This window comes from Delphinus delphis, chromosome 7, assembly GCF_949987515.2.
Source record: "Delphinus delphis chromosome 7, mDelDel1.2, whole genome shotgun sequence".
Taxonomy (NCBI): Eukaryota; Metazoa; Chordata; class Mammalia; order Artiodactyla; family Delphinidae; genus Delphinus; species Delphinus delphis.
In genome coordinates this window covers 73733437-73875318 of record NC_082689.1, presented here as the reverse complement: position 1 = coordinate 73875318, position 141882 = coordinate 73733437, and the positions used below count along the sequence as shown (strand labels likewise).

At 38.0% G+C, this 141882-nt stretch overlaps 2 protein-coding genes and 2 pseudogenes across 5 annotated transcripts; 1 reads left to right on the top strand and 3 right to left on the bottom strand.

Moving 5' to 3' along the window:
* Positions 1-5172: 5172 nt before the first annotated feature.
* On the bottom strand, positions 5173-12213 carry ERMN (ermin). The gene is made up of 3 exons (XM_060015699.2): positions 11837-12213; positions 11092-11184; positions 5173-8235 (listed from the first exon to the last, which is right to left on the bottom strand). Exons 1-3 carry the CDS (start codon positions 12075-12077, stop codon positions 7712-7714), a joined length of 858 nt encoding a protein of 285 aa, XP_059871682.1. The 5' UTR covers positions 12078-12213; the 3' UTR covers positions 5173-7711.
* A 44502-nt stretch (positions 12214-56715) lies between these two features.
* On the top strand, positions 56716-56922 carry LOC132428799 (U2 spliceosomal RNA; annotated as a pseudogene).
* A 5758-nt stretch (positions 56923-62680) lies between these two features.
* Positions 62681-64501, bottom strand: LOC132428161 (tigger transposable element-derived protein 1-like; annotated as a pseudogene).
* A 5409-nt stretch (positions 64502-69910) lies between these two features.
* CYTIP (cytohesin 1 interacting protein) lies at positions 69911-141376 on the bottom strand. 4 transcript variants are annotated; one of them, XM_060016772.1, is made up of 11 exons: positions 141282-141376; positions 140603-140651; positions 132209-132311; positions 97265-97424; positions 90310-90362; positions 90042-90096; positions 84883-84985; positions 84576-84669; positions 81735-81804; positions 73687-73753; positions 69911-71257 (listed from the first exon to the last, which is right to left on the bottom strand). In XM_060016772.1, exons 4-11 carry the CDS (start codon positions 97418-97420, stop codon positions 70797-70799), a joined length of 1059 nt encoding a protein of 352 aa, XP_059872755.1. In that variant the 5' UTR covers positions 97421-97424; positions 132209-132311; positions 140603-140651; positions 141282-141376; the 3' UTR covers positions 69911-70796. The 4 variants fall into 4 exon arrangements, with proteins under 4 accessions (XP_059872755.1, XP_059872758.1, XP_059872757.1 ...); XM_060016775.1 differs by lacking the exon at positions 97265-97424 and having other exon boundaries at positions 141282-141375; XM_060016774.1 differs by lacking the exon at positions 140603-140651 and having other exon boundaries at positions 141282-141374.
* Between the last annotated feature and the right edge of the window lie 506 nt (positions 141377-141882).

Below are 141882 nucleotides of genomic sequence, written 5' to 3'. Positions count from 1 at the left end.
GAGCACGGAAAAATATTAAAGTTCTTTTATGTGAAAATACTACTATTCAGCAGCATTCACGGGGATGAAGAATGCTAAAAATGGGCTCTAAAAGATTTCAAGGTAGAAATAAAGTGAGGGAAACATAAAGAAAGGGGAAGAGAATGAGTTTAAAACAGTTAGGAAGAGAGTTAAGAAAAAATTGTCCGAGACTTGTCCAAAAACGGGAGGGGATCCGGCACCTCTATGGGGCGGGGGGTGGGGGGAGAAAAGAATAAAGTCCTAGATGTGGACCTCAAGATAACACTGGTAAATTTGGGGAAAATTCCAATATTTCTTTGATCCAAATTGAGCACATAATCTTAGGTATGACAATACTTAGGCACACCGGAAGATATCTTAGAAATCCTAATATCCTTTGCATTCATTTTGGTAAGGAAGATGGCCTGTCCAGAAATCCCAGGCCAGTTAGTGAGAGAATCAGGATTAGAATTTGGATCTCCAGAGGCGGGGCCACTAGCCTAACCAAATCTCCTCCACAACATTCTTAAGAAAGATATACATAAATTTTTTTGTTAGGGTTGGGTCTCTGGAGGTCAATCATGCTATATTCCTGTTAATATTAAAATAAACAAACAAACAAACAAACCTGTGCTGTTGAGCTGATGGTAAAACTGGGCATCTTTAGTTCTGATTTCCTGTTTAAATTTTAACTCCCAATTAATTACACAAAAGCAAAACAATAACTAAGAGTTGGAAGGGGAAATAGTTTTACATATTTGCAACATATTTAAGATGTTTTATGTAAATAATTGACGTTGCAGATGAGATAAGAAAATGAGTAGAAAATGAGATAATTATTTTCAAAACAGAGCCATGTGAGGGATAAAACACAAGTCAGTTGCCAAAGGACTAATTGAGTTGCTGACCAAACTAAATATGCTAGATGCCTCATGCAATGCTTTGTGTAAATGAAAAATGTTGAAAGGTTTTCTGCCAGTCTAAAGAATCTCTTTTTATTCAAAAAGAGTTTCCACCAAAAATGTCAACTCTGTTCACAAACAGATGAATTATGTTTTCGATACACTTACCTTTGGGTATACCAGCTGAAGAAATTTGAATGTTTTTGATCAAAAGAACCTTCTGTGGTCTGTTCAGTGTATGCTCTTCCTGGCTTTACCTTGACATACTTAATATGTGAAGCTATATTTGGATCCATATTGTCAATATAACAAAGAACTGTTTTCATACATCGCATATTTGTTTGTGGGTAGAATTTTTTTTTTTTTTTTTTTTGCGGTACGCAGGCCTCTCACTGCTGTGGCCTCTCCCGTTGTGGAGCACAGGGTCCGGACGCGCAGGCCCAGCGGCCATGGCTCACGGGCCCAGCCGCTCCGCGGCATGTGGGATCTTCCCGGACCAGGGCACGAACCCGCATCCCCTGCATCGGCAGGCGGACTCTCAACCACTGCGCCACCAGGGAAGCCCTGGGTAGAATTTTTAAAACGGCTTTTACCATGTTTTTGCTCAATTACTCTTAGAAGCAAGGAACTAAGCAGTAGTTAGGAATCTTATGGACGTAACTGTAAGAGTATTGACTAGTTGTGAAATCTACTACCAACATTCTTTTAAACATTGCCCTCTAATTTTTGTTTTCAGAAGACCTTCATAAAAGTATAAATGCCTCTAGGTTTTCTGGTACTTCTAAAGATAAACCCTTGGCTGGGACACATTAGGGTCTTAATTAGCCCAAGTTCCTCAATAGGGGGCTCTGTTCTTGGGGACTTCAGAGTTTTCCCTGGATTAGCTTAAGTTATTGCCTTTTCTTTAAAAAATGTCTCTGTATCTTGTTACCTTGAACACAAACATAGTTGATAATATTTTACAGGACTTATTTGATCAAAAACTAATTTACCAAACCGTCTGAGTTCTTCTGAGCCTTCCAGCTTGCACAGTTCTTTTCTTGTTTTCAACAGTTACCTAGAGATTCTACCCTACTCTCTTGAAGGATTACACAGCTGTTGTTGATACAACTGTTTTTTATCACCAGCCTCAAATTTGCTCAATTCTTCTTGCCAACATTTAATCAACTGTCATTCACAAGGGCAAAAACCACCATGTGCTCTGATCACAATGTATCATTAGCTTTGAACTCTAATTTTGGAAATACTTTCTTATATATTAACACCTTGCCTCTAGAATTGCCTTAGGAACTGTAGAGGAGCAAAGATACTAGTTACAGTATATAGGAATTCAATTTTTCCAGTCAACCTTCATTTCATGAATGGCTTAGAATAATTTTCAAGCATCTCTCATGCAAGAGAATGGAGTTGAGGTGCACCAGATAGTACCATCTTGATTTGTTGTAACATCTTTAACTTTCACATTCAAACGCAGAAAAGAAATTCTGTCTCAAGAGAAAGGCCCAAAAACTTGGATAAAAACAAGAAAATTACAAGGAGTAAAGAGAAAAGAAGTGGGACTAAGTACCTTTGAGTACCTACTGTGTGCTAGGCACTGTTTTTGCCCCATCTCACTATTGTGCGCAACTCAGTGAGGGGAGTTTCATTCTCCTCATTATGCAGATGAGGATAGGTGAGAGGGATTGTCTAACGTCGTCCCACTAGTAAGAGTTAAAACCCAGATTCCATTTTATTGGGCTCAAAAAAAAAAAAAAAAGGTGAGCCTCTTTCAGTAAACCATGCTGTTGTGATTCTCTGATTCTTCTCCTCTTCCTTCTCTTCTTCTTCTCCTCCCCCTCCTTCTTCTCCTCTTTCTATTTCTTCTGTAAGTAGGACAGACAACTCAGGTGGGCTCAGTTAAAATCCCTTGGTATAGAGTCACACCTCTTTGGTCTCTCTCTTGCATGTTGTACAGACAGGAAATAGAGGCTGCGCCCCTCTCTGTTAAACAACTGAAGTGTAGGCTTAAGGATAGTTATCCTCATACACTTCGCAGTGGTCTATCTCCTTGACTTCATGCAGGACATATTCCTTTCCATTTCCTAGAACAAGTATGAGAGGGAGAAGTGGACATAGAGAGATTGCTTCTCTGTGAATGATATTACCAACTCTTTGTTCCCCCAACCATTAATCAAAGCTGAAAAATTGCTCAATTTGAACAGAGGTGGAAAGTGAAAAACTGGAGTCCTTTAATTTAAAACAAAAACCAAGTTGTGTAGCTTTCATTCCAATGTGTAGATTGTCACCATAATGCTTTTACAACAACCTTTGCATAAGTTTACTCAACAATTGCTACGAGCCAAGATGCCTTGAAATGAGAAAAGGAACACTAACCACAGTTAATGTACAAAAATATTCATTTTTGGCAAATAGCCATTCCATGGTCAGGTTTGAATAAGCCATGTAAAGTATTATCTACTCCTGATGAGGTTTAATGGGTGGAATTTCAGGTGTTGGTGGTGTCCGTGCCTAAAAGAAAGGAAAAAAATACCATCGCACTAAGATTTAATGCCTCTGTTTTCAACCTAATGGGTCAACTAATAGTTATCACTACAGTTAGGGTCTCTTTTCAAGTTTATGTGAATCTTTGCTTTGCAAAAACACAAAAATCTCATTTTCCAGCAAATAGAGCAACTTCTAATATGCTGAGTTTCTAATGACGACAGTAGCCATCAAATAAGTAACAAGTAATTTCTTTGAAAACTGAGATTTTCTATTTTGTTATTGACTGATAGGTTTTCCCAGTTCAAGGATATTGGTTATAAATATCTATACAAAGTCTTTATATTAGCTGTTGAAACTAAAACATATATATATGGCTATGGGCATGTTTCTATATTTTATGCTTTGAACTGAGAGAAAGTAAAACCAAGAGTTTTAACTAACAAAGAAAAATTAAGAACTGTTTGGGGATATTTTTAAAGTCTCTCTTAAGTGCATAGCTTCATCTGCATCTGGCCTTCTGGACAAAAGTATCTCACACAGACTTTCACTCTGGGTATTTTTTTTTCCAGACCTGAAAGGAGTCACCAAACTCTAAATTATCAGGATGCTTGTTATTCAGTTTAGGTTTATGCACGTGCGGTAATTCTTCTCCTTCAAACAACTGCCCAAATGTTGCTAGTTTTATACGTATTAGCTATAAAAGCTGGGCCTAAAAACAAGGGAAGGCAAAGGTTAAATTTGTGAACTTGTTATTGATTACCTAAAAATATTTGTTAGTGGAAAAACTAGATTGAAACTATGGAGTAGAAAGGAATTTGGAATAAATTTGAACATTTTTAGGTACCCAGTTTTTCTGCCTCTGACCAACCAAGTTTACGATAAAGAATAAATCAAATATGTAATTTTAAGTTTCTAAGTAAAAATTCAATTACCTTCCAAATTCATAACCAAAACTCATCCAAGCTGGTGGTTAATTACAAAACGCTTTGATTTTGTAGTTTGCCACGTATCCGGGTGATTTCCACTGCTCATTACTACCCGTGTCATTGTGTTTATGTCAATTGTATGTTCTACTTACCTTGTGATCTTCATGAGCTGTGTACACGTTTTGGTATTCATATTTATTATGTTACTGTCTGATATTTTAATATGGACAAATGTTTGCTGTAACTTTTGATATTACTTTTTATAGCCCTCTTGCTTTTATAGAGAAATGAAAGTTTAGGCTTTAAAAGAAACAATGCCTTTCTCATATGGCCAGACATATTTCTCCATGATACGCTGGTGTTTCATCTTTTTCCATAATTCTCTATTATTACTTATTTTAAATGTTTTTCCTATCATTTTGAAAAACTCAAATGTCTGTTCTCCATTTGAAAGTGTGCCAAAAGTACTCCACCATGTATATATGTAGAAACAATTACTATAAAAGCGTCAGCATAGTTCACAGCAATGTATTACCTTAATGACTACAAAGATATATATATTTTTCAAGTTGTTGGAATTAAGATGTATCTAAAACAATAGTTCAGTTCCTGTAAAAATAATAGAAATGTCTCATGAACATTACATATCTATCCATCAGAAATTCTTTTTACAATTTCATATACAAGCATTTTAAGACCTTTTTGAAATAAATAATGCAAATGAATTAAAATGAGGTGTTCTCTTGATTTCTGAAATGGTATTTATTGATGGTCTCAATAGCTGCTAATATGCAAGGGTTCTTTTAAATTGTAAAAGGCAGATTAAAAAAAATAAAATCTAGGCACCAAAAACAAGGACACAAACTTTTATTGAGAGCAAGTCAAACACAGTTCTTTATTTAAACTGTTAATAGGTAGATAGATAGAGTCTGATATATTCTGTCTTCAAAGGTAGCATTATATGAAGGTTAAGTTTTATATTGACAGAGAAATAGAGCTGTTATTACTTCCTGTTCACCCAGCATGTAAGGAAAATAAAAAGTCATGTAAGAAATACCAGCATTCTCACAATAAGTCAATTCTCCCTCCTACCAGGTACCAGAGTCCTTCTTCCATTCCTGAACCTTGAAGCACAAAAGCAGTAAACCTTCATGTGTGGCTACCAATCTGTGTTCTTAATGTGTCCCATATGCTTTTCAAATATGTTAAGTATCCCCCCATGAGATTTGAACCAGACCCTTGTCTTTCTTAGGCTACAAGAATCAAACAGCCACCCATCACCATTATGTACTTACAGTCACTAAGCTCTGTGGCCTTAGTGTAAGATGGCGGAATAGGGCAATGGGCACGAATGCCAAATAATAGTTTCAGTGCTCTTCTGCAACTACATTGCCTCATTCATGAGCATTAAGCATTTACTCATTGAACATACCCTGAAATAGTCTTGTTGATAAAATCTTTCATAGTTGGTTAATCATCTGGTAAGAGCACAAAACTAAAAGGACCAGGGTTACTATATTTTGGAGTCCAATTAGAGCTAGTTGCTTGGCCACATCAAATGACCACAGACCTCCCACCTCACTCAAGTTCCGCAGGAATTGGCTGCCTCTGCTGGAATAATTCAAAATACAGGCTCTGTTGATGGTAGGTTAAGAATATGGTCCTGTTCCATGATGGATAACACAATACTGTGCTTTGAAATTAAGTAGAAAATAGTAGGGTTCACCAGTAATCCAAAAAGAAAATAGCTTGTCCAAGTGAAAAGATTTAGAGGCTCTAAGTAAACAGGTAATTGTCCTAGTGCATCAATCTTCTACTGAAATTTGTCAATAAAAAACTGATTTCCCTGTCTTTATTCTGAAAACTTGCATTGTCGAGAGTGAAATGTATAGATTCTATAGATTAAGCATGACAGACTTTTATATGGTCAGGTTGTGAAGTATCTGTTTGAAAGAATAAAAGGAAAAAATTCAAAATTGAGTCTCATAAACACTAATAGTATATGATACCATGGAAACAATGATAATAAAGAATTAAAGAAAGTGCCTTTAGAATGTGTGGGATTTGTTACACAGAAATAAGCAAAAATCTGAGAAGGGCTAACCCAGGGTTTTTCACAAAATGAAAAATAAATAAACAAAGGGTTGAATAGTACAATGAAGACTGTATTACATTCAGACAATAAGGAATTGTCTTTTTATTTCTAGGGCCAAAAGAAATGTCTTTATCTGTGGTGACAGAAAGCTCAGGATAATATATATAGAAGCATGAAATGAAAAATTATGGAACTATCTAAGAATATAAATATAGACTCTCCCTTTTCATAAATATTCAATACATTATTTGACACATTGGTTTGAGTGAAGCTTCACAAGCACAATTTTAAGCATCCTGATTTGGGCTGAGGTCCAGTAAATTATATATTCCCAACAACCATCAGAGCTTTCTCACTAAAAATACATGCTCACACTCTACTTTGAAAAGATTCTAAGATAATTATTTCCATTTTCATAGTAACTAGTACAGTTATGACTAGAGTTGTCTCAGGTTTCTAAGGAAAGAAAATTATTCTGAGATACTCTTAATAGGAGAAAGTGTAGTAATAGAGAGGGGTATTTTCTTAAAATTGTGCTAAAGCTGTCATTTTCATGTTTAATGACATTAACTGTGCTAGACGAGATTTTATTTTCAGTCTCAGAAATAATCTATCTGATATAACTCTAGTCAATTGCCCACCAATCTTCCAGCCCCTCCCTGTGGCAATCTCACAATGGCTTTAATTCATCTTGAGAACATAAAGCCAACATTTAGTAAACAGAATTTTCCTGACTGACAATTGCTCAGCCCCTCTAGTGAGAAAATTCAGTGAATGGTAACACCTAGGAAGGCAGCCTATACAGAATTTCACTCCGTACATGCCAAGAAAAACAACTTAAAATCTGAAGATAATAGGAAAGGCAAAGTATTTTGGGAAGTTTATTGCCAGAGTCTATAAAACCACGTTTTAAAGAAAGAGAGATTTGATACCAGACTTTCTATCACCCTCAGGAAGAAAGACACCAAAAGAAATACATTTCATTTCAAATAGTCCTCTTTCATTTGATGACTACATTTCCCAGCATTGCTACTTTTAAAGTCAAACTGTTTAGTGCTTAGCACACAGGCTATATTAGTGAGGATTTAAAAAGCAAATATCCAAGAATGAATCTAAAGCTTTTTGATTTGAGGTTACCAGACTGAGTTTTGCCTAGGGTTATTTCCACATTATTCTGCAGTGAAACAGAGATTAAGCTTCCACTTCTTTATAGGGGATGACTCAAGGCATACAAAGATGCATCTCAGGAGAAGAGAATTAGCTTTTGCTTTAGTGGGCATGAGAACTTCTCAGTTCCAGTTAGTTTATAAATGCATCATAGACTCGAATTCATCAATTCTTTGCTTGGTGTTCCCCTTTCTGATTTTCCGATAGGATATTGTATTGTATCTTGAATAAGCATTTCTGGAAATATCACCCTTCTTTCCGAAGGCTGGCTGCTCATCAGGTGTGACAGGTTGGGAACTGGGGCTGCTCAGTGGGGAGTCCTCACTTGCATCGCCTTCCTCTTTTAACTGAGAACCTTCTTCATTTTTTTTCTTAAGTTCTATCACTCGAACTTCATCTTCATCATCTTTGCAATCATCATCATCACCATTATTAATTTCTTCATCCCAAACCTCTTGCTCCTCATCATGCTTAGAATGTAACACATCAGCTTGGCTTGGTTTCCGAAATCCTAGCCATTCAATTTCCATTGCCTGATGTTGAGTTTTGTTCTTCAGATCCTCATCTTCTCTCTCTCCTAAAGGTTGTTCAGCAATCCTTTCCTTTCGTCTACTTGGTTCTTGGTAACTGCTGCTCAAAGGAGTCTTCTCCCACTGACGTCCTGTAGCAAAATCAATTGGCAATTGATATGTGTAGAGATTTCAAAATACCACAGATTCTCCAGATTATATTTCTGGACAATCGTTTTCCACCAAACATTTTATGGGATATTGTTTTATGGGTTATTAATATGTTTTATACAATAAAACAGGCTACACCATCAAATTAGCTTGGAAGACACTGCATTAAGCACAATGAAGTAAGCCTCTTCAGAATTTATCCAAGCCTTTAAAATACTAATGGATATTAGCATCCAGCAACCCAACCTCATTTGACTATGGAACATTTTTGGTGTGGACTACTGTATCTAGTGATACTGGTATTCCCTGAGACACACTTTTAAAAATCCTGTCTAGCCTATCACGAGTGGATATGTGAATATATTAAAAAATATTTGGACCTAGCTCCTACACACACACACACACACACACACACACACACACACACACACACTCCTCAAGGAAAGTCAGAAAAAAGGCTTTCTTCCAACAGTAAAAATAATGAAATAATGACTGCCAGTGACTGGTCACACTCAGAGTAGCAAATTCAGTGTTTACCACCATGCTTCTCAGAGTTCTCAAGTCCTAAAGTTCCAGCTATGGAGGAGGAGTACAGATGGCCAAGAGTCATGTGCTGGGCTAATGGACGCATCAAGTCCACGAAAGGACACACGCTAGAGCCTAAGATCTGCTACTGATTTCTAGTGAGTCAAGATTTAAAAATCATGTTGAGGTCGTATCTACAGAGTGTTAGGTTAGCCTATTATTTTCGACATGTCCTTAACCGACAACTAATTAACTTAAGTTGTTTGGTACCATGCAGTGACTTTTAAGAGGCTCATTTAATTCATTGCAAATTTCACTTTTCAAACACATCCTATCAGCATATCCTCAATAATATTTATTGAGCATGAAAAAAATGAATTAATAATAGGAGAGTAGAGGTTGTTCTCAGAGCTTTCAGCCCTGAAGGACTTCTGTGGGAAGCTTCAACCTGCAGTGCACATGACTCAGGGTTGCGTTCACTATTCCCTTTCAACACCATAACAGTCTTTATATAAAGCGAGAGGCACTGTTCCTCTTTGCCCTTCTCCTCCACAATTTCCTATTTTCACTGAAAGATGTTGACAAGTCCATTTCCATCAGAGATTTTTCATTCTCTTTTCGTTTTGTTTTCCCAACTATAGGAATCAGATTGTAAACTTACACAAAGAGATAGAAGTGGAGGTGGTTCATCTCTCCTCATTAGCTGTGCACAACTCCTATCAGGCCACTGGCATCCAGTCAGTGTTTTTTACATCATAAATAAATATGTATTCGAATGTTTGCTATAATTTTAAGCTTTGTTTTGTTTTCTTCTTTTCCATAAGAACCAAAGAAACTGATCTTTTTACTCATATTCGTGACTTGGGCATGGAGTTGTCATGCATGAAATTACTTCTTGACTTTAAATTATAATTCTAAGTATTTTTAACATCTTCCTATTTCTCAACTCAGGAGTATTCTCTTTGGGGACTTTATAGCTGTTTGCCATTGTGAAAATAAAAAACACCATAATGTGTCCTTCTAACCCTACAGGAGGAACATGTTCCACCAAACACAAAAGGATTCATGCAGGGAAAAACTCACCCTGAGATCATCCACTTTAAAAATCCAGACTGCTTTTATTCTTTATTTGAAGGAAATGAAAGATCATAGAAAACTATTGTCTCCAGTGACTTTCTGATCACAAATTTGAAAGGGGCTCTAGTTGAAAGGTTGAGATCCCTGCCTCTCAGAATTCGCTTGCTCATTGGCAGTAGAAGGGTTAGGGTGAGAGGTTATTTAGTCCATTTCATGCGGTTTAGGTCTTATAAATTATCTGTGATAATGTAAGAGCTTGACAGTGACTGTTGCTTACTACATTCTTCTTTGAGTGACTACACAGTGGACCACCGTATGTAGTCAGCAGTCTGAGAGGTGTCCAGGCAAAGGGGACAAACCCAGGAAACTGCCAACAACCTTATCCTCCTAGGCATCTACTATTTTGTGTGATGTTCTAATATTTCAACCAATAATCTCTTCAATGTTTTACTTGTTAAGGTCGTAACTAAGCTAAATCACTTAGGTCTACCAAGCTGACTTCAATTTTGAGATAAGATGTGTATGGCTGCAAGAGAGGATATGAATGATTAACTGGTAGATTTTTATCTTCCACTTTATTTTGAAATTGTTTGAATGTAGGTGTCTCCTTAGAAGTCTAAAAGATTTTGTGTCTCTTAGACTCTTGAGTTTATTTGAAAAATAATACAGTCATTTAAAAATCAATGTTCTTTTTCTTCTCCCATTTTTCTGAAAGAACACAAGTAAAATTAACTTCATCACCTGGAAGATTTCTTTGACAAGAATTAGGTAACCATTTTGTGCTTACAGCAGAGGCCTAGAATTTTCCTATAGATAAATAAATTCATAAGATTATTTTAAACAGTATGCCAATGGTAAACTTTTAAGATAAACCCGTTTTCGAAATGTTTACATCTTGCAAGGCGCCTGACATAGATTTGAAGACACTTAATCAAAAGGAAAGGTTTATTTAGTAGACTGACTTATTAAGACGCAGATATCATATCATCAGGTCAAAGTGTGCCAATCAGTTTTACCGATCCATGCAGTCTCAGTCTTGAAGAGTGTGTAATGCTTTCCCAGGTGGAACCCACAGATAAATCCAGACTCCCTTATCTGCCTATAGCAGCTTTGAGTTTTTGAAAGCATTACCTGGATTGCTTTTTCAATACCACACTCACGTAACATCCCATGCAAAAACTGTCTTCCACCTTCCATCAAACAATTTCTGTGTACAAAATGGAAGTTCCTCTTACCTTCTCTGAATGTCATTTCGTCAACACTCGTTTCTTGGAGAGAAAGATCTGTGATAGCCTTATGAGCAATATAGAGATTCTCTTCTGGTTTTTCTGGGAAGAAAACCCCCCACAAGATTAATATTTTAACATTTAAGTAGTCTAAGATAAATAAATTACCAATGAAGACTCTAACAAGGTCGAGGTCTTTGATTTTTGTGGTCACCAAAAATAACTATTTCATTCTTCCAACTCATTTCTTCACTGATTCCTTTTATGTATAAGCATAACGGTAACCTCTCCTTTAATGTCTATGTAAGTTTATAGTACCACGAATTCAGACACTTCCAGGTAGATTTAGAAAGAAAAGTTGAATTTATGAATTTCTTCTGACTGAATAATAATGGTGCTGTCCATATAATAATAAATAACAGTAGTTAACATTTAACCAACAGGAATTTTCACAACAACTGTACAAATATCAGAACTATTATTCTGCCTTCTTCTAATGAGAAAACCAAGGCTTCGGGAAGCCAAGAAAGTTGTCTAGGGTCACAGAGCTATCAAATAAATGAGCCTGGATTTGACCCAGGGCAGAGGTTTAGTCCTTATACTCTGCAGCCCCTGTAGGATAAGGGACTGCATTTGGGCAGGGGCAAGAGTGGGAGGATGTGCAGCTTATTCCTGTCATAACAGTTCACCCAAAGATTCCTGAGTGAGTTTACAAATCAAATCAAGCAAATTATAGAAGAGGAAAATGCTTTACCTTTTAGAATCTTCTCATCCATGGACGAGTGGAGCAGTATGTTCTCTTGTAATTTTTCACTTTTCTCCTGACTTCCTTTCATGGGTTCATCTTCAAGACTAGATTCTACCCTGCAGTATGGTGGGGTGCCATCCATATCACTGGCTTTTTCCGTGATTTTAGTGATTTTTTGTTGACCGTTTTCAGGGGGTGTATCCCCATTACACTCAACCTGACTGAATGTCACTGGAACGTCTGTCATGATGTACAGTTGAGTCCGACTTGGAGAGAGCTTTGGGGAAGATCCTTGAGAAGTTCTCTTGCCTTCAAATCCAGCTCTTACTCTAAGGACACAAATGATTCCCTTTAGTGCATAATAACAAGCTTCTTTTCCTGAAGGTGTGCAGATAGAGCATAGCACAAAAGTAATAGAATTTGTCAGATTTGCCACCAACCCATGAGCGAGAATCTGGCCAATCACCACCTTCTTTGTTGCTCAGCAGTCCCACTTGCAGAATTAATGGCAGCCTTTTGATTTACATAAACAAACAATCCGAGGCAATCAGCCTTTTGTGTTGGCATGTACAGGGGGACTTTCAGCTTGTCAGTCCCCCTCTGGGAACAGAGATTTTTGTCCCTTTTCATAATGGCCCTTTGTCATTTTCCTTGTAACAGGAGCCACAATTGTTCCACAGCTTTAATCCAGAGAGAATGACCACCTTGAGGCATATTAGTTCTGTGTAACCAGCTTAACATTTCCAAACAGATTTTGTTCAAGTACAACCTCAGCTATTTTGTAAAGGACAATGGCCTCTTTTCTTATTTATTAAAGAATAAAAACAGCTTATCAAAAACCTGTAAACAGGACAACTTTATTGTAAGTGGTCTGGCAGCGGATTCCACGGTATGCTTTCGGGAGCCCAGAGAAGTAGATCTAAGAAAATACAAGCATAAATTCTGCCGTCTTGCTAATACCAAACGTTTTACATTTCAGTGATGTATTTGGTCTATAGCTTCTTATCCTCTAGTTTATTCATGTCTATTGTAGCTCAACCCATCCTGTAAAACCCTAGTATAATTGCCTCCATGAAATCTTCCCTTCCCTCAATCAGAATTATTTTCAATATTCCCTACTGCTGTTTCATGGTGCTGGTAAAATTATAAGGCACCCACACTGTCTGCCTTTGGGGGAAACAGGTGATTATATAAAACATCTGCCACCTACCGTTCCTTCCTTCTTAAAGTAAGACATTAATTCTTTTCTTTGTTGAATCTCATCTAGTGCAAAATGATTCCAGAGCCTTTGCCCATGTTGCTCCCTCAGCTTGGAACGCCCTTCTCTTCCTCAAGGCCAAACCCCTGGCCTAACCAGCTCCTCTGAAATACCATTTCTTTAAAGACACTTTCCCTGACCCACAGGATTAGGATGGGACTCCTGTTACACATTATCTTTCTCCTTCAGAGTGCTCTTCACAGTTGTGATTAAATAAGTAATTGCACAGTTATCTGCATAATGTCTCTCACCAACTAGAATCTAAGCCTTATCTGGGCAGAGACCATGGTTAACTTACTTATGTGTGTCCCCAGCATGTAGCATCTGCCTTGAAATAAGTAGGTACTGAATAGAGAAAAAAAAATTACTGTTGAATAAATGAATGAATGTTACTCCCTAGAGAATACATTTAAGATCTTTTCTAAAGGGAAGAAGAATAAGGTTTGAGAGTAATTGCACATTTATCATCTTTAAACCTGTGTCTAGGGCTGAATGCATTAGGGTCTATATCAGGGACGACAAATACAAGGCACTCTGGTCTCATCCCCTTTCCCCACATACTTGGAGGATATCTCTATGATCCTAGAATTCTCTCCCTTGTCATCACTAACTCTTCTCTACCCAACACACTGATTATTTGTTTGTTTGTTTCTGCACAGGAGGAAAATTAACTTTCCCTCTACCTTCTTCTGAGTTCTTGTCTGAGATCCCTGTAATAAAAGATAGATTAACAAGAGAAAAGGGAACAGACGTTTATTAATATGTTGTTAAAAGGTAAATTGAGGTATATTAAAAATTTTAAGAGTTTTTTTTGAGCAAAAATCAATTCTAACTGGGTAATGTTAAAACAGAAGTGGCTAGGAGCACTGTATGGGACAGGAAATGGGGAGACTTTTATAGAGAAAAGGCAGAAGCAAAGTAAGGAAATTATTGATTGACTACAGCTTAAAACCTAGCTGGCTGTTTATGACTGGTTGTCCTTAGCATTTTGATCTAGGAAGCGTGAGGAATATATAGGCTTTTATTTTGGTTTGCTTATGTAGGCCACCAGGCACTAGAGCCACATTAGTCCAATGGCCTCCTTGTCTAATTAATTTAACAAATATGCCTCATGTATACATGGGAGAGACCCAGGGAAACCTAGTAATTCCCTAGGATGGCCTATGCCACTCCCATAAATATCATCTCCAGCTAAAGACAAAAGAGAAAGGTGTGTGCTGGGGGTGGAACAGAGGAGGCCAGTTAGAGGTTTCCAGGAAAACCACAGTCAACAAGGGTATGGTATGTTATGCAGATTTACGTGGCTGCCTTCTCCATTGACAAGATTCTGTTATGTTTTAGAGTTATCCTTCTTTTCCTGGTACCGAGAGGGAGACACCCTTACAAAGGGAGATCTCCTTTATAAGTGCCAATTTCCCTTACAAAAGATAACTTTCTATTTTCTGAGCTTCTCCAGTGTCTGCAGTTTCTCAAAAAAAATTAGCTCAAAATAATCCTTATGCCAAAGAGACATATTTTGGAGTGGCATATCCTAATGCTCTTCTTTTGTTTGTTTTTATTTTTTTTAACAAACTTTCATATAGGATTTATTATATGTTAGGCACTGTTCAAATGCTTCACAAATAGTAACACATTTGATCTTCAAAACAGCAGTGTAAGGAAGGTGCTATTATTAGCCTCATTTTGCAGAATAGAAAAATTAAACACAGAGAGATTAAGAAACTTGCTGAAGGTCACACAGCTGGTAAACCTACTGTTGAGAGTTTGCAGCTTAGATGAAGCCAAGAGCCATCTGGTCGGGGTGCTAGTGTTTCCTTGGGCCAGAGAACCCACTGGGCTCCAGCCTGATGAATTAACCGCCTCGGCAGCAGAAGTAGCTCTAGCCAGGAAAGGGCAACAGAAGGCCTGAGGTGTCATCAAGGCCTTCCCAAGACAGACACCCCAGCTGCTGAGGACAGGGTTGGGAGGGTCAGGGAGTTTCCTTCCCATCAGAAATAACAGAGCTATTCTCTTAATTCAAAAATCAGAACCTGGAGCTTCAGGGCCAGGTCGATCCACCCCCACTAGCTTAGAGGTAGAACAGCCCAGGATCTAGGGCAAGAAGAAAATATAGGGGGAATCAGATGGGAGGATGCAGAGACTAACACCAAAGCTAGGAAAGTATGGGGACATACTAGATTGTGAGATGCAGAAGGGCAGGAAATAGTACTAATTCAACCGAATGCCCAGCAATAAACATAAAAATGTAGAAGCGCTCACATTAGCTTTGAAATCCTGTCTCCAACATCTGTCAGTTCCCTCGAGACTGCCAAGTACTTCAGGGACACAGCAAAGTTTTGTTTCTCTCTCATACTCTTAGATTGCTATGACCATATAGCAACTTGCAACTTGTACCTATAGCTTAGTTTTTATGGGGATTAAAATTTGGGGGTGGGAGGAGGATCATCTTTTTTCTAATGCCTTGCTTTGACATTTTTGGGGGGCATTAGAATTATTTCAGATTTAGAAACATAGAAAAGTGATCCAGGCTTCTATCAGCCTCGGCTAACCAGTGTGTTCACTTCTATAAAAAGCCAGGTAAAATGTTTTGTAACGTGTATAAGTTTTCCTATAAGTAGATGGCAACACAAAAACCATTTAGCTCCAAAATGAGTCTAACAACCAAATAAAACACAGGGTATTTTATCTATTAAAAGGTATGTTGTCACCCATTGACTGTAACAACCTACGATTTGTAAAGTGTGTTTGAATTTGCATTAAGGATCCTCATTTCAAAATACCATTGCATATGGGCTTCCCTGGTGGCTCAGTGGTTGAGAGTCCGCCTGCCAATGCAGGGGACACGGGTTTGTGCCCCGGTCCAGGAAGATCCCACATGCCGCAGAGCGGCTGGGTCCATGAGCCATGGCCGCTGAGCCTGCGGGTCCAGAGCCTGCACTCCGCAACGGGAGAGGCCACAACAGAGAGAGGCCCACGTACCGCAGAAAAAAAAAAAAAAAAACCATTGCATAATTTTCACTGCATGAAATATGACTTTTTTAAAAGAGAATTTACTGGAGTATTTATGTTTTTTCCCTAGTTATTATTCTAAATGGTAAAGGATATTATATAAATATAACCATTCTGAAATCTATAACAAAATATGATAATGAAAGAATTTTCACATGGGAACTTAAAAAGTATCAAAATTACATTATGCAGATACCCACATTTCACTTGTCAAATGCCAAATGATGAATCTTAAGGCTATATTAGGTCCAGCTAAGGAGCCAGGATAACCTGATTTGGTTCACTTAAGGGACTAACATTCCAAATTGACGGGACAGCCCAGCTAAAGTGAACTGTTACAGAAATACAAAATATTATAACATCATAAAATCAATCAGTAATCATATATCTCACTTCGAAAAACAATAATTGCCTACCACCTTGCATAAATTAGATTAAGTTGATTATCTTATGCCATCTTCGTACCTTGTGTTTATATTTAAGCCTAGCTTGAAGCAATAGCTATCATTTGGGCAATATAAGGTCTTGAAGCAAAGGATGGTGTCTTCCAGGCAGCCAGTAGTGAAGTCTGTGGGTAACAGTTGAGGTTTAAGAATTTAATGTAACAAAATTTAAAAATTCAACTGTTTTTTACTAAAAGCATGCTTTCCAGTCTTGGAGATGGGATCGGTTGGAAGGGGATAGTTAGTTATCTCTCTAAAGACAAAGTCTTTCTTATACCCCAGGAAAGATACATGTCTTTGCAGCCCTAGAATCTGGGGCCTAGCTTCTCAGTGAGTTACTGTTTACCATATTTTTAAAAGTACTGGAAGAAACAGGCTAGGAATTTGGTAAGGATTAGAAGAGAGTGTAGCCCTGAACAAGAAGCCACAACGTAAATCCCTGTGGCCAAGGCAGGCAGGTGGGAGTGAGAGCACGAACCAAGAATTAAGAGGCCCCCCCCTCAAATAAAGGGCTAATGAGCATTATCATCAGCGACCCCTATAATGATCAAGAGGTTGGACTCGGTCATCAGATGACCTGGCATGAAATCTTGCTCTGCTGTTCGTTTTTTTGTTGTTTTTTTTTTGCGGTACGCGGGCCTCTCACTGTTGTGGCCTCTCCCGTTGTGGAGCACAGGCTCCGGACACACAGGCCCAGCGGCCATGGCTCACGGGCCCAGCCGCTCCACGGCATGTGGGATCTTCCTGGACCGGGGCACGAACCCATGTCCCCTGCATCGGCAGGCGGACTCTCAACCACTGCACTACCAGGGAAGCCCTTGCTCTGCTGTTTTGTGACCCTGAGCCAGTGTACAAATCAGGCATGTTTGGGTCGCAGATTACAGAAACTCAATTCAAAAAATCTTAAACTCTGGATTTAATAGATCATTTCACTAGAAAGTCCAGAATTGGCTTTGCACTTGTTTGGATCCTAGGATTTAAACAGTGTCACAGGTAACCTTTCTCTCTTTCTTCCAAGGAAGGTGACGATTAGGAGGTATTTGGGTGAAACTTTTTTCTAGGTCCCATAAGATTTCCAGCTGAGTGTGATAGGCCGGAAGATGACCACCCCGCAAAGGTGTCCAAGCCCCTAATTCCCATACCCTGTGAATCATTACCTTACAGGGTAAATGGGACTTTGCAGACATGATTAAATTAAGGATTTTGAGATAAGGAGATTATCCTGGATTATCAGATTGAATCCAATGTAATAATCACAAGGGCCCTGAAAAAAAAGAGGTAAGAAGGTGAAATGTGATGTCACAGGAGATGTCACAGGAAAGCAAGAGGTTGGAGTCATACAAGGAAGGGATCGTGAGGTAAGAAACATGAATCATTTCTAAAAGCTGAAAAGGGCAAGGAAATGGAATACAAAGACTCTGAACGGAGTACAACCCTGCCAGCACCTTGATTTTAGACTTCCAACATCCAGAACTGAAAGAGAATAAATTAGTGCTGCTTTAAGCTATTAAATGTGTGACTATTTGTTGCAGCAGTAATAAGAAACTAATACACTGAGTTTCTTGTTTCTCTGCTTTCATTTTCATTGACTGCCTTGGGGCAGAAAATTCAGCTTTTCCAACTATTTGTGGGATATATATTTTTGAATCTTAATCATCTTGGATTGCTTCCTACTGGCCAAGAAGACCTCTCATACTCTCATAATAAGGTTGTATTTTCTTCTCACTCATCTGTCCATCAGTACAGGTTTGACTTTATCTGTAGCAGTTTGCTAAAAACTATAAGAAAATTATAAACTCTCAAGCATCCTGATATTTTTCTATCAAGTCTTCTAAAATTCAATCTTTAGTAGGAAATGGTCCTAATCAAGATTTGAGGGGACAGTTTAGAGCAATGATGGTCAGTTTCACAATCAGGAATGAGAGAATTCTCATTTCTTCTCATCACTCCTAGTTATCCAATCCCACATTTTAAGGTCTATAATCTACCTTTCACTCTTGGTGTCCATTTCTTTGATATATAATGTTTCACTGGTTGAAAATGAAAGAGAGTCAATTCAAAACAAATTCCACAGAAAGGAGAATTATTCTGGCTTCCGGAAAGTTTCATTTCTCTCCCTCTCTCTCTTTCACACTCTCTCTCTCTCTCTCTCTCTCTCTCTCTCTTATTGTTCTACTTTGCTCTATACTGGCTTGTTTCTCAGGTAAATTCTCCCAAGGTCATAGCAAATACTTCTCTGGCAACCCTAAGTTTACATTATCAAGATAATTATTAATATGAAACAGGAGCATTTCTTTCCCATTAATTCCAGCCCAAGTCCCTGGGATGGTCTTCATTGGGCCACTTTGGGGCATGGGTTAACTCCCGAGCCAGTTGTTGTGACTTGGGGGATAGAATCCTCCAGTTGCCAGGCCTGGGACAGGTGTCCACTCCTGAGCAGAAAAATGGGCAAAGACAATGAGAGGGACTATAGGACAAACAAACAAACAAAAACCAGACATTAGCAGATGCCTACCTTTTGAAGAGATTCAGGTCTCCCATCAGTAAAAGATAGATTCTAATATAATATTCCTCCTAGAATTGTAAAAGTTGAATGTGTTAATCCAGGGAAACTGATTAGCACCGTGTGGCATAATAGATATTCATTCATACTTGTTTCTTTTTTGTTTATTGTTTTATCGTTACTTAGTTATGTTACTATTATTATGACTGCTAGCCATGTAGCTTTGGAAAAGTCACTTAACCTACCTGAGCCCATTCCTTCATATTAATAAGAATGGTAACACATCCCTTGTTGCGTAACAGTAAAAAGCACGTTAATATGTACAAGGTGCCAGGCACAAGGTTGGCACATAGGAGAGAACCATGAAGAGGAGATATTATTTTTATTGTTATCTGAGAGAGAAGGAACAGGACCACCCCTATCTTATCTACATATGCATAGATTTTTTTTTACAAACCAAACGCTGAAATTTGACTTCTGAGATAGGTATCATTAGATCACTGAAAGGCTCTTTTTCACTCAGTAGGAGGCAATGCGTGGGCTGCTCCCGAGACTGACACACATACATGGAATTTAGATCTAATGTAGCTTCAGTCCTATCCCTTCCTGTAGTCCCTGGGAAAACTTCAGTCATTGACACACTTTAGAATGATTTGTTGTAGAGGGTCATTGCAAACAATGGTGGCATCTGTTCCATCTAATAACACACACCTGGGTGAGTACCGTGGCTTCATCCTTCCTATCTTGAATTGGGATTAGTGTGTAAGCACCAGCCTGTGGCCACTACAAATACCCCAGTGCATTGGCTTGGTGGAAACTGATCCTAAAAATGTACAGAAACTGATCCTAAAAATGTATGAAATAACAGGTGACTATGAAAACCTTGAACCCTAGATCTCTCTTACACATCAATCCTTGCAGTAGAGAATGAATTATGTTTGAGACCCTTGCAGAGCAATCGCACAGGTAAGGAAGGGGAAGCCCCATGGAATGAAATCATTTCACTCTGTTGGCCATAATTTTAAGAGTATACTCTCCTAGATGCACGAAGGAGTGTCCCCGATGAGCTGGGCTTTTAGCCAGGCAATTATAATAATCCTGTCTTACTTACAGTGGGATTTTTCTTGATGCGCTTTAATGGAAAGAATGGTTTCTTTATTCACGGACACACCATATATGTTAGTTAATAAAAGGAATTTGTGCAGGTGTTTATAAAACCACAGAAAGAAAGTTTTTAACTGCATACACACTCTTTGGTAGTTTGAAAGCATTTTATCATCCTCCAGGGGAAGCAGAGCTATGAAAGTCATATCACTGCCAGCAGCAGCCCTCCTGAACTATTTTGAATGTCACTAGGAGTTTAAGGCAACATATTGTTTTTCAGAGGAGAAAGGCAACAAAATAATTAAACACCTTTTTCCTTCAGGAAAAAAAAAAGAAAAAACAAGTCATCTCTGCTTTTGTACAAAGGTGATATGATGTGACCATGAACAAATATAATCTCCTCAAAGATGCCTCTGGTAACTTAGCTCAGAAGACTGTTTCAGGGTAAGCAGGAAAAATTCACACACTCTCAATGAGTGAAATACATCTGCAGAGAGATTAGAATTTCTTGTAAATCCTTTGTGTTGAATCCAAATGAGGAACACTGGACAGCTGTGCAGATTCTTCTGACGTTTAGATGAGGAGAGCAATGATTTGAAAGCTCTATTTATTGATTAGCTTATTCACCCCCCTGCACCCCGAAACTTGAAGCCAAACAGGAAATGTACTTCAGAAACCATCTGGGGGCTTCCCTGGTGGCACAGTGGTTAAGAATCCGCCTGCCAATGCAGGCGACACGGGTTCGAGCCCTGTTCCAGGAAGATTGCACATGTCATGGAGCAACTAAGCCCATGCGCCATAACTACTGCAGCCTGAGCTCCTAGAGCCCACGAGCCACAACTACTGAGCCTGTGCTCTAGAGCCCGTGAGCCACAACTAATGAGCCCGTGTGCCACAACTACTGAAGCCCGTGTGCCTAGAGGCCGTGCTCCGCAACAAGAGAAGCCACCGCAATGAGAAGGCCACGCACCACAACGAAGAGTAGCCCCCGCTGGCCACAACTAGAGAAAGTCCACGGGCAGCAACAAAGACCAGACAACGAAGACCCAACACAGCCAAAAATAAATAAATGAATTAATTAATTAAAATAAAATAAAATAAAAAGAAGCCATCTGACTCAGAGAAATGTAGAAGAACAGCACACTCGCTCTGTGGGGTCTGCACAGCAAGGTAAATGTAGGTTCTGGGAATTGTTGATGTGGACCGTAGTAATAGTCTTCTACCTGGTTGCCCACCTCCAGTCTTCAATTCTCTGTCTCCCAACTCCAAATGGTAATATTGCAAATTCCAAGTACATTATGTGCTTCACAGCAAATGTTCATTCACACACAGAGAAACTCAGTTTTTGCCCATTGCTCCACTGTTTGCCATATTCAGTACCAGTTCCTTGTAACACAATACAGCTACTTTCCAGGTTGATCACCCCAAATTGCCCCGTTCTTGTTTCTACCCTTGCCACAGAGAAGTATTCTGTGTTACCACATGTGACTCCCGTTTGCATGTCTTGGAGTATTCTTTTCTCCATGTCTGGAACTTTCAGAACTTCAGAACATCTGGAGAATGCCTACCTCATGGAGTTTTTGAGATTAAATTACGTGACAAAATATATGTGGATCACCCGGTACAGTGCTTGATATGTAGTGAGAGCCGAATAATAGCAACAACGCTATTTATTAATATATTGTTGGCTACTTGCAGGCTTTGCGTGATTTGTTTTTGTACTTCTACAGGGGCAAGCACACCACCTAGTTCACAGTCTATGTTATATACACAAGATTTGAGTTGGCAGTAGAGGTTTCTGGCATTAGAATGTGACAATAAAATTCATTTGAATATATCTCGGATCCCTTTCTTGTCCTTCTTTTACAAATCTGCTTTTATCTATTTAAATTAAGTATTAGGGATTCAGGATCTAAGAGTTGGGTTTTCCACGGTGTAGGATTGTGGTATGGCTTTCGAAGACGCCACCTACTGGCAAACAGGCAGAGTTTGTTAGAAAGTGAAATAAAAGCAGCTCTGTGGGGCTTCCCTGGTGGCGCAGTGGTTGGGAGTCCGCCTGTCGGTGCAGGGGACGCGGGTTCGTGCCCCGGTCCGGGAGGGTCCCGCGTGCCGCGGAGCGGCTGGGCCCGTGGGCCGTGGCCGCTCGGCCTGCGCGTCTGGAGCCTGTGCCCCGCAAGGGGAGAGGCCACAGCAGTGAGAGGCCCGCGTACCGCAAAAAACAAAACAAAGCAAAACCAAAAAAAGCAGCTCTGTGGTGCCACAGAAGACTGTGCTCAGTGTTCTCATCGTCACCCTCCTGGTTGCTCACTGGACAGAACCTCTCAGTAGAATACACATTGGCTAATACAGTCTTCATGTAGAGCGTTTTAGAAGTCAGCTGACACTGATTTGGAGGTGAATATTCTGGCTCGGATTTCCCAGAGCAGAAAGCCTCCACAGAGGAGGAGCACGTGATCAGACAGGATGTGATGCGCTTGGCCTGTTTAGGAGCCCTAGATTCTGGCCGGGTAGACCCCACCCTATCCCTCAATGTGCCCCCTCACCAGTAGCTCTTGGGCAAATCCTTTCATCAGAGGCCTCTTATGAGGGCTTAATGAGATCCTATCCAGAGATCTCAGTGGCTGGTGTCTAATATATGCTCTAGAAACGGACCTGTTGCTGTGATTAAGCAAAAGAGGCCATGCCTGCGTTACTCAGTCATCTTCAACATTCAGTTTGCCTCAGAATATTCTGGGCACCTCCTTTAAAATCTAGGTTTCTAGACTGTACTCCCAGATATTCTAACTTGGTTGAAGTCCAGAAGATGCACTATAAACAGACACCTGGGTGATTCTGGTACACGTTCTGATAAGTAATACTACACTTTCTAACCTCCAACACACACCTAAACAAGGAAAAATAAAAGGCAGTAACTCTTGGAGGACAATGTTTTTTTCATTATTCATATTACTTAAGAACTTAAAGACTGTGAATAAATAAATTTCTGGAATAACAGTAATAATTTCAAAATAAAAGTAGTAATAATAATAACCAACACGCGCTAGCACTTACTATGTACCAAGATTGGTCAATGAGCTCTGAAAGCAATAGCCCTTTAGTCTTCACAACAATCTTTGAGATAGGTATTCTGGTTGTCACCATTTTACAGAAGAGGAAACCTAGGCACCATCTAGTCATCTATCTAGTAAGGGACAGAGCCAGGAGCCAGCATCTAAACCAAGAAAGTCTGGGTCAGAGCCTATGTTCTTAAACACGATCCACCCTTTATAAAAATATAGCACTATTCACGACCGAACCAAATCACAGGGACTAAACAGCTATTAGTCAAATAAGGGACCAAATTTCCCGTAGAGCTTTTCTATTTAATAGACATCCCAGGGGAACAGGTAACTAATAGTATAGTCACAGGCCACCTTTTAATGCATTCCACCTTCCCATGTTTGATTTAAAAAATTTTTTTTCTAATAGGTTGGTCTTCACTTCTTATACTTTACAATATCCCAATGTTGAATTCCCATGGTTAATAACATTCTTTAGTCTGGTGTTCATGGATAGACTTGCAACGTTATACTTGTTTGCAGTTTTAATTTTAAAAAATGAGCTGCCTAATAAAACCAATACATCCTCAATAAAAGTCAAGGTTCAGAAAGACTAAAGGGATAGAGAAGTCCTAGCAACCTCTGTGAAAGGCTGGTTTTGAGGGAAAGAGCTAATGTGTACCTAAAAGCCTAAAGGTTATACTTAGTTTTTACTATCTACAGTAAGAAACATAATTTAAAGGGTAACGTCTCCCAGGCTATGTTCTCAAGAGATTCTATGGCTGACAATAAAATTCATGCCTGAGGCTCACTTTTGCAACAAATTTTAAGCAACCACTTGCCACTTCTTCCATCCAAAATTCTGAGGGAGAAGAAAAAAGTGCGTAAGAGAATGACAGGGCTCAGAACTCATAGTCATCCTTAAGGGGAAATTCGTGGAAATTAAAGTGATTTGTTTCCTTTCTCATTTTGAATCCCTCGCACTCTGTGCATAGGCTTTTGGATAATAAGAATATGTGTATAGATGGAGCATTCCTGTGTTCACAGTCTTTCACAGTCATTCATTTGATATGAGCGAAGCAAATCATTTCAGGCTGAGTCCAGTGAGGAGTTTTTTAAAGACAATGTTGGCAGCCCAGGATCATAGCCGTCTTGTCACTGACTTGACGTGAACTCAGAGCACCTAAGGGCAAGCCAGGACGTGTGTCTCTGCATCACAGAGAACTAGTGCAATGCCTGCCACCAAGGATGCACTTCATAAATGCTTAATTAAACGAATAAACAAAGTATCTTACCCAACCCACTCCATTTACAGATGAAAAACTCAAACCTCATAGGAGTGGAAGGTTTCATGAAGCAGAAGTTAAGACATAAAGAGAGGCAAAAGAGCCAGGCATATAAAAGAGAACATCCTTCTGCCAATTACCTTCCTTTTTCCCAGCTCTACCTCTTCTCTCTGGTTCCTTGTTCACTAAATTAATTGACATTAATATGTAACTAAAATATATGGTTAATGTATTGAATTAAGAAAACTTGAAATATTTAAACAGGCTTCTTAAAAATGAGCTGACCTCAGATAGGTTTGTGTTGCTGTGTACATCTCTAGGATATGTACACTCTGCATTTATTTGTCTCTCTTTGGGTTAGTAGCCCTCAGGCGTAAAGAGGTTTATCGTACCAGCAGCTTATGTTTCTAGTTAACTCATGTAGTTTCATGCTCTCATTTTATTTTCGAGGCTAAAGAGGGGAATAAACTTGACATAATGTATATAAGTAACTCACAGAAATAACAGAATTACCACTGAGACTCCTGCCTCTTGGTCATAGAATCAAAGATGCTCAGGGATGAAGGGATCTTTGAGCTGAATCTATGACTCCAACGGTTCAATAGTTGAATCCCTTCCACAACACCCATTCCAGGCACTTGACTATTCTCTTTTCGAATATCGTTAAATAATGGAGAATTCAGCCGTGCTTGAACTGCTCTGAGTTCTGAAAACTTATCCCTGTATGGAGGTGAACTTTCATGCCCTAAAGCTTTCACACATCAGTTGTGCTTGATTGAACCCTCTGGAACCACCCAGAACAAGTCTAGTTTCTCTTCTACCTGACACTCTTCAGATATTTGAAGACAGCTTTCATGCCCACCCCCATCACCCAAGTCTTCCCTTTTCTGGAATAAATTTCTCTGGTTCATCATATAACATTGTATTGAGTAGCTTTACACTATCAAACGTTCTTACCTGAACATACTGTCATATGCTGTGTACAGGGCTGACAGGGGTCAGATATATACTAACATAGATACACTGTGTATTAAAATAGTTTCCCTATAACTGATAAAAAGTCATGGTTCTAAATCTCTCCCTGAGTGTCCACCACTGCCTTTGCCCATCACCTGGCACCCTCCTGACATCGGCATGACCAAATAATCAAAGGTTGTTCCTAGACCAATGTGTTGATTAGTAAATGACTAAATCATATTAGTTGCTAGATGTTCTAAATATGACCTATTCCTAACTATCTTTTTCAAGGTAATGGCCGGAAATTTAAAAAAAAAAACAACAACTTGAAGGAAACTTTCAACATTTACTCAGAGCTTCTTACGTGCCCAGCAATATGACAAGCGTTTTCAAACATTATTCTCATCTAACTGTCATAGAAAGACTGTGAAATAATCATTATTATTTCTGTTCTAGAAAAGAGAACACTAAGATCCTTGGAGGTCACATATCTTACCCAGTGTTTCACAACTATTAAATGTCAGAGCCAGAATTCAAAAACAGATCAATGGTCAAATAAATTTGGCAAATGCTACAGGTTCTTTATCCTCATGGAAAATCCTGATGAACTTGAGCACATTAAAGATTCTAAAAAGTTCTTTAATAAAGAAAGTAGTTTAACCCAATGCCTTTGAGGTTTTACTCTTATTTGATACCCATAAGCACTTAGCCGAACCAATGCTTTAATTACTTTGGAAGCTGATCCCCACTGTTGATTCATGGCAGTCTAAATGATGACTAAAGCCCCAGATCTTTTTCATGGATGTCATTGTTAAAGATCAGCTATCCTTTCCTATCCCTGAAAAATGTATTTTGAACTCAAGGGCAGAAACTTAAGTCTATCTCTTTTATATTACCTTTGGTTAAATTCATGCTTTTTCCAGCTTGTCAATATCACAACTCTGCCATCTTATGTAGTCACTGTTCCTTTTGTTTTCATTCATCCTCACACTGACCACATTCTCTACATCTTCACTTAGACTGGGAATTATAAATGTTAAACATAGAAGAATTGAGGACTTTCAGTTTCAGATCTAACATGTAATGAGGTCGGAAGTCATCACCTCCATCCTTATAATTAAAAATCTGGATAAATTAAAAGTCACTGACTTTTCTTGGACCTATCAGAGAATTGAGGTTTCAGGGCAAAACATAACCTCCAAATCTGAAGGGTTCATCCAGACAGACACAGTTGATACCTGCTTACTTAGAGCAGAAGGTACTGGAGCCATAAACTGTTAGAAACACTCACACAATAACTTTGACAATTTGCTATAAGCTGAGGGAGGACTAGTGTGAGAGGAGAAATTCCTGGGGGCCACACTTCTCAGGGGTTCCCTCACAGATTTATGGGCTTTATGTCCAGAAACCCAACCAGGTTCTCATGATGAAGATCTGAGAAGGATCTTCTACTGGCTCTGGCAGAAAAAAAGGAAGAATAATAATTGTGAAATATACCCAAGAGTCTTGTTCATAACAAAGGTCTAATCTCCCTGGGGAAAGACTTTCCCTGAGCATTAGTCCAGCTGGAGGAGGGCATTCCTCCCTCTCCAGCCCCGTCTGGTCTCCCTGTCTCACCTAAGGGAGAAATTAAAAAGCTATGCTAGTGCAGAAATACTTGTGAAGGTGACAGCTCAGAGACACTGCCCCAAAAAGGACTGAGATTTAATCATAAAATTATTGAATGTTTCTGCTCCCCCTACCTTTCCACCACAGCAATGGGGGCTCCAGTATAATAGTGGGTTGCCAATGAAGGAGCTTCAAGACATAGATTCTTTCTGAGGAAAAGTAAACAGGGAAGCCCAAAGGCAAGAGGAGAGACAAAACTAAGGAAGAATTTGAAATCTCTGATGCCTAACACTATAGTGAACACTAAACACAGCTCAACTACTAGCCAGATTAATATAAATCCTCACACTGAAATCCTATTACCTATTTACCTGTCTCACCTTCAACAAAGAATTACTAGGCATGCCAAAAGGAAAAACAAAAAACAAAAAAACACACTCTAAAGAGAAAATCAGTCATCAGAACTCAGAGATGCCAGATCAGTCTGGTAATTTATAATATAATAACTATGATTAGTGTGTTAAGAGCTTTAATAAATAAGGTAGGCAACATGCAAGAACAGATAAGTGATGCAAGCAGAGAGATGAAAACTCTAAAAAAGAATCAAAAGAAAATATTCCAAATAAAAAACACTCATTTATGGAGAACTATATGGAGGTAACTTTAAAAAACTAAAAATAGAGCTACCATATGATCCTGCAATCCTATTCCTGGGCATATATCTGGAGAAAACAATAATTCAAAAATTTACATGCACCCCAATGTTCATTGCAGCACTATTTACAATAGCCAAGACATGGAAGAAAACTAAATGTCCGCTGACAGATGAACAGATAAAGAAGATGTGGTGTATATATACAATGGAATATTACTCAGCCATAAAAAAGAAGGAAATAATGCCATGTGCAGCAAAATGGATGGACCTACAGATTATCATAATAAGTGAAGTAAGCCAGACAGAGAAAGAAAAATGTCATATGATATCGTTTATATATAGAATCTAAAAAAAAAAAAAAGACACAAATGAACTTATATACAAAACAAAAATAGACCCACAGACATAGAAAACAAACTTATGGTTACCAAAAGGGAAAGAAGGGGGAGGGATAAATTAAGTGTTTGAGATTAACATTTACATACTACTGTACATAAAATAGATAACCAACAGGGTCCTACTGTGTAGCATAGGGAGCTATAGTCAATATTTTGTAATAACCTAAAAGGGAAAAGGTTGTCTTTTTCAGATTGAAAAAAACACAGATAAATATATATATATATATATATATATGTATATATACACACACACACATATATATATATAAAACTGAATCACTTTGCTGTACACCTGAAATTAACACAAAATTGTAAATCAACTATACTTCAATTAAAAATCAATAGGTCAATAGTGACTTCCAAAAACTGAAATGCAAAGAGAAAAATAATGAGAAAAAAATAAACAGAACATCTAAGACCCATGCGGCAATTTCAAAAGATATGACATATAATTGGAATACCAGGATAAAAAAGAGAGAATGAAACAGAAGAAATATTTGAAGTATAAACGCCAAGAACTTTACAAAATTAATGTCGGACACCAAACCACAGATCCGGGAAGATCAGAGAATACCAAGCAGGTTAAGTAAGAAACACAAAACAAAAAACTAACCACATCATATTCCAACTGCAGAAAACCAAACACAAAAAAGAAAAATCATGAAAGAAGCCAGAAGGAAAAAATCATTTTACCTATAAGGACCAAGAATAAGAATCACCACAGACTTCTCATCAGAAACCATGCAAGCAAGAAGAGAGTAGAGTGAAATAGAGTGTTAAAAGAAAAAAGTCCACTCACCTAGAATTCTATATCCTGTGAAATTATCCTTCAAAAATGAAAGAGAAATACTTTTCTCAGACAAAAACTGAGGGAATTCATCACCAACAGACCCATCCTTCAAGAAATGTTAAACGTGGAAGAATCCTGGGAAGCAGCATTTAGAACTTCCTCTTTGGATAACATCATTCTGTTAAGCAGCCCTTGTTCAGACGCATGTGAACCATTTTCCAACAGGATATTTATAATTGTATTAAATCTATTCTTCATCCTTTCTCCAGAAACTTTATGAAGGAACTTCCAATATGCCTGTGGAAGATCAAATACACTCATACAACAGGCAATATTTCTTGCTAAAAGATGAAATGAAGTTATTCTGTCATGAAGTGATCTTAGTGAACTCTTGCTGGATTTTCTTCTCAGTTTTTCTGAATCCTCTCTTTAATAATTCATTCTGGAACCTTGCCCAATATTAATTTAAATCTCACTAATCTGGAATGTCAGAATATACTCTTTTTTGTTCCTCTTTTTAAAATGTGAATCTAAATTTGCATTATCGTATCTTCAACTTTTCCTTCTAATTTCTTTACACGTCACTGTCCTCATTTGCACCCTGGGAAACTGTACTCCTGATTTGCCACAGCAGGAAACTTGAACACATTTTTAGTAGCAGGATTATCTCTTAGACTATTTTATTCCATCTTTATCTTCCATTCTGCCTAACCAATGTTTATTCTGTACAATTTAATATAGAAGTCAGTCTATCTCAGTATGCTAACACATATATATGGAATCTAAAAATAAATGGTTGTGATGAACCTAGGGGAAGGACAGGAATAAAGACACAGAAGTAGAGAATGGACTTGAAGACAGGGAGGGGGAAGGGTAAGCTGGGACGAAGTGAGAGAGTAGCATGGACATATATACACTACCAAATGTAAAATAGATAGCTAGTGGGAAGCAGCTGCACAGCACAGGGAGATGAGCTCAGTGCTTTGTGACCACCTAGAGGGGTGGGATAGGGAGGGTGGGAGGGAGACACGAGAGGGAGGGGATATGGGGATATATGTATATGTATAGCTGATTCACTTTGCTATACAGCAGAAACTAACATAACATTGTAATTATACTCCAATAAAGACGTTAAAAAAAAAAGAATGTATCAGTGTAAAATATGAACTACTTGCTTTTTTCTTTAAAAAAAGAATAAAATATTAATATGTTTTTGGAAAAAAAAAAGAGTTCTACTCTCTGGTGTCAGCAAGCAACTTTATATCCTAATTGTGATATACCCCCTGTCCCTGAGCCTATTCTCTTGATGATCTTATTCTTGTTCTAAATGTAACTAAGATCATTTGGTCATCCTTGACTTTCTCATAAGTTACAAACCACTTTGGATCTTAGTCTTTCTAAAGCTGATCTTCAGATCTTTGCTTCCCCCCTCTGCTGTGACTTTAAATTTTTCAGTATCAGGAGCCCTTATTTTTACTTCTCTAAACCTAAGGTCATTGAAGAGTCTAGTACATTTCCTATACTGCCACTCAGGCCAAATCTCTTCCTTCTCCATACATCTATTACACTATATATGAAAGCAGATGAATGAAATTTCCTAACCAACCCAGATCCCTCTTGAAATAAATCACAAGCAGAGGCTGAATGTCAGTTAATAAAATGTCTACCCTCAGGGTATTGAAATAAGAAAAATCAGTTTCCTGTATCTTAATAAATTTTTTTGATAATTTTTATTGTTACTTATTTGAGATATTTAATAATAAAAGAGCTTAGTGAAATAAGTCAGACAGAGACAACAAACACTGTATGACCTTTCTTATATGCAGAGTTTTAAAAAATCGAACTCAGAAACAGAGACTAGAATGGTGGTTACAAGGGACTGGGGTATGGAAGAATAGAGGAGATGCTGGTCAAAGAATACAAATTCCAGTTGTAAGATGAGCAAATTCTGGAGATACAGAATAATAATGATAATCACCATACAACATGGTGATTATCGTTAATAATATTGTATTATATACCTGAAAGTTGTTAGGAGACTACCTCCTAAATGCTTTTATCACAAAAGCAAAATGGTAATTTATGTGATGTGATGTGATGCAGGTGTTAGCTAACACTATGGTGGTAATCATTTTGTAATATATGTGTATCAAATCAACACATTGTATACCTTAAACTTATACAATGTTATATGTCAATTATATCTCAATAAAGCTGGGGAGAAAAAAGGAATAAAAAGAGCTTGAAATAGTCATTGTATAACGTATAACACAATAATAGTGTGAAACATAATAATATAATACAATGATTGTATAATTGGAAAGTGCTTTGTTTCTCAAAAATCTGGGCTCCTGTCTGTATCTAACACTAAACACGGGGGAGCAGTGGTCTTTTAACCTCCTTAGTCTTTGTTTCCTCATCTCCAAAATTGGTCTAATACATGAACAAGCTGTTAATGCCAACCTCATAAAGTTCTTGTAAGGGTAGATGAAATAAAGTGTATGATCTTGACCTTGAAAGCCTCAAGGCAGTGAATTCAAAGTATGGGACATGATGTTTTGTTTTGTCTTGTTTTGTTTTGTTTTATGGCTGTTGGACATGCATCAATACTAAGTAACATTAAATCACATAGTAAGAAAATGATTTCAATATATTTTTTAAATTTATTTATTTATTTTTGGCTGTGTTGGGTCTTCATTTCTGTGTTAGGGCTTTCTCCAATTGCGGCAAGCGGGGGCCACTCTTCATCACGGTGCGCGGGCCTCTCACTGTCACGGCCTCTCTTGTTGAAGAGCACAGGCTCCAGATGCGGAGGCTCAGTAGTTGTGGCTCACGGGCCTAGTTGCTCCGCGGCATGTGGGGTCTTCCCAGACCAGGGCTCGAACCCGTGTCCCCTGCATCGGCAGGCAGATTCTCAACCACTGCACCACCAGGGAAGCCCCAATATTTTTAATTATGTAAAGAAGAAAGTCTCTTTTTGGTGCTGGTATGGTTTCACACCTTTCTAGCCCTAGTTAATCTCCTTTTTAAACAAAGGGAATGTAGGTCACAGGCCTCCCTTCAGCAGGCAACAGCATTTATCTAGAATTTAATTACATTATTTTGTTTTAATTGTACTTATTTTTTAGAACTATACTTACTTTAATTTTTTTTTAATTTTTATTTATTTATTTATGGCTGCATGGGTGTTCGTTGCTGCACGCAGGCTTCCTCTAGTTGTGGCGAGCGGGGGCTACTCTTCATTGCGGCGCACAGGCTTCTCATTGCAGTGGCTTCTCTTGTTGTGGAGCACGGGCGCTAGGTGCACGGGCCTCAGCAGTTGCAGCACGCAGGCCCTAGAGCGCAAGCTCAGTAGTTGTGGCGCACTGGCTTAGTTGCTCCGTGGCATGTGGGATCTTCCCGGACCAGGGCTCAAACCTGTGTCCCCTGCATTGGCAGGCAGATTCGTAACCACTCCATCACCAGGGAAGTCGCAATTGTACTTATTTCTATAATTACTTTCTATTTAAACTATATTTGTTTCTGATTTTCCATTTCTTTTTCAAATAAGCAAATTGAAATAAAAAGAAAATTGACTTTAAAAAAAAAAGGAAATTGACTTTTTAAGTGAGTAAAAACTAGTACAGATGGTTTAAGGTTTGGCATAAATCATGAAGTTAATATAAAAAGGACTGAGGAAATATCCTATACTGAAATGTACTCATTTTACTGTATTATACTGGTATTATCAATGAAATTATATTCTTATTATTTGTTGCTAAAAACAAATCATTATTTGAAAAATTGATGTTTGGTACAATTTCCTACACCTGATTCCCAACGCTTCTTACACAGAATTTTAAAAGAATTCATCCATAAAAAATAAAAATGCAACTTGCATTTGATGTCTGACTTTTATCTCCTTTAAGTTAGGGATAATATCCTACTGCCTTTGTTTGTCCTACGGTTAACTCTCAGAGTGCTGAGTGCGTAAGTGTTGCTAAGTAAATATTCAAATGTGTTAAACTGACATTTAGGAATATCAAGAAAGTTTATGTTTAAGATATCAGTGCCTCCCCAACTCTTCTCAAAGTATCACTGGATGTTAACTAGCAGGACAATTTCCTCACCTAACTCCCATTCTCAACTATGAAGTTATAGCTAGATAACGTAGAGACCAGTCTGGCTCATAGAATCTTCAGCTGTTTAGCATAATGTCTGCCAGTACCCTTAAGCAGGCTGAGTCTAGGTCAAGGAAGTGTACTTTTCTCCATAGTTTATATATGCTATAATTATAATTACATATCATTAAGTGTAATTATATATGCCTTCTCTAATCCTTTCCCAATTCAGTCCCTGTTCCCCATCACCATGACAATGCATATCTTACAAAGAGAGCCTTTATCAACAGTCAAAAGGTGAGACCTTTTGACTTTTCTCTTCAGGGATCTCATCCATATCTGTATTCTCTGCTTGTGGGCTCCTAACATTTTAATGTCTGAAATAACTAAATCCTTTATAACCAATAGGAAAAAACAGAACGAAACAAACAAACAAACAAACACAATGTCTCTACATTCTAATCACAAAAATGGTTGTTCAAAGTCTTAAGCCAAAAAGGAATAAAAAACATTTCCAGGAACCTCATCTTGGAAGATATTTCAATATTCATGAGAAGCATTATTTACCATTAAAATATCTGAAAAGGAAAACCAAAGCCTGCAGAGGAAAGCCAGCTAAAGGCAGATTTTAAATTCTCTGCCCTTGAAGCTGGGTTAGTAGAGCTCATACCAATTGCATTTGATTAGGTTCTGCTTTAAGCCTGTGGAATCCTCTCAACTAGTACTATGCTTTTCCTTTCTCACTGTTGTGGCCTCTCCCGTTGCGGAGCACAGGCTCCGGACGCGCAGGCTCAACGGCCACGGCTCCCGGGCCCAGCTGCTCCGCGGCACGTGGGATCCTCTCGGACCGGGTCACGAACCCGTGTCCCCTGCATCGGCAGGTGGACTCTCAACCACTGCGCCACCAGGGAAGCCCTCTGACTCTTACTCTTACTCTTAGGGTCTTTAATCAAAAAAGTGACTTGGCTGACTGCCCAAATAACACAGTTGGCTAAAATCCCAAGCTCTGACATTTGTCTGGCATGCTAGGTTGTTCATCAGAACCTAGATTTCTGAACCTTCTGAACGCTGGGCAGGCTGACTGCTGGCTGATGACAAGCGTCTGCCCAGTCTTCCGCCTGCCCTCAAGAAGGACTCTGGTGTAACTACTTTGTGAAAGACCAAGCTCTATCTTGCCCTTTATATGTGATATTTCCTGTCTTCCTCCCAACAACTCAATGAGAAAGTCTTGCTATGTGCATTATAGGGAGAAGGAAACCTGAGCTTAGAAAGTTGTTACTCAAGGTTATGGAACTTGTGAAGGGCAGGGCAAGTTAAAATCCAGGTCTGTCTGACTACAAAAGCCATTCTCTTTCTGTTACACCAGCGAACTCCAAAACAGTGTTATAATGGTAATCTTAAGTGTGTTTTAGAATATTAAAAGAAGTATTTCAATTGACTTGCATCCAATATTAGCTTATCACTTGCCTTAAGAAGCAACTATTTCTCCCATCTGTTCAATCAGAAAATCAAATCTCAACAGATATTTAGTACCCTCTCTGGCAACTTGTGATGGTAAAACAGCTCCTCTGTTCAAATGCTGTTACACTTGCTTCATGTATATGTGACCATAGTCATCCTTTCTGCAGAAAATACAGAAAATAAATGGACTACCACATCTTGCTAATGCTTATAATTAGTCTGTTGTTCAAACTCTTAAGCTTCTGTTTCAATTTTGGTTTTTTATTTACATTCTTGCTTTTTTTTTTCTTTTTTTTTTTTTTTACAGCTAATAATTTCTACTGTTGCTGTTTTATCAAATTCAGGAAAGTCAGGCCTTCTGCACCTCATTAATAGGATTTCCTGCAGACCAACAGCACTTGTGAATCTAATAAGCCTGAGCAATCTGCAAACAATACTCCTCCCATGTATGTATAACCAAACCTTGGGGAAATAGTCTACGACCCTTTCAGCTTTCTCGAAGAAGACATGCTTTCATCTAGAGAAAAACAAAGCTCGGGACAATTGGCTGCCTGATGAATGCTTCCATATGGAAGTCTGTGATTCCCAAATTTTCTGACTAGTAAAGCATGTTGGCATCTGCTTATTGCATCTGGAGGCAGCCTGGGGCATATGAATTTTATATCCATATATATTTCTTCATGTTCCTAAACAGTGTTTTCACTATATCTTTTGGTTAAAACTCTTCCTGTTTACTCTTTCCAAAATATGCCCTGCTTCTACATTTCGGCCACCCCTCCCTGAATTATTCCAATAAACCAATTTTTAGAAGAGACCCCAACAGGATTCCTACACTAAGAATGCTTCTATGAAGTTTTAGAAGCCCTTGGATCGCAGTTTTCTGAAATGCAAACAAAATCATAATGAGAAGAAATCCTACTCTTATCATCTAGTGGAACAGCTTATCACCACCACTCTTCAGTTCCATAGAGAACAGACTTCCACATCTCTCTGAAGAGTAAGCAGTGAGTTCTAAGTTGTAGGCAGCCCATTATGTCGCCCACAGTGGTTTCTATTTTCCCAATTGAGCTCTGACTGAGACAATCACATAAATTAATAAGAAATGAGATTGAGAACATAGTCTATCTTGCTGTGAGCCCCATGCTCTTTCTACAAAGAAATAAATAGCACACTTGTGGAGGTAAGGGAATTTCCACCACCTTGGATACCTATACCACCCAGCTAACTGAAGTTTAGCTTAGTACTGAGTGGCACCGTAGAAGCCATCCTAGTCCAGTGCCCTCATTTTACAGAAGAGAAAACTGAAGTCCAGAATTATTGAGACTTGCCAGAATCACCCAGATAGAATGTGGCAGAGTGATAACATGAACACAAATCTTTTGAGTCACATACAAAAAAACTTTTTTTGATTAATCCATTAACTTTCACGTTACTACAAAGGAAGAAAGAATCTGGGGACTAGATACAAGAGAGGAACAAGTTTGGTTTTGCTAAGAAAGGGAGGACAAATCTGAATGATTCTGCCCTTTATGAAGGAAATTAAGAGTGGAAGGGGGTGTTAAAGATTAATGCCATCTCTTCCAAATTGTGCCAACATAATTCACACACCACACACACACACACACACACACACACTCACACATCAGTTATTTATCAAAACCATGTCTATTTGTGGGAATGAAATTATGGGTCTAACACAGCTTCCTTCTTTAGGATTGAGGAAACAAGTCTGCTTTGAAATGGTAAAGGAAACTGTGAGGCTTGAAAAGGTGGGGATGCTGATTTCCCATCTGTGCCTGAGTAGGACCCGGATCACCTGCATCCACTACCTGGCAGGTGAAGGACTGGCAGGTGACATGCACACATGAATTCTCCAGAGCAGTGCTATCTAGGCTGGGGACTACAGGTTCCCAAAGGAGAGGAAAGGGTGGACTCAGAGGGATTTCAAGAGTTCTGTCAATACACATAATTTCCTTTCATAGAATTTTCTGTGGACTAATATTTTTCTGGGCTCCCTGCTTTGGAAGCATGGAGTCTTAACCACTGGACCGCCGGGGAAGTCCCTGTGGACTAATTATTATCCGAAAGCACTCAGAAAACAAATGGTTTCTAATATTCCCAAATGATTAGGAGTTGTTATTTTAAAGCAAATGTGCTGGCTCAGCCACATCTTTTCTTCCCACTGGCTCCCTTCCCTTCACTACCTTGCCCTTTTCTGGGTCACTGCACATCACAGCTGCAAGAGGCAGCCAGGGCATTCTCTGCGACAGCCCCAGACACCTGGGTGGGGAGACACGGGGGAGGTACTGCTATTTCTGCATGAAGAGAAGATCCACCGAAACAGAGAAGTTGCAAGTATGGACCTATTCCCTGTCTCATTTTTGTGTGTTTCTTTAATTCTTTCCTTTTTTGCCACAGGTAAAATTTTAAAAGATGAAAATAAACCAAAAAAAAACTGAAAAGTCTTTGCAGGTATCAGCCAAGATCACTTTGAGATTGAGTTCTCAATTAAAATAATTACTTTATTGCAAACAGCTATTCATCTCAGTAGACAAGAGCTGAATGTCTGATTTAGAGGTTAGGTTGAGACAGTCAAAGAAAGTTTGAAAAGCCCTAAACTCAATGTGATTGCACCCTAAGAGGTGGGAAAAGGGATGGAGAGGAGGAATGAGGACTTATGATGCATGGCTAAGAAGGCCAGGGTCAACATGCTTGGCAAGAAAGCTCAGGAAACAGCGTTGAATTGAACTTAATTGAAACTAGCCAACAAAGTGGAATTTCAATGTGATATTTGAATAGAAGACTAAAATAATTCTAGAATAGAAGCATAGAGAAAGAATATAGAGGAGTCTGGTAATTCCATTGAAAAATTAAAGACAAATATAAACATTTTGGTAGACTTAGACGACTAAATATAGTAATATGTCAGGAAAAATCATAAACAGTGAACTAAAAATCTTAACAAAAGAGAACAAAAAAAGAGAAACATTGGGCTCTTTCTCCAGGTCAAATATATCACTTCCTTTAATATTCATAATAACCTTATAAGACAAATATTATTTCTACTTTATGGATTAGGAAGCCATGATTCTGGAAGGTACATAATGTGCTTGAAGTCATAAAGATACTTTCGTTTCTGCAAGTGTTGGTAGGTATTCTACAAAAAAGAATTTCACAGTAAATAATTTTTGTAAAACAACAGCTAATGCCATTTCTCTCTTCTACAGATTAGGCTCTGAGAGGTTGTACAGAGATAATTTTTTTTTTTTTTTTTTTTTTTTTTTTGCGGTACGTGGGCCTCTCACTGTTGTGGCCTCTCCCGTTGCGGAGCACAGGCTCTGGACGCACAGGCTCAGCGGCCATGGCTCACGGGCCCAGCCGCTCCACGGCATGTGGGACCTTCCCGGACTGGGGCACAAACCCGTGTCCCCTGCATCGGCAGACGGACTCTCAACCACTGCGCCACCAGGGAAGCCCGAGATAAATATTTTTAACCTCTCTTTAACCCAGAACTTCTCAAACTTATAACATGATGGGAAATGTGTGTGTGTACATTTGTACTCTCTTACTACCTTTGTGAGCACATGAATGTTCTGTAGGAAGTATGTTGCAAGAGACAGAAAAAAGCTATAATAGAGCTAACCAATAGGACTAAATTTAATAGAGAGCAATTTTAATCTGGCATTGGATATTTTTAAAGTCTGATTGTGCAAGAACAAATTCCAGGCGAAAAATGTCATTTAAAATGCCCAGAAGCAGAGCTACCATGAGTCAAAAGATGATGACAAAGCTAAAAGTTAATGAAATCTTAGGCTATGTTAATAGAAGTATACTGCCAATATTAAAGGAGGTTAGGGTGTATGTCTGGCCCTGGATGAAACCTTGAAATAGAATGTTTACAAATTAAAGAAGACATTGAGGGGCTTCCCTGGTAGCGCAGTGGTTGAGAGTCTGCCTGCCGATGCAGGGGACGTGGGTTCGTGCCCCGGTCCGGGAAGATCCCACATGCCGCGGAGCGGCTAGGCCCGTGAGCCATGGCTGCTGAGCCTGCACGTCCGGAGCCTGTGCTCCGCAACGGGAGAGGCCACAACAGTGAGAGGCCCGCGTACCACAAAAAACAAACAAACAAAATAAATAAATAAATAAAAGAAGCCATTGACATTAAAGTTGAAAGTTCTGGGAATTATGTCACATGACATTACTGGTTAACTTGAGAATATTTTAACTGATATAAATATTTGGTTGGAGGCTTGGGGTTGCTAAGGAGAGGTAGTTATCTTGCCATAGTTAACAGATTGTCATAAGGATAATGGTGTAGACTTGGTGGTTTTCTAGAATGCTGAACTAGGACTAACAAATTATGGTTATAAGGGATTAAGTTTAGGTGTAACATAATAAAATGATTCAATAAGGTATCTAAGAAGAAAACAGGCTGATGAAAGATTAGACTTGTTAGATAGTCTCTTAGAAGTTACCAAGGAAGAGAGGCATTTTCTGGTTACTTCACTTAATAAAGTTTCACTCCGAAAATTCATTAGTGAAAATGGCAGTCTCAGAAATCTCATAGCTGTGTTTAAAGAAGAAATAGAATATTATGTACTGATGTCCAGAATTCAGACATCTTTAGTTGTCAAAGAACTGTTCTGTTGACCCAACACAGCAACTCCAGTTATTGGCTATGCTTGTGACTGAGCTTCTCCTCTTTGCTGCTCCAACTGCTTTGACCTGTCCCACAATTGACTAACTTCTTTCCATCTCATGGCTTCTCCTATTCATGACTTCTTATGCTTCAGGGCAGGAGAACCTGCCGCATGGTTTGTACTCACTAGTTTCTTTCTCTGTTGTTTGGCTTCTGACAGCTCTGTTATCTGATGATTTTCTCCATGACTTACTTTAAAACTTTGTAGGAGATCATCTTATTGTATTGGCCTGTCAACATCCAGTTTAGTGCATCACTATTAGATTTCTCTCATGAGGCTGTCTTTCTTACTACTCTCTCCAGATAGCTGCCTTGGGGAGAGCTATCCAGCATAATCCACTCAGCGGTGACCAGGATGTTGCTGCCACATGATAGCAAACATTTTGCAACCTATATGAAGGAAATTCTTAAGCGGGGATATGAATGGCAGACACTTTCAATGACCTATCCAATACCACCATCTCTTAGGAATGTTCCAGAAGGAGCTTTCACTCTTTATGAAGGTTAAATAAGATCTCCTCCATAGTCTTTTCCAACACTAGTATTCTATTACATTAAAGAATAACTATGAACTTATTTTATCATATTGATAAACTAGATTTTAGGTCTTCTGGAAATATTAGACTTACTGGCATCATATTTACTACAAAGCATTAATTGAACATAATATTACTTCTTCCAACACAAGCCTCTAATCCGGACCATTAGTTAACAAGTGAGACAAAAGAGAGAAATGAGAATAAGTTATAAGTATACAGACACAGCCTATATTTTACATGTTCCATCCTGCCTTTTACTTGCTGAATTTAAGCAAATCTCTTAATCTCTCTGAGACTCTGTTTCCTCATTTGAAACATGTGGAGACTATCACCTGGCTTCCAGGATGTAGAAATCAAATGATATAATTCTTTATAAATAACAAAAATTTCTATAATACCCTTGATCAATAATCCAGAAATGATTAAAATCACAGGATTTTGTTTCCCTCCGTATCTCCAGTTATCAAAGTACATTCTTTCAAGCAACTGTAGAGCACCTGTTTGGCGCTCAGAAGAAAACTGAGCATTTGGAATTTCAGGCACCTTTCTAGATGACAAACTCACGGCTAGCCAATTGTTCTGCCTTGATTTTCACCATTCCCTTCTCCATATTTTTCCCATTTGATTGCCCTTAATGATTCTTATGTATACAACCACTGAATATTCTATATTTCTTATTAGTCTTTGCAAATCACAGGGAGTTACAACTTAGACAATAAATCTTAGGGGAAAAACCCAAGAGTCTGTTATGACACATTTCTTGTTCTCTGGAATAAGCAGGGATAATAATTAAGAATCACATGAAGTATCGCTAAAAATAGATTTCCTCTGTTTTTTTGTCATACACACATCTAAACTTTTTTTAATGTTTATTTTAATGCAATACATATTTAGTGTCTGAGAATCATTTCACTGAGTAGCCAGGAAGCTGCAGTAAGTTCTTAGTTACTAAAATGACAAGCAGATGAATTATTTAAATACCCTTATGTGCATAACAATAGCGTGTTTGAGACCAATAGTCCTGTTGTGGCTCACTCATAAAGAACTCATAATCTAAATAGGAGGTATCATGCATCTTTTTTTTTCTCAATGCATGAATCTCTTTCGATAGTCATTCCTTCAACATTTATTGAGTATCCCAAGGCTAAGGATACTGCAGTCAACAAGACAGATGAATATACTTCTCTCATAAATTCACAATTCTATTTTAGGAAGGCAGACATTGAACAATGAAATAAATAAATAAATATATAATTCCACATGGAGATAAGTGTTATAAAAAAAGAAACTGGGTAACAGAATCAGGAAAAGCTACAGAGATGGGGACAAAGAAGAGCTTATTTCTACTGGATTCTTATGGAAGACTCTGAGAAGAACTGAGTGATGAGAAACCTGTCACTTGAACACTGGGAGGAAGGATGGTTAAAGTAGAGGGAACCACAATGGTAAGCATGACATATTAGGGAAGGGAGGCCACTGTGGCAGAAGCACGGAAATCAGAATGTGTTTGGAGATGTGGTCAGTGTGACAAATGAGAGCCAGATTCTGCAAGGACGTGGGAACCTTGATGATGAGTTTATATTTAATCTAAGTTCCATGGGAAGGAGCAATTGGAGAGTTTTTAGCAATGGACCAATAGGACCTAATTTACATTTTCAAGAGCTTACTCTGGTTATTTGGCAGATAGGAATGGAAGTAGGGAAGTCATTTAGGATTTTGAAACACTCAGTAATACAGACAAAAAAAGTGATGGCTTGGACTGCCATTGAAGGTGGGTGCAGAGAAGAAATGGTGACTTTGAGAGGTGGTCAGATTCAGGATGTATTTTGGAAGTAAAGCCAATGGGTTTTATGATTGATGTGACATGTGAAATTAAAATGAGGAAATGAGGCAGCAATTTTTGTACTTTATTCTTCAGTCCATTTTATACCAACCTCTGTGTTGCATGGTAGGAGTTCATAGTTGGTAATAAAAATAAAGAGTATCTACATAAGAGAAGGGTTTTTTTTGTTTTTTTGGTGGTACACGGGCCTCTCACTGCCGTGGCCACTCCCATCGTGGAGCACAGGCTCCGGACACGCAGGCCCAGCGGCCACGGCCCACGGGCCCAGCCGCTCCGCGGCACGCAGGATCCTGCCGGACCGGGGCACGAACCCGCGCCCCCCGCATCGGCAGGCGGAACCCCAAACACTGCGCCACCAGGGAAGCCCCAGAAGGTTTGAGAATGAGGAAGGGTCTACTAGATATTAGAGAATTGCAGAACAATGCATTGTGAGACCCCCGTAGAAACAAAAGTAAGTAAATGCTGTCTCTAATTCTGTGATCATTGTAGGAAGACCAGGGCTTCTGGATTTGTGGAATTTTCCATGTCCTTCCTTTATTATAACACATTATGCTACTTCTGTCTTTATGTTTCACATTAGACTATAAATGTTTCACAATGTTTAATGAAGTGCCACAACCCTATTACATAATTTCAATAAAATTTGGCCAACATAGATATGGACAAAGAAAAGAAAAAAACAAAATGAAAGTGAGAAAACACTAGGTAAAGACAAAGAGGATGAAAGAAACAGAGGGGAAAAGCCTGAAACATGCCTGGCAAATACAAAGCAAATTCATTTCTAAACATCAGCTCCTGTGTGCTTTTGAACTGAGGAAGTTTTGAACTGAGTGAGTTCAAAAGGTGGCCAAGACTGATAACGTGTCTTTGTTAATAGAAAAATTTAAAACAAGTCTACTTGAGGGAGGCATACTTAGAAATCCTCTAATGAATTTCGCAGTGGGGAAAAAAAAAAATCTGAACCTAACCCTTGGTTTAGTAAGTTAGTTTTCTTAGTGAAAGAGAAGTCTAGTGAAACAAATTTGATGAAATGCTGAAAGAAAAACTCTGCAGAGAATTGGGGCTTCAAACTACTGCATTTCAGGCCTCTCTTCTCTATTTTTTTTTTCCATCCTCTTTGTTGGCTACTCTAGAAACCATGTATCAGGCTTCCAGGCAAGGCAAAAGTCTGAATGCTTTGTGACAGGCATTTGAAAAAAATCACATTATGTCTACCAAAACTTTGTATTTGTGGAGGTGAACAGTAAAAAACAAGAGAACAAGTCTGCAATCTGTATTACTATTACAAGGATAATGCCCAGAACCCTTTATACTTAGAGGAAGAATAGCGTAGGATCTCAGGCTATGTCCCTGAAGTACAAATATTATTATACAAGGAAAGATCTGCCTTGAACTGCATGGCCCTTGGTACTTTGGTAAACCTAGTTTCATAACCTTATAAATGATGCAAGGAAATTTCAATAAGAATCTCATGAAAGTAGACTTGGGTTGTAGAAAACATTATAAAGCTTTACTTCTGTAAGTCTCGAGGTAATTGCAAGCATCCAGTTTAACCAGCTCATTACATAATGGTCAGCTCCTTTTAGCCATGGATAAAGAGTAGAAGAAATTTAAAGATTCAAAGCTCTAAACTGTTTTAACTAACTTCTTTTGTGTGTGTGTGATACGCGGGCCTCTCACTGTTGCGGCCTCTCCCGTTGCGGAGCACAGGCTCCGGATGCGCAGGCTCAGTGGCCATGGCTCACGGGCCCAGCCGCTCCGCGGCATGTGGGATCTTCCCGGACCGGGGCACGAACCCGTGTCCCCGGCATTGGCAAGCGGACTCTCAACCACTGCGCCACCAGGGAAGCCCTTAACTAACTTTTATAACAGTTACAGAAGACATTTTGTCAACATGAGTAAATAAAACAAAGTGGTACTTGAGTTAAAATTGGAGTATTTCTATAGAACTTTTCATGGTAAAATGGCCAAGGTGAATTGGATAATGGGGCTGGAGGGAGGGACACATTATTTTTATATAAAATATAAAAGTAGTGATACAAAAGTAGAGAACAAGTTTTCCTTTTTATTGGTAATCAGCAAGTACCAGTGTGCCCCTCTAGAAACAATATTTTCCATCAATGGAAAAAAAATAACTAGTATATATAGATGGCTAAGGTAAACCTGGGAAAAAATGTCAAAAGGAAGATTATGCATTACAGCTTAATTCACGTGTTTAAGCTACTTTATTGGAAAGCCATGTGGTATTGCAAAAAGAGCACAAAGTATCTAGTAAGAAAGACATGTTTGCATTCATGCTCCATCACTCACCAGCCAGGTCATCTCAGGCTAATTACTTTACCTTTCTGAGCCTCAATGTCCTTAACTGTAAAATTTAGATTCAAAAATTAATCTCATGGAGTTGCTCAAAGACATAAATGAGAGATTACCTTGGAAATATTTGACCCATGGTATGTAATACCTAAAACACCTTCACATCTAATTCACAGTGTTATCACTAGCATAGGTGGCAAAACTATATCAATTTGTATTTAAAGCAAAACAGCATCTATTCAAGAAATAAGAAAATTCAATGAGTTCTATAATTCCATTTTTCTTTAAAATACTGCATCCTCCTCTCTAATTACACTGAGACATTTTATTATTGGCAATGAGTTAAGCATCTCTTTACACAAATACACTTCTTGTTAACTTAGAAGCTCAGGACAAAGGATAATGAGAAACACCTTTTTTACAGGCTTAGGGATAAAGGGAATAAGTGAAAGTAAAAGGCTAACAAGATAGGCAATTTCTTCTCTCTCAAAGGCGTTTTAAGAGAAAGGATCAGAGTATCTGGAGAAGAACACCGAGTGTGGATTTATTTAAGGTGAACTGAGTTGGAACGGAATGGTCTAAGTTATAAGAACTCAAGCAGGATTATCTATAAGTAAAGAGGAATTCTAGAACCAATGGAAGAATTTCCCAACTTTCACCCTTCTAAAAGAGTTGCAGAGATAAATGCCAAAGTGTGGCAGTTTTTAAACCTAATTAACATTTGTCGAATCTTTATTATGGACCAGGCACTGTACTGAGAGCTTACATTAACTATCTCATTTAATCATCCAACAACTTCATGAGGTATAAAATATTTTGATCTCCATTTTAAAGATTAAAAAAATAGGGCAAGATCATATAATTAGTAGACAGAAACACCAACATCTGATTCCAAAGTCCAAGCTCTCAACCCTTTCACTGTACTCTTTAACAGCACCGGTAGATCTCGTAAGCTTCTGCTCAAACATTTCCACTTACCAATAGCAGCCTACTGGTGTTTAACCATAACTTATGGGATCAAATTCTTCAAAACAAGCAGCCTGATATCGGGCACAGTCTGACAATTTGTGGTCATTTTCTTATGGAGCCTATGAAAATCTCCATATTGGGTTTCTTTTTTTTTTTCCAAGTAAACTTATTAAAAGAACTATTCCATTTTCTTTTCCTCTTGCAAGTATCACTAGGTATGAATTTCAGAAAACTCTGATTATCAGATTGATTTACAGGAATTCCCTCCTCTTCTGTAACCTCTTACTTTCAATGAAGATATGAATTATTTATTTTTTATAGCTAGCATTTATTGAGCCTTAGTACGTGCCAGGCTTGGTCCTAAGCTCTATGCATAACATATTCTATTTGATCCTCACAAATCTCTATAGGTAGATGCTGCTATTATCTCCATGTTATGTCTGAGGAAACCGAGGCTCAGAGAAGTTGTGTCTTGTCCAACATTACAAAGCTTGCAAAAAGCAGGGACAGGATTTGATTCCAGAGCTATGCGACTACAAACTCAAACTCTTAAGCATTATAAAACTGGATTAATGTCACTTTTTGTTAGCTATGGGTACCTTGGGTAAGACATAAAACCTTAATGACCCACAATCTCCTCATATGAAAAATGGGAATAATAATATAACTGGCTCTCAGATTATGATCAGTAAATATGAGATAATGTATGTGTAGAGTTTAAAGAGTGCTATAGCATACATAGTAAGCATTAAATAAATACTAAAATTTTAATTTTACCCAACAGTATTTTTGAATAGAAATGATAAACTCTATGCAAATATGCTTGGGTGTATCTCAGGTCCTATGAACACCAAGTTGCAATAATAGCAGGACAGAGAAGCTTCCTGGAAAGACTTCTACCTGATTATGTGCTGTTAAAATGCTACAGTTGGTGATGGTTAATTTTGCTTGGATTTGTCCTTTGGCTCAAACCCCAGTCTCCATGTGAGCTACTGTCCAAGTTCTAAGGAGAGGAGAGGCTATAAGTAAAAGCTCCCACAGTATTTTTGTGACCCAAAATATCTGTAAGACTCTGGTGGATAGAAACAGAAATGCAAGGTGTCACTCTTTATAATCGAAGTAACATGGGGGAAAGAGAGTCTCCTAAAAATGTTTTCTGGGAAGAAGTTCATAGTGTTTAAACCTTTCTCTTGCTTTGCTGTTCGGGTTGGCCTCCTTAGATGGTATCTCATATCAAACCACATCAAAGGACCATCCTGCAGGCTTGTATTGAAAAAGAAGCAGGCCTTGCATTTAGCCCCATTCTTCTAAAATTGTTTAGTTTGGAATTTCAGGAAAATATGTCAAATTAAAGGTATATCTATTCTATACTTTTCCTTGAAATCTACCAAAAGTACCAAAAAATTTTATATGGGGAGGAACATTACATTCATAAGTTCAGAAAAGCGCTACCATACAACCAAACATAATAAAAAAAAAAATCAAGGGGAATGATCATGCGAAATCTACTGAGTTCAGTAAAATATGGGCCAAAATGAAGGAGGCAGCTATAAACTTAAGCATCTTAAAGTAAGCCAGAGGATCACTCAAAGACTCTTCTGATGGCATTTTATATAACATAAGGAGGATTAAGGGCACGGCTTCTGCAGAAGACTCATGGTAGAGCCCTAAGAATGTCAAAGCCAGCATCATGCAAATAGCACAGGAGAAACTACCACTGAAGCTGGGATATTTGACCTCAAACCACCATCTGGAGGTAACCTGAGGAGGAGGAGAATAAAAGGGAAACAAAAACCAGACTTGCAATTAAGTATGAATGTAACTGAGCAGAAGTAAATCCAGAATGATCACTTTCAAGACCATGGTAAGCCAAGATGCTCTACTGAAACCCAATATGACCTCTGACTAGTTCACCTGCTCACCCTGAAGGGAAAAGTGCTACAAGGTCAGAAAACTCTGTTGAATTGATGAGGACTTGTGAGGCAACATTCCTGAACTGAAGCTGTCCATGGCTCTAGCTCAGACCAGGGGTGCTTGGTCCATACTGCTCTTAATCAAAGTGCAGGTACACATTAACTTCCTCATTCAGGAACAGGAATAATAAAAATAAAGATTCCAACATGGGAACCTCAAATGAAAGCTACAAAATTTTAAAAAATGAATAAAAGGATAAGACCAAGCAAAAAAATCTAATAGTACCCTAAGAAATAGAAGAAAATTAAGCACTACAACCCTACACTCTTGAAAGTTAAAAGAATTATGAACTCTGAAAAGGTATTCAATGAAGAGCTATAATGACCAAGAACACACCAAGGAAACAAGTCACCTGGGTAAGAGTCACTGGAAACAATAGATTGTATCATCAAAGTCTTCAGATATTGGAACTATCAGATACAGAATATAAAATAGCTATGTACTAGGTATTTTTAAAAATGAAAAATTGTTTTTTTTTAAATGAGTAAGGGACAAAAGAGTACTAAGTAATGATGAAAATTTGAAAAAAAACCAAGTAGAACATTTATGGAATATAAGCATTGAAATTAAACTTTCAGTGAATGAATTAAATAGGAGATTTGATGCAGATAAAAGAACAATCTGAAGAAATTATCCAGAATTAGTTAAATGTAAAGAAATCAAGAGGGAAACACAGTGAAACTAGGAGAGGCAAAATGCAAAATAGAGGTTAAAACACAGAAGCATAGAATGGAATTATCCAACATACATCTAATTAAATATAAAGAAGGAGAAAAAATAGAGAGAATGAAGGCAAGGTGATATTCAAGAGATATAGCTGAAAAATTCCCAGAACTGATAAAAAATAAGAAGTCCTAGATACGGAAAGCAAAATATATGCCAATCAAGATAAACAAAAGAAATCAACACCTATACATATTGCAGTGAAAAAGGTAGATTATTATATATAAAATGAATATATAAAAATTATCCACTTAAAAAAACAACCTAGGAAGGACAATAAACTGATAGCAGACTTCTCAAGGGCAAAAAATTAATAAAGTCATAAAATAAAATCTTTAAGGTGTTGAGAAAAATTGTTACATGCCTATAATTATGAATCCATAAAATATTTATTTCATAAAATATGAAATAAAGTTTTTTTTGTATTCAAAAAAGAGTATTCACCACTAGATTTTCACTAAAGGATTTTCTAATGGATCAATATTTGGAAGGAAGAAAATGATCTCAGGACTGTCTGAGAAATAAGAAGGAATAGTAAGAATTAATCACGATAAGGGTCATAAATATTGTCTTTATAAAATAATATTTATTATATTTAATTTGTATAGTTAGAATTCAAATACTGGAAAATAATAGCATGCAAGTGAAAAGAAGGATGATCAGAGTTAATGGATAATATTCTTGCTTTCTTCAAAAGAGAGGTTAACTGTTTTTATTAACTTCAGGCCTTGCTAGGTTATTAAGTGCACAAGGTACAAGTTCAAGTGTGCCCATTAAGAGTATAGAAATAGGAGGTATAATCTCAAACCCAACCCAATAGAGGGAAAAACAAAAACAAAATCCACTCATTTTAAAAAAGAGCATTTTAGGAAGCACAGAAAAAGCAAATCAATAGCACAATATAAAATACTAGGACAAAAAATTCATTTATCAAAATAAATAAAATGAAACTAAATATTCCAACTAAAAATTAGACTTTTTAAGGACAAGCTTTTTAAAATTGAGCTATATCCTGTTCAAAAGAGACATTTAAAACATAAAGATCTAAGCCCTTTGGAACTCAGGGAAGGTCTAGGAAGCTGAATGAAGCCTATTTCCTACAAATGAGAAATGAGGGACACAGGAAGGATTTGTACTTGAGAGGGCCCCACAGGGTCCTGCTAGGTTTCATGACTGCTTGAGCTAATATGACTAAGCAAAAGCAAACAAATACAAAGGTTAAACTAAAAGTAAAAGAAACTGACCCAGTATGGAGTCAGATTTGTTCTTCCCGATTACACATTGAGTTTCTGTGATGGACCAGGCATTGTAATACACACTAGAGAAACAAGGATATTCCCTGTCCAGAAGGATTTTCCCTTCCAGATTGTAAGGAAATGTATAAACTCCATGAAGCCAGGAATTTTTGACTGCTTTTTACTACTGAAATCCACAGACCTGGATTAGTTCCTGGTTCATACTGTGTGGCTGACAGGGTCTTGGTGCTCCAGCTGGGTGTCAGTCCTGTGCGTCTGAGGTGGGAGAGCCTAGTTCAGAACATTGGTCCACCAGAAACCTCCTAGTTCCATGTAATATCAAACGGCGAAAGCTCTCCCAGAGATCTCCATCTGAACACTAAGACCCAGCTCCATGCAACAACCAGCAGACTACCGTACTGGACACCATATGCCAAACAACTAGCAAGACAAGAACACAACCCCACCCATTAGAAGAGAGGTTGCCTAAAATCATAATAAGGTCACGGACACCTCAAAACACACCACAGGACGCAGTCCTGCCCACCAGAAAGACAAGGTCCAGCCTCATCCACCAGAACACAGGTACCAGTCCCCTCCACCAGGGAGCCTACACAACCCACTGAACCAACATTAGCAACTGGGGCAAACACCAAAAACAATGGGAACTACGAACCTACAGCCTGCAAAAAGGAGACCCCACACACAGTAAGTTAAGCAAAATGAGAAGACAGAGAAACACAAAGCAGATGAAGGAGCAAAGTAAAAACCCAACAGACCAAACAAATGAAGAGGAAATAGGCAGTTTACCTGAGAAAGAATTCAGAGTAATGATAGTAAAGATGATCCAAAATCTTGGAAATAGAATGGAGAAAATACAAGAAACATTTTACAAGGACCTAGAATAATTAAAGACCAAACAAACAATGATGAACAACACCAAAAAAGAAATTTAAAATTCTCTAGAAGGAATCAATAGCAGAATAACTAAGGCAGAAGAACGGATAAGTAACCTGGAAGATAAAATACTGGAAATAACTACTGTGGAGCAGAATAAAGAAAAAAGAATGAAAAGAATTGAGGACAGTCTCAGAGACCTCTGAGATAACATTAAACACACCATCATTCAAATTATAGGGGTCCCAGAAGAAGAAGAGAAAAAGAAAGGGACTGAGAAAATATTTGAGAAGATTATAGTTGAAAACTTCTGTAATATGGGAAAGGAAATAGCCAATGAAGTCCAGGAAGCGCATAGGGTCCCATACAGGATAAATCCAAGGAGAAATATGCCAAGACACATATTAATCAAATTATCAAAAATTAAATACAAAAAATTATTAAAAGCAGCAAGGGAAAAACAACAAATAACATAAAAGGGAATCCCCAAAAGGTTAATGGCTGACCTTTCAGCAGACACTCTGCAAGCCAGAAGGGACTGGCAAGACATATTTAAAGTGATGAAAGGGAAGAACCTACAACCAATATTACTCTACTCAGCAAAGATCTCATTCAGATTCGAGGGAGAAATTAAAAATTGACAGATAAGCAAAAGCTAAGAGAATACAGCACCACCAAACCAGCTTTACAACAAATGCTAAAGGAACTTCTCTAGGAAGGAAACATAAGAGAAGGAAAAGACCTACAATAACAAACCCAAAACAATTTTAAAAATGGTAATAGGAACATACATATCGATAATTACCTTAAATGTAAATGGATTAAATGCTCCAACCAAAAGACATAGACTGGCTGAATGGATACAAAAACAAGACCTGTATATATGCTGTCTACAAGAGACCCACTTCAGACCTAGGGACACAAACAGACTGAAAGTGAGGGGATGGAAAAAGATATTCCATGCAAATGGAAATCAAAAGAAAGCTGGAGTAGCCATTCTCATATCAGACAAAATAGACTTTAAAATAAAGATTATTACAAGAGATGAAGAAGGACACTACGTAATGATCAAGGGATTGATCCAAGAAGAAGATATAACAATTGTAAATATTTATGCACCCAACATGGGAGCACCACAATACATAAGGCAAATACTAACAGCCATTAAAGGGGAAATCGACAATAACACATTCATAGTAGGGGACTTTAACACCCCACTTTCACCAATGGACAGATCATCCAAAATGAAAATAAATAAGGAAACACAAGCTTTAAATGATACATTAAACAAGATGGACTTAATTGATATTTGTAGGACATTCCATCCAAAAACAACAGAATACACATTTTTCTCAAGTGCTAATGGAACATTCTCCAGGATAGATCATATCTTGGGTCACAAAACAAGCCTTGGTAAATTTAAGAAAATTGAAATTGTATCAAGTATGTTTTCCGACCACAACGCTATGAGAGTAGATATCAATTACAGGAAAAGATCTGTAAAAAATACAAACACATGGAGGCTAAACAATACATTACTTAATAACGAAGTGATCACTGAAGAAATCAAAGAGGAAATTAAAAAATACCTAGAAACAAATGACAATGGAGACATGACGACCCAAAACATATGGGATGCAGCAAAAACAGTTCTAAGAGGGAAGTTTATAGCAATACAATCCTACCTTAAGAAACAGGAAACATCTCGAATAAACAACCTAACATTGCACCTAAAGCAATTAGAGAAAGAAGAACAAAAAAACCCCAAAGTTAGCAGAAGGAAAGAAATCATAAAAATCAGATCAGAAATAAATGAAAAAGAAATGAAGTAAACAATAGCAAAGATCAATAAAACTAAAAGCTGGTTCTTTGAGAAGATAAATAAAATTGATAAACCATTAGCCAGACTCATCAAGAAAAAAAGGGAGAAGACTCAAATCAATAGAATTAGAAATGAAAAAGGAGAAGTAACAACTGACCCTGCAGAGATAAAAAGGATCATGAGAGATTACTACAAGCAACTCTATGCCAATAAAATGGACAACCTGGAAGAAATGGACAAATGCTTAGAAAAGCACAACCTTCCGAGACTGAATCAGGAAGAAATAGAAAATATAAACAGACCAATCACAAGCACTGAAATTGAACTGTGATTAAAAATCTTCCAACAAACAAAAGTGCAGGACACGATGAGTTCACAGGTGAATTCTATCAAACATTTAGAGGAGAGCTAACACCTAACCTTCTCAAACTTTTCCAAAATGTAGCAGAGGGAGGAACACAAACACATTCTATGAGGCCACCATCACCCTGTTGCCAAAACCAGACAAAGATGTAACAAAAAAAGAAAACTATAGGCTAATATCACTGATGAACATAGATGAAAAAATTCTCAACAAAATACTAGCAAACAGAATCCAGCAACGCATTAAAAGGATCATACACCATGATCAAGTGGGGTTTATCCCAGGAATGCAAAGATTCTTCAATATATGCAAATCAGGCAATTGGATAAACCATATTAACAAATTGAAGGATAAAAACCATATGATCATCTCAATAGATGCAGGAAAACTTTTGAAAAAATTCAACACCCATTTGTGACAAAAACTCTCCAGAAAGCAGGCATAGAGGGAACTTACCTCAACATAATAAAGGCCATATATGACAAACCCACAGCCATTCTCAATGGTGAAAAACTGAAAACACTTCCACTAAAATCAGGAACAAAACAAGGTTGCCCACTCTCACCACTATTATTCAACATAGTCTTGGAAGTCCTAGCCACAGCATTCAGAGAAGAAAAAGAAATAAAAGGAATCCAAATCAGAAAAGAAGAAGTAAAGCTGTCACTTTGCAGATGACATGATACTATACATAGAGAATCCTAAAGATGCTACCAGAAAACTACTAGAGTTAATCAATGAATGTGGTAAAGTAGCAGGATATAAAATTAATGCACAGAAATATCTTGCATTCCTATACACTAATGATGAAAAATCTGAAAGAGAAATTAAGGAAACACTCCCATTTACTATTGCAACAAAAAGAATAAAATACCTAGGAATAAACCTACCTAAGGAGACAAAAGACCTGTATGCAGAAAACTATAAGACACTGATGAAAGAAATTAAGCATGATACCAACTGATGGAGAGATATACCATGTTCTTGGATTGGAAGAGTCAACACTGTGAAAATGACTATACTACCCAAAGCAATCTACAGATTGAATGCAATCCCTATCCAACTACCACTGGCATTTTTCACAGAACGAGAACAAAAAATTTCACAATTTGTATGGAAACACAAAAGACCCCCAATAGCCAAAGCCATCTTGAGAAAGAAAAATGGAGCTGGAGGAATCAGGCTCCCTGACTTCAGACTCTACTATAAAGCTACAGTAATCAAGACACTATGGTACTGGCCCAAGAACAGAAATATAGATCAATGGAACAGGATAGAAAGCCCAGAGATAAACCCACGCACATATGGTCACCTTATCTTTGATAAAGCAGGCAAGAATATACAGTGGAGAAAAGACAGCCTCTTCAATAAGTAGTGCTGGGAAAAGTAGACAGCTACACTTAAAAGAATGAAATTAGAACAATCTCTAACACCATATACAAAAATAAACTCAAAATGGATTAAAGACCTAAATGTAAGGTCAGACACTATAAAACTCTTAGAGGAAAACATAGGCAGAACACTCCATGACATACATCACAGCAAGATCCTTTTTGACCCACCTCCTAGAGAAATGGAAATAAAAACAAAAACAAACAAATGGAACCTAATGAAATTTAATAGCTTTTGCACAGGAAATGAAACCATAAACAAGATGAAAGACAACCCTCAGAATGGGAGAAAACATTTGCAAATGAAGCAACTGACAGAGGATTAATCTCCAAAATCTATAAGCAGCACATGCAGCTCAATATCAAAAAAACAAACCCCCCAATCCAAAAATGAGCAGAAGACCTAAACAGACATTTATTCAAAGAAGAAATGCAGATTGCCAACAAACACCTGAAATGATGCTCAACATAACTTATTAGAGAAATGCAAATCAAAGCTACAATGAGGAATCACCTCACAGCAGTCAGAATGGCCATCATCAAAACATCTACAAACAATAAATGCTGGAGAGGGTGTGGAGAAAAGGGAACCCTCTTGCACTGTTGGTGGGAATGTAAATTGATACAGCCACTATGGAGGATGTAAATTGTAATGTAAATTGATACAGCCATATGGAGAACCGTATGGAGGTTCCTTAGAAAACTAAAAATAGAACTACTGTATGACCCAGCAATCCCACTACTGGGCATATACCCTGAGAAAACCATAATTCCAAAAGAGTCATGTACCACAGTGTTCACTGCAACACTATTTACAATAGCCAGGACATGGAAGCAACCTAAGTGTCCATTGACAGATGAATGGGTAAAGAAGATTTGGCACACGTATACAATGGAATATTACTCAGCCATAAAAAGAAATGGAGTTGAGTTATTTGTAGTGAGGTGGATGGACCTAGAGTCTGTCCTACAGAGTGAAGTAAGTCAGAAAGAGAAAAACAAATACCATACACTAACACATATATATATGGAATCTTAAAAAAAAAAAAAAATGTTCTGAAGAACCTAGAGGGCAGGACAGGAATAAAGACACAGATGTAGAGAATGGACTTGAGGACACAGGGAGGGGGAAGGGTAAGCTGGGATGAAGTGAGAGAGTGGCGTGGAGATATATACACTACTAAAAATAAAACAGATAGCTAGTGGGAAGCAGCCACATAGCACAGGGAGATCAGCTAGGTGTTTTGTGACCACCTAGAGGGGTGGGATAGGGAGGGTGGCAGGGAGACACAAGAGAGAGGATATATGGGGATATATGTGTATGTATAGCTGATTCACTTTGTTATAAAGCAGAAACTAACACACCATTGTAAAGCAATTACACTCCAATAAAGATGTTTAAATAAACAAATAAAGATCCAAACACATGGAAAGCATGGAAAATGATACACCTGGCAAATCAGAACAACAATTAAAAATCCTGAAATATATATATTAATATTAGAAATATGGACTTTAATACAAAATGTTATAGGGACAAAGACATCTCTACAAAGTGCTGAAAGTAGCCAGTCATCAGAAAGATATAATAATTCTAAATTTTTATACATCTAATAAAATAGCTTCAGAATACATAAAGCAAAATATCATTTAAACATGAGAAACTGACTAATCTAACCCGAAGTGGAAGACTTTCAAACACCTTTCTCATTGTCCATGCACAGAAAGGTGAATTATATATAATTCTACAGCCAGAAATTAGAGAATACACATCTGCTCCAATAAACGTGGAGCAAGAAAAACTTGACCATGTAAAAAGCTAAAGAAAATCTCAGCTCATGTTAAACACAATGCATGATGCAAACCATATTATTTGCATTATAATTAATTAAGAAATAAATAACGAAAAGTTAAATAAAGCATCCCATACATTTGGAAATATAAAACACAATTCTATATATCTCATTTATAAAATAAGTAATAATGCAAACTTAAAATATTTAGCACCAAACAACAATAAAAAAATACATATATCAAATATTTGTCAAAACCTGTGGGATGTATCCAAGCTAGTCATCAGAAAGAAATCTATAGTTTTCAATTATTACTTTAGAAAATACAAATCCATCATGAGAAATTAGAAATAGAACAGTAGACTAAATTTGAAGAAAGTAGTAGGAAGGAGAAAATTTTAAAAGAGCAAAAGTTAATAAAATCAAAACCAAAAATACAATAAATTCAACAAAGGTAAAAGTTTATTTCTAAAGACTAATAAAATAGACAAGGCTCTGCCAAGATTGAAGAAGGAAAATGAAAAGAGACAAAAAATATTAGGATTTTTAAAAGGTAACATAACCAGAAAGTTAGTGGAGATTAAAAAGAAAACAAAATGATACTATGAAAAATATTATGCTAAAGTCTCTGAAAAGTTACACAAAATGAACAGAGTTCTAGAAATACATAAACTATTAAAATTGTCTCAAGAAGAAACAGAATTATCCTAAAATTAGTACAAAAATCAAATCAAAATTTTAAAGTTTTTCTGCAAAGTAAATAGTAGACCTAGATGATTTTACAGTTGAGTTCTACCAAGCCTTCAAGGACCAGACCATGCCAACCTTTCAGAAACTCTCTGGGAGAATAGAAAAAGAGCAGACATTCCTCACTTCAACCCTAAAGCTAGTATTACCTTGATAGACCAAAAGGCTACAATGAGGAAAATGGTTCAGTTAAGAGTCAGGACCATAACCAATACTAGAAAGTTTTGGGTAATCTTAAACCTCAAATAGGATAAGGAGGATGGGGTGGGAGTGGAGTGACTGGATATCTGTAACTAACATAGACAAGGAAGAAGAAAATCAGGAAATCATTAGCATAAGCAAGGGACTCATTAAGATAGTTAAAATGCTAATTACAAGAAAACATTTCAAGGTAACATAATTAACTTTAGATATTAAAAAACTTGATTGTAAATTTTACAGAAATAAGAGGACTCTAATGAAATTTAAAACATCAAGTTGCTGAGCATTATATATGGTATAATTCAGTTTATATAAGTATAATAAATGTTTTTGGCTTTTTAGATATTAAAAAGTACAATTTAATATATAAATTATATATATATATATATATATATATATACACACACATATATTTTAAACCACAATTTAATATATCAATGCCCAGACAAATGCCTATAAGAAAACCCACCAAAGTTTTGACAAAAATACCTCTGAGGAAGTGAAGAGGAGTTAACTGAACATTTTCAATTTGATTTAATAACAGCACAAAAATTGTTTTGTCACTGCCAGGCAGCTATGCTCATGTACATTCTCATTTGAGTACTGCCAATGACCCATGCTTGATTCCTGCTAAGCACGTTCCCTGTTCTGGCACCCCGTGAGGGGATTCTGCTCTTGTAAACCTGACATTTTCAAATTCTTTTTTGTTTCCAAAATAAACCCAAAGGGCACACATATTTCTGTTGCCTTTCTAAAAGGACTGCCATCGCTTCTTGGCCTTTAGGCTAAGATCAAGTGTAGTATCTGTTCTTATTTTAAAATGACTGCCAAATTTTTGTCTGTCCCATGCTTAGTGATGCATACACAACATTTTTAAGTTTTTTGTTTTTAAGGCAGAAACATCAATAAATGTCTTCTGGACCATTTTGAATGTGAAATTCTTCCCCTTAAAATAGCAACAATCAAAAACCTCCAATTGCACAAAAGTAAAGCATGTGGATTTACAATCTCGAATTGTAAAATTAGCATAGATACTGCAAACATGATCATGTATTAAAATCCAAAGATTTTGCTAAAAGCAGTGAACGTCAACTCAGTATTTGCCTGGCTATATACCACTTGTAAGTTCAATATATCTTTCTACCCGGAGTTGGTTCATGTGCCAACTCCGATGACAGAAAAAGGGAAGGAACTCATTATTACTGGCCTGCAAATTCAGTGACAGATTTTAAGTCTCTTAAGTATTTAAATACAATCTTTCAAAAGAAAGAAAGAAAAGGAAGCGGAAGCGAGGGAGGGAGGAAGGAAGGAGGGAAGGAAGGAAAGAAGGAGGGACGGAAGGAAACAAAACCTGAAAAACAATTCACTGGAGCTGAGTAGCAGCTGGCTTCCTGGCCATAACCTCCTGAGTGCCCACCTTTCCCTGTTGTCCTGACACTGAGGCTGAGTGTCTGTTACAAAATGATCCGTCTTTCCCTGGCCCACACCACTCATTTATGCATTCTCTCTAATCTCTGTAGTCATAGAGACAGAAAAGTTTGTTCATTCAATACAATTAAAATACAGGATATGTAGGAGAGACAAGGAAAGATAAGGTCAGAGGGTTAGATTAACAGCAAGGAATTCTGGTCTGGGAAAATGGCTGAGGTATACAGCAGTGATATTTGAAGTAGTAACAGAAGATGAGGACCCCAAGGAAAAGAGTACAGAGAGGAGAGAACCTAAGGAATGGCTCCGTTTAAGTGGCTGAAAGAGGAATCAGAAAAGGAATAATCAAGAAGGCAGGAGCAGAGTATTTCATAAAGGAAAGAGTGTGATCACAGATATCAAATGTTACAAAGAGGTTGAGGAAAATAAAGTTTAATTTTAAAAAAAACATAACACTGTTCTTTAGAAGGCTGTCAATGACACTTTTCCAAGATTAGCTGTTAACAGAAGGAAAAAGATACAGCAACAGATGCAAGAAGAAATCAGTCAAGATGCATATATACAGATGTATACATATGCATGTGTGTGTGTATATATATATATACACACATATCACATATATATACACATATATTTAAGGCATATAAAATTACGACAAATTTCTCTAAGCCTGGAAGTGGAGACTGCAAGTTATCCTGAAGAATGATTTTGTTAATAAGGGAAGAATCACTAGAATGGCTCTTTAATTAGCTAGTTGTAACACAAGTAGCAACCTACCATCCCAGGTGTAAAAATAAAACAGGACCCTTCATCAGCAAACAATGGCTGCCCTTGGTATGTGAAGTTGGACACCATTGGAGGAGAATCAAGAAGCCAGAAAAGAAATACTGGTTCTTCTCTCTAGACTCTAAAATTAGCTACTTAAGACCTCTGATAAACTGAGATTGTCTTTAATGAGGTCCACTAACAGGAAAAACTCACAAAGAGATTTCACCACAAGGGAAGGATCAGTCTCAACTGGTGGGTTTTGCTCCATATCTGAACCTTGCTAGGCATGCAAAGAGGGGTTGCTCCATTTTGAAAATTAGACCACAGCTCCTTCCAATTCAGCCATCCCATTACGAAAGGGGTCTTGAAGACAAAAAATGGAGCACGTGAATGAAAGCTAAAACAACTGCCATCTTGGGAGCTCACATTCTTTTGGCTGCATTAAATACCAGATGACCTAGACTGGCTTCTTTCCAATACCAAGCTCTTGAAGGCTCAGGAGAAGGAATGGTGTCAGTGCCTTGAACTCTACAGGGCAGGATTTCGGTAACAACATTTTGTGACAGCAGCAGAACAGTAACGGAACCTGGGCCCACTAGTGGCATTTCAAATTCTCCATTTCTCTTTTCAGGAAGTTTGGAAGCACCACCAATTAAGGACCCTCGATTCTCAGGGAATTTAGGAAAGAAGGCAGAACAGGAACCATGAATGAAAATCTCCTCCTGCAAAGCTGAGCAGATTGTGGGCTCATGAAATTAAATATTGAAGAGATGTGATCTTCTTTTTACTTCATGTTGGAAAAGCAGGTCCAACTGGTTAAATTCAGAATAAGGAAAAATAGAAAACATTTATAGGCCTAATGGAAGAAATCCGTGGGTAAGTAAAAAAGATGTGAGGGAAGGGAAAAACATGAATTCGCTTCAGTCAGTACCTTATCTCTGAAACAGGGGCAAAGGGAAAGAGAGACAGAAGTCAATGGGGGAAGGGAATTAAGGAAACTCCTTTCAGAAGACTTCCACTGCAGTGGAGTAAGGGTTAGTGTCACTCACTGAAAATGAGGGGTAATAGAGGCTGGAAAGGGTAAAGATTTCACACAGCCCTGATGGGAAATCAAACAGGAAATTCCTAGGAGGTAGCTTTTTTCTAAAGACACTTTTAATATTTTTTAGATTTCTCATAATTTTTTCTTATACTTCTCTCTTTATCACTCAGTCTAGCCCTTTAACATGACCAGAGCTGGCAGAGAAATTGTAAGCTTCTTGTGTTTCTCAAAGTGTGGTTCCTTGGCTATCTGTATGAGAATCTCTTGGGGAGCTCGTTTAAAAGGAAGATTCCTGGACCCCGCCCAGACCTATTTGACAGACTCTTTGGGATCTGGTGCCTGGGAATTTGCATCCTAACAAGTTTCTCAGGTGATTCTTACACAGCAAGCCAGCACTGGTCTGAAGATGCTGTTTCAGAACCACTATCTTAGCTCATGTCTAGTCCAGCAAGTCCTACGCATAACTGTTTACCCACATCCTGTTTTTAATCAGTGGCTCCGTCTACAGTTTTAAAACTAAATAAAAGTGTCACACACTGTGGTGAGGAAATGACAACCGTGCCTTCAAGTGCAGCTAGCTAGGATCAGACTCATACCCATGATCATCTTCTATGGTTTCGTTATTATTTTATATTTAAAAATAGTTTAAAAATCCACTTAGTTATTGATGGTCAAGAATGGTAGAATAACTATATTGAAGCAATGTTATAATAGTAAACTGCATTGTTCAGTCAATTAGATTTGAAGATATATCGACCTAGTTACTTAATTCTGAGCATTTGAGGACAAGACAATTACAGAATTTCACTCACCAAACAGTGCAAACACATTTCCTCTCTGGTTTAGCTGGTTCATTGGTATTTGGAGATTCAGGTAGGAAACGAGTGTGGCAAGAATGGAAGACGCTCTCTTCATTGGCCGTTGGGAAGGAAAGTGGGTACCATTCCACCTGCTCTGCTCTTCAGTCTGAGCACACATTTTCATCAATAATGAATTTGTGACCTGACCAGAAGGCTCTCAAGTCATAATCACCAAATTGGCACAGCTGTGAAGAAAAGGAAAGCTTACTTCAAATCCAAGTGATTTGCTTAGATTAAAAACTTTGTAATTTCCTTTGTCATATGTCTGCTTTAATGTTATAACCAGGTGAAGTTCTTTGCACTCCTCCCCCGGAAGGGTTTGTGAAAAATAATGATCACATTTCTAACTACAGTCTGAGTTAAGTGGCCCTTGTATAAGTTCTTAAATTACATTACATTTCTTTACCTTAGAATTTATCATGGGGAATTCCCTGGCGGTCCAGTGGTTAGGACTTCATAGTTCCACTGCAGGGGCCAAGGGTTCGATCCCTGGTTGGGGAGATAAGATCCCGCATGCCGCACGGTGCAGTCAACAAAAAAAAAAAAAGGGGGCTTCCCTGGTGGCACAGTGGTTGAGAGTCCGCCTGCCGATGCAGGGGACATGGGTTCGTGCCCCGGTCCGGGAAGATCCCACATGCCGTGGAGCGGCTGGGCCCGTGAGCCATGGCCGCTGAGCCTGCGCGTCCGGAGCCTGTGCTCCACAACGGGAGAGGCCACAACAGTGAGAGGCCCGCGTACAGCAAAAAATAAAAAAAAAAAAAGAATTTAGCATGCTATAATATCAATATGTGTCTTCTGACAGAACTCTACCTTTTGAGATAAGGGATTTTTAGTTGTTTTGACTTTCTAAGAGTTCCCATTAATTAGAATTAGCTCAAAAATGATTTGTTGACTTGGATGATTGTAGAAACAAGTAAAGATTGAATATATGTATTCTTTTACATACATATCTTCAAATCCTTGTCCCTTTAATAAATATTTTCCTTACCTAGTAACTGCAGAAATATAAGAAAGAAGGAAAAGTGTGCGCGCCACCAATGGTAAGTTAAATTCTCCCCTAGGAAAGTACAAATGTTCATGTATCATTTTTTTGCCTTTAATTTTACAGACTTAAGTCGTTTCCAAAGTTACTTAGGTCAGCTTCTTTTCCTTCCACTTTCTTAAGGAGGTTGTTGCATACATTATTAATACAGTTAGATTGTCTTGTCACATTCTGCATTCTCTTCTGGGATCCCCCAAACTCCTAAGTTGGTTTTTATTAATTTGCATACATTGAGTCATTCTTTGTGCTGAAAGTTCTGTGGAAATTGACAAACACATAGTGTCATGTATCCACAGTTACTGGTACAATATCACACAGAGTAGTTTGCCACTCTTGTCTTAGTCAGCTCAGGCTGCCATAACAAAATTCCACAGACCGGATAGCTTATGTGATAAAAATTTGTTTTCTCATTATTCTGGATGCTGGTTCCAGATCCAGTCCAAGATCAAGTTCTGGGAGGGTTCAGTTTTTGGTTAGAGCTGTCTCCTTGGGTTGCAGATGGTTTCTTTGTCCTCAGATAGCTTCCCTACCCCCCAAGGTTCTGCTGGGCAGTCAGCCTCCAGAACTATGAGAAAATAAATATCTGTTGTTTCAGCCACACAATCTGTGGTAGTTTATTTCAGTAGCTCACGTAGACTAAGAGAACATTATAAAACTCATGAGTACCAGCAAGCCCTCGCTGCCCTCAAGAGCAACAGCAGGGACTCAGCCTGAAAGTCCGAGGGTGGGAGTGCCAGCAGGTGCCCCCAGAACGGGGCCCTGGGCCAAGAGGAGCTCACCTGATGGTGCAGCCCTGAGGTCACATGGCAGCCATTGGCCAGGGCCGCTCTGTCCCCTCCCCCTCCCCATCCTACTTGAATTTAACCAGGAAAAAATGTGATAGCACATGGGTAGCCTAGGCAGTGGGTAAATACTTCAGAAGTCCTCTTGCAGCAAATGTCTGTACATGTTGTGGTCATTTTCTATCTTATATGTTCTCGAATGTTTGTATTTCAATAAACCTCTACCTCTTCACACACACACACACACACACACACACACACACACACACACAAACTCATGAGTGCTCCATCGATTCAACCCTCTCCACGTTCACACACCCCCACCACCACCCGCAAACCCCTGCGAACCACTGATCTCTTTACTATTGCTATAGTATTGTCTCTCCCAGAATGTCCTATAAGTAGAACCATACAGTATGTAGCCCTTTCAGACTAGCTTCTTTCATTTATCAACATGCATTGAAGGTTCATCAAGTCTCTTCTTGGCTTAAGAGCTCATTTTTATAATAGTTGAATAACATTCCGTTGTTTGTTTATCCATTAACCTATTAAAGGACATTTTAGTTCCTTCCAATTTTTTTGTGATTGAGAATAAAGTTGCTACAAATATTTGTGTGTGGTTTTTTGTGTAGACATAAGTTTTCAAATCAATCAGGTAAATACAGGCATACCTGGGAGATATTGAAGGTTCAGTTCCAGACTACCGCAGTAAAGTGAATATCTCAATAAATAGAGTTACATGATTTTTTGGTTTCCCAGTGCATATAAAAGTTATACTTACAATATACTGTAGTCTATTGTGTGCAATAACATCATCTAAAAAAAAAAAAACCCCACCAATTTACACACCTGAATTTAAAAATACTTTATTGCTAAATAATGCTAACCATCATCTGTGTCTTCAGTGAGCTGTAATGTTTTTGCTGGTGGAGCATCTCGCCTTGATGTTGATGGCTGATGACTGATCAGGGTGGTGACTGCTGAAGGTAGAGGTGGCTGTGGAAATTTTTAAAAATAAGACCAAAAAAAGTTTGCCACATCGATTGACTCTTCCTTTCACGAATGATTTCTCTATAGCATGCAATGCTGTTTGATAACATTTTACCCACAGTAGAACTTCTTTTAAAATTGGGGTCAATCCTCTCAAACCCTGTTGCTGCTTTAGCAAATAAGTTTATGAAATATTCTAAATCCTTTGTGATCATTTCAACAGTCTTCACAGCATCATGACCAGGAGTAGCTTCCATCTCAAGAAACTATTTTCTTTGCTCACCCAAAAGAAGCAGCTCCTCATCAATTAAAATTTTGTCACGAGATTGCAGCAGTTCAGTCACATCTTCAGGCTCCACTTCTACTTCTGGTTTTCTTGCTATTTCCACCACATCTGCAGTTATCTCCTCCACAGAAGTTTTGAGCCCCTCAAAGTCACCCACAGGGGTTGGAATTAACTTCTTCCAAACTCCTGTTAAACTCCTGTTTGGCCTTTTCCCATGAATCACAAATGTTGTTAATGGCATCTAGAATGATGGCTCTTTTCCTGAGTTTACTTTGCCCAGGTCCATTAGAGGAATCACTATTTATGGCAGCTACAGCCTTACAAAATGAATTTCTTCAATGATAAGACTTAGAAGTCAAAATTACTCCTTGATCCATGACGTTGTGTTAGCAGGCATGAAAATAGCATGAATTTCATTGTACATCTCCACCAGGGCTCTTAGGTGACGAGGCACATTGTCAATAAGTAGTAATATTTTGAAAGGAATGTTTTTTTCTGGGCAGTAGGTCTTAACAGTGAGTTTAAAATATTAAGTAAACCATGTTGTAAACAGATGTGCTGTCATGCAAGCTTTGTTCCACTGATAGAGAACAGGCAGAGTAGTTTAACATAATTCTGAAGGGCTCTCGGATTTTCAGAATGGTGAATGAGCTTTGACGTCAACTTAAAGTCAGTAGCTGCATTAACCCCTAACAAGAGAGTCAGCCTGTCCTTTGAAGATTTGAAGCCAGGCATTGACGTCTCACCTCTAGCTATGAAAGTCCTAGATGGCATCTTCTTCCAATAAAAGACTGTTGGTCTACATGGAAAATCTGTTGGTTAGTGTAATCACCTTCATTAATCATCTTAGCTAGATTTTCTGAATAACTCGCTGCAGCTTCTGCATCAGCACTTGCTACTTCACCTTGCACTTTGAGGTTACAGTGACAGCTTCTTTCCTTAAACCTCATGAACCAACCTCTGTTAGCTTCAAACTTTTCCTCTATAACGTTCTCACCTCAGTCAGCCTCTATAGAATTGAAGAGAGTTAGGGCTTTTCTCCGGATAAGGCTTTGCCTTAAGGGAATGCTGTGGCTGTTTGATCTTCTATCCAGACCCCTCAAACTTTCTCCATATCAGCAATAAGGCCATTTCACTTTCTTATCCGTGTGTTCCCTGCAGTAGCACTTTTCACTTCTTCAAGATTTTTTCGTTTGCATTCACAACTTGGCTAACTATTTGGCACAAGAGACCTAACTTTTGACCTATCTCAAATTTCAGCATGCCCTACTCACCAAGCTGTATCATTTCTAGCTTTTGATCTAAAGTGAAAGATGTGTGACTGTTCTTTTTGCTTGAACACTTAGAGGCCATTGTAGAGTTATTAACTGGCCTAATTTTAATATTGTGTCTCAGAGAGGGGGAGAGATGGGGGAACACTTGGTTGGCGGAGCAGTCGGAACACACATGACATTTATCAATTAAGTTTGCCGTCTTATATGGGCACAGCTTGTGGTGCCTCAAAACGACTACAATAGGAACATCAAAGATCACTGATCACAGATCACCATAACAAATATAATGATAATGAAAAAGTTTGAAATATTGCAAGAATTATCAAAATGTGACACAGAGACCCAAAATGAGCAAATGCAGTTGGAAAAATGGTGCTGATATTGCTTGCTTAATGTGGGGTTGCCTTCAATTTGTAAAAAAAAAAAAAAAAAAAAAAAAGATGCTTCAATTTGTTAAAAAAAAAGCAATATCTGTGAAGCATAATAAAATAAAGCACAATTAAACAAGGTCTGCCTGTACCTAGAGGTGCAATTGCTAGATCATATGGTAAGGCTATGTTTAGCTTTGTAAAAAACTGTCAAACTGTCTTCCAAAGGGCTGTACTAGTTTGCATTCCCATCACCAATGAAGGAGCATTCCTGTTACTCCACATCCTTGCCAGCAATTTGTATTGTTAGTTATCTGGATCTTAGTCATCCTAATAGCCATCTAGTAGTATCTTGTTACTACTTGGGATTTAATTTGTAAACCCCAAGTGACAAATGATATTGAACTCTTTTAATGCACTTATTTGCCACCTACATATTATCTTCGGAGATGTGTTCACATCTTTTGAACATGCTTTAATTGGGTTGTTTGTATTCTTATTTTTGAATTTTAAAAGTTCTTTTTATATTTTGGATGCAAGTTCTTTTTCAAATATGTGTTTTGCAAATATTTTCTCCCAGTCTATCGTTTTTCTTTTGATTCTCTTAACAGTATCTTTCCCAAAGCAGAAGTTTTTAATTTTAATAAAGTTCAATGTATCAACTTTTTCTTTCACAAATCATCCTTTTGGTGTATCTAAAAAATTTATCATGAAACCCAAGGACATCTAGATGTTTTCCTTTGTTATTGTCCAGAACTTTTATACTTTTATGTTCTACATCTAGGTCTATGATTCATTTTGAGTTAATTTCATGAAATGTGTAAAGTCTTGCATATGGATGTCCAATTGTTCAAGAACCATTTTTGAAAATACTGTCCTTTCTCCATTTAACTGCATTTACTTCTTTGTCAAAGATCAGTGACTATATTTGTGCAGGTCTATTTCTGGGCGCTCAAATCTGTTTCATTGATCTATATGTCTATTCTTTTGCCAAAACCATGCTGTCTTAATTATTGTAGATTTATAGGAAATCTAGAAATTGGGTATTGTGATTCCTCCAACTTTCTTCTCCTCCCCTTCCTTCTTATACTTCTTATTCTTCAGTATTACATTGGCTATTCTAGGTTTTCTACTTTTCCATGTAAATTTTAGAATTAGTTTCTCAATGATTGCAAAATATTGATTGGAATTTCAATGAATCTATAGATTAAGTTAGGAAGAATTAATATCTTAACACTACTGAGTCTTCCAATCCATGAATACAGAATATCTATTTAGATTTTCTTGGATTTCTTTCACCAGAGTTTTAGAGTTTTCCACATATAAATTCTGTACATATTTTGTCAGGTTTATACCTAAGTGGTTCATTTTTTTTTTTTTTTGGTACTATTGTAAACGGTATTGATTGTTGAATTTCAAATCCCAGTTGTTCATTTCTGGTATATAGGAAATCAGTTGACTTTTGTATAGTTATTTGTGTCCTGTGACCTTGCTATACTCACTTATTAGTTCTAGAATGTTTGTTGTTGATTTGAGGGGATTTTCCACATTGACAACCATACCATCTGAAAACGAAGTCAGTTTCATGTCTTCCTTCCTAATTTGTATGCTTTTTTATTTCCTTTCCTTGTCTTAGTGAACTAAGTAGGACTTTCAGTACAGTGGTAAATAGAAGTGGTGAGAGGACATCCTTAGTTTGTAACTAATCTTAGAGAAAAGGCATCTAGTTTCTCACATTATGATATTAGCTGTATCTTTTTTGTAGATATTCTTTATCAAGTTGTGAGACTTATCCTTTATTCCTAAGATATACATTTTTTATATTCTTTCAAACTGTTTTATTTTCTCAAGTTCTAATAATTCTGCTATTTGTGGAATCACCTGACATTTGCTCATGGCTGATCATTTCCTTTTGTGCTTTGTAGTTTTGATTATGAAAGTTTTGTTTTGTTTTTCTGTGGAATTCCTGTCGTCTGCTCACAAAGATGCACCCACATAGAAGTGATGAAGTCTAGCATGTCAATCATTGAATTCACTTAAATACATCCAGATTCCCTGAGCAGAATTTGGAAGCAAGTTACTGGTTCACTCTTTAATATTCTTTTAAAATCTTCTATCATTTCATGCACTTGGGGGACAAAGTTGGGTGGTCAATAATAGACCTGGATACAGTTTCCTACTCAGCTTATTGGCTAGTTATACAATCTTGGCCAGTTTCTTTAATTTCAAAAGTTGTTAATCTTAACATTTCTCTCTATAAAAATTAAAAATGGTGACATTCACAATTTCTTTTTGCTCAAAGAAGTTTAGAGAAGACTCAATATCTGAAGTTATCAATCTGTGAACTCCTTGAATAGTGTTGTGAATAGATTCTAAGGTAGCCCCTGATCCCCACCTCCTGATGTTCATGCCTTTGTGTAAGCCCTGCTTTGTGAGTGTGGGTGGTTCCTGTGAATTGTGTCTGACAAACAATATGCCACAATTGATAGGATGTCACTCCTGTGATTATGTTCTATTATATGGCAAAGGTGCCGAGATGTCAGTCTGGTTACGTTGCATTATTTCGGACTCTGTCTTGCTTGCACTATCTCTTTCTCTCTGTTGCTGGGTTTTAATAAGCAAGCTGCAATGAAACCTACGGCCACAAGGAATGCTTCTGACAACAACCTGAAGGATTGTGGTAGGAAATCCTTCCCCAATAAAGCCTGCAGATGAGAACTCAGTCCTGGGTGACACCGTGATTGCTGCTTTGTGAGACACTGAGGAGACCCAGGTAAGCTTTGCCCATACTCCTGACCCACACTTTGAGATAATAAATATGTTTTAAGCCTCTATGTTTGCAGTAATTTGTCAAACAACAACAGAAAGCTAATACAAGTGCAAAGCTTCAATTAAGTAGGTAATGCCTCTTAAGAACCGCAAAGAGGTAGGTGTTAAGAGGTCACCCAGATTTTTTTTAATCTTCTTTAAAAACAACCATTTCATTTAAAGTAAGTAAGTAAAGTGAGAGAGAGAGCAGAAAGTTCTGACACTGAAGAATAGCATTCTTTATTTCAAAAAGGTATCAAATTTTTATTTTATTGCCCGTAGTTCTGTAAGGAAATGGATATAAAGCACCAATAATTTTGTGATCTGAAGGATAGTATAGCTGTTAAGTATTATTTACTGTGCTTAGATTGTATACATCCATAGATATTTATACTTTATGATTAGTCACACAAACTGTGTCCAAGTTTGATATTCAGTTCAAACTGGGATTTTTAATACTGTTTGTATCATGCAACTAAGATATAAAAGAATTGAAAAGTATAAAGTAATAAATAAAAGTTCATTTCAAAAAATATGGGTCCAACCTGTTTGACATGGTGGTGTTCCTTTTAGTCACATGACAGAGTAATTCCCAATAGGCTTGATTCAAATTTGGCTTATCAATCAATGCCATACTAGAAAAATACATTTTCATAACAAATTATCAATTAATAAGTTCACTAACATTACATATTTGACAACTTTGGGGTTAAAAAAAACTCTTCATTCTTTTCCCAGTAAATTACAGCAAAGTGAGTCCTGTGGTCATTGTGCACCAGAAAATTAGAGAAATGAAATCTTCTAAAGCCCCACTGAGGTCAGATTCAGTCTGAAAAGCTGTGCTATGAGAAATTTACCCACATTTCCACTAAACAAGAGTTTTCATACAACTTGTGAACACACAAAACATGACATACCCTTACTTCCTGTACTTTGGTTAAAAAGTGCTTAACTTTTTTTCCTGAACATATCTAATTCTTGACTCTAATTCTGCTCATCACAGACTACAGCAAAACATGCCATGTGCTTCTTCCCTGTACCATTTTGGGTTTGATATTTACTGTAAGAAAGTATTAAACTATATTTAACACTTAAAACCACTGAAAAGCAAATGACATATTGTCTGCTTTTCCAGATGAACTGTGGTAGTTCTTGAAACATTGTTCACATTGTAGAAGACTTTAAAGTCATCTTTCCTCAAATAAATGTGATATTTCTTTCCCCTTGACTTGGCGAAATAGGATTAACAGATAATACTGCATTCATGTAAACAGATCTTTAACGTGATAATTCTAGCCTACGATGAGAAATAAGCAGTATCAATCAAATCACAATTGATTTGCAAGCCCTTGTTGAAAATAAATGTATTGCTAACCATGCAGTTATTAATGTGCTTATATCTGAAAACTTGCTTGTGGAAGCGAGAAGGAAGGAACTAGGAAAACAAAATATATGTTTGTTTTCCTATTTACCAAATAGGAATTTTTTTTTCCTATTTACAATATCCTTATTCATGCAATATCTACAACTGCGCATTTTAAATTTTCCTGGGATTGGGGCAGGAGGTAGTCCTGTGGTGATAACTACACAGACCCAGCAAAAGGGTAAGCAATATCTAGAGAGACTAAGCGGGTAGGCTAGAGCTGGGAAGAACTGGCTTCCAATATCAGCACTGCCACTGACCATGGGAACTTCTCCCAATACCTGCTTCCTTATCTGTATGCTTAACATCTCCCTACAGGGTTATTTCAAGGATGACATGGCAAGCATCTACAACCTATTATGCATTCAGTAAATGACAGACAAGATTGCTGTTGTTCCTGTGAAAGCTCTGCTTTTCACAAGAGTGATTCTCAAGCAGAGCCCACTGGATACTTCTGAATTCAGAGACTTAATAGGAAGCAGATCTCAGTTAGAAATCTTTTTCTATTTTATTATTTATTTCTTACCCTACAAGCTTCCTTACCTTCACCTCTTTTTTTTTTCCTCAAAATGACTCACTCTTTACTCAGTTTATTTAAGTGTTTAAGTGCATCAGTTGCGCTCAAAGTCAACTATCTCTCTCACACACACACACACACACACACACACACACACACACACACACACACACACACACGGAGTTTAAAATCAGTAAGGACTATTTATTGCATTGTCCAGATTATCTACCCTAGAATATAGGTAATGAGCACCTTTATCACCAGAACAGAGAAATCATGGACTTTAATGGGTATTGAATAAAAATATGATTGAAAGGCTAGAAGTAATATGATACTAACATAACTAATAGACAAAAGAGCGCTGAGGCAATAACTATTTGGAATATATAATATAAAGTGAGGAGTAACGTGGAAAAAAATCTACAGGAGGAAAATACTTTTCCTGACTAATTTTTCAAATTTTAGACATTTGTTCAAAAAAATCACAAGGCTGTAGGATCTTGAGAGAGCTAGACTTGTCATCAATGTTTAGGCAGAACAAAAGTTGAATTAGGTAAGAATGACATCCTCATCCATTTTGTTTAGGCTACCAATAAAAAAGGACTTACTATAGTCTTCCTTAGCACCCATCTTAGATAACATCTTTCCATGGATCTCATAAAGTTTAAACCCCCATATTAAATCGTATACTTCCTGATTTATTGTCACTGTGGATGTAAAAAAGGGCTGATGATCATCTTTGTTTATAATCTTTCATAGATTTGAACAGAAACATTCAAAATTGCCTATTAATAAGCCTCCCCAAAGGCTACCGAGCTTAAGCAAATATAAAGTTTTGTAACCTACCAATTAACCTACAGAAGGTATTCCAAATAATTATACTCTGTCACTTTCTTATTCACACTTGACTCCAAAAAGTTCTCAACATTTTACATGAATAATCTAGAAAATAAATTTTACTCTTGCCTTCACAGGCAGCATTAAAATGAGCAGGCACTTGTGTTAATTTGTTAATATTTTCTAATTTATTACTTAATTTTCCTACTGCCTGCTTGGAACTTGAGTTGTTCTGGTTAAAAAAATGATTGAAGGAGCAAACATAATGATACAAAAATTTAAATAAAGTTCACTCTTGCCATGAAATGGGATGTCAGTTTTGCAATCCATCTGCACTTTCCCGCTAAGCTGGGTGGAGTTGGTCTAAATGAACCTGAAGACATTTATGAAATAAGCTAATACAAAAGGGCACTACAACCCATTAAAAGCGACTCTCTTCCTCTTCCACAGCGCGATGAAGGCCAGGGATGAATTTTAAGAGCTGTTTCCGGACACTTCCCCTTCTGCTTTTCCTGGGCAGAGTCCCAAACATGCTTGAGAAGTTGCCTTCCCACAAGGGAGACATGGACCCACTACTAGCAGAACTAATGCTCTGGTTCCTCCTTGAAGAACACCTCTTCAGAAAATCATCCCCATCCTTGAGGACAAAACACTCATCATCTGTGCTTGTCTGCCGGCTGAAGGCTTCCCTGCTCGAGTCTTCAGACACACATGTCTGGTACCCATCCTCACTGTCTATCGTCATGGAGCTCAGGCAGCTCTTACAGCTGCTCTCACTGGATAAGCGACTCCGGTCCAGGAGAGCTGAACCCGGCAGGGGTCCAAACAAAGTTGATTCATCTATGTCCATATTTTCCAAACTTGGGCAGTTAGCTGCATCACCTAGAAAGCAGAAAACAAAGACTACTGGGAAATGGATCTGAGCATCACTCCTTACAAGTAAATACACCAAATTTCTCTTTGAAGGGCACAAGAAAGAATAAGGGTAAATAATACTTTTCACTAAATTTTCACTTGCATGAATAAGTAACTGTTCATGAGACCATTCAATAAACCTTACAGTATGATTTTTCAAACTATTTGTTCATGAACTAGTTTCCAGGTAAAAGGGTTCTATGGTGACAAAAATGGTAATGCTAGATTAAATAAATTGAAACAAGAGTCTTCATATGAGAACAGTTCAACTCATCTAACAGTATGCCAGTGTGAATTATGAATTTCCAAAAGAATCATTTCTTATATTGTAGTGACCATGCCACCTTTTATTAAAATTATCATAGAAATGGGCTCCAAAGAATATACTTGGGGAAATGCCTCTTATGGCTTTTCTCTATTTTAGTTCCTCTGATTTTTAGTTACTATCTTTTTTTAATAGTTGTAAAATTATTATAACATCACTTGAAGTGTATGGGAAACACAGTTATAAAACCTGCCCCTGTAGGCTGATTATTAGAGAATTCAAAGATGTTTAAAACAGAAAGGATATCTTCCAGCCTCGATATGCCCAGTTGATTCTTAGAACACTTTAATACTTAAATGCTTTGAAATGGTAGTGTACCCAGAAAACATCCCTAAAATAAGTAATAATTCATTTGAAGAAATGAATGTTATCTGTTTAGCTGAATTTCTTCATCAACCTTTTATAACCTACATCTGGGCTCTCCAAACTCAAATTTTAATCTCACACCAACAGCCTGTTCATATCCCACTTGTTTCTGTACTACTTGAGTTGGTTAGTATGCTGCTAAAAGAAAGGAGATTATTTGTAATACTAGCATGAGAAAAACATCATTAGAAGATGACTTTGCTTCAGGAAAAGTAGTAGAACCTTACACACTCAGAAATTGTTTTATTTTGTGCTGATAATCTCTAATTCTGCTCTCCTTTGTCCTTGGTTGACACTATAAAAAGAGACTGCTTATTTTTCCATTTGATCTGCAAGGTTGAGTAGGGCCAGCCCTGTGGTGACTAGTTATAATGCTTTCCTTTTTGTTAACAAAACCAATTTTATTTCATCTCCCAACAAGTTGATGAATTTCTTTTGATTGGCGAGCAGTTGGCTTGTAGAAACTCATGCCCTGGATATTTACTGTAGGTCTAGAAAAAGTAAGCTAAAGAACTCCTTCAATCTCTCAAAAAATATGTACAACAATGACCTATGAAAAGTCAAACTCCTTGATTCTGAACTAAGGATCGTGTCCATACAAGGCCACTTCCATAAAGCCATAGAACTGCCTACACTTACCAGACCAAACCCCATCTCCGCTCCAGGATGCTCCGGAAGTAGAGGCAAAGATATCCCAAACACCCTCAAGTCTACAGAAATCCAGGAAGTGGCCAGAAATGTGTGCCTCTGTCTGGTTAGCAAACTTCAGATCCCCCCCAACAAAGCCTGCTATAGGTTTTTAAGAATATTAATTTAGAAACACAGAAAAGAGAAGTAACTCATACATGTTTCAGTTTTTGAAAAAAACAGAACTTTGACACAAGCCCCTAAGCCATAAATTCGTGCCTAATTAAGAATTAAATGTACCCTTCTTCTGTAAACAGATTATCACTTTTAACAAACAGATATTCTAAGGTTATAGAGACGTTAGCTCTGTGTTATCTGAAGATACAACCTATATTTCACACCCACACAGTTAGTGGTTTCAGTGAATTATTTGTATCTACAAGTTCATTCCTCAGGTTATACCAGTCACATGGCAAATGCCACGTCAACAAGTTTTAAACTCAACCCTTCTTTTCAGAATGTACACAACAGCAAGAGCCATGCATTTACTGTTATAACGATCCTTCATATTTCTGTTTTGGATTTGAGGGCCATGAGGAAGGATTTCTCTGCATTACTGTAACTTACACAATTTGAGCAAATAATAGGAGCTCCACCCAAGAAGCATGTTACCATTCCCAGCTTCAAGAGTTTCTGAGAACTACCCAGCCCCTGAACCGCAGATGTTCTCAGGAATTTAATTCATCTGCTGAAGTAGTAGGAAAATCAGGCAATCATTCATATTACTCTTCTAAAATCCCCAGGTGCCTCTTGAGAGCGAGTGCACACATGCACCTGTGTCCATGTTTTCATGTGCATGTGTTCTGTGTATGGAGGAGGGGGTGTGATGATGACTTACCCCTCCTCCAAATACAGTGGTCACTCCAAAAGCCATGCCAAAGAAACACAGGCTACTATTCTCAATCCATGCTAGGCAATTTTTTTTCTTGTAATGATGATAATCTTAAAACAATTTAGAGGCAGAAATACTGAAAGAATGAAATGTAAGTGTGCTTTCTGAACAGGAAATCACATTTACCATGAAGCAGGCGCTGTTCCTGTAACTGCAGAGATCTGAACTCCACCCATTTTCTCTTCAAGGTTTGCTGAGAAAGAAGAAAAGTGCTAATTATTTGGAAACCCCAGTGAAGATAGCAATTTACTTCCAGGTGTTGAGATTTGTCATTATTTTTTTTTTCATTTCTTTCTATCACTAACAATCCCTCCCACTCATTTGAAAGATTCTTTTTCTGTATAAAAGCAGAATATTGGGAACACTAATTTCTCAAGAAATAATCTAGTATCACCAACAAGTTGAAACAATGATGTCATTTCAATAGAAACAACAGATAATAGAAACAATGATATTTGTATTTTTTTAATTTAAAAATATTAGAGAAACAGATTGCTTAGGTTTGTGTCCATTTACTAGCTGTTTTGGCAAGGCTTTTACACTCTAGGCTTCTTCCATCAGCAATATGAGAACAACAACAGAACCTAAACCTGGGAATTGTCATGAGGATTAAATGCATTAGTAAATGTAAAATGATTGGAACAGTGGGTACAGCTTAGTAAATGTTCAAAAACTACCATGATCATTTTGAATGGATACAGAAGACGTGGTATACGTATACAACGAAATATTACTCAGCCATAAAAAAAGAACGAAATAATGTCATTTGCGGCAACATGGATGGACCTAGAGATTATCATACTAAGTGAAGTACGTCAGACAGGAAAGATAAATACCATATGATGTCACTTATATGTGGAATCTGAAATATGATACAAATAAACTTATTTACAAAACAGAAACAGACTCACAGACATAGAAAACAAACTTATGGTTATCAAAGTGGGAACGGGAGGACGGATAAATTATGCGTATGGGATTAAGAGATACACACACTATACATAAGATAGTAAACAACAAGGGTTTATTGTACAGCATAGGGAACTACATTCAGTGTCTTGTAATAACAAGTAATGGAAAAAAATCTGAAAAAAAATAGATGTATAACTGAATCACTTGGCTGTACACCTGAAACTAATACAATATTACAAATCAACTATACTTCAATTTAAAAAAAAAAACACCATCATTCTATAAGCCTGGGGCACTAAAATAGTCTTTTCTGCTGGATATCTACTTATTTTCTATACCCAAAAGGGGAAGCTGACCAGTTCTAAAAGGCTTTCCTGGAGGGCTAAACTTAGAACACTGTAAGCACCCTGACTTCTTAACTGCTTCCTTCCTTGGCTACCCCGCACATGAGAGCAGTGGCCCAGGGAAAGATGAAATGGCTGCTGTAATGGTCACGACTGCACGTGAGGCCTGGCCTAGCCCACAGGCTGGAATCAAAAGTCAACCAAGCAGAAGGCATCTGACAAGGCAAAAAGGTTCCTTCTCCCTCCCCCTCTTTTCTCTTTACTCCACCCCTTCCTTTGCCATTTCAGGTCCCCACAGCAAGTCCAGCAGGTAAGAACAGCTCAGATTTGCCTGGGGACACTTATCCTGAAGGACAGCCAGCCTAGTTGGAAACAAGTGGTCCTTTGTACAAATCAATCTGGAAGGGGCAGGCGAAGGCTAAAAAGGAAGAGGGGGAAAAAAGCACATTTGGAAGGGGAAGACTGAAGGAAAAGAAAATATTACAAGAATGTCATTAAGTGTTTAAGGGGGAAAGTGGCTGGTTCCTCAGTTCAGGGATTGAACAATCACTGGGCAGGATTTTCCAAGCCTTGATAAGAGTAACATTTAGCAGCAATCATTATGATTGTCAATATAATATGCAATCAATGAGTCAAAGCCATAAAATACCTGGCTCAGTTAATTTCTTGTTCTTTCTGTACTATAATATAGTCTACCTGGCTATGAGACTGCTGGGCTACCTGAATTACAGCTCTTGTAAACCTGTGGTCATGTGAAGGTCAGAGTTAGGAAACCAGGAAGTACAGAACTAGCAGGGATCTGGCATATATACCAAGCCCTTTTTCCTTTCTTAAAGAGGTTTATCTCTTGCAAGAGAATAGAGTCTAGTTGGGGAGCATAAGGATAGACTGATGCTCAAAACTAATTATAGGGAGAAGAGGAAGTTGTATTTCTGCACTTACTATGCAGAAATACAAAGTTAGAGCTTGCCAAACAGTTTCTGTGAAAGTCAAGGTTTTTAAATGTCAAATCTGTTGATTTGTCCCAGTCATCTAAGTATGTCGTCACTTAAACCAAGAAAATACCAATGCAAAGAGCAGATGTGTCAAAGTGACTAAGAGTTTTTAGTCTATATTGAAGCTTCCTTATTTTCCTCGGAGTCAGCCTATTATTAATATCACAGTAGTGTATTTGGACAAATCTAACCTCTCACTGTTAGAAGAAAATTAAAATACATGTGAGATTTAACCCTACTGGATCACGTCACCTCGCTGTGCCTAGCTCAGCGCCTGGTACATAGCAGATGCTCAGTAAATATTGGCTAAATGAATAAATGAAAGGATGGCTTCCTGGAATAACACTCAGCTATCACAGACTGGATATTTTGGTTGAACATATCTCCAACGTTTTCATTCTACATGAGACATATAGCTAAACATTTTCACGGCACTTTACTACTTTTATAGTGCTTTCATGGATAATATGCTGTTTAATTTTTCTAACTGTCCTAAAAAGTTCCAGATTAGAAAATAAAGGTTTAATGTAGCAAAATATTTCCCAAGGGCTACAAACACAGTAAATATCAGAGCTGGATTAAAAAGTAGGTCCCTCAGCCCACTAGATGTACTGTTTTCATGTTAAACATTTGAATCACAGGCCATGAGAAAGGGAATCCCTGAAAACACAGCTCAGAAGGCACCATTGTTTCTAAAGAAGAGGTTATGGCCACAAAGAGTCTTTGAGGGACACAATGCACACGTAGGATGCACAAACTAAATGTCATTGTGTGAAGGGGAAGCCAACCTGACTCTGGTTAATAGGTCACACCCAGACATTTCTGGCTCAAGAGATGAGCTGGAAATCTCATAATTTCAGGATTAGAAAAGGAACAGAAATGAAAGAAAGTGAGCAGAAATGAACCCAAAAGTCTTCTGGACCTGGAGAAAAAGAAAGAGGTCACAAGGAAATTGGACCCTATGGCGATAGTTTAAATGCAATTATGTGAGGCAGAGACAAAGACAAGTTTCCTGCTTGAGAGAAGAACCTTGGCTGAAGCTCCACCATTGTGAAAAGGAGCTGAGCAAAGCTGTTGAGGGCGACTAAAGCTCATGGAGAGCATGTACCCAGAGAAGCAGGAGCACATAAACGTGGCCTCATGACCTGAACTGAGCAGCACACCGGCCCTCCAGGGAAGGCATCCAAGCTGCCAGACCTGGCTTTAGACCGGAAGCCTTGAAGTGCAGAGCAGAGGCCACTGCCCAACTCTCACACTGAGTGGAAGGAAGAGGCCCAGGGAAATGGGCAATCCAGACTCCGGAGCTCCACAGAAGTTTAATGAAAAGAAAGACAACAAAACTGATAATCAGTACATGGACTCTCTACAACAAAATAAAAATAGAAAAGTGTTCAAAGACTTTAAAATAAGAATATTTACAATCCTCTGAGAGAGAAATGTGATGTTCCTAAGAATGAGAAATTTGAAACAAAGGAAGAACAGATAGACACGAAAAAGAACTATTTGAAAATAAAAAATTAACTTTTAAAACTCAAGAGAAAAAACACATTCTATACAGAACACAGACAACATTACTGAAGATATTACTAAAGAATTCAAAAATAACATAACAGTGAAAAGAACTGAAAAAAAGAATATAGATATAGTAGATGTATACACACATGTATGTATAACTCAGTCACTTCGTTGTACACCTGAAATGAACACAATATTGTAAACTGACTATACGTCAATAAAAAATAACATAACAAAAAAGATAAAGTGATACAAAATCTGAAGTGGTTAGGAAGCATGGAAAATAAATCAAAAGACTCTGAAATATGTCTAACAGAAATTTCAGAAGATAATCCAGGGAACGATGAGGAAGGTGTATTCAAAAAGGCCAAGCTGACAATTATACAAAACTGAAGAAAGTCAGAAGTCTTTAGACTGGAAGGACGCTGCAAGTTCCAAGCAGTGTAAATTTAGAAATGAATCCAGACCTAATCACATTGTGGTGAAACTGTAAATCAGGAAAGACAAAAGAACACCTTAAAAGCAACCAGCAAAAGATGAAAAATTGCCCAAAATTGAAATACTGGGTTTTGAAAAGAGCTTAAAAATGGGAAATCCTCTAGAGAGAATTACCGAGAAAAAAAAAATAGAAAGAAGGCATAAAAAGTAGTATAAATGAAAATGGGGACACAAGCACAGCTGCGATAGAAAAGAAAAAGATGAGAACAGAATGTTTATTATCAACTTCAGGCAATAAATTTGAAAATTTTAAAACTTTATTAACAAAAGCATCATTCAATAAACCTGGCTCAAACAAACAAACAAAAATAGAAAGGCTGAGCAGTCTTATGGCTAATAAAGAAACTGAAACAGAGTTTAGAAGTATTCACATCAAAAAGAAACACAAGCCCAGATAATTCAGATAGCGTTACAAGAATTCTACCAGAGGATGAAAAGGGGAAGAGACTCCTCACCTCATGCTAAGAGTCCAGTAAATTTGATACCAAAACTAAAAAAGATAGTCTGAGAAAAGAAAATTACAAGCCATTCTACCTGTAAGATGAAGTTACCCTCAACAATGCTAAAGAAAATGTTATCAAATCAAATCTACAAGTATATTAAAAAGATGATAAGTTATGACCAGGTTGGATTTATTATAGAAATGCAAGGGTGGTTTTACATTAGAAAATTTTTAAATGTTATTCACCAAATTGACAGATTTTTAAAAATAAATAAATGAGACCTCCTCAACACTTATAGAAAAAAAGTATTTGATACAATTTAATACACGAGCACTGTAAAAACTATCAGAAAACTTGGTGTAGAAGGGAACCTCCTTAATCTGAAAAGTATAACCCTAGAGACAGGAAAGAATCAAAAGAATTCCCTTTAAGGTCAAAAGCAAAGCAAGGATGCCTACTATTTTAGCTTCTATCCATCATTGTATTATAGGCCTTAACCAGTGTAGCAAAATAAGAAAAAGAGCTAAATATCATTCTCAGCAGGTAGTTATTATCTTCATGAGAAACTCAAAATAATCTAATTTATTAGAAATTATATAGTTTAGCAGGGTGTTTGAATATAACAGCACATAAAAATTGATTTCACACATCTACACATTAATCAAAACATTATTTTTAATAAAGAAACTATAATAAGAACAAAAATCATTGTACAAAGGAATAAATCTAATAAAAGCTGCATAGGATCTATCTGCATAAAATTATAGGAATTTATGGAAAGAAAAAAATTAAAAATTATTTACTGAGGTAGTCTGTCAGTAAGATAACTCAATACCATATGGATGTCAAGTCTCTTCCAATTGATCTATCTATATAAAGCTGTATTATCTATCAAAGCTCCAACATACATTCATAGAACTTAACAATCTGATTCTAAAATGTATACAGACAATCAAAGGGCCAAGAATAACCTGGAAAGCTTGCCCAATCAGACATCAATATTTATTACAAAGGTACAATAGCTGAGTTTGAAATAAACAAATTGATCAATGGATCAGAATTGGAAGCCTGTAAGATCCATTCATATCTGGAACTAGCTTAAAAATAGAGGTTTTACTGCAGGTCCGTTGGGGAAAAAGAAGGACTGTATAAAATAAATGGTACTGGGAGAACTGAGTACTCAAATAGAAAAAAATAAAACAAAATTGGAATCCTATCTCATACTACATACAAAAATTAATTCTGAATGAATTAAAGACTTGGATATTAAAAAGCTTTAAAACTTTTAGAAGAAAATATAGAAAATGCAGAGTACCTTACAAAGGATAAACAATTAGGAGCTCCCTCATAAACAAAATATCAAAGGAACAAAGCGTTCAAAGTGCTAAGGAGACAAAACACCAACTTAGAATAATTCAATTACCTATAAAACTCTCTATAGCAGCAGTGAAATAGATATTTTTCAATAAAGACCCACCTACCCTCACTAAAGGAGTATAATACTACAGCAAGAAGGAAAGTAAACCCGGAGGTAAAGAACAGAATACAAGAAACAAGGGCAAGGCTGACAGTTCACAGGTTGGTATACTTGTTTACCAGCTGTTAAGAAAAAAAGCCTGTCTTTTTCATTTTAAAAATGGATAGAATTTTCTCAAGTAAGCAATAATAAGGAAGATGGAGCCTTAAATGGACATTTAAACATGTTGAGGTCCTCATGATGTTCTGGGAGAGGATGGAGATGTTGAAAATTTTCTAGGTTAGAAAAAATAATAAAGTATGTATATTAAAAGTTCAAGAGAAAATGTTCAAAGAACAGAAAATGCTTAGAAGTATGCAAATATGTGTTGTGCAATAGAGTTCTTTATTCCATGAAACATAAACCTATTTTTCACTTATGTTTTAAATAACATCACTAGTTTACATTCTACATTTCTTTCCTTTTTTTTTTTTTACAAAAGCCTGAAAAAGCCAGTTTTACTTTTTTGAAAATGATGTTCACTAAGACTCTCTCTCTTTTGCAGAAACAAATTAACTTTCGACAGTTTAAAAAATCTAAATATAATATGAAGAACTATTTACTCCTTACAAAAATTTAATGATAAAATGTTAGAGGCACCCCTTTTAACATGAAGAAGATGACTCACTATTTATAACATCCTGAGGGTCCTAGCCAATATTGTAAGAGAAGAAAAAATAAACTAGTTGAATAATTGGGAGTAAAGGGGCAAAACTTTCATTATTTGCAGATGATACTATGTTTATATAAAAAAATCCAAGGGAATCTACAAACATATTACTAGAATAAAGGGAGTTCAGCAAGACTCCTGGATTTAAAACTTTACACAAAAATCAATAGCAATAAGCAGTTGAAAATGTAAAAGACCACATTAATTATAGCAAAAAAATTAGAAGGTATATAGAAATAAATATAATCAAAGATATATAGAAATGTATGAAGAAATTACAAAATGTTTTTGAAGTACATAAAAGACCTGAATGGAAAGAGAGATCCTGTGTTTGAAGTAAGGAAAGCAAAAACCATAATAACGTCGATTGATATCATTTATTCTATAAATACGATTCAATTACTATCACAGTCTGAAGAGGACTTTTTTCCGATGAATTTTATAAATTGATTCAAAAGATCACAGGGGTAAGCAAAATGACAAGAATATAAAACCAATGTTGACAAAGAAGAAAACAGGTCTTGTTGATGAATTAAATGTGGTAGAAGGGAGGAATAAAAGATAAAGTAGGAATATACCAACTCTACCCTCCTGAGCTCAATAACTGAGCGCATCCTGAGATGCAAATGAGCGAGGGCCTAGACTTCATGGTCTGCCAGAACCTCACCAGTCTAGGAAACTGAGATTTTTAAGACCCTCAAATAGCCTAGAGAATTTTCACTGAACATCCTGCATTGTACACTGTCTCCTGTAAACTTTAATTTCCTCTTCAAAGTTGACACTGTATTTGCCAGTGAAAGTAGATACAAGGACAGCCACAGGAGTAGAGGGAGATGATTTTTGTAGTAAGAATGAGGCAAAACGAAAGGATGCAGAGGAGGACAACAGAAAAACAAAACTCCCAGGCCCTCCTGCACACATATATAGCACTTGGGAAAATGACAAAAAGACAGCTTCTACTTCTTTGGTTTTTTCCAAACAAAATGTAAATTGAAAGAGATCACAGGTGCATTAATGAAAAGTTCTTCAGGTGATGTGCCTTCCTGTTGCCTTTCTGAGCCTCATAGACATGCAGAAGAAGGAAGGAAGAAAGTGATTTGCCCTGGTTTGTGGAATTTAATATTCCTGCAAAGGTAATTGTATGGCTCTTGATAATTCAGCAGTTTAGTCTCATCACGACATTTCATCTTCAAGGGCTATCTCAATTCTTCAAATAGATCTTTATTCTACCACTCACATTCAAGGATGAAAAATGTGTCTCACTGTATTAAATTAAATTACCTTTAAAACTTGCAGCTTTGCCTCAAGCTCTGTTCTTTTGAGAATCATTGTTCCATTAACAGTCTCTATCCTGTTTGAAGAAAAAAAGGAGGGGGAGGGGAAGAATAGCATGAGTGATTCTTTCAAACAAGTACCATCCTTATGGAGTACTACACTTTGAGCACAGGCTATCCTTAAAAAGTAACGTAAATGTTACCATCCTCACGGCACTTCAAGTATCTGGATGTAAGCCAAACCTTCTGACAACATTCTAAGAAAGACTATGGAAAATAAATACTCTCTTTGAGAGGGTGACTGAAAGAAAAGACTCTGGTTTATTTGTAAACTGTAGCTCATTTTATAGAAGCCCCTATATGGCAATGACGGTTGTTCTCTGCTAGAACCTATTCTTGTGTGGTCTGGGTGAGTCACCTCCTTCATTTGGTGAATATTTATTGGGCATCTACTATGTGCCAGACTCTAGACATCGTGCTAAAAGTGAGGGATACAGCAATGAAAACAGGCACTAGGGACTTTCAAACAATGGAGTCAAGAAGCTATTTCTTGAAACAAGGGAAAATCCTTTCTTCCCTAAGATTCTAGGAAATTTTACCTCTGTAAATTGCCTTAATTTTGGAACTAGAACAAATAGAACCAGAACTACTATGAGATAATAACTTTCATATGACTCTCATCTCAAAACCTTTTAAGCGTACAAACTTTAATCTTAGAATTATCCATCTAATGGTGTTCTTTCTCCCTATACCAAATGCCCTTCTAAAAATAAAAAGACTTGCTCTATCCCGAGTGATTTGATTTGTTTTGTGGGCTCAAGTTAGATGCCATCAATCTGCATAAGATAAATATGATATGTGAGTTATACAACTAAGCATTTTTAAAATATCGGTTCCAATTCATTTTGATAAATAAGCTGTAACTCTATAAAGATGCAAGAAAATTTTCAAGACATGGTAAAATAATAGTATTAAATGCAGAGACCAGTTTCCCTCTATTTCCAACAGCATTATGCCCAAGATAATGAGATGATAGCAAGAGAACACGTTGTCTGCTTTCTCATTAGCGGGTCTTGACTCTGGGCGATAGTGACAATTCCTATGAATCTATTTGGCACTTTAATGTTGACCTGACCTGCCCAAGCAATAGATGTCTGTGGGCAGAACTGCAGCCATAGATTGGCCGCTCTCTTCAGTATTTGTACAAACGGTCTCTCATCTTCCTTATCTCTGGATTTCCAATTGTCTCCACCCAATACTCTTTAATTATCCACCTGAGGTCTGCCCACTTTACCCATCTGGAATATAGGTTTCTGTTTCTAATCACCAGCATATTCCCCTGGACTCTATATGATTCCTACCTTATAGACTCAAGTTTCTCTGGAGCTCAAGTGGCCCCAACCTTTACCCTGAACTCATAGGATTCACAGAGTTGGACTCAGTCCTCTACCACCACCAGTCATCTTTCAAAACTACTCTCACACAAACCCCAAAGAAATAGCCTTTGAAGTTTTAGACTAGAATCACTAAAGAGTGTCCAGCAGATTTTTTATTGGCAGCTTACAAGGAGCAGCTGTGGTGTAGCTGGAGAATAGGGCCTGGCATCCAGAGCAGATGGTCAAATCCCAGCCCTGGCATTTACTAGATGGTTGGTCTTAACTAAACCTCATTTCAGCCTGAGTCACTTCATTTATAAATAGGAATATAACTAACTTCTGTGAAGAATAAATGAGATGATCAGAATAAATTCTAAAACTATTAAGCCTGGCTGGTGAGGCCCATACTCTGCTCCCTGGAGAACTCTGTCTTCATTTCTTACTATAGTCTTCCTAATTCACCAACCACCAATTCCACTGGCTTCCTCTCTATCCCTTGAATATGCCAAGCCCACTTTGAGAACTCAGAGACCTCTCCCTTTATCTGAAATGTTCTCACCAGGAGTTCATCTAACCATCCCTTCTCTTCATTTCGCTCTCAGCTCAAAGCTCACCTTCTCAGAAAGGACCACTTTAAACACTTAAGCTAAAATAGCAGCCCCCTCACTCAATGTTCTATCCCATTTCTTGTTTTACTTTCTTTATAGCAGTTATCAATAACTGAAATATCAAAATTACTTATTGTTGCAGGCTCTTCTTACCTATCTCCTTCCACAATAAAGCAATAGAAGAGTCTTTATCTCTCCTGAGCCTATCACAGAGCTGGAAACATAGTATTTGCTCAATAAATATCGTTTTAGTGAATGGGTAAATTCCATCTTTTAACTAATTACGAAGGTCTTATTAGTTACTAAGGGTGGAAATGTCAGTTGAATCTCTAACTGGGGAAACAAATGTCCCATTAGTAAGTTGGGAATAGTAGCAGATGTGAGTGTGTGTGTTGCACGGCATGAGGGCCGAGCAGACTGTTCTTTCAAACAGAACACTAGGAGAGAAAAACAATTGGCTGGTGGTAGAAGAGGAAAAAACTCAGCCCTTCTGACCTTTCATTTGTTCTAACCACAGGATTATATCAGCCATGGAAACTGGACCCATTCCTCTCTGTCCAAAGAGAATGTGTGCCAGTTTAATTGAATTTGAATTAAAAATAAAATTTAAAAAATGCTATCCCACCCACTCAGATGTTTGGGCTATTGATGTCCTCTGACTTCAGATGTTGACAACATGTTCAAGTTTGAGGAAACCTTGAGAAACAAAAGGAACTGATAAAAATGTCTGTACCCAATCCCCAAGCTATGGTGCACTGCCTCCCTTCTTGTGATCCTGAACAAAAAGCCTATTCATTCACTCAACAGGCATTATGAGAGACCGTAACATTTTTGAAGCCCCACGGGAAGCAGCCAGATAGTTACATTAGCAGGTTTCCTGATGATCTGATCAGGTCAACAACTTGTTTGTGGGTGAAACCTTCTGTGCTCACACCATTGATATTTGCAAGGACATCACCTGGGAGATGCCAAGAAAAATGAGTGTTAAAACGGTTGGTTAAATAATCTTTCCTGACCCACGAATGAAATAAAACAAGCAAGACCCAAACCTTGGCAACATAAAGGAGTTAAGGAAATTCAAAGCAACAATCATGTCCTGACCTTCACTATCAAAAAAGTTATTTTTCTTGCTATTTAAATAATTCCTAACATGAGCATAGTTCTAACTTACCAGCTTGCAGGCCAGCGCAGTGTGCTGGGCTATCCTCCTGGATTTTGCAGATCAGGGTGCACATCTCTGAGGAGCAGGTGTTCTGGTTTTGGAGCCTGTAAGTCTGTAAAATTAAAGGGATACATAATTCCTATTACCAAATATAAAATAGATCACTATTACCAAAAAACTCAAAATCTATTTGTTAAAAAAATATTAAGTGGTATCAGTTACCTTAAGCAGCATAATAGATAAGTGCAAAGAACAATTTGGGAAGCTTTTCTGAATATAAACTAAATCTAAGTACCAATCTTACACTTCTCCCACACAATCTGTAGCTGACTCCATTCATAAAAAATACATCTGGCTTAAGAAAGAAAGTAGGATAAGACTGGCTTAAGACTTTAAGACTTTCAAGCCTAAGAGACCACCTGATGCTATCATTATCGCATATTTAACAAGAAAAATTTGGTTTCTCTTTTCCCAATGGGCTAAAACAATAATGGCCAAGAGCAGAGAGAAAAATCTCTATGTGGTTCTCCCGAGCTAAAGTACTTCTTACAGGAGCGTATGAAACAGTACACATCCAGCAAGGGAGATACGCCAACAATAATTATTTTAAATCAGAGTTCTGCAAATAATGACAATCTGCCCTGCATTCATTCAAAAGCACTATGATTGACTCAATTACCTTCATTCCTGAGCGCTCGGTGGTACATCTGCCCTAAATACTCATTCATTAGCCACTCGACTGAATTAGAAAAAGTTATGCTTCGCCTCTGGCCTCAATTTGGCAAAAGCAGCTTGTTTTTGTTTTTGTTTTCGATTTGTACCAAGAACACAGCACAAGTGTTTGGTGAATAGAGTGGCCCAAGGACCTATATTTTTCTTTTTCACATATTTAAGTTATGAGGTCTTGCTGCATTTAGAATCAAAGTCAGCATTCTGAGTTGAGTAAGTCTTCTAAACATCTGTTTCCTAAAATTAAACCACATTCCAGCACTGCTTCCCTGTGGAAAAATGAATGTCCGATGTTCATTCCTTTTGGTATTACAGACCTCCAGGCTCTAGAACCAGCAGAACCAGAAGTCAGTCAAACTTCTAGAAACTTGACTTTGTTAACCTAAGAGATTTCTATGTACTTTGCAAGGCATTTAGAATCCCCGTATCTTAAAGATAGAGGGGACTTTCAGAGATCATGTAATCTACTTTCCATCTATGCCAGAGATCCCTTTAACAGCTTTTCTGCCCGGGAGTCTTCTTGCCACAGCCCAGGCCCTTCCAGAGATGGAAGGGTGGTCTGGTTCATGGAGGACATGAACCAAAGCTATAACAGACCCTCCTTTGGGAAACCACTGTTGTAATGATTCTCATTAGCAGTGAGAGTCTACCCTCCATGTCCAGGGAGAAAGGTGAGTACAGTGAAGGGGAAACATGTTAATTGATGTAGCCTGCACCTGTGTATATGTTTGCAACAGGTATAAAATTTGTGGCTTAGAGAAGGAAAGGCAGAGGTCCCCAAGTTTTGGAAAGAAATTATTAGTTGGATATTTCTCTCTTTTATCCAGTCTTCTAGCTCAGTCATTTCCTAGAGACACAAAAGTACATTGCCTTTCTCATGCCTGATAGCCTTCATTCTAACAGTTGTCGTTTGCTGATCTTCTACTGGAACCAGGCACATTACTAAGTACTTTATGTGTTAGTTCATTTGAAGTGCCTAAGAACCCACTAAGGTAGCACTGAAAGGATATGAACTCAGGTGTACATGAATCTAAGGTCTATCTTCCTGCCAAATTACTACATTACTCTCTGTAGCAGCAAAAAACTAGCACCCATGGAAACCAGAGGAGGTGGACTTGTTCTCTCCCAGCATGCCCTGCACCTGGTAGACAAGGGCCCAAATACGTGTTAATGATGGGGGCACAATAAGGGTACGTGAGGTTCTATCTGGTCTTCCAAATGTTGCCAGAGCATGTCCCCTATTTGATGACTACTACAAATCTTATGAGTACTAGAGAATAGGTTACGGCGTAGAGCTGGTAATGGAAAGCATACGCCATAAGGGAATTTGCAGAGGAGTGGATCCTTGCATCAGTAAGATAGCACAGACATGCTGCAGTCCAGAGGTGAAGCCATTAGCTCACATGAATCCACAAAGTTTCAAGGCACTAGCCTGCTCTCTACTAATGATAGTTTTGATTCTTGCTTCATATAGAGTGTTTATGGTATAAGGGAGAAACATGGGGGAAGCAGTGACATATCTATAGAAAAATGAGAAGAGATCCTCTCTGGTTACATTAAGTAAGAGTAAGTGAGTAGACTTTGCTCCTGTTTTCAGTAGCAATCACTGCACATCCTTGGGGATAATCTCATTTGAAAAGAAGTGGTCACAAAAAGCATAGTGTCTCTACAACAGAATAAGGAGTGTTTCATGTGAATGAGGAACAAGAGAGAGTACTATGCTTCTCAAACCTGATGGAAGAATTAGAGATTTCACCAAATTCAAAAGTAGAGGAGTTAAGAAAGGAGAAGGTCTCTTCTTTTCTCCTAGAGCCTTCTCCCTATTCATTGCAGCTAGAGTTCCATTTTGTTTCTTTATTCATAAAACACATCTTACATAGCAGCTTCCTGTTCCTAATCTAAAAACACACTGACTTTACAACTGTGGGGCTTATATTTAGTCACCAAAGTTTTCTGAAGGCAGCACCAAAGTTAAGATATAAAAACTGATGTGCAGTATAAGGATATGGTTATGCAAAATGCCTCTAAAAGAAATGCAAAAGTGTAATGGAAAAAGAACACAGTAATACTTAAACTACTTCTCTTGCACTTAATTAGACTAGACTTCATTTGACCTAACTCATCACCTTAGCAAATATGGCCACGAAAAGCAAACAGAAAATAAGAAATGAAATTCTTAGGCTATTAAATAGAAATCCATAAAGAAGTCAAAATTTTCCTAAAGCACGAGACAATACGCACATACAGCCAAATGTTCTTAAGTGTTTCAAATAATAGTTTAAAAATGTTGCCATAGTGAAAGCAATCTTGAGAAAGAAAAATGGAGCTGGAGGAATCAGGCTACCTGACTTCAGACTATACTACAAAGCTACAGTAATCAAGACAATATGGTACTGGCACAAAAACAGAAATATAGATCAATGGAACAGGATAGAAAGCCCAGAACAGGATAAACTCACACACATATGGTCACCTTATCTTTGATAAAGGAGTCAAGAATATACAATGGAGAAAAGACAGCCCCTTCAATAAGTGGTGCTAGGAAAACTGGACAGCTACATGTCAAAAAATGAAATTAGAACACTTCCTAACACCATAAGCAAAAATAAACTCAAAATGGATTAAAGACCTAAATGTAAGGCCAGACACTATAAAACTCTTAGAGGAAAACATAGGCAGAACACTCCATGACATAAATCACAGGAAGATCCTTTTTGACCCACCTCCTAGAGAAATGGAAATAAAAACAAAAATAAACAAATGGGACCTAATGAAACCTAGCTTTTACACAGCAAAGGAAACCATAAACAAGATGAAAAGACAACCCTCAGAATGGGAGAAAATATTTGCAAATGAAGCAACTGACAAAGGATTTATCTCCAAAATATACAATCAGCTCATGTAGCTCAATATCAAAAAAACAAACAACCCAATCTGAAAATGGGCAGAAGCCCTAAATAGACATTTCTCCAAAGAAGGTATACAGATTGCCAACAAACACATGAAAGAATGCTCAACATCACTAATCATTAGAGAAATGCAAATCAAAACTATAATGAGGGGCTTCCCTGGTGGCGCAGTGGTTGAGAGTCTGCCTGCCGATGCAGGGGACACGGGTTCGTGCCCTGGTCCGGGAAGATCCCACATGCCGCGGAGTGGCTGGGCCCGAGAGCCATGGCCGCTGAGCCTGCACGTCTGGAGCCTGTGCTCCGCAACGGGAGAGGCCACAACAGTGAGAGGCCCGTGTACCAGAAAAAAAAAACAAAAAAAAAACTGCAAAATGCTGTTTAAATGCTGGAGAGGGTGTGGAGAAAAGGGAACCCTCTTTCACTGTTGGTGGGAATGTAAATTGATACAGCCACTTTGGAGAACAGTATGGAGGTTCCTTAGAAAACTAAAAATAGAACTACCATATGACCCAGTAATCCCACTACTGGGCATATACCCTGAGAAAACCATAATTCCAAAAGAGCCATGTACCACAATGTTCATTGCAGCACTATTTACAATAGCCAGGACATGGAAGCAACCTACGTGTCCATCGACAGATGAATGGATAAAGAAGATGTGGCACGTATATACAATGGAATATTACTCAGCCATAAAAAAAACCGAAATTGAGTTATTTGTAGTGAGGTGGATGGACCTAGAGTCTGTCCTACAGAGTGAAGTAAATCAGAAAGAGAAAAACAAATACCATATGCTAACACATATATATGGAATCTAAAAAAAAATGGTTCTGAAGAACCTAGGGGCAGGACAGGAATAAAGATGCAGACATAGAGAATGGACTTGAGGACACGGGGAGGGGGAAGGGTAAGCTGGGATGAAGTGAGAGAGTGGCACTGACATATATACACTACCAAATGTAAAACAGATAGCTAGTGGGAAGCAGCCGCATAGCACAGGGAGATTAGCTTGGTGCTTTGTGACCACCTAGAGGGGTGGGATAGGGAGGGTAGGAGGGAGACGCAACAGGGAGGGGATATGGGGTTATATGTATACATATAGCTGATACACTTTGTTATACAGCAGAAACTAACACAACATTGTAAAGCAATTATACCCCAATAAAGATGTTAAAAAAAAAAAAACACATCACTAATGCAAATATATAAAATGCACATTATAAAGAGTACATCACTCTCTTATTTATGAGCTGGCTGATATCAAGAATTTCTGATCAGTCTCAAACCTACCAGAAGACTAAAGCGCTACAAACAAGAAGCAGACTATGTCTCAGGGTGGGTTTTTTTATCCGCTGAATGTTTTCTTTCCTTGATGGTACCCAACACACTGAAAGACTACCAAAAACATTGAAAACAAGTCACAGCCTCCATCATTCCCTAAGCCCAACTTCATTCTTTCTCTGCAAATATCATGACATAACCAGTGCCACTTTCTTCACTAAAAGTCTGGAAAATCTGAAAACTGCCCACCTGAATTTCAAAGCCAAATTTTCCTTTATTTTGTTTTTCCACAGTAACAAGCTTTCTGTAAAACAAAAAACAAAAAATTAGGCATGAAGATCAAAGTATAACATTTGGCACATACCTATCATTAAAAATAACTGTCAATAAAAAATAGCTGATGTTTATGTTAACTGTAGTATATAAGACTCTATGTGTGTGTGTGATATCAACAGCCTGGAAAACTGTGTTCCTAAATATCTTGCTGAGAAACCAAAAAATAAATTAATTTCTTTACCTTTGAGACCAGAAAAAGGTATGATCTAAAGAACTTGATCTCGTCAGAGCAAGCTGAAAAACACAAGCACACAGTTATTGAAAGGTCCTTAAGACACATCTGCAAAATGTTCTATATCACAAAGGACTTTGTTCTTTATCACCTTCTTTGGCCCAGCTCCTGGGAAATTGTTACGGAAAGGCGGTAATCTCCATTCTCTAGCGATAGCAAAGGAGAGCTGGGAAAGGGACCGTTCAGGCAGTCCGCTTGAAAGATTAAATGAGGCTTCCATAATAATACCCCATGGCAAAAGAGTTAATGTAATGTGGCAAAGCTCCAAAGCTTCCAAAAAGAACTTCATATCTAATCTGTATTTAAAATAGCCTCTGAAAGGTTAACCACAGCAATTTATAATCACACTGAAATCCAAAGAAAAATAACACCCATGGAATGGCATATAAAACCCAAATAGTTGATAGTTTGGGGAGATGCTGATGAAATGACTGTGTTTATTGTAATAGTTCAATATGTTACTGTTTTTAGCAGGATAAAATCATCTCTAAAGAACTAACGAATACTCAGAAGCACAATTCGGGTGAAATCAGAGACTCAAAACCTCAATTCTTTTCATGATTTATTTTTGCAATAGTTGTAAAAGAGTACAGTGAGATTTCCAGCCAAGAAAGGAAAGGAACCTCAGAATGATGTAAATGGTATAAATAACATCACCTTTACTCCTCTGCATGTTTTGGGAAAAGATCATATAAACATAAGCTTCCAGGATACAGTCTACCGTTATAAACAAAGTAAAAATTAACAAAAAGTGGCATCTTGTTTTTAAGGTAATTATACTGAGTTTTTGTGTTTCTTGTTTTGTTTATTTGCTTAGGAATTAACAAATGTTAATTAGCTCTTTCTCAAGTGTTGGTCCAGGGCTCCAAAACATAAGCTCATTCTACTAGTTAACCCATGGTGTTTATTTAACTGGCAACCTATTATGCTTCTCATATGTCAAGGACTACAGAAAATATCAGGAGATCAATGCAGGAGTCCAAACAAATAAAAGTAAAATAGAGGATGAAAGCCAGGAGAAAAACACGTAGAAGAAATGAATGCACAAATTAAATCTTCATTAAGGCATTTGTGAGTGGAGAAGCTTACATCACTAGAAGGAATTTGAATTACCAAGTACAAAATGTCAGCATTCTCACAAATTTTCTGGAATGGCTCAGTGTTCAGAATTTGGCCACTGGTCAGAAATGTTAACATAATGAAGACCTACGAAGACCTCTTCCTAACAATTTGATGTAAATTAATTATATTTTCCTCTCTTGTCAGTTTTGGACTTCAAATCATTTATATCATCGTGAAGACTGCAATAGGAAGGCTCAGAACCAAAAAACGAAAAAAGTTCTCTCTATTTGCTAAAAAGTATCTGTTTTCAATTTATAAGGACTAACTGTGGAAGACCTATAACAGTTTGTATGGTTTGTTTCAGCCTGATTTTGTCCTGATAAGTACCATTAACAAGGGTGGGGACCATTCAGTTATGCAGTAGGCTGTCTTCTTGAGGAAGATAGCAGTAAATTCGATATGCCCAAGCATTCTCAACCTCTCTATTATACTGTACACACATTTTCTTACCTACTTTCATTATTTTCATTTGCTTGGCTTTGATCCTTATTTCAGATTGTAAAGTACTTAGGTAGGTCATACCTAATCGTGCTATCTGTAAATCATAACTAGGGTTGATATTTAAAATCATTACTCTTGCTGTTAATATTCATCAGATAATGCACATATTCATTCATGTGGAGGCACAGATGTGTATTTATGTGAAGGGCAGATTGGATTAAATACCTCACTTCTGTTCATAATTCCCCGTATCCTTTGGGCCTCTTGGGGAATGTATTTGTTTTACTTCTACCCCAGTGCCCATCACAGGGCCTGGAGTCGAGTGGACCCGTAAAAACAGCTAAACAGACAAACAGAAGTAAACTACTAGACTACAAGATGAGCAGGTAAGAGGTGGTGGGAGATCCAAAGTAAGAGAGCCTTCAACTCTGTCCTTCATTAAATTAAATACCAATAGGAAAAGCTCAAGGGTGTACATTTAAAAATATGAAGTAAAATTTAAAATGAAAGAAAACAAACAACGATAAAAAAAACAAACACCGGAATCGCAAAACAGCAAGAACCATAGAAAAAGGACTAATAGAAAGCAAAGTCAGTCAGTAATGCCTTAATACACAACTGCTAAATGAATGAATGGTGGCAAAAATTAATGAGTCCTTACAATTTTGAGCTTTCCTTCACCAATTTTAAATACCCTTTTGCTAAGCAAATAATCATAGCATTGATGGGAACTTCAAGATTTCATCTCTTCCACCATTTAACCTGCCTTCTAAATCAAAAATTATTCCAGATAGTTTCAAATATAAAATTGTTTAAGTCCACATGACAAATCCCAGACTTCTATAGAGAAGGAAATTTCCCCACCTCTCTCGGTCTAACCTTTCTATCTAGCTAATCAACTAGATTAAGATGGAAATATCTGCCTAGCACAAGGTGAGATGCAGAGCAGATACTCAATTCTTGTGGACTGACTGATCCAGGTCATCAGTGACACAAAGGAAAAACTCAGACTAAATCAAATTAGGAATTAGTTTCCACTCTGGATCAGCAATGAGCCTGTCATAGGCACTTAACGGTTAAATAAAAAAACAATTTAAATAAATTAAGCACCATCAAATTCTCTGACACGTTCCACATCTCGCCACAATGCTTACTTGGTTTTGATCTGGGCTGTCAGACTCAGGCGATGTGGAAAGGAACGTTCTCAGGGTTCAACCAACTATCTGCCTAAGTGACAAGAAGTACGTCTGAGGTCTTAGCAAAGGTCTTACACTTTAGAAAAAGTTTTCCCTGCGGCCCTGGAGTGAGCAGCCCTCTTCTAGCATCTGACCAGTGGAGTCTCTGCTCCCTTGACTGCCCTCCCAGCCTGAGCTTTTTCTTAGGGCTGTGGGGATGACAGCGAAACTCATGAATGAGGAACTGGTGTGCAATGAACAGCATATGCTGGCAACAGCTGTCTTTTATTACACATTATCTAATATGAGAAATCTAGGTTTAGCAGTTTGGCAGGGCTGCAAACTACACATTCAATTACATCTGCTGAGTAGACAGCTCTTTAACCCCTTGCTAGCTTCTAAAATAAAGATGCCTGGGGTAGGGCTGAGGATCCGTCTCTTTTGTTTTTAGTCAGAGGACTTAAAAGATTAGACATCAATGTTAAAAATGTCATTTTTGCTGCTATGCAATGATTCACAATGCCCCTCTTTAGTGCGAAACCAAGACCAAATACTTCAGCTGTCAGTTTGCAAAAACTAGGAATAATCTGCCCCAGAGCCAGCCAGACAGCCCTGCAGAAGGAGCTTGTAGTTCCATACTGTAGCCACTTCTGCGGCTAAGTAACAGCCTGTTACTTCCTGGCCCCTCTGTGTACTCATTTCCTGAAACTGTTGTGGGTCGGGGAGGGGAGGATACCTGTTCACAGATGAGGTATTTTTGGTTTTGTTGTTTGTTTCAAAAGTCCCAAAATTATGTGCTCTGCTCCCTTTCCAGTCCCCTGCCTCATTCTTCCCAATTCTTCCATGAACACAGGTTGTTTTTTTTTTTTTTTTTCCTTTTCAAATCAGGAGCTTTAGGATAGCAGGGCTCCACAGAAATATTCTAAGATTAGCAAAATAATAGAGCTGAACTCAAGTTTTTAAATTTAAGGGCCCTTTAGGAACCCAAATAGAAGGTTGTGGCTTCTCAGGAAAGTCCCATTGTGGGCCCATGAACCTCTTTTTCAAGAAAGAATGTTTGGATATTGTCTCTAAGCATACCACAGTATGGATTAGAGAATACTTTTCAAATTCTTTTGTAGTGAAATTAACAGTTTTCTACTGAACGTATACATTCAATGATCAAAATATCTTGCAGTCAGGAACACTTGGGAGTTTTGGTAATGGATGGGTGTATAGCCAGAAATAATGCAAAAGCTCGTGAAGGGCAGAACCCATCCCAGAAATACACACATTACCGGGTTTAGCACAATATTCTGTACCTGAACTTACAAGTGAAATAACCCTTCCAGAAGTTGTCTATTTAGTAATAATTCGATAACCAAAAGAAAACCAGGCAAAGAGAGTCTGTCTGTGGTCCCACTAACGCACATGCAGGCTTCTCCTCTGTTTGTCAGGTTTTCGCTATAGCATTCAGTGAAAACTACTTTCCAACGACAACCCACTGCCCTTGGGAGAGTGGGTGTAAGGTCCAGTGGTACTCCTTTAGCATTGCCACATTCATCAAGATGACGTTACTTGATCCTGTCTCCCTCCTACAGCGTTTTCTATTGCAGAGATGGTTTTTTTTCTAAAACCATGTTCAGAAGTAGAAGCCACACTGGGAGTGTGTCACCTCCTACAAATAAAGGTATTGAGATCATATAAACACACAGAAATCTGTTTTTAAATAATGTTGAGTATAAACACCCTGGCTAACCAGATAGAGCTTTGCAGAAAGCAAAGCCAATGATAACAAGAAGTATGAATTGCTGACATCAGCCCTGAAAGGGTTGAAAATAACAGTGGGCAGAGAAACACCTGCTTGTGGGACTGCCTCAAAGGGATCTTGTTGCCTGCAGTTCAGTCAGTGCCAAATAGGTGATTATTCTCTAAAAAACCAGTTAAGGGAAATGAACATCCATTCGGAAAATTCTGAACTGTTGGGATAAACTTGCATCAAGCCTCACTGATGATAATTGTATAGAATCAGAAGTATCGTATACAAGACGTTTTGTTTTGCCTTTTTGTTTTCTTAAGTAAATCTCACAACAGTAAGAAAAAGCTGTTTGAATAGGAAAAGTCTTACCATGGGAAAGAATATGAGAAAAGGGAAAAGAGAAGAACTAAAAAAGATGAGAACATATGAATAAAATAACTGGTGTGGAAATGTGTGTGTATGTGTAGATATTATACAGATTATACACACACACACACACTCAGGTACATCTCATATGCCTACATCCCTCTCATTATCTTCTGCCAATAGCCTTCTACTGATTCCTCTTTTTAGTTCATGCTACCTTCACTCAGGCTTAAAACCAGATGCGTCTCCTCCTTCTTCACTGCCTTCACAGCCAAGCCTCTGAGCCTCTTCTCCATTCCTTCGAATCTTCTTTCTCCAACTACAAAAGTTGCTCCCTCACTGCTAGTCTCTCTCTACCCACTTACCGACAAGCATGTTGTCCGACTAAGGTTCCTAAAACCTTCTACTCAATCATGCTCAGTTGTTTCCCTGTGCTGGTCAAATTACTACTTCCTCAGGGAAAGTGTCCAAGTGTTGTGTAAAGCAGCCCAGCTCTGAGGTCTCCCCTCCCCTCCCACACAGACTCTCATCAGGTCCACCTAACACAATAATGTGTTGTTACTTAAACTGCCCTAAGAGCCCCAAGATCTGTGCTGCGGCATTTAAATTATTCCTTTGCTCTGGAATACCCTTCAATATCTGGAATATCTATCCTTCAAGGTTGTATTCAAAGACATGTACTTGGATTGGAGCAGGTATATTATTTTACGTTGTATAATGCCTATTGGTTCTGCCTACTCAGTTGTAAACCCTGTAAGACCAGGAAAAAGTGTCCTTCTCATCTTTGTACACCCTACACTGCTGTACACATGAAAAGTGAATAGAGATTTTGGTACTTCCCACAGTTGCTTTAGTTTCAGACAGTAAATTGATAAGAATATTCATTATTATGTTAAACAATGTCATAAAGGCACTTTTGGATTGAAAAGGATCAATCATCCAAACCATGACAAATTATTCCCTTATCTTCATTGTGAAAAATACCAAGGAATCAGCTATGTACATCACTGAAAAAAGATCACGACTCTCCCACTATGCTGTAACTCTCTAATCCTGAAATTAGAAGGCTTAAGAGGAACATATGATGTGCACACAAGATTTAAGGGCAAAAATTCATGCTTTAAAGCAATTCTTAATATTTTCTGTATTCAGATATGTACGTGGGGCATTATAGCAAGTTATTTAACCAAAATCTGAAGAGGTGTTTTGGTTTAAATTTTTTTTACTAGCTGGAAATTGAAAAATGAAAAAAAACCGCACAATAAATCCAGTTGTACATGGATTTTTTCCAAATGAGTTTTCCTCTCTAGGGAAATACTTTTCAATAAAAATTAAAATAATAGCATAATTATTGAGCACATACTACATGTCAGTCACTCTGTTAAGCACTGTACATTTCCTCACTTAAGCTGCAGAAGAGCCTCACTGGATGGTTCTATTATTATCTTCATTTTAGAAAAAACAAAACTGAATCTTAGAGAAGAAGGTGACTCTACTCAAGATTCTACAGTTAGTAAGTGGTGGACCTTGCACTCATTTATCCCATTAAGAGTCTTAATTCCCAATAGTGTGAGGTATGTGCCAGTGCCCCAGAACTGAAGATAATTTAGTCAATAAAATTTGCCCTAATAAAAGTATTCTCATTGGATTATGAACTGAAATGACTATCAACGACTGGGAGAGAGGCTGGGAGGGAAGGAATCAATGGGAGACACTGGAAAAAGGAAAAAGGAACAATAACTCTCAAGCTGGTTGTGTCTACATACACCTTCTTCAAGTTGATGCGCTCAATGATTTTTATTTTACCTGAACACCTCTTCCAGTAAGAAAAACAATCTTCTTTTAACTTTTGCCCTAAAAATGTTGTCTTATAGTCTTAAATCTTCAAGATTTAAGGATTAGCGCAGGAGCTTTCTGGGTTCCTCACCTCCTTCCTCACCCATACTCTGAGCCACTAATTTCAAAGCAGCTAAAATAACATTTTTAATATGCAGTCAGACAAACATCACTCTGCTCTCAAGAGAACATGAACACTCTAAAAGGTACAAAATAGCAACCGTACCTGCTTTCTTCCCCGAGGCAAAGTAGCCACAGTATCTGCCAGCATTTGAAGCCTTCTATTATCATCCATGGGAAAGCTGCCTGTGAGTGTGGGGTAAGAGCTATACGCTGGACCAGCGCAGTACTCCACGAAACTGCCATTGCTGCTCTGTTGCATGAGCCTTTGTAAAGACATTGTGAATAAAGATTACTCCAGCTAGCACATGGTTGAGTGGCCTTGCAGGCTGGGGGAAGCTAAGAGCGTAACCCTCTGACAAGTAATCAAAAGTAGCAAAGCAGAGAGAGCCCATGTGACTTCTGTGGTTTGAGGTACTTGTTACACAAACCCTATCTTGCAGTTCACTCCCATTTCTCAGTGCTCTTTTCTTTAAGCCCCTGAGAAAACCTAAAGCTAGTTTATACCATTAAAATAAGTCGACTTATTTTTTTTCCTCCTTCAAACAGCCAGAACTCTTATGCTTTCATGTTCTATGGCAAGTTGTGTTCAAAACACCATCTGCCTTTTTTTTTTCAAAGCAAAAAGAAAAACTTCCCCAAATTCTGCCATTTGTTTGCCATCCACTAGGCTACTTAATATGGTCAGTGCAATGTAAAAGTCAGGATGTGCGGACATTGAGTTCTTGTGAATATAAGCAAGACTTACAGGATCCAGTCATAAGGTCCTCTCACGAAGTCCTTGGAATGTACTTTCCCCAAAGTACATCTTAGCTCATTAATGGTCATCAAAAAGACATTATATCTGCCACGTGGTCTGTGACCATTCAGCATTCTTCTGATTGCCCTTCCACTACTCTGTCCTCACTAAAATTATCCATTATCTTTACAAAGAACAATGGGAGGGGAAGACCAGCCCATTTAGAGCACAAAGTTGTCCATATCTTAGACTGGAATTTGTCACAGCATCAGCAAGTGGTCCCAGGGGAGGAATGAGGAGGCCATGAAAGTAATAGGCAGACCAAGGTGGCACAAGGATGTTGCCAGTTGGTCCCTGCTTATGCATATGGGCCAAGGGTACCATCATGAATTACTCAAGATCACAGATGCTTTTATTGGCTGGGGGGTGGGGGGATTGGGGACATGCAGTTTTAAGAGACTTGATTTTAGAGAAGCAGCAGTGTATATAAGTAGAAGGAAGATTCAAAACAAAAATAAAAATGAGAAGTTTTGCATAGTATAAAAAGTCAATTGTCATTTTCAAAATCATTTGGAAGGTCAATAGTAGGATTGTAGAGACAGAAAGTCTTTGAACTAAAATGGAAGTCAATGTGAATTCAGCTCAAGCAGAGCCTGCCAAATGTAAATTGTAAAATCTTCTGAGTTAACAGTGCTTCAAGAGATGGAGCCACCTCAAAAATTTTTAAAACCCTATCACAGCATGACTCATTACCATTGGAACTGGATAATGACATGAGCAAAATGATGTCTCCAAAGACATAAAAAGATCTAAATCAGGGATTACAAACACATATGCCGTCTGGGTTCAGGTAGGTAAAATAATATAACATATATGTGTAAAACAAAAGGGAGTGGCAGAGACTTTGGCAACTAAAAATATGGTCAATTATAAAGACATTTATGTAATATGTGTGTGTGTGTATGTGTGTGTGTGTGTGTGTGAGAGAGAGAGACAGAGAGAGAGAGAGAGACAGAGAGACAGAGAGACAGAGAGAGAGAGATTGATTTTAAAAACATCTCCAGGCTGCTATAAGGTACATGACTTAAATCAACACTGTTACTTGAGGACAGCAGTCTTCCTGTCCTCTGGGAATTTTATAAAATTAGGGAAATATTTTAATATTTCAAAATACCAAATGGAAATTACATATTTGCTTGATATAAGGCCACTAGGCCAACCAACAACCAAGTTTTACAGATGGATGCTAAAATTGTATCAATTTAGTTGTGTGATACTAATCTTAAGCTAATATAAATTATAGAAATCTATTATTAAATTAAGAAATTGGAAAATAAATTATCTTTTTACTTAATTTATGAAATGTGTTTAACAAGTAGAATATTTCAAATCATGAGATCCATGGCTGTAAAATTGGAGTCAAAGGCAAGTTTGACATTCAGCCAGTACATACCGGCATGGTCACACTTGTTAATTACATATTTATGACTTGGTCTATTTTGATTGGTCAGTTCCCTGTTCTGATTGTTAGGACGTGTGTCATACTAGTTATTAAATATTTTTAATAACATCCCTGATCAAAAGTATCCTTTGTGACAAAATGTGGGGAAAAACTAATCTTTCCATACAAATGTGACTTCCATCCTCAAACCTTGATTTACAAAGGTGTTCTACTATTTACAACTTCTCTTTTCTATAGAATTTACCTTAAGACAAATATAATAGCCTGAAGCTGTCTTCCCCTTCATCATCCCCTTTATTTTATAATAAAATGAAACCAGATCAAGCTATCTACCTGCTCAAAAGATTTCACGAGTCCCTCGTTGTCCATAAAATAAAATTAAAAGTAAAATTAAATTAAAGAATTTCAAGTTCTTACCTAACTTCATCTCTGAAATGTCATATCACTTTTTTTAGAGACATCAATGGTTTAATGGATGGGGGATCTGAAGCAAGGTCCTGGAGCAATACCCCACTGTGTGCTGCAGACGGAGGGCAGGACATGGTAACTGCCTTCGCTCTCATATCACTTTTTTCAGATCATTCTTTTAAGACTTAATATTTTATTGTTAGACTACAGTTAATTGTACACAAGTCTGTTTCTACACTGTCTCATTTCCTCTAATTACCTTGAGCACAAGGCCCATCTCTTATCTTTAGATTTACACTCATGTCCTATATCTATAGGTGTTCAGTAAATGTTTGTTAAGAAAAAGAAAAGGGTAGAGCAGTAGATATTTAACAAAATGAATTCAACAATATTGTTCTAAAACATCAAAGAAGAAAAGCTAAACTGGCAGAAAATTTTTGTGCTATTAACCCATATTCCAAAGTGCTATAGTCTTCTATAAGAGTGATCTGAAAGATGTGGACAGAACCTTTTACAGTAGTCAAAGTAGTCAAAAAATCATGAGATTAGACCCAGGTTACTTTATCAGTGCTATACCAAATTTTCAAGATAAATACAAATCTTATATTAATAGTCCCAGAGCATAAAACAAGATGCATTCTCTAAAGCTAATTAATCTGATCCTAAACTATATAAAGAGGGAAAAAAGGAAGGAAGGAAGGAGTGAAGGAAGGAAGGAAGGAAGGAAGGAAGGAAGGAAAGGAGGGAGGAAATTAAGCTAATCTCACTTATTAATTCTGATACAATTAAAATATCAAATTGAGTCCAATAGTGTATTAAAAATAATACCTCTCAACGAAGTAGGATGTACCCCAGGAATACAAGGATACTTCAACTTTAGGATATAAAATACTAACAGACATCACTAAATCTCTGGATGAAAGAAGAAATTCAATGCAATAGACACCGACAGTATAGTGATTCATCTTTGCTTTGAAAAATCCTAAATAAATGAGGAATAGAAGGAAAACTTTCTTAGCATAATGAAAGGTATCTACCAGAAACACTCACAAAATATCATCTTCAATGTTGAAATGTGTTTCCATTACAGTGAGAAGGAAAGCAGAGATGACAATAGCCCTCACCACTGATCACTGTTGTAGTTCATATCACAGATAGGAGGCATAGAATTTGTAAAGAAAGAGACTAAACTATAAGGTTTGTTGGTGCTATGGTTGCATAACTAGAATATCCAAGACAATCCACTGAAGAACAGACTTAATAAGATAGTTTTCCTAGATGTAAGATTCTAAGGGTAACATATAAAAAGAAAGAAATTTCTCATACAGCAGCAGTGGATGATATGAACTGGTAATATCAGAGGAAAGAAATACTATCAAAATAGCCAAAAATTCATAAAACAGGAATGAACTTAGCAAGCATTTTTAAGATTTTATGAAGAACATTATAAAGTCCAGAGTAAGGGAAAAAATACCATGTTCCCATATGAGAAGAGTCCTTCTTGTAAAGATGTCTATTATCCCCAAATTTTCTAAAATATTCAATGTACTGAATTCAAAATCCACACAGGTTTTGTTTGTTTGCTTGTTTATAAAATTTGACATACATTCTTACACTCATCTGAAAGAGAAAGTGCACAAGATGAGCTAAGAAAAATTTGAAAATAATAATGGTAGGGGATAGAGGTAAGGATGAGCATTGAGAAAATCACCCTACTTGGGTATCAGAAAATATTACAAGAGTTAGGACTGTATGGTCAAATAGAATAGGTCAATGAAAAGAATAATGACAAATCAAATATTGTCAATGAAGAGAGAATCCCAAAACATATCCATGAATATTCAGAAATTTACTATATCATTAACTTATTTTAATTCATTAGGAAAAGAATAACCCCTTCAATAAATGGGTTGGTACCCGTGTGGAAACAATTAAGTTATAGTCTTTTATTACATTATAATAATAAATTCCAGATGGCTTAAAGAGTTAAGTATAAAGATAATTTTAAATATTTAAAATAATAGCAAAAATATAAAGTATTTTAGTAAGATTAGATTGGGAATGGTTTTCCTAACAATACAGAGAAGTCCAGAGAGCATTAGTAACATAAATAACTTCCATTCAAAGAAAAAAAACTTCTGTTCAATGGAAGCTATAATATACATAGGTTAAAGCTAAATGACAACAAGAAATTATTTGTGATACATAATTGATTAAAGGCCATAATACATAAGGAATACTTTATTCTTTGAAGAAAAGTAGTTTTAGATGATTAAAGGTTCTGAACAGATAATTTACAGAGAAAGCTCAAATCATCAATATACTTATTAAAGGATGTTCAAACTTACTAGTAATCAGGAAAGTAAAACTTGAAACAACAGTTAGATACTAACTGTTGCCTACCAAAAAATGAACAAAAAATAAAAATTGGCGATATCCAGTATTGGTGAAGTTACAAGTAAATGGGCTTTTGGCACTTTGTAGGAATAGAAATCAATAAAACTTTATTAGTGGGGTAATTTGACAGTATTGAAATTTTAAAATGCACTCCAGGAATTCTACTTTTAAGAATTTATCCGACAGAAGTACTCTTACATGTGCAGAAAACAAGTATGTTTCTTGTGACATTGTTTGAAATTGTGAAAAATTGAAGTTTTAAATGTATATCAGTTGAGAAGTAGCTACATAACTTATGATAATTTAATTCAATGGAATGCTCGGCACCCACTAGAAAGTATAAAATAAACAATTACGTGCATAAATATTTTTAAGACAGATAAAGTAGGGGAAAAGATAGAACAATGTGCCCGATATGTTTCCATTTATTCTTTTTTCTTAAAGAAAGAGCATGTTATCTATATGTACAGTGACACATACAGACATAAAAAAGACTACATAATATGGATGGTTCCCCACATAAGATGGTCTGACTTAGGATTTTTCAAATTTGCCTTGGTGTGAAAGTGGCATTCAGTAGAAACCATACTTTGAATTATGAATTTTGATCTTTTCTCAGGCTAGCAACATGGGGGATGACACGCATGATGCTGGGCAGGGCAGCAAGCCGTCGCTCCCAGTCAACCACCTGATCACGAGGGTAAACAAACGACAGACTTTACAACCATTCTGTTTTTCAGGACAGTATTCAATATATTACATGAGATAGTCAGCATTTTATTATAAAATAGACTTAGTGTTAAGTGATTTTGTCCAACTATGTAGCCTAATGTAACTGTTCTGAGCTCATTTAAGGTAGGCTGGGCTCAGCTGTGATGTCCGGTAGGCTAGATGTATCAAATGCATTTTCAACTTACAATATTTTCAGTCTATCTGGATGTAAACCCATTGTAAGTCGAGGAAGATCTATATATACTAATCTGTTAACAGTGGTTACCTCTGGAGAACGAGTTGAGGGAGAAATTGGGAAGGTTTGTGAAGGAAGACTTCCAAATTTTGTTCTATTATATATATGGTTTGAATCTTTTTTAATAAGTATGCATTCTTATATTAGTTGGTCAACTTTTAAAATATTAATAACTCACAGAGAATTTTTAAAAGCCAATCACATTTTGCTGAGAATACCTTATGATTTTCTAGGTCCTCATACTGTTTATGCTTACTGATAAGAATTATTGGTCTATCTACTGAATGTTTGCCATTTGTTTATAGGCTAAAATTTTATTTTGCTTAATGGGATTTTTTAAGTAATTCTTTCATATTTCTTTATCATGTTCTTCCAACCAAGCAAAATTGCTCCTCAAAAAGGACTGCTGAAGTCTCCACAAAATAGTACAGTAAAGGAGAGTAGGGCAATCACGCCGCTAATTCTCATGGAAGCAAAGGGCATTAGTTTGTCCTGCTGAAATCTGCGGTTCTCAAACGGCAGTTATCAACTGCCTAAGAGTTCTCATTAGTCATTATTACCTCCACCTTCCCCCACCGCATACACGCTGTTCCATTTCAAAATCGAAATCTTTTATCAAAATTCAGGGTAAACAGGTGACAGTGTTCCTTCCTCTTCCTTTAACTAACACCCTGTGTCACACTCAGGGTTCAGCTTTTACATAACTTGCTCAATGGGGTTGGGCAGAGCCACCCCACAGAACTGAGAAGGGCTTTAGTGCTTTAGAAAGTAGCTTCTTAGAAAGCAAGAAACCTGTTTGGGACTGGAATTTTGTGTAATACTTGGAACAACAAAATACTTACTTGAGATGTAGGTAAGTTCCCCCTGGCCTTTGAATAAAATCCAAACTTTTTAGCCTGTCATTTAAGGTCATGTTTGTTCTAGTAGATCCTATGGCGTCATTACCAGACCACATCCTGGTCACACTGGCCTTCCTTCTAACCCTCCAACAGAGGCAGTTTCTCCTCAGGGCTTTTGTACTGACTCTTCCTTCTGCCTGGATCACTGCTCTCCCCACCAGTCTTCATTTGTCTTGTTTTCTCTCTCTCTTTCTGTCTCTCTCTTCAAATCTCAGCTCAAATGCTATCTACTAGAGAGGCCCCAAATATTCCTAACTGAATGGATAAAGGTGTTAAACAGGCTGCATCCGAACGGAACAGCTCCAAAGAGAGCTTTCACCTTGGAGTTCTCTAAGTAGACACCCCTCCAGTCTGCTCACCCCCCAGAGCTGCCTGGATTGGCCACCTGGTGGAGACTTGCCTTTGAGAATAGCAAGAGAATCAGCAGAGAAGGGCCAGCAGGAAGCAGCTTAATGGACTGATCCTCACCTTCCCCGTCTTTGTTTTCAGAGTCTAGAAAGGTGGCAGGGGCAGGTAGCGGGAAATGTGTGTGCACCAGAAGGAAGTACAGAAGAGCAATAAGGTAACGTCTTAGAACATCAGAATCCCCTATTTTCTTTCTATCCCTGTCTGATTACAGTTTCAGAAAACGATATGCAATCTCAACTTCTTTGATATTCAAATGTAACACAGGGAAGAATAGTATAGTAGTCATTTCTATGTATAACCTAACACAGAGACTAACAGTGGGCATCAGTAAATATTTTTTAACTTTACTGAGTTAAAATAATAAAGCCAAACAAATAAGCACAAGGTAGTAAGGACAGGAGATAAACCACTAACAATACATCTTTCTTTGGTAATCACAGTGCTTGTTAGAATAGAATCAACTATATATAGAACTGAAACTATATATGTATTCTTGAAGTCATCAGAAGATACCAGCTGAACTTACAGAATGTTAGACTGGAAGGAACCTCAGAGCCATGTCATCTAACTCCCTTAATTTTCAGATTAAAAAAAATAACGCCTAGAAAATGTAAGTCTTGCCAAAGAGACACAGTAATTTAATGGCAGAACTATGGCTGGACAACTTGGTCTCCTTCAACTCAATTCTACAAAAATTTATTGAGACTATAGTCATAGTAACAGCTAGGCAATGTGCTAAAGAGTTTAATCCCATAAAACAATGAGAATAGTATTATATTTTTGATGCTTTTCCAGATGAGGATACTGAGGCTAAAACACCTGCCCAACATTACACAGCTGATACCTAGGATAGCTGGGATTAGAATCCACATCATCCATTTCCAATGACAAGGTCAACCACTATGCAAAGCTGCCTTCCCCAAATTGTGCTAACACTGTGCGGATGAGCCAGGTATGACTCCTACCCTCACGGAGATCAGAATCTGGTAGGAAAGATAGAGAAAAAAATGTCTCAGTGTGATAGCAATTAAAACAGTGATTCGAACAACCACTATGAACTTACCAAAGAACAAAACAGTAATCCCTCTACTATAGTTCAACTCATACCCCTAAGAATTTTACAATCTAGATAAAATGTTATTATCTGTATAGAATTAACCATAATAAAAAGGAAAAGTGCCAATTATTGCTTACTATCTTTTTTTTTTTTTTTTTTTTTTTTTTGCGGTACACGGGCCTCACGCTGTCGTGGTCTCTCCCGTTGCGGAGCACAGGCTCCGGACGCGCAGGCTCAGCGGCCACGGCTCACGGGCCCAGCCGCTCCGCGGCATGTGGGATCTTCCCAGACCAGGGCACGAACCCGTGTCCCCTGCATCGGCAGGCGGACTCTCAACCACTGCGCCACCAGGGAAGCCCTGTTGCTTACTATCTTATAGGTTAAATTCTATCTCCCCAAATGATGTTGAAGTCCTAACCCTTGGTATCTGTGAGTGTGACTCATTTTAGAAATAGGGTCTTTGCAGATGTCATCAGGTTAAGATGGAGTCTTAGGGTGGCCCTAATCTGATATGACTGGTGTCCTTATAAGAAGAGAAAAATGCCATGTTAAAAACAGACACACAGGAAGAACACAACGTGATGTCAGAGGCAGAGTTTGGATTGTAGGCTTTACAGTTGTAAACTAAGGAACACCAACTATCAACGGCTAGCACCAGAAACCGGGAAGAGGCAAGGAAGTATTCTACCCAGAGTCTTAGATGGAACATGGCCCTATGACAGCTTGACTTCAGACTTCTAGCCTCTGCAACTGTGAGGGAAAAAATTCTGTTGTTTTAAGGCACTAAATTTGTGATCATTTGTCATGGTAACTAGGAAATTCATATGCTAGGAAACACATACACTCTCTATTCTTGCTTACATTTAGAGATATTATGACAATATTAGAAGTGCAATGATGCTGTCAATCTCAAGAACAGAGAGGTGATTGTTCAGCACCTCATTGGCCAGGATATTAACCCAAAACACAGTGGAAGTTCTTTGAAATAACCAGTATTGAAATTTAATATACAAATATATGACAAAGAATTGTGCTGAATTCAGAAATAGTGACACCTTCTCTTTAGCCAAGCACTGTGGACATTCTATTTCACTAATAAGCTGCAGAGTGGGGGTCAGAAAGGTTGTGAAATGAATGATTTAACCTAAGATAGTTGGACAGCTGGCCTAGTTCCCAAAAGAGAAGTCTGAGAAATTTTCCATGAAATCCTGACACTGTTTTAAGAGGCAGCAGCTAGGACAGCTCCCTCCTCAGCAGTGGAAAAGTACAGAAGTCTCCTGACCAAGCACCTGACTGTGTGGTCCTGCCTGTGTCAGCCAGAAACTGGTCCATTTTTCTTGGTGGGCAAGGATACTATCTTCTACTTAGGAATACTTATTTCCAGTGTTGAGCAAACCCATCAATTACAGTATGTAGACCCATTTACACCTCTGAATGTAAAGAGGGGATTGTTGATGTAAAACCAGTAAAAGGAAAAGAGGTCTGAGGAAAAAGCAGTAGCAATGATTTAAGCTCCAGAAGATCTTGCTTCCTTCTCTAGCTCCACCATCTATCAGTCCCGGGGCTTGCTTAGGCAAAGTTAGTACCAATGTAGGGTACGTTTCCCCATATACCCAATGCAGGGAGAAATGCCGCATCAATCTGTGGATCAAAATAAATGACATAGGAAATGAAAAAGATCTTTGAGAATGTAAAGTCCTATAACAATTTAAGGGTTTTAAATGTTCCCTGGAGGCTGCTAGAATTTGACACACAACCTACCCTCCTCTGGTACCGTATTTCTAAAGACCATTACACACACTGATTCTATTACACATACCAAAAGGCGGGTGGCAGAGTGTTCCACATCCAGAGAATGCCATAACATTAGCTACAGAGTCAACTTCAGACTCCATCACATGGTTTGCAGCACCTTCCCTAACCCATGTCCAGCATTCTTTCACAGCTGTATATTCCTGTGTGTGCCCTTACAAGCACACTGCTTATGAAAGGAATAAGGCCAATGGTTCAGCTTGAGCTCTTAGACCCCTGGGCAAGTTAATTAACTGACCTGGTCTCACTGTCCTCACCTATAAAATGGGACCAATCATTCTACATATCACCAAATAAAGTGTAACAGGACCTAGCACATAGTAACTGCTCAATAAATGTTTCCTGTAATCATTGTTATTATTATTATTCACACTTTTCCCTGCAACTACCCTGGACTGCTGTGCTCCCTGAATATGCATGGTTCTTTCCAACTTAACCTTTGTTCATAACACATGGTTCACCTGGATTCACTTACTTCACCTCTATCTGTAGAAATCCTACCCATTCTCCCAGGCCAAGTTTAAATGCTACATCCTTCATGAAGCCTTGACTGATATCCCCGAGCAGATATGAGCATCACCTCCCCAGAGCATCCAAAGTACATCTAAAGGACCTCTCTTATGATAAATCACACTTTGCCCTGTGAAAATTATGTGCACCTGCCTTTCTTCTGTAATAACTTGTAAGCCCCCAGTCCTACCCCAAGACAGAGATTCTTTCTCATTCATCTTTGTATCCCTCCTGCCCTTAGAAGAGTGACTTTCTCATAAGAGCTGCTCGGTACGCATTTGATGAATACATCCATAATCTCCCCAAAGCTCTGGCAGCTGATTTATTCTCCTAGTGATTCTTTTCTTTGGGCAATGTAGGTATTTGATGAATAGTATTTACTGTGTGCTTAATACTTAATGTAATTTATATTTACTGGGTAGTTTGGCTTAATTATAATGAGAATGAAATAATTTGGCAGTTTGAATGAAAATCCATTACAGTAACAATATATATTTTAAACTTTATTTCTATTATGATAAGTTGCCATCAATGACAGTATTCACCATTGATTTACTAACAACCTTTCAAGGAAAACTTTCACATTAAATGTGTCCATAGATGGTAAGAAGCATCTTAATTTCAGAAATGTAAAGGGTAAAGTAGAGGTGCAACAACATGAAGAAGTGCAGTCAGGGCTCTTTTCTCCCAATACATATTCCCCTCCATACCCCAAGATGTACACACATTAAACTAGACTCACCCAGTCAGTCCTGTAGAGCAGAACACAGCCTAGCATCTCATTTATCTCAGACTTTTCTTTTTCTATTGATTGGACCTCACGTTTTGTCACTTCTGCCTCTAGAATGTCTAACATCTGTCTCCTCCTTTCCATGACCACCTGCTGCTTCCAAGCTGAGGCCCTGGGTTCACTCCTCAACACATACAATAGCAGGCAACGGGTCTCCCAATAGAGTCTCCCAAACCTAACTATTACTACCTAATCATGTCCTACCCCATGCCTACTGAATTAAGTTTAGACTTCTTAGCCTTGCATTAAAAGTTACCCACCGTCTAATTCTTACCTAATGTTCCAGTCTTAAGTTTTAATCTAAATAAATTGACTTAGAGGTGCCAAGATATAATAGCCTTCCTCCTGAGAACATACCTAGCATTGTCACACCTCTGCATCTTTTTTTAAACTATTCCCTCTTCCTAAAACTCCCTTCTATTCATTGAAATCCCCTCTGCTATTAAGAGCTGAGTTCAAATTCCACCTCCCCTGTGAAGTATTCCCTTTGGACAGCAGCCAAAATATCTCATTACCACTACTGAACTCCCATAAAATTTAGTATCTGTCCCATTCACATAACCCTTGGTACATCACCATATAACCCAGTTATTTATTTGCATGGCCATTCTCCTATTAGGACAGGAACCCCAATTTATATCTATTTGTGACCCTCGTAGATTTGAACATCTTGGTTTAGTAAAAATTGGATTAACATATGTCAAATAAGTAAGATTTCTGAAACAGGTAATTTCGTTGATTAGATGTCACATGGTGGTTTCTGAGATGACACGGAGGGAGTCAGACCGAATAAAAATTACTGAAATTAAGAATTTTATTTCAAGCTATTTCGCACGCTCACTCGGGACACTCAGAAGCGTGGTAGAGGAACACGCCAGACATGTTTAGAATGCACTAAAAGGTGAAATAGCCATTGTCCCAACCAATTTTTGTTTTTTAGACCAAGCAGAACAAGTGCAAAGTGGAAATTATAAAACGTTAGTTTCAGAGTCAGAGAGGGGGCAAACCAGGGTGTAAGTAATCTACAAAATATCAGTATTTTGCACTAGCAGTGTCAGGAAAAATGTATCATCACCATTTTACAGGAAAGAGAGAAGCAAGGAAAAATAATGCCATTTTGCAGGAAGAGAAAAGGAAGCACTTTATGTCTTTCTCGCTAGTGGTATGAATTCAGCAGATAAGCTCTGTAACACAGAGAATTTCAGCACCACCCTTCTCCATAAGACTGGAGAGGAATAAAAATGAAGTCTGTGTAAGAGATGCATCTGGAGAGAGACAGTAATTACTGGCCAGGACTGTTTAAAATTCTCAGTAGGACCTCAAAGAAACACACTGAACATGGCTGAGCAACGGAAGGAAAGCATAGCAACTGCTTGGAGGAGGAACAAAGAGAGGAAAATATAACCCTGGCTTCCAGCTACAAGCTAAAAACTGAATGAAGGAAAAGCCAGATTGTATCGATCTGTCACTCCTATCCATGATGTGATATTCAACTCCACCATAGGTGTATAAGATGTACTTCCCCTCCCTGGTAAGAATATTGTTAACATTTCCTAGTCTTTCTCATGCTGCTGCATTTCCTCTCCCTAAATAATACCTATCATAAGGGCCAAGTGTGTTTGTGTCACATTATTTTGTCTTACACACCTGGCAAAAATTCTCTACATATTACATACCAATACAGAACCAAATAGGGAATGTCTCCTTCCCTCTTGACTCCGGAAAACAGACCCAAGATTTCACTCCCAGAACCAAGGGTTGTAAGGTGTTTTTTTGCCAGGCTACTGACTCCCATCTTTCCCTGGCTTTGAGAGTCAATTTACTAACTAGATTTTAAAGTAGATTTTCAAAATAGATGTTTTTGAAATATTCTTTCTAAAATGCAGGGATAGGGACTTCCTTCATGCTTCAGTGGTTAAGAATCCGCCTGCCAATGCAGGGGACACGGGTTCAAGTCCTGGTCCAGGAAGATCCCACGTGCCGTGGAGCAACTAAGCCTGTGTACCACAACTACTGAGCCTGCGTTCTAGAGCTCGCAAGACACAACTACTGAGCCCACGTGCCACAACTACTGAAGCCCACGTGCCTAGAGCCCGTGCTCCACAACAAGAGAAGCCACCACAATGAGAAGCCCGTGCACTGCAATGAAGAGTAGCCCCCGCTCGCCGCAACTAGAGAAAGCCCGCGAGCAGCAATGAAGACCCAATGCAGGCAAAAATAAAAATAAAATAAATAAATAAATTTTTTAAATTAAAAAAGAATTAGCCAGGAACCTTTAAAAAGATAAAATAAAATGCAGGGATAACATGAGTAATGGTGTTCACTACGATTAACTGATTTGTTTTCCAATTACTGCTAACCGATGACTTTATTTTTTAAAGGGTAGAAATTCCCTAAAATAGTAAAGAGTTCACAAGTGCATAGTAATATTGATTTGTCACTCTCCACTGGACCCGTTGCTTGCTGTTTGCTATCCTTTGCTTAATGGTTTGGCTTTTGAAACATGGCTCACTCTTTCAAGCAACTGGAAAACAAAAACCCCCTAAATTAGTGAACTCCCCAGGAAAAAGAGTATACTTATCTGCAATGCTGGGTAGGGGGGTTGGGTAGGGACACACTAGGAAGTAAAACAGGCTTTGTCATTTTCAAGTGAACCGCCTTGCCCTAGTGTGATTTCCCCTTTCCTCCACTTTTGGAATGCGATTTCCCTAGAGGCAGGAATCATGTCATGGAAACTTTAGACTGCATGGGACTTTGAAGATTGTCTAGTCCTTGCTCAACAAACCTTGAACCCCTCTTTGTCATTCTCCAAGGGAGGAGTAGTTAGTTATTTACTCGATTCCATGGGCTTGTGAAGGTTTTAGGTGTGGAGAGGAATGCAGTTCCGCTATTTTGCTTTTAAGTACTGAAAGTCTGTTAGTTTTATTTAATTTTGTGATTGCCTTTCTTTTTATTTCCTTTTTTAGCCCCACTTTTTTTTTTTTTTTTTGCCAAAACTCTAACACAGTTTGCAAAGACACACACAAAACTGGCATGCAAACCAGGTTTGAAAAAAAGTAGGGCAGGCTGGAAGGAAACAAGTAGACTCCCCAGAAGAAATTGTACTTGGCATTAATTTTTCTATTTACATTTTTTTTTTCTTTTTTACAGCTGGTATTTGAACTGCTAAGAATAAGCAAGACACAATGGGCTTTACAAAGGGAAGGAAAGAAGATAAACATTGAACCCAAACGCCAACATCATAGATTAAATAAAATTTCCCCCAATTCTATGAATGTTTCATCCCTAGCTTTAAAAATGCAGTATTTTTTTCTTACCAAGGTTAACACCATACACTCTGTACATTTCTTCTTGTTCCACATTTCTGATAGATGATAAGCCATGATAAAGTTTGAGCTGGAGAGACCTTAAAAATTAACCAATGCTCTCACTGACTAATATGGACAATTCGATACAAAGAGGTAAACCGACTTGGGTCATTGGCAGCAGCTGTAGAACAAGGCAAAGGTCTCCTACCTCACAGAGCAATGCTCTTCCTGCCAAACCATACTACCTTTTACTGGAAGATCATCATGAGAACCCACTTTGCCGTTTTCTCACCTTTCTTCATAAATCCACATTTTCAATCATGTTTATGGTCTTTCAACTAATCTGTAAAATTTCAACATGGCACAAGTAATTTTTCAATAAAAAATAATCAGTTCATTTTGTTGTAATGGTATCAAAAGTTCCAGCTCTCTAAACTTACTATGTTTCTATTCCTCCTAGTAAAAATAATTCCTTGCTGCTATTTTCTGACTTTAGACCAAATTCTCATACATATTTCTGTTTTTGCTCTTTTCCTACTCTTTTTCATGTGCTACAGATCAGATTGCTAAGATTTCTGAAGCCTGACACAAGAATCGTTTAGTACTCAATCCTGCTGCCTACTGCCTGTCATCCATCCATCAATTCAAAAATGAATATGTAGGAATGTATTTCACAGTCTTGGCAGGACAAATTTTTTAAAGACTCTTACTGATTTACAACATTATACTAAATTGCTAGAAATATACTCTGACAAAAAATAACTCTCAATACTAAAACATAATTATAGGAAAGCAAAAAAAAAAAAAAAAAAAAAAACCTGGAAAAAAGTCTGAGATAAAACAACTCTAAATGAAACTGCTTTTCTTATTACTTATTCTTCTAAATTAAATAAATCTAAGACTTTTTTCTGTCCTTGATTATTTAAGGTAGAAAGGAAAGGAGGTAGAATACAGATTCAATCATGGTAACTGGAATTTCATTAGAAAATAAAATTAATATGTTAAAGCAAAAAAATCCGTCATACTAAAATATGCACCCTGAATTAGCATGACCTTTTTTCATGGGAAGGAAAAATATCATGGATATAAGGAATCTCACTCTCTAATAAATATTCTATCCACTGAGCCCTTTCTGTCTCAGGTGGAAAGCTAAGGAGATGCAAAGTTAATTTAATATACACATAATAAAGTTTTTAAAACACACGTGGACACTGTCACAGACTTTTTGTTCAATATCAGTCTACGTAAGAATGAGAATCTGGGGTAGTCATTGCAAAAGCATCCTAAGTGTGCTGCCTAGAAAAAGTATGCCTGTTTTCCTCTGGAAGAATAAAATGGGAAGAAAGAAGAAGAAAGAAGAGCATAGGGGAAGGAGGAGTAAATAAAAAGGAGAAGAAGAAAGAAAATCAGCAGGGGAAGTAGAAGGTTGAAGACTCTTCCTGAGTTATGGTGAAGACTCTCTCAGCAGGAGAAAGATGATCCTATTTGACTCCGAAACTCTTTTTTAACTTCAAAATTCATGTCTTTTTGTCCAACTGTCCCTTCACATCACCTTTCTATCCACAATGAAGTTCACCTACAATCTCAAAATCAACAAGTATGATTGGAGTATGAAACATCCTTGGCATAATCCCGTTCCTCTGCTTCATTTATAGACAAAGAAACTTAGGTAGAAACAGGGTATTCAGTTTGCCCAAGAACACATAGAAACTTATTCTAAATAAGTTAGAAGAAATAAATTAATTCCAAAACAGAACTACTCTGGGCAGGAGGTGGTGGGATGGTCCTTTAGATCAGTTTACCAAAAACTTATAACTGAATATTTAGAAAAGATATATTGTCTCTCCTCAAGTGTTCAATCCCATGTATATAAAGACACTAAGTTGAAGGACTCAGAATGACCTTTTACTAAAAGTTGTCACAGGAGTATATCTTCCTGGTCCTTGAGGTTCTTAACCAGAAGAGTTGGAGCTGAACTAGTTGGTGAAAAAGCAAACTTCTTTCACTGAGTTTATTTCATGTAGAAGAAACTTCAATATGGAAAATAACTTTAGAATAAAGAAAGCCCCAAATTTGGTCTTTCATAGGTTGTGGATATCTGGGAGGTGATTCAGAGAAGAAATCAGGAAGAAGCTAAGACCCTAATGACAGGGTTTGGATAAAGCATGATAGATAAATAACTTGATACCAGTCTTCTGATTATCTAAAAGAGGACATGACTGACGTCCTCAGATATCCCGATAAGAACAACCTGGTTATTACTCTTCAGATGATTACTTGAGGTGGTACTTTCCAGAAAAGAAAACCATTTGACATCAGCATGTACTGTCAAGGGAATTTGTGAAGTATCTTTTTCCTAAGTTCTACAAAGTTAAGCAAGACATCTGGGGAAGAGGGTTGGATGAAACTCAGTGACTATATATAAGAACTGAGTATGTGGGACTTCCCTCGTGGTCCAGTGGTTATGATTCGGTGCTTTCACTGCCGTGGCCCGGGTTCAGTCCCTGGTCGGGAAACTAAGATCCTGCATGCTGTGTGGCATGGCTGTAAAAAAAAAGAACTGAGCATGTAAGGAGTGAGTATCATCAAGCACCCATCTAGCCCTAAGAAATCAAGCAAATGACCAAGAATGTGGAGAAAAGAAAATATATCCTATTCTCTAAAACAAAAAACCATAAAACGACAACAACAAAAAGCAAACAAAAACAGGAGGTAAAAAGGAAATTGCCTTAGTCTGTCTCCTGTTTTCCTATCCTGAAAACAGGATAACTAGCATTTGCAGAAGAGAACACGCTGTTTGCATCTACAAGGACTGAAAGATACTATCAAAAATTATCAGTTTATGGGGTCACATTTCCTGCCAGACTAACCTAATTGTCTTTAACTCACTTTTCATCTGAGTGGGTGTGGTGAGAAGGGCTGATGTTGCTTAACAGCACTTGGTATTAAATATAGAAAATTCACAAAAAGATTCTTATCTATAGAAGAATGGAAAACTTTGTTACACACGATGAAAGAGTCAGAGAGAAAGGAAGTTGGGAAACGTCCCCCATCCTGCCACACATTTCATCTATGAACAAAGCTCTGACTGACCTCAAAGGAAGCTCTGTGCCCAAAAGAAATAGTTGAATATGTAGGGGACTGAAAATCAGATCCATTATGAATAACATTACCAAAATATATATGTATGTATTACCTGAAGGTATGATGGAAAAATGACACACTTCAAAACTGAAAACAGGATAACTAAATATTGTTGAGGTGCAAAGAGAATCAATTCTGAACATTATAACATTTAATATAACAGAAAAAAGATTTGAAACAAAAAATCACAAGAAAGAGCATTTCTTTAAAAATAGCAGTTTTTAAGACTTTAATATGCAATTTTCTGTGACCCTAATTCTCAAACTAGCCTACACATCAGTTGGCTGTTGTTAGTATAGTTGAAGATGGAAAGACACGTCGGAGGTTCTCTCTTCTCATAAACTTACCACACGACAGAGTTCACCTCTAAAAAACAGATGAAGAAAACAAAGGCATAAGGCATATATAGCAAAGTATTTAAAGACTTCCCATGTCAGCATATTGGGTTACTTATAATTGGAGTTACTGTCTACGAGAGTTGTTAGAGTTGATAAGCTTTAACACAAAAGAATAACCACTGTACATCCAATTTTTGAGGAAACAATCCTATTGTCCTTGGGCAATTATATCTCTGTGATATCCTTTAATAAATCACACTTAAAATTTTTGGCTTAGCAAATATAATCATGGTAATTAGGCACCAAAACCAATCATACAATTTCTTTACATACCCCTTGCTTTACACTCTTTACATACAGAAAAACTGGAGTTAATGGTCTGAATTAGATGTAACTTTTACCCAGAGAGAACCTGTGAAAATTCGATTCAAAACAACAAATTTTAGCAAAGGTCTACTACCTACCTGGCTCTAAGCTAAGGGAAGGCGATGCTGAAGTTATTAAAACCTCATCTCAGCCCTGCATGAGCCTACAGTCTGGTAAGAAATCAACACGCCCACTTCCATAGCTTACAAGACAGAAAACGATACAAAGCACTTCAAGAAGACAGAAGAGAAAGAGTAATTTCTTCTTGAGGTGGCGTAGGAGTTGCCATTGAAGGACAAAGAGAAATTTAAAGAATCAGTGTAATTCCAATAGTAAGATGTGGTGGCCAGGAAAGAATCAACATTTCCCATGTGAAATGAGCTTATTAAGGAGAGCCATGAAGAGAGAACACAGAGAGAGAACTGATCAGAGATTGGTAATGAGACTGGTGTTTCAGGACTGTGGGATGCTTAGTAAGGGATAACTAACATGCACTTTATTAGGGCTGGATGGGTAAGGCCCCTTGTCTATTATATCAAATAATTTGAACTTGATTCAACAATCAAAGGGGAAGAAATAGAGTTATAGATGTAGAAAACAAACTTATGGTTACCAGGGGATGGGGCGGGGGGAGGGACAAATTGGGAAATTGGGATTGACATATACACACTGCTATATATAAAATAGATAACTAATAAGGACCTACTGTAGAGCACAGGGAACTCTACTCAATACTCTGTAATGGCCTATATGGGAAAATAATCTAAAAAAGAGTAGATATATGTATATGCATAAATGATTCACTTTGCTGTACACCTGAAACTAACACAACATTATAAACCAACTATACTCAAATAAAAATTTTAAAAAAAATCAAAGGGGAATCACTTTTTTTTTTTTGGCCTCTCCACGTGGCTTGTGGGATCTTAGTTCTCTGACCAGGGATTGAACCCTGGGCCACAGCAATGAAAGCTCCGAGTCCTAACCACTGGACCGCCAGGGAACGCCGAAGGGAATCACTCATTGTTTGAGGAGAGGCGTAAGTGAACTAAATAGGAATTTTAGGAAAATTGACTTGGCATTGGATTATAAGAGAATTGAAGGGAGAAAGCTAAAGACCAGTTCAGTTAATGTCATAATCTTAGAAACAGGCAATAAAGGCTTGAACTAGATCAGTGCCAGTGGGGGAAAACGGGAAAGAGTAGAAGCCAGAAGCACTGGAGAGGAATAAGCAATAGAATTTTGTGCCTCCTGGATATGAGGAGCAATAAAGGGAGATGATGACTGAACCACCCTGGGGAATAGGAAGGATGATGGACCGTGATGACAAGGAGCCTAATGATTTTGCTCCATCTTTAGATCCTAATTTCACTGCCACCACTCCAGTCAAGACCCAGCAAACTGTGCTCAACCTCTGAGGTCCAAAAATTAAAATCACACCGGGAAATCTAATTCTCTCTTTATCCCACACTACAGAAGCCATTTTCAATGGCAAGTCAACAAGTGTCAAGATTCTGTAGCTTTCCAAAACAGTAATTCTGAAAGCCACACGAAATGTACACCTTGAACTCGACAAGATAATTGTGTCTGACCGTCCCTTTAGACCGATGTCCAATCAGAGAATCTGACTTGAGTATCAAGAGGCTGTCGTGAAATTCATATTTCAGTTGCTTTCTCTTCCTATATCGGGCAACCCCCAATGATTACTAAGAGGTTATACTCTACCAAAGAATTTTATCAGAGGGGAAGAACTTGGTCTGTGATAGGTAGGCAGCTTGGAGGTTGGCCTTTAATGACCTATTCAAAAGCAATGGTTTAAAGTAGTTTAAATATTAAAAATAATAATAAAGCATAAGCCAACACCTGACCTCTCCTGTTAGCACTAAATTAAAGGGAGGATGGAGTCGAGCAATACTCAGGATATCCACTTGGGTGGAGATGTCAGTAGGCAACATGACAGAAAGCTTCTACAGGTAGCCCAGACGTATTTAGCCAAAGACGTTGACCTTGTCTGTCTGACAGTTTTCCAAATACACTTAATTGTGAGTACAACAAGCTTTTTTTCCATTGTATCTCTGGTTCTAAGCCCTTGCATCTTCACTGAACCTTAATGACTGCTTGTTCCAACTCTATCGAAGCCAAAATGGGAAGAAAAGAAGAGCCCTTGGAGCTTGCATGCCCCAGTTAAGACTCCTCTGAGGGAAGACCACAAGTATGTGCATTACAGTTGTACATGTGCATGTGGTGGGGGTCAGAGATTATTCCTAGGGGCCAGGTTGGTCTGAGCCAGGTGTCAGTTCAAGTGACACCAAGAGAGAACTAATATGTCAATTTCCAGTGAACAGGGGAGGTTGAGAGCTGAGTGAGGAAACCAAGTGTGAGACGATGAAGGGTAGTTCAGAGGAGATGACGGAGAAACAAAGAAGACAAAATAACACGTAACAGGAATGGGTTCTGAGACAAATTCTGTGAACAAGGGCATCCATCCTATCTCCACCTCTCTCTTTTGCACAGCTTACTTTGCTTGGCTTGGTCAAGAAACGTGTTCTTCAAAACCAGACCTCAGCTGGTGTTACAGACTAGTTTCAGTACCAGAAGGCCAACATAGATACTGTCAGTGCTCTGATAGGCACCTATAATATTTATCCCCCCCAAGGCTAAATAAGACACAGCCTTCACACTTGGCTCTCATCTTTCCTACCCAGAGTTTCACCTTCATACTAATTTAACCACTGCCAAACATGCAAAACTTTTGAGCAGTGCAGGTGAGCTTCACTAGAAAGGGGCAGGGCTTTATGCGCTGACCGTGGTTCCTAGAGGATGCACAGTTTCAGTGCACCTGCTCACATGAAACTGAGCCTAGCACTGGCCCCTCTTTCCCCTTCACAATCAAAAGGGCACTTCTCAGAAACCTCCTGGACAAAGAAGACAGCTCAAAGGCATCTACTAGTTACCTCAAGGGAATCATTTCATAAGCACCTTTTCTACTAACCCCTAGCAATTGTCCCTTGTGAGATTTTATACCCTTTTGAGATAATGGACAGCATAGTCACAAGCATGAGCCACCACCTCCCCTCCCTTGTTAGCCCAGAGCAGTGCAAAGAGCTGCCTCCTCCCAATCTGGAGTCAACAATTCTATCTCCTAGATGTTAATTGAGCATCTGCTGTATACAAATATAGGAAATAAACGTCTGTACAGTAGAGTGATGGATCTAAAATAAAAAGATACTTGTAACAAGTTGTATTTTCCAAAGATGGCCTCATCCATATAGCTTATCCCACACAATCTACTTACAATGTGATTTTTGAGAGGCAGGGTATACATTCTTTCCCCTTGAATCTGGGTAAGCCCATGGCTACTGCAACAATGATGCTATGTGGCATCCAAGGGTAAGTTATAAAAGAAAATACAGCTTCTTCATAGTTCTCTTGGGATGCTTGGAACCCAACCACCACACTCGGGGAAGCCAAGCGGCTACATGGAAAAACCATGTGTAGGCGTCCCAGCCACCACCTCATCTGAGGTCTCACTGACAGCCAGCATCAAACACCACACATGTGAACAATTGAGACTTCAGGTAATTCTAGCCTCCAGCCTCAGCCACCCCAGCTGATGCTGAGTGCAGCAAAGGTGAGATTTTCCCAGTGAGCCCTGCCCAAATGGCAGATCTGTGAGCAAAATAAATGTTGTCTTTAGTTTAAGCCACTAAATCTTGGGATTATTTGTTATTTAACAATAGATAACCAGGACAGCACACACAGCATGACCTCAGAGAGCTTACAGTCAATTCAGGGAAGTAAATATGTTCACAGATAACTATAATATGTCAAGGTATGACACAAGTACCTTAACAGATCCAAAAACTAAAATGAATATGTATGCATATGTGTGTATATCTTGATTTATGCATAGACAATTTTGAAATACATAAAAAATTAATAATATTTACCTCTATGGAGTAGTCCTTAGGTGTAAGGGATGGAAGTCTTCCTTTTGTTTCCCTATCTCTTTGTATGTTTTAGTCCTTACCTTATACATGCACTTATTTTGTAGCTTCAAAAACAGTTTAATTTGTAAAATAAAGATGAAATAAAGAGGAAAAGAGCTAAACAAGTGCTGCTGGTACCCCATGAGGACTGTACTAGGGACCCCATGAGGACAGGAGGCAACCAAGCTGCTGGGAATCACTGCATTTTCTCTCTGTGTCCCAGTTTTCACATCTATATAAAAACAGTACCAACCTCATATGGTTTTTGTGAAAATTGAAGTGCTGTAGAAGTACCTGACACAGTAGCAAGCACTCAATAAATATTAATAAAAATAAGATATCCTGAGTGGCTGAGCACTGGCACGGCACGTGGACACAGGGTCCCAAGTGGCAAAATCAGACAGTTGCTTTAGGAAGAAAGACATTCTCTCTCCTCATTAAAGGATAAAAAGGGACCAGCATTCTCAGGTGCAATTACAAAAGAGAATATAAGATGATTTTGATAACAATGTTAGAACTTCTGCAAATGCCACATTGACTTACATTTTCCAACATGTTAAAAGACCACTAACTTAAAACTTTCCATCCCACTTCCCCATTCTGCTTCCCCTTCACGGTTTTCATTGGGTGTGACAAGCTGTCTGTATATTACAGATGACTGCCTTCCATAGGAGGCCAAGGAGACCAGGTGTTTACAACAATTTTGCATCTAACGTTTAGCTTCTCCCTGGATTTTTGAGAAACCAGTTATTATCTCAACTATGTCAAAGGAACACCAATCTTTCCATTTGTTCTCATATATAGTTTTCCCATTCAAATTACCAATACACAGTATGGAGTAGGTCACCCAAAAGACGGAGTGTTGTAAGTCATCTTCTTCCTCCCCAAAATGTCCCATGTTCTAAAAAGTTTGTTAAAATATGATCTAGTTCTGAAGGGCTGGAGTTGTCTAAAGGAAATGGAGAAGGTGAAGTTTTCCATGAGATTACATGGTGTGAGAGCATAACCATAGTATTTCATAATCGACAATGAGTTGTCTTAAGTTTTGTAGATTTCAGGGTAGTGGCATCATCTCTCTGCTTGCTAAGTCACATGAGTAATGAGCAGTTCCTCTCTGACTCAAGGACTTCTGTTGCTTCCTGTTTGGTTTAACTTATCTAAGTATCTTAGAAACAGATAAAATATTATTTCAGCTCCTTAAAGATGGCTGGACTTAATGTTTTTTCTTATGAACTAGGTGCTTTACCTCATTCAAATTTCTGGCATTTCAGAAAAATTCTTTTATCTCAATTTTCCTTTCGTTAACTTAAAGATGATTCCAGCTTCTCAACTGCAAATCCTCTATACTCACAATGAAGTAACCCTCTCCCCAAAAAAGTAAAACTTTCCAAAGAAAAGAGAAACCATGCTAAATGTCAACCGGTTGAGCCAACTGGTTGCATTTTACTAAAATTTAACCATTTAAATCCCTTTTGATATAAACAGGGATGAGATTAAATAAACCACGAGATTGGCTAAATAACAAACAAAATCTGGCTGATTCCATCACTGTGTAGTGCATATGAACAAATGTGTGTATGTGAATTGTAATGAATATGGAGTGTAGACCGGAGTGTAGTTTTGAATGCTCAAAACTCTTGCTGATACATTGGGTAGAATTGTATAGGGGCAGGAAGCATCCCTAATTAGCTCTATGTGAAGTTCTTGAAGGGGGAAAATTTACCTATAAAGATTTTGTGACGACACTTAGCTGGGACTTCTGAAAGCTTGTCCAAGCCAAGAACAAAAAGAAATGTAAACAAGATTTATGTGATACGACAGTCAGCCACAGCCCTTTTCCAGGCAATTTCCCCTTCCATGTCATGTCTCTGTCTACGGCAACGTTCTGAAAAAAGAAGTAGAAGTGATTCTCTTTGATATCTTCTAAGTACCCTTTTATCACAAGCCTTTAGCACTAGTGGTTCTTCAACAAGAAGGCTACTCAGTATAAGATGAATAAGGTCTGAGTATCTAATGTATAACATTGAGACTATAGTGGATAACACTGTATTGTACAATTGAAATTTGCAAGAGTGTAGAACTTGAATGTTCTCACACACGCACAAAAAAGGTAAACTTGTGGGGTGATGGATGTGTTAATTAACTCAATGTGGGGAATCCTTTCATGATGTATACATATAACAAATCATCACATGTTACAATTTCAATATCTTACAGCTTTGTCAATTATACTTCAGTAAAGCTGGAGGAAAAAAAAGAAGTCTATGGAGGTTGACAGTACTTCAAAACAAGAAATAGAGCCCCATTAATCCATGGCCTATAGCTAAATACACCTTCTATTCTTAGCTTCCCAGGCCATACCTCTTCCTCCATCACTGAAAGTGCCTCTTCAGCGACCTGGTTAGAACCAATTTGACCCTTGCTCTAACTTCATCCCCTTGAAGTAAGGAATCTCTATAATCTTTTTTATCTATCCACATAGCACAGAGAGTAAAAATTAAAATTTGTTTTTGTGTTCTTTCTTATTTTATGTATTCTTACAATAAGTAAAAAATTATTTTCATAAAAACGTGTTTTTTTACTAATAAAACTTTTATAGCAGCGCCAAAGCATCAGTATATTTGCAGGGTTACATAGGAACTGCTGATGTAAATGGTGTTGATCTGATAATCAAAGCACCTGTCTCCCTGTCCCCAACCAGGGTGGTTTCAACTACAATACTTCAGATCATTTTTTCTGGCCAAGAATTAACAACTCTAAGCCCATAACAACCAACACTCAGTAAACAGTACAAACGAAAACAAAAAATAAAACAAAACAGAACAGAAAATTAATGCCTAATGACACCCCTGCCCCAGGATGGAGTATTCAGGCCTCCCCACTGATTGCTGATTCTGGAGTCTGACATTGTTTCTCCACCAATGGGGCCCACTTGGCCTCAAGAAGACCCTTTGCTTGCCTTGTGTTACGGACTGCATGTTTGTGTCCCCTCCAAATTCACATATTGAAACCCTAATACCCAATGTGATGTTATCTGAAGATGAGGTAATTAGGCAATGGTAGGTGCTCTCTCTGTATTTGCTAAAAGAATGATTGAATGCTAGAGGTAGAAGCCATGGTGGAAGGGTTTACATCAGAGGTTAATAGCAACAAGAATTCCAAGAGGGAACAGAGGGACTTACGTGATATGAAGTAAAACCGCAGGCTAACGCAGCTCCACACTTCTAGAGACTTAGTGACTCGAGAGGCATCTGAGCCTACCTATAGACATTCCGACTTTAAACTAGCATTTTACAATTGTTTGCGACTTTTATATTTACGAAGCAGCAGCCAAAATCACAGCTGAATTACAAGTAGGTGTGTCCCCACTGAAAGATGAACTGGCTCAAGCGATGAGATGTTCCTGTAAATAGGCACAACACCACTTGCGTTAAAAAATTTGGCAGTTGGGGTACAGTATTTGGTGGCAGGCAAAACTGCCTTCAGAGAGAAAGAGGAGAGAGGAGATGAAAGAAAGTGAGGGTGGAGGAGTATGAATTCACAGGCATCATCTCCTTGGCTCAGCAGAGCAAAGCAGCAAAACATTACATATGCTCTGATGATTAATGCCCTGGGACTCGGTGACATCACTCTTTGGAGATCCACCAACCAGAATGTCACATCCTGGGTTGATGGAGAACCCCGTGGAATCTTACTGAGTCTGAGGGGAAAGAAAATTCTCCTCTCTACATAATATAGTTCAACGATGACTCAATGGAAAACACGACTCTAAATACACTTTGTTTCTAGTCAAGTTCTTTAGACATAAATAATTACGTTCATGCTTTAACCAAAGAAACATTGATACCTCTTAAAAAGGAATTTTAAAAAAAACACATTCCTTTCTATCATGCCTACCTAAATGGTCACTCACTGTTGGAATATGGGGTTAGGTGGTGGTGGGCAGGCTACTTAGTGCAAGAGAGGACAGGATGAGATCCCAGAGTAATCTGAGGAGACAGAAGCTGAACTTATAAACCTGAGTGTGTGGATCAGGGATCCAATATGCTGAGAGCAAGCACATAAGAGCCTGACTCTGGAAGGGTTTGATTAGAACCAAGAGGTCCAGTTGAGAACTGAGAATGCAGGGAAGAGATTCCCTTGGCCATGGTGCAGAGCCTACAGCCAAGATATAAACACATCCAACTTCAGAAGAGAAAAGCATTTAAGAAAATACTTAGACCTTCAAACGCCTCCAAGACAGAGGAGGCCAATTGATGTGAGCAAAGGAAAAGTTGGAAACTTCTGTATTTTTAGACTATAGAGAAATAAAAGCAACAGTTAATAGACAAATTGCATCTACATTTGCTGCTGCTTCCTGAACCCCTCAAAATTTATAATATAGCATGAATTGGAAAGCATGTTCCTGGACTTAAACAAAATATAGAGAAAATGCTAGAGACTGAATTCCAAGACTCATTTCTTTGAAAACATTTTAACCAGACATTTTAGAGGTAAATTTGAAAACCTACATGACATCTGTAAAAACATGAGTTTGGGCAGAAAACTAGTTTGTTTTAAGAAAACACTTTCATCGACATATCCCAGAGGATGGACTGGCTTTCCAATGGTTGAGCGAGAAGCAGATGTCTGTCCCTGCAATTGTTATATTGACTCTGGCGCTCTGAAGGAGCTGGCCAAAAGCATTAATTGTTCCAATACATTTATTTGCTCTCTGCTCCATTCCAGCTCTGCCAGGATATCAGATCTGAGATAATATCCATGTGCCTTTCACCATTTTCAACGATCTGCCCTTTTTTCCTTTGTCTCTGTATTGCACTCTGTATTTCTTTTTTCTTACTTAAAATAATTTTCCCCATTATTATGTCTGTTTGTTTTAGGCAGTTTGTAAAATATAAAAATCCTTTCTGGGGCTTCCCTGGTGGCTCAGCGGTTAAGAATCCACCTGCCAATGCAGGAGACACGGGTTCGAGCCCTGGTCTGGGAAGATCCCACATGCCGCAGAGCAACTAAGCCCTTGTGCCACAACTAGTGAGCCTGTGCTCTACAGTCCGCAAGCCACAACTACTGAAGCCCGTGCACCTAGAGCCCGTGCTCCACAACAAGAGGAGGCACCGCAATGAGAAGCCTGCGCACCGCAAGGAAGAGTAGCCCCCGTTCGCCACCATTAGAGGAAGCCCGCGCGCAGCAACGAAGACCCAACACAGCCAAAAAATAAAATAAAATAAATTTTAAAAAAAAATCCTTTCTGTCACCAATTATCATCATGGACATTTATCATGACTTTTCAATTCCTTTTTTTATTGTTATTAACTTTAACTAGATAAGACAATTATGCATAAATAATTATATATCCTCTTTTATTACACAAAGCATTATCTAATAACTGTTTTCTTTTCTCACTAAGAACTGCTCATAACATGATTTTATTTGTGGTGTGATGGTCCATCCTATAGCTGTACCATACTTTCCACTTATTACCAACAAATTCAATTTTATTAAACATTGTTTCTAATATTGCCCTATTAGAAATTAATGATGTTATAAAAATGTGAACATAAATCTTTGTCCACATAACCATTTTCTTAGGACAAATCCTTATATGAAAAAATATTGGTTTGAAAAATATGGCTGTCTTTAAGGCTCTTGCCAGAAGTTGCTAAATTATTGTCAGAAAGCTTCAACATGAAATCGTCCATCCATCCTGTAGAACTCCTGACAACCTGATTATTATCAGTTAAAAATCTTTGGTAAAATGTGCTCTGTGAAAACTGCTACCTAATTTTTGTTTTAATTTGAATTTCTGAAAAATTTGCCTTTCTTATATTACAAAAGAAGGTATTTTTCATATTTTGTTAACAATTTCTGTTTCCTCTTTTGTGATTTTCTTACAGATGTGTATGAAAAACCACAATTTCTTTAATGTGTTAGTTGTTGTTTATCTTTTCATTTGGTTTATAACATACAGAAACTTTTTTATTTTATCCATCAATCTCTTCCTCTGTGATTTCCTTAATTGCTTTTAAGTTTAGAAAATCATTTTCCATCTAAAGATCAGGTAAATATTAAAGTATATTTCTTCTAAGTTATTTTGGTTTAGCTATTTAGACTTAACTTTTTAATCTATTTAGAATAAAATGGGTTATTATTTTTAGGGGGATTTGCTAAAATGAATTTATTTAATCTAAATAATCAGTTTCCCCAAAATAGCATTTTAAATTACCCATCCCCTGTCTCACTGATATATGGTGCTTCATTTATCCTGTTAAGCTTTTCTTTTATTCTATCTTATTTATCTTTATTACATTAGTAGCTCTGATCTTTAGCTGGTACTGGTGCTTGTTCTCAGATTTCAGCTCTACCCCTTACTAGCTATCTAACAATAGACTAGTTATGGCCTCTGTGTGACTCAGTTTCCTTATCTGTAAAATAGGCATACCAATATTACTTCCATCGTGAGACTGTCATGAAGAGTAAAGTGATTAATAGAATAAAGAACTTAGAACAGTGCTTGGCACGTAGAAAGTGCCACAGAAGTATTGGCTATTATTGTTGTCAGTGTTCTGTGTTAGCAGTGCAAGTCCTTCTTGTAACCCTCATCTTTCAAAACTGTCGTACCGGGCTTCCCTGGTGGTGCAGTGGTTGAGAATCTGCCTGTCAATGCAGGGGACATGGGTTCGAGCCCTGGTCTGGGAAGATCCCACATGCCACGGAGCAACTAGGCCCGTGAGCCACAAGGCCCGTGAGCCACAACTACTGAGCCTGCGCGTCTGGAGCTTGTGCTCCGCAACAAGAGAGGCCGCGACAGTGAGAGGCCCGCGCACCGCGATGAGGAGTGGCCCCCGCTCGCCGCAAGTGGAGAAAGCCCTCGCACAGAAACGAAGACTCAACACAGCCAAAAATAAATAAATAAAATAAATAAAATTAAAAAAAAAAATTGTCGTACCTCCTTTATCTGTTTTTCTTTTAGATAACCTTTATTTTCAAATGAAAATAGATTAATTTTTTCTGATAATAAAAAATGCATGTCTATTATAAGAACATTTTTCAGAAAATGCATAAATATAATTTTAAATCACCTTTCATACCAGCACCAAGAAATACACGTTCTTAATACCTAGCTAGAAGATTTCCAAATATTAACTCTTTATTAGTTGGGCACGACCTCTTATTTTGATAGAAGGTAGTCTGAGATACTGAGGCACAGAATGGGTGTCTATAGCTAAATGTGAAAAAGTAACATAATAGGCAAATGCGAGGTTTGCCCAAGGGGCCACATTTCTCAGAGCTGCTATACCATGTCAAGTTTGCCAGCTTCAATTTTGTCTTTCTCTGCTTCTTTTAAACTGGTTCAAAGATCAACTAAAATTGTGAACACAGAAATGAATGTTCTAGGAAAACAGAATCCCAAATTTGAGGAACTGCTGGTTTTTTTAGGTAATAATGAGTCACTGTAGAGTTACATCATTCAGAACAGTAAGTGTCATGCAGTTTTCTGTGGCCTTGAAAGCAGCTGCGCTATCAAAGAGAAGGCTTCCAGGAAGAGGCGTCTCTACTCACCCACCTGTGCTGCTGCCTAGTCATTTCAGGATCAGTATCGATGACCATAAAATACAGAGGAGGCAGAAGAGTTAATGCATCTATCATTTGCTAGACATTCACTGTCCAAGGGAAGGAGTCATATAACAAAACATCACTCAGTCCCACACAAAAGTGGAAAATCTGTTATCCATTTAGAAAGCAGACTTCTCTACTTTAGCTACCTATGACTTTTTATAATACTATTTCAATACAAATTAATGCTTAAGTAGACTATCTTTTACAGTAGTGTTAGGTTCACAGCAAAATGGAACAGAAAGTGCAGAGAGTTCTCATGTACCCCTTGTCCTCATACACACACAGCCTCCTCCCCCATCAACATTCCACACCAGCGTATTTATTACCACTGATGAACCTACACTAACACCTCATTATCACCCAAAGTCCAGAGTTCACATTAGGGTTCATTTTGGGTGTTGTACATTCTATGGGTTTTGGTAAGTATACAATGACATGTATTCACCATTGTAATATCACACAGACAAATTTCACTGCTCTAAAATCCTTTGTTCTCCACTGGTTCATGTCTGTCCCTCCAGTCCTTGGCAACCACTGATCTTTTTAATGTCTCCATAGTTTTGCCTTTTCCAGGATATCATATAGTTGAAATTTGGAATCATACATTTTGTAGCCTTTTCAGATTGCTTTCTTTCACTTAGTAATATATAGTTAAGATTCTTCCGTGTCTTTTCATAGCTTGATAGCTAGCTCATTTTTTTAGTACTGAATAATATTGCATTGTCTGGACATACCACAGTTTATCTATTTACCTACTGAAGGACATCTTGGTTGCTTTCAAGTTTTGGTGATTATGAATAAAGCTGCTTAAACATTCATATGTAGGTTATAACGTGGATACAATTTTTCAACTCATTTGGGTAAATACCAAGGAGTGCAATTGGATCCTATGGTAAGAATATATTCAGTTTTGTAAGAAACTGTCAAACTGTCTTTCAGAGTGACTGTATCATTTTGTATTCCCATTAGCAATGAATAAGAGTTCCTGTTGCTCCACATCCTGGCCAGCACTTACTGTTGTCAGTGTTTTGTATTTTCACCATTCAAATAGGCGTGTAGTGGTATCTCACTGTTGTTTCAATTTGTAATTCCTTAATGAGATGATGTTGGGCATCTTTACAATGTTTATTTGCCATCTGTATACCTTCTTTGATGAGGTGTCTGTTTCGGATCTTTTGCACATTTACTAATCAGATTGATCATTTTCTTATTGTTGAGTTTTAAGTGTTCTTTGTATATTTTGGATAACAGTCTTTTACCAGATATGTCTTTTATAAGTATTTTCTCCCAGTCTGTGTCTTGCCTCTTCATTCTACTGACAATGTCTTTCACAGATAAGAAGCCTTATATTTTATATCAATTAATTTTTGCCCCCAAGATTGCACAAATGTAACAGGCTATTGAGGGCAAGTCTTCCTCTTACCCTAGATATGGCCTGTAAGGCCCCAATATTGGGATAAAGACGTTGGATAAGTAATGACTGGAGCCACTATCTCCTTCAAGTTCAGACTCCTCAGGCAAGTTCAGATTCATCAGTAAACTCTTTATTCAAAGTAAACAAAATAATATAATATTGCCGTTAAGAACAGAAATGCTCCACTAAAGTGATCATAAGTGAAAAGTGAAGGAGTAGGACACTAACACACTTTGCATTGTATTTCTTTTTTTTTAAATTTCAAATACATATATAATTTTTCCAAGCCTCCAAATATTTGTTTTGTTAGTTTCTGCTTTATAACAAAGTGAATCAGCTATACATATACATAAATCTCCATATCTCCTCCCTCTTGCGTCTCCCTCCCACCCTCCCTATACCACCCCTCTATGTGGTAACAAAGCACTGAACTGATCACCCTGTGCTATGCAGCTGCTTCCCACTAGCTGTCTATTTTACATTTGGTAGTGTATGTATGTCCATGCCACTCTCTCACTTCGTCCCAGCTTAACCTTCCCCCTCCCCGTGTCCTCAAGTCCATTCTCTATGTCTGCGTCTTTCTGAATAAAAATTAGGAGACTCTGAATCAAGGAGAAACTATACAGGATTATTATGAATGCACTCAGTACAGCAGATTTATGGTATATTAAAGGAGTAGAAACATGGGTTTTGGAATTAGAAAGACCTAGATTCAAATCCTGACTCTGCTATTTGCTGTCTCTGTGACCTCTCAGAATTCTCATGGAAGATGGCCACAATAACGCCAACTTAACAAGGTTAGTATAAGGACGAAAGATGAAATGTGATGAGCACAGTAACTGGCAGATGATAGGTGTTCAAAATATAGTGGCTTCTGTTATTTTTTTCTTCACTATTTATCATTAGTCTGTATTATCATAGTTATTTATCCAGAGAACTAACAGCATTGGTAAAAACATATTTAAGTTGAAATTTGGATTTATGGGGGAAAAAGCACTAAAAAATTCATAGTTCAGGGTAAACAAAATTCCTCAAAATAGCTAGCATTTGGTGATAACTTAGGTACCTTAGTTAGGGACTACTTTCCAGGTGTGAAAAATGTAAAATAAAATGTTTAAAGTGTTGGGATCTGACCCACCATCTATGCCTTATCACAGTGTATCAGGCCTAGAAGGGCATTTAGAGAGGAAAGTAAGGCCCAAAGAGCTAAAAGATTTGCCTACACACAGTCTGATCCTGCCTCACCCCCACCTGTCCATATCCCTCATCTACTAACTTGTTGGCTGGTTCGGCCATAGCATACATTCAAGTGCTGATAAATCTCATCTTTGTCTTTTAAGGAAGGTATCAGTCCCCTTTCCTCTATTCTTCATGTGTCATCTTGGGAGAGTACCTGGCAGCAGCCACATGCAAGCAAGCCAGCCGGTTCGGTACCACCTGATGTACCAATGAATTACCAGAAAAGGATTTCATTTAATGACAGTCTATTTGATTTGCGGTCCCTGTTCCCTTCCTCCCTTTGACCATTTTTCTCTTCATTCATTAATCCTTCTATGTAGGGTGGGCGGCAGAGATGAACAAATCACTGAATTTGATGCATTTCATTCTGTTCCCTTTTAGACGTTCTTATAATGGTTTTCCCGAGGACAATCAATTAAACTATTGACTTAAATACTTTTTGGGGATCAATTATAATTCCAATTAACTGTGCCATCTGGGATGTTCATTACCATTCTTGGGAAACATTTGTAATAGTGAGAAATTTTGTCTCCCAAGCTCATGTTTATTCATCTTCCGGTCTAGGATCTCATCTATCTTTAGAACTAGCCTCCTGGTTGGTCCTGCCTTGCTCTGTCTGCTGCACACCATTTTCCTGGCCTCAGAGGACTTATTGACATCTCTTTCTCTCCCCACCACAAGAAGTAACGTTTACTGATTGCTTTGTTATGTGCCAGTCACTCTGCTAAGTGCTTTTTTGCATTATTTCTTTAAATCCATGAGGTAGACAATAGGGTTCTCGTCTTTCTAAAAGGAGGAACCTGAATTTCAGAGACGGAAAACACTTTGCGCAAAGCCACAGGGGATTCAAACCCTGGTCTGCGGGGCACAGGCATGAATTACTTCTTCATCCAAGCTGCTCAGTCCCTCTCAGAGCCAGGCAGCTGGTGGGTTCTGAACCAACAGTCCTGCGAAGAGATCAACAAGCTAGAGAAGCCTGACACTTTTTTCTCAAAAGTGACGTCCTCCAACACCTACATCTTTTACAGAGTAAAGATTCCCAGGGATATCTGTCCCACTCCAACTGATGACTTCCTGAATCTGAATCACTAGAAGTGACAACCCGGAACTAGTCCTTGAACACTTTTCATTTTTAAAAGTTTGAGATCCACTGCCCTGTGTCTTTCTTCTTTGACACCAAAAGTGTCCTTTAACAAAGCTTTCTTGGAGACAATGTCCTGACCTGTGGTGGTCTAACCTAAAAGCGTGACCACCCTGACGGGGATTTGAGGGAATACTCTGTGATCTGCTGCTCACAGCTCGCCTTTTGGATGCAACTTATTTGATTAAGTTCCAGCTGCCTCTGCCTGAGCTCTGATTACCTTCTTCAGCCCTGTCTCACAGAAAGCACATAAAAGCAACTAGTTTATGGACCTTTTTTTTGTAGCAGCTACAAAAAGAAATACCTTTTGTGATCAATAAATGTTTTTTAATTGTCATTCTTTGCAGATTGTACAGAGCTCAGAACAGAGTCCCTCTCCTCAGAAAGGCTAGTGTGGATATAGATAAGAAAATAAGCAAGTCTTCTCTCTGTCTCTTACACACACACACTCACACACACACACACACGCACACACACCGTAAATTTCCATTAGCTGCCTTACCCTGTCTTCATCATTAGAATATTGTGTTTGAGCTCTAGCACTCAGCCAATTTAAACCTGGCTTCTTACCAATTCCCTCTTTTCTTTTCTCTTAATAAGAACCTTCAACTTTCTAAATCAGCCTCTTCTATTTTTCCCTTCTTGCAGTAATGTCACACTCCTGTTTTTATTGGACCTTTCTATTACCAAAAGTTGTCTGGATATTACAAATTCAACCTTTGCCTTGATAGAAGACACCCTGTCATCAAATCTGCTGACCATATGCTATCAGAAAAAGTAGCAGAGACATAGTAACGAGAATATCAACAAAAACGAGAGACCTAGTAAAAACAAGATGTCCAAAATATTTAGGAAATAAACCAGAAAGAGCCAACCAGCTTATTCATTAAACACTTGAATAAGGAATTCCCAATAATAATTCCGTCAATATTTTATTTATCTTATTAAAAAACACTTCATTAAAACTCGTTTGCTTCCTCCCCTCCCCCATATCAAAGACAAGAACATAATGAGAATCAACCGCATATTTCAAAGTCAAACTTACCATAGAAGTTTAGTTGGCAAATCTCAGTCAGAGATCCCTCCTGGTCTCAACACCAGAGCATATGAGGTGTCCTCTAGTCGGCTGCAGATGAATTTACAGCCCCCTGCAATGCAACAAGACACTGACATTCTGAAAAGGAAATTTGATCTCACCCTAACTCATGCTAACCTCCTCATCTTTCCTGAAGGGGGTTCCCATCTATTTATTCCAGGACATGGACAAACTGCTTAGTATCAAATACCTTACAAAGACAGAGGGAGCGTTCTGGGAAGATGGCGGAAGAGTAAGACGCGGAGATCACCTTCCTCCCCACAGATACACCAGAAATACATCTACACGTGGAACAACTCCTACAGAACACCTACTGAACGCTGGCAGAAGACCTCAGACCTCCCAAAAGGCAAGAAACCCCCCACGTACGTGGGTAGAGCAAAAGAAAAAAGAATAAACAGAAACAAAAGGATAGGGACGGGACCTGCACCAGTGGGACGGAGCTATGGAGGAAAAAAGGTAGGAAGCCCCTTCGCGGGCGGAGACTGCGGGTGGCGGAGGGGGAAAGCTTCGGAGCTGCGGAGGAGAGCACAGCAACGGGGGTGCAGAGGACAAAGCAGGGAGATTCCCGCACAGAGGATCAGGGCCGACCGGCACTCAGCAGCCCAGAGAGGCTTGTCTGCTCACCCGCCGGGGCGGGCGGGGCTGGGAGTTAAGGCTCGGGATTCGGTCAGAGGCAGGGAGAGGACTGGGGTTGGCGGTGTGAACACAGCCTGCAGGGTGTTAGTGCGCCACGGCTAGCCGGGAGGGAGTCGGGGAAAAGTCTGGACTTGCCGAAGAGGCAAGAGACTTTTTCTTCCCTCTTTGTTTCCTGGTGAGCGAGTAGAGGGGATTAAGAGCGCTGCTTAAAGGAGCTCCAGAGATGGGTGCGAGCCGCGGCTAAAAGCGCGGACCCCAGAGGCGGGCATGAGACGCTAAGGCAGCTGCTGCCGCCACCAAGAAGCCTGTGTCCGAGCACAGGTCACTCTCCACACACCCCTTCCGGGGAGCCTGTGCAGCCCGACACTGCCAGGGTCCCGGGATCCAGAAACAACTTCCGCGGGAGAACGCACGGCGCGCCTCAGGCTGCTGCAACGTCACAGGCCTCTGCCACCGCAGACCCGCCCCGCACTCCGTGCCCCTCCCTCCTCCCGGCCTGAGTGGGGCTCCCTCCTCCCGGCCTGAGTGAGCCACAGCCCCCGAATCAGCAACTCCTTTAACCCCGGCCTGTTTCAGCAAAGAACAGACGCCCTCCGGCGACCTACACGCAGAGGCAGGGCCAAATCCAAAGCTGAGCCCTGGGAGCTGTGAGAACAAAGAAGAGAAAGGGAAAGCTCTCCCAGCAGCCTCAGAAGCAGCGGATTAAAGCTCCACAACAACTTGATGTACCCTGCATCTGTGGAATACATGAATAGACAACGAGTCATCCCAAATTGAGGAGGTGGACTTTGAGAGCATGATTTATGATTTTTTTCCCCTTTTCCTCTTTTTGTGAGTGTGTATGTGTATGCTTCTGTGTGAGATTTTGTCTGTATAGCTTTGCTTCCACCATTTGTCCTACGGTTCTATCCGTCCGTTTTTAGTTTTTTTTTTAAATTTTTTTCTAAATAATTACTTTTTTATTTTAATAACTTTATTATATTTTATCTTTATTTTATTTTACTTTATCTTCTTTCTTTTTCTTCCTTCCCTCCTACCTTCCTTCCTTCCTTCCTCCCTCTCTCCCTTCTTTCTTTCCTTCCTTCTTTCTTTCGTTCTTTCTTTCTTTCTTTCTTTATACTTCTACTAATTCTTTCTTTCTATTTTTTCTCCCTTTTATTCTGAGCTGTGTGGATGAAAGGCTCTTGGTGCTACAGCCAGGAGTGAGTGCTGTGCCTCTGAGGTGGGAGAGCCAACTTCAGGACACTGGTCCACAAGAGACCTCCCAGCTCCACATAATATCAAACGGCGAAAATCTCCCAGAGATCTCCATCTCAACACCAACACCCAGCTTCACTCAACGAACAGCAAGCTACAGTGCTGGACACCCTATGCCAAACAACTAGCAAGACAGGAACACAACAACACCCATTAGCAGAGAGGCTGCCTAAAATCATAGTAAGTCCACAGACACCCCAAAACACACCACCAGACATGGACCTGCCCACCAGAAAGACAAGATCCAGCCTCATCCATCAGAACACAGGCACTAGCCCCTCCACCAGGAAGCCTACACAACCCACTGAACCAACCTTAGCCACTGGGGACAGACACCAACCACAACGGGAACTACGAACCTGCAGCCTGCAAAAAGGAGACCCCAAACACAGTAAGATAAGCAAAATGAGAAGACAGAAAAACACACAGCAGATGAAGGAGCAAGGTAAAAACCCACCAGACCTAACAAATGAAGAGGAAATAGGGAGTCTACCTGAAAAAGAATTCAGAATAATGATAGTAAAGATGATCCAAAATCTTGGGAATAGAATAGACAAAATGCAAGAAACATTTAACAAGGACCTAGAAGAACTAAAGATGAAACAAACAATGATGAACAACACAATAAATGAAATTAAAAATACTCTAGATGGGATCAATAGCAGAATAAGTGAGGCAGAAGAACGGATAAGTGACCTGGAAGATAAAATAGTGGAAATAACTACTGCAGAGCAGAATAAAGAAAAAAGAATGAAAAGAACTGAGGACAGTCTCAGAGAGCTCTGGGACAACATTAAACGCACCAACATTCGAATTATAGGGGTTCCAGAAGAAGAAGAGAAAAAGAAAGGGACTGAGAAAATATTTGAAGAGATTATAGTTGAAAACTTCCCTAATATGGGAAAGGAAATAGTTAATCAAGTCCAGGAAGCACAGAGAGTCCCATACAGGATAAATCCAAGGATAAATATGCCAAGACACATATTAATCAAACTGTCAAAAATTAAATACAAAGAAAACATATTAAAAGCAGCAAGGGAAAAATGACAAATAACACACAAGGAAATCCCCATAAGGTTAACAGCTGATCTTTCAGCAGAAACTCTGCAAGCCAGAAAGGACTGGCAGGACATATTTAAAGTGATGAAGGAGAAAAACCTGCAACCAAGATTACTCTACCCAGCAAGGATCTCATTCAGATTTGATGGAGAAATTAAAACCTTTACAGACAAGCAAAAGCTGAGAGAGTTCAGCACCACCAAACCAGCTTTACAACAACTGCTAAAGGAACTTCTCTAGTCAAGAAACACAAGAGAAGGAAAAGACCTACAATAACGAACCCAAAACAATTAAGAAAATGGGAATAGGAACATACATATCGATAATTACCTTAAATGTAAATGGACTAAATGCTCCCACCAAAAGACACAGATTGGCTGAATGGATACAAAAACAAGACCCATATATTTGCTGTCTACAAGAGACCCACTTCAGACCTAGAGACACATACAGAATGAAAGTAAGGGGATGGAAAAAGATATTTCATGCAAATGGAAACCAAAAGAAAGCTGGAGTAGCAATTCTCATATTAGACAAAATAGACTTTAAAATAAAGACTATTAGAAGAGACAAAGAAGGTCACTACATAATGATCAAGGGATCAATCCAAGAAGAAGATATAACAATTGTAAATATTTATGCACCCAACATAGGAGCACCTCAATACATAAGGCAAATACTAACAGCCGTAAAAGGGGAAACTGACAGCAACACAATCATAGTAGGGGACTTTAACAACCCACTTTCACCAATGGACAGATCATCCAAAATGAAAATAAATAAGGAAACACAAGCCTTAGATGATACATTAAACAAGATGCACTTAATTGATATTTATAGGACATTCCATCCAAAAACAACAGAATACACATTTTTCTCAAGTGCTCATGGAACATTCTCCAGGATAGATCATATCTTGGGTCACAAGTCAAGCCTTGGTAAATTTAAGAAAATTGAAATTGCTTCAGGTATCTTTTCTGACCACAACGCTATGAGACTAGATATCAATTACAGGAAAAGATCTGTAAAAAATACAAACACATGGAGGCTAAACAATACACTACTTAATAATGAAGTGATCACTGAAGAAATCAAAGAGGAAATTAAAAAAAATACCTAGAAACAAATGACAATGGAGACACGACGACCCAAAATCTATGGGATGCAGCAAAAGCAGTTCTAAGAGGGAAGTTTATGGCAATACAATCCTACCTTAAGAAACAGGAAACATCTCGAATAAACAACCTAACCTTGCACCTAAAGCAATTAGAGAAAGAAGAACAAAAATACCTCAAAGTTAGCAAAGGAAAGAAATCATAAAAATCAGATCAGAAATAAATGGAAAAGAAATGAAGGAAATGATAGCAAAGATCAATAAAACTAAAAGCTGGTTCTTTGAGAAGATAAACAAAATTGATAAACTATTAGCCAGGCTCATCAAGAAAAAAAGGTAGAAGACTCAAATCAATAGAACTAGAAATGGAAAAGGAGAAGTAACAACTGACATTGCAGAAATACAAAAGATCATGAGAGATTACTACAAGCAACTCTATGCCAATAAAATGGACAACCTGGAAGAAATGGACAAATTCTTAGAAATGCACAACCTGCCAAGACTCAATCAGGAAGAAATAGAAAATATGAACAGACCAATCACAAGCACTGAAATTGAAATTGTGATTAAAAATCTTCCAACAAACAAAAGCCCAGGACCAGATGGGTTCACAGGCGAATTCTATCAAACATTTAAAGAACAGCTAACACCTATCCTTCTCAAACTCTTCCAAAATATAGCAGAGGGAGGAACACTCCCAAACTCATTCTATGAGGCCACCATCAGCTTGATACCAAGACCAGACAAGGATGTCACAAAGAAAGAAAACTACAGGCCAATATCACTGATGAACATAGATGCAAAAATCCTCAACAAAATACTAGCAAACAGGCTTCCCTGGTGGCACAGTGGTTGAGAGTCCGCCTGCCGATGCAGGGGACACGAGTTCATGCCCCAGTCCAGGAAGATCCCACATGCCGCAGAGCAGCTGGGCCCGTGAGCAATGGCCGCTGAGCCTGTGCGTCCGGAGTGTGTGCTCCTCAATGGGAGAGGCCACAACAGTGAGAGGCCCGCGTACCGCCAAAAAAAAAAAAAAAAAAAAACTAGCAAACAGAATCCAACAGCATATTAAATGGATCATACACCATGATCAAATGGGGTTTATTCCAGGAATGCAAGGATTCTTCAATATACGCAAAAAAATCAATGTGATAAACCCTATTAACAAATTGAAGGATAAAAACCATATGATCATCTCAATAGATGCAGAGAAAGCTTTCGACAAAATTCAACACCTATTTATGATAAAAGCCCTGCAGAAAGTAGGCATAGAGGGAACTTTCCTCAACATAATAAAGGCCATATATGACAAACCCACAGCCAACATTGTCCTCAATGGTGAAAAACTGAAAGCATTTCCACTAAGATCAGGAACAAGACAAGCTTGCCCACTCTCACCACTCTTATTCAACATAGTTTTGGAAGTTTTAGCCACAGAAATCAGAGAAGAAAAGGAAATAAAAGGAATCCAAATCGGAAAAGAAGAAGTAAAGCTGTCACTGTTTGAAGATGACATGATACTATACATAGAGAATCCTAAAGATGCTACCAGAAAACTGCTAGAGCTAATCAATGAATTTGGTAAAGTAGCAGGATTCAAAATTAATGCACAGAGATCTCTGGCATTCCTATACACTAATGATGAAAAATCTGAAAGTGAAATCAAGAAAACACTCCCATTTACCACTGCAACAAAAAGAACAAAATATCTAGGAATAAACCTACCTAAGGAGACAAAAGACCTGTATACAGAAAATTATAAGACACTGATGAAAGAAATTAAAGATGATACAAATAGATGGAGAGGTATACCATGTTCTTGGATTGGAAGAATCAACATTGTGAAAGTGACTCTACAACCCAAGCAATCTACAGATTCAATGCAATCCCTAACAAACTACCATTGGTATTTTTCACAGAACTGGAACAAAAAATTTCACAATTTGTATGGAAACACAAAAGACCCCGTATAGCCAAAGCAATGTTGAGAATGAAAAATGGAGCTGGAGGAATCAGGCTCCCTGACTTCAGACTATACTACAAAGCTACAGTAATCAAGACAGTATGGTACTGGCACAAAAACAGAAAGATAGATCAATGGAACAGGATAGAAAGCCCAGAGATAAACCCATGCACATATGGTCACCTTATCTTTGATAAAGGAGGCAGGCATGTAGAGTGGAGAAAGTACAGCCTCTTCAATAAGTGGTGCTGGGAAAACTGGACAGGTACATGTAAAAGTATGAGATTAGATCACTCCCTAACACCATACACAAAAATAAGTTCAAAATGGATTAAAGACCTAAATGTAAGCCAGAAACTTTCAAACTCTTAGAGGAAAACATAGGCAGAACACTCTATGACATAAGTCACAGCAAGATCCTTTTTGACCCACCTCCTAGAGAAATGGAAATAAAAACAAAAATAAACAAATGGGACCTAATGAAACTTCAAAGCTTTTGCACAGCAAAGGAAACCATAAACAAGACCAAAAGACAACCCTCAGAATGGGAGAAAATATTTGCAAATGAAGCAACTGACAAAGGATTAATCTCCAGAATTTATAAGCAGCTCATGCAGCTCAATAACCAAAAAACAAACAACCCAATCCAAAAATGGGCAGAAGACCTAAATAGACATTTCTCCAAAGAAGATATACAGACTGCCAACAAACACATGAAAGAATGCTCAACTTCATTAATCATTAGAGAAATGCAAATCAAAACTACAATGAGATATTATCTCACACCAGTCAGAATGGCCATCATCAAAAAATCTAGAAACAATAAATGCTGGAGAGAGTGTGGAGAAAAGGGAACCCTCTTGCACTGTTGGTGGGAATGTAAATTGATACAGCCACTGTGGAGAACAGTATGGAGGTTCCTTGAAAAACTACAAATAGAACTACCATATGACCAGCAATCCCACTACTGGGCATATGCCCTGAGAAAACCATAATTCAAAAAGAGTCATGTACCAAAATGTTCATTGCAGTTCTATTTACAATAGCCCGGAGATGGAAACAACCTAAGTGTCCATCATCAGATGAATGGATAAAGATGTGGAACATATATACAATGGAATATTACTCAGCCATAAAAAGAAACGAAATTGAGCTATTTGTAATGAGGTGGATAGACCTAGAGTCTGTCATACAGAGTGAAGTAAGTCAGAAAGAGAAAGACAAATACCGTCATGCTAACACATATATATGGAATTTAAGAAAAAAAATGTCAAGAAGAACCTAGGGGTAAGACAGGAATAAAGACACAGACCTCCTAGAGAATGGACTCCATTTGGGGAGGGGGAAGGGTGAGCTGTGACAAAGCGAGAGAGAGGCATGGACATATATACACTACCAAACGTAAGGTAAATAGCTAGTGGGAAGCAGCCGCATAGCACAGGGAGATCAGCTTGGTGCTTTGTGACCACCTAGAGGGGTGGGATAGGGAGGGTGGGAGGGAGGGAGACGCAAGAGGGAAGAGATATGGGAACATATATATATGTATAACTGATTCACTTTGTTATAAAGCAGAAAGTAACACACCATCGTAAAGCAATTATACTCCAATAAAGATGTAAAAAAAAAAAAAAGACAGAGGGAAACAACAAAAATTCAGTAATGCCTATGTGATCCTTTAGCCCTGTACAAATGGAAAATCAGGGTTCTTCATTCTATAATGAATTAAGTGGAGAAAGAAACCATTTCTTATCTGGAGTCACTCCCATCTCAATGTTTCACATGTGGCTTTTATGGGGATGCTAAACTTTCAGAGTTTCAAATACTACTTACTGTAAACTAACTACAAATTTTATTCCCCTTGCTTTTGTTTTCAGATTAATAATGATTGCAATTTAATTGGAAGGTACTTCCATAATTTATTCTGAACAAAATTTGAGACTTTTGGTTGACTTCATGCTGTTCAACTAAACCATGCTTACCTGAGTTTTCCCTTTAAAGCAAAGCAGACATCATTTACACGGTCTATTTTTTCAATAGAAAACCATGTTAGCTTTTATCCCCATAACATTCATTTCCAGTCCCTAGAAACAATTTCTAGAGAGAGCAAATTTTCACGCATACAGCAGCTAACATATAAATATGCATCATGGAAAATCTTCCACACACAGAGAAAACATCATGATTTGGTTTGGAAAACAAGTCATTTTAAAGTTGTGGAAAATAGGATCTGTTCCTGCCTTTAAGGCAAGATCTGCTCCTGATATAGTCATTCTAGTTATTCTGCACCTGTAACCGGCTTTCCCGGAATTACCTTGAGATATGTATTGTGTGTGATCAGTTGAAAGTTCATATATTGTAACCTGAAAAAGAAAAAAAAACTCTTCTTCTAGAATTTCTTCATAAAGGACAACCATTCTTAATAGAAAACAGCTTTTGTTTCCCAAATCACATTTGAACTGTTTAATTATTGAGTTTCTAAAAATCAAGGCAATTTTTATAGCAATAAACACATTGGAAAACATTCAGCCTATGATTATCTATTGTGAGATAGAATCTCTTTCTTTCATCATCAAATATTTTTTTAAATTATAGGGAAAGTAATCATAACAGTTGAAATTTTTACCCATGTAAAAGAAACACATCTTGTCTTATGGAGTCCCTTTTAAAACAACTCTAGTACTTTCTGCCAGTTACTAGTCAAGGTTCTGTATTGTGTGTCTAAAATCATATACACTTTAGAAACCAGCTGCTTTGGCACATGCTCCCAGTTGCCTCTGTGACACCCTCTATCTCCCCTTCAGGATCTAGTTTGATGTATCGTCACAGATCAACCTGCCTGTCCCAATAGCTTCTTCCATGGCCGACCAAGAATCTGCATCCCTCTATACACCAGTTGCTCTAAGTGTTATTAAAATCAACCCAAATTCCATATTTCCAGAGTCTCTTGCAAGGTCTTAAAGAAATCCTTCTGGCATTTGCTCTGTCCCTACCTGTCCTGCAGGGCTGGAGGTAACAGCTGCGAGAAGGCAGTGAGAGCGGTGTGGCTGCCTTCTGGGAGATCCTGGTGCAGCACAGAGCTGGGGGAGGGCACAGTGTGGGCAGCTGGAGGAAGAGGAGGAGGAATAATTTGTGTGCCACTGCAAACATGAAATGGTGCCAAAAAAAACACCATTCTTTTTCCCAAGAAGTTCAAAGTGCTTTGCAAACATTAACTCATAAGACCAAGCAGTCATGGAGCAATTACTACTTTATTATGCCCTTAAGGTAACGACTGCAAGCAAGGTCATGAGGAAAGAGAGTCTATTCATTGTTTCATTAGACCACAGATATTTAATGAGTACCTACTATGTGCAGGGCACTGGCGGTAGAGAAACAAGCAAGACAGCCAACATCTGTGCTCCTCCAGGCTCTTATGCTAGTCTATGGCCTCTTGTTTGTACGATGAGGGCACTAAGAACCTGGCTACACTTCTTATCACACTTATTTACACTTTATTTTTGCCCAAATTGTTGAATGGAGTGTGCCATCCTTCAGAATGCCTATAATGTGCTAAGTGCTGAGCAAACACACAAAAGAAAAATTTCTTAACTT

Coding starts and splice junctions, on each gene's coding strand:
- ERMN (XM_060015699.2), bottom strand. CDS start 12,077: ATGACAGACGTTCCAGTGACATTCAGTCAGGTTGAGTGTAATGGGGAT. Junction 11,185..11,836: donor GGATGAGAAGATTCTAAAAG/GTAAAGCATTTT, acceptor TTTTCTTCCCAG/AAAAACCAGAAGAGAATCTC. Junction 8,236..11,091: donor CGAAATGACATTCAGAGAAG/GTAAGAGGAACT, acceptor ATTTTGCTACAG/GACGTCAGTGGGAGAAGACT.
- CYTIP (XM_060016771.1), bottom strand. CDS start 97,438: ATGTCTTTACAAAGGCTCATGCAACAGAGCAGCAATGGCAGTTTCGTG. Junction 90,363..97,264: donor TGCCTCGGGGAAGAAAGCAG/GTACGGTTGCTA, acceptor TGTGTTTTTCAG/CTTGCTCTGACGAGATCAAG. Junction 84,986..90,041: donor AATTTGGCTTTGAAATTCAG/GTGGGCAGTTTT, acceptor TTAATTTTACAG/ACTTACAGGCTCCAAAACCA.